Source organism: Azolla caroliniana, unplaced genomic scaffold (genome assembly GCF_043228905.1).
Source record: "Azolla caroliniana isolate FFs.n. ecotype wild unplaced genomic scaffold, voAzoCaro1.0.p SCAF_4, whole genome shotgun sequence".
NCBI classification, from domain to species: Eukaryota; Viridiplantae; Streptophyta; class Polypodiopsida; order Salviniales; family Salviniaceae; genus Azolla; species Azolla caroliniana.
The window spans coordinates 16,965,362-17,109,213 of record NW_028230439.1 but is presented as its reverse complement, the minus strand read 5'-3'; the positions used below and the strand labels follow the sequence as shown (position 1 = coordinate 17,109,213).

The following is a 143,852-nucleotide window of genomic DNA, read 5'->3' as shown; positions in this document are numbered from 1 at the left end:
TGTGTAGATCGTGAATGTTTGAAATAGTAAACAATAAGGTATGAAAGCTCTTAATATTTAGCAAAGTTGTGGTGAGTACTAATTTTATTCCTTTAATTTGTTGTAAAACTAGGAAAACACTTCAAGAACTTTTGTAATAAAACATTGCCAAATCCTTAAAAACGCATTGAAAATTTTGGACTCGAAATTGGTCTTGTAGGAAATGCCATGCAATCCATGTACTTTCTGAATTACGAGTGCCTAATAGTTCATGTACACGTGACCAAAACCCTATTATATGTAAATGGAATTATCCTAGGGAGATTGTTCTAGAACACCAATTAGTATGTTTGGAATTGTGATGTGAGAGTTATGGTCACTTCTCTAAACCTGGAACCCCAAGATTTCCCCAACAATAACACCTTTCCAACCATTTGAGAGACGCTCATTTGAGAAATATGCTAAATGATTCTTAAGCTTGAGTCCATATTTGGTTTCATGAACATTTTGCTATAAATAGCGCCTAATTTTTCCATCAATAGATAAAGACCGTAAAATATGGCCCATCCAAGGCCCACAACCATTTATTTGTTGAGGTCCGAGAAAGTAAGAGCACCTAGAGGCTAATTAAGTATAGTCCCCTCTAAAACCCAAAGACTTGAAAGTTGATAACTATTGAGGACTCATCTATGAATATACCACACATTACTTTCTAAAGGAATGAATTATCATGCTATGGGTTCATGAGAAACCATCATCATGATGTCAAACTTATGGTTGTAATAGGAAGAATGACACAACATTGTGAAAAACATCCATTGAAACACAATTGAAGTACTCAAATATGGGGTCTCTAACTAAGTAAATGGTTTTGTTAAAGTTCTAAGAATCATAGTTGTAATCAAGTTCATAAGTGGGACCTCTAAGTAAGTCAAGGGTTTTGACAAAGTTCCAAGAATGATAGTTGTAATCAAGTCTTGACATTGATTGGACTGTTCCTTAAAAAATGAGTCCCGACTCTCTCTGTAAGTGGTAGAAGATTACAACAAAACAAGGTAGAGACACAACTAACATACTTCTATTTTAACAAACACAAACTTCTCTAATTATAGTCAATACATCATGTCATACATTGGCCAAGTATTAATACATGGGTGAATTCCTTATCTTTTGTAGCACCCTATTGCAACATGACTTTGGCCTCTCCTTGGTCACCCCCCTTAATTGCTCCCTTGATTGGTAGATCATTACAACACGCTTCTCTCTTAACAAACACAAACTTCTCTCATTATCGTCAATACATCATGTCATACATTGGCCAATTTTAATACAAGGATGAAGTCCTTAAAAATATGTATCACCATATTACAACATGACTTTGGCCTCTCCTTGGCACCCCCCCCCCCCCCCCCCCCGCCCCCGCCTTAACAACTCCACTGATTGTTTTTTTTAAGATTTCAAGCTTGATCCTTTGTGAATGATGTGATGGTGAGGAGACCATTGTCATCCATTAGTTGGCATGTCTTTCCTTTAACATGAAGACCCCTAATTTAAAATGACATAGGAGACTCGAGCTTTGTAGAATGGAAGACATGGGTTGAGATATTGGATAGCCAAGAGTTGCCTAAATGAAAAGGAAGTAGAATGCATATGGCCAAGAACCCCAACTAACATGGCTTCTTAGTCTCAAAGAGTTCACAAATAAGAAGTGGGCAAAGAAGACCTCAACTCTACATCTCAGGGTGCAGAACTCTTACCTCCACTTGGGATTTTGGGAGAACCACTTCATGGGAAGCCTAAGTGTTGATGGAAATGTCACAACTTGAATAAAATATCTAGTTCCAATGTAATAGATGTAAAGGTGTATTACATCTCTTTTGAGATCATATTTGATCTCTCGTGTACATTCATTTATAATCATCATCTCTTAGTTCTAATATTTATATTGTAACATAAAATCTCATAATATTAAGAGATTCCAATTTCCATCCTTGGCACAAGCTTGGCCTTTCCGAATAGAACACATTTAGCCTCTCATGAATCGAGGGGTTCAATAGTGTAATCGTAAGAAGTGTGACATAAAGAAGTTTGAATGGGGATTGAGTTCCATGTGTGGGTGGCACAAACGAGAATTGATCATGCATGTTTTTGTCTGAACAAGTTTGGAAGTCTTAGTATCATTCTTTACTCCAAATTTCCATTGCCGATAATTTTTAAGTATGTTTCCTTCACATTTCACCCTGACCTCCATACACATCTCTCTCTTGACCCTAACATGCAATTCTCTAATTGAAATGTTGAAGTATATAAGTGTCGCTTACTAACTCCATACACTAGTTCAAAAAGCTATTTCATTGTCTCATTGTTCATATTTGACTAATGTCAACAATATTGAAATTACCCCTACACAAAATGCACATAAAACATGTAGGCACACACGCACAAGCACATGCACATACATGTCACACATTTGTGCCCTGCTTGCAAATATGTTATATGAGATAACATGTTTCTAATAACTTTATCGATTTTGAGAGCATCCATCTAGAAGCATTAAAAAAGTTAATGTGTTTTGATACTCCGTTTCCTAGAGGATTGATGTTAAAAAAGAGATAGGCTATGTTGTCGTCTATCATGTGAGTAAATGTTTTTGAATAGCACCTTATGGCATCAAGTTACAACTTGTACATGATCCCTTATGCTTGGATTTCAAATTTGTTTCTTTAGTATCCATCTATAGATTAAATTAACCCACCCCCAACATATCTACCTTTTCAAATATCCAAAACGAAAGGTTCAATTTTATTTTTTCCTCGAGTAACATCAACATAAACTAACATCGTGATGTCATTGTTTTATTTGTTAGACCATATTATAATGACCACAAAATGCAAGCCACTGCTCTGGATTTGCCATTTCATTCTCAAGTTGCGTGTACGCAACGATACTAACATGTACTCGCCTCCCAACCTTCCAACAATATATATCCAAGTTCCCATGCTCATGGCATACATGTGGGTATCCGTACAAGTAACACCATAGGCATCTCCAAGAATTTCTCATATGTTCACTTCTAAGCATCTCATACATGTCTAATCTTCATATGATGTGTTTTGATGCTTAGAACAATATTGGATGCAAATATATAACTTCATTTGTCAATTTACTAAATCCTTTTGATGTATAATGGGCTACGCTTACACCATGTAGAACTAGTTCACAAATAAGCTAGTTTCAATGTGGAAATCCAAAGTGATATGATTAAGGATATATCACGTCAAAAGGGACTTGGTGGCCTATACAACAGTGTGCCAGATTGTAGGTTGATTCAAAACATCTCAGTTTCACCATAATGTATAACAACAAATTTAATATTTAATATCATAAAATTTGGGATTTTGATCAAGTTCATATCATGATGCGGTTATCCCAGTTTGGTCATGAGTTGTGTCACTAGTAACTCAACGTCATGGTTGTGTGTTCCTAATGTGGTTGCTTTGTTTCCTTTAGCCAATATTTAGAATCAATTGGTCTTGTATTTCTAGCAAATTGTATTCCTCATCGCAACATGGATCGTGAAGTCTAATGGCGTGTTTTAAACTTAAGTCTATGTTTCATTAATATGTCAAAAAACCATTGAACCCCATTGGGACTCCTTGATACGAGTATCTCCACATATGCTACCCTATTAGTCATCCACGTTATGGAATATGTATAACAATGTCATGTATTTATTACGAGCACTAAAAGGAGGGTGGAAGAGGATTGGAATATAATATTCAGCTCATGACGTACATATTATAGGAATATGATGAATTACCATTTGTTTTATGGGTTGTTTATAAACATCTTGTCTCTTGAGTTGTTTCAATAGGGGTACTTATCTTGCATGTATGGTTTTACTGACTATTCAAATACATTATCACTAATGTAGCTATTGACTAGTTGTGTTTCTTATTTTATGGTATCATTCATCTTTGTTGAAAAGTAGTCAATGTACCAACTTGGGTTAATAAAAAATATTTATGTTATACATTTGCTTTAGTACATGCTAATGTTCAATGCATGGTAACTTATGCCAAGTAGATCATTCTATTTTGTTGTTACATAATTAAGCAAAGGAAAACTTTGAAATATCTAGAGTGTCTTTTTGTATTTTCCATTCATTGTCTCAATCACGGAAAGAGAGAAAAATGTGGATGAATTCAACACATAACCGCTTCATAGCACAAATAGTTGCTCAAGATGGGCTTGACCAAGAACATTTAAAAAAATATTGATTATTCAAGGGCATTGGATGGAAACTAGAGGACAATGTGTTTTTGGTCACATTCCTTGGGGGAACAGATCATAAAGGTTCCCTTCTTTCAGTTCTCGGTAAAATTTGGAAGATCATTACTGCTCTCTTGGAATGTAATGATACCAACAACTCAGAAACATTGGACCACCTAGGGTGTCTCAACTTTGGATTTGAAAACCTACTGGAGATGGATCTGGTCATTTAAGGGGCCAACTAAATGTATTCTCTTCAAATGGATATTACTGCATATGGCATTACTAGTTGGTCATTCATTGAAAGGGAATGTAGCACCCAATCTTCGACAATGTGGTTATTGCCATGAAGCTCAGGAGACTTCCAAGCATGTCCTCTGGTCTTGTCCCTTGGCTCAACGAGTATGGAATAAAGTCCTTTCGTTATTCTTAACAATCAATGTAGGCTGCCTATTTTCATGGGGATCAACGATGTGGGGAATGTTACATTCCAACTTGATGTTGTATGAGGCAGACGATGTTCAAGAGGCAATGATGGCACATAATAGAAGGTTGATATTAGTTAGCCCCTTTCAACAACCTCGAAAGTATGTGTGATCTGTCCAAGTTTGGAAAATAATGACTACGGTAACGTAATGGGCATTATGGAAATGTCGATGTAACCGACTTTATGATGTGGTAGATCTTCGTCTCTCAAATGTCCTACTTGAGATATGGGAAAACTTGTTGGCAATAATCTGTGGCCAGTATGACAATATGCACAGTTCCCCAGAGATTGTGAACAAGAGAAGGAAGAAGCTTCTTCACTTAAATGGAAAAAGTTTCCCCTGTTTACAGAGTCAACTCCAGGGCCTCAATGGCGCTATCGACTTCCATGGACCCTTTCTTGATTATCAGTAAATCACGGCAGTATACATCAGCAAATTCCAACACCTTCTAGAAAGTCCTGTCTTTGGTCTTAGGATTATTGTACATCATTGTACATAAAAAGTTGTAAGCTTCTCAGCAAACAAGTTCAACTTGTAGTCTTTTGGTGTTTTTTTTTAATACTATTGAAGAAAATCTTTAGAAAAGAAAAGGAAACATTAAAGGAAAATGCAACGGTGGCATTCTAGAGCTTTTGCCCATTAATCAATTTCTTCACAATACTATAAAGTCATATTCTCAAATGTTTTAAAGATTTTTATTTAGTTATGACAAAGAGGACGATGTGTGAACATGGTCAATGACCAAATGATTAAGGAGGATATGTGATGACTTGCCAAAGTTTAAATTGTTTTTATTAGTATTTGTATTAGTAAGGCAACGAAACTGCTTTAAACCCTTGGGTTGTGGGGATTGCATTCTAAAGCCAACATGATAAGATTGGTTCTCTTTTGAAAAGTTTAAAGTTTTCTATAATGTTATTGTGACGATATCAACCCATGAACATTGTTAATGATCATATTATGGACATTGGATAATACTCAAATATTATATTAGTATTGTCGTAACTCTTTCAATAATAATGTTTTCTCCCTAGGGTGCATTTCGAAAGTGAATTTCTTTTAGGAGAAAAAGGTTGGAAATGAAATTAGATTTTGGCTGAAATTACATTGCTTGAGTTGAGACTTGTCACAAGGTTTGCACCAACACCATGGTTTGTCACATTCACCCATTTCCATTCAACCTATGTTAACATATTATAAGGTTACACCTGTATGATTAGATTAATATGTTTGGCTTGAATAGATTCTGGACAAGACGATGTTCTATCATGTTTGTCCACTTTCATTCAACTGCTGCTAACACATTAGAAGCTCACACATGTAGAATGAGAGTAATATGTTTTGATTGAATAGACAAAGGACACCTCCAAGAACATCTATAAAAGACATGGGGACTTCTCAATTGGCAAATATCTAACACTATTGGCTCCAATAGATTCATCAAGGATTCAATTTACTTTTTTCCACTCTTGAGCATAGTGTGCTAAACTATATTTCCTTGATACCAAGACTTTTGTGTCGTGAGTGTCCCTCTCATTTTCTTTCTGTACTACCACAATATCTCACTATAGCACATATACCAGACACACATTGACACCATCCCTATCACCAACTATTTGCAAACAAGAAAGTCTTCTTTAAGGTGCAATATCTACGTGTGCACCATTGTTTCACACTCATCTGCCTCAAGAAACGAGGTCATAATCGAGTTGCAGTACTTCCCAACTCCTAAATAAGGAGCTTGATTGAATCTACTAATATAAGCATTGGCTTGAATTCTAAAACACCTCCCATACTAGAGGTGCCAACCAAACAAGCAAGCAAATTCCAATGGAGCACGTATCATATCAACCACCTCTCTCTCTCTCTCTCTCTCTCTCTATCCATCTATTTATCTATCCATCTCTATCTCTATCTCCCCTTCCCCCTTCACCACCACATACACACACAAAACCCAAACTAAGAAAAAGACTTGTAATTTTGTGTTGGTGTAAAAACCTATTATAAGGATTTCATAGTGTGTGTTGCTTTATTTCTTTCTATAAGCTTATACATATACTGCTAAGAAGATTGTAACCTGCCCCTTACAATAAATATAGCATACATATACAACACCTCCCCCCCCTTCCTCCTACTAACTATTAACTAACCAGTTAACTAACCACTCTTTAGAAACCTGAGGGGGAACAAAAACCTCACAAGATTCTAGGGGATCCTTTTGTTTTACTAGATGAAGAAGAAGAGGACTACAGAAGTTATGATTAGGTCATTAATGGGTTAAATGAGAATATTCTAGTTAGCATGCAGGAGGGAGGGCAGGGAGGGGTCCGAGCCCTCACAAATTAACTTTTCTTTGATGAAAGCTATTAAGCTAGCCATAGCCATAGCCATAGCTACATCTACAGACTACAGACTACATACTCAACTATCTCATATCATATCATATCATATCATATGTATGTGTGTATATATATAGATGTGTATGTAAATGTTTAGTTGGTACTTTACTGAAGAAAGTGAAGTGGAAGCACCACAAGAGAAGCTACCTCTATCTATCTATCTATCATATGTTTCATTTTCTGCCTCATGACCCCATTCCTTCCTTCTCTCTCTCTCTCACTCTCCTCTCCTTCTTCTTCTTCTTCTTCTTCTTCTTCTTCTAAGCAACCCTTCAAATTCCACCAGGAATGCATAACCATGCGTTGAATGATGGATTCTTAAAACTTCTGTAAATTATATCACTAATCCTTTCTCTTTAAGCACTGATTAATTAATTAATTAATTTGATTACCACAGACAGGGTGAGTGAGTGCACTAGTCATGCATGTCATCATGGAGAGCCTTCTATCCAGCTGCTGCATTCCTATGTCCAAATAAATGGGAGGATGAATCTTTTGTCTCTGGCTAAGACTGTGTGTCACGTTTGTGTGCATCAATTGATTGATTCATCGAATAAGGAGGAGGATGGCTCTTCATTACATACATACGTCCCTGTACTGATGATGATCCAACTTGCACATACTAATAAAAAAGAAAAAGAAAAAGAAGAAAACTGGTATATCTTGAAGGTGTAAGTTGTAAGTTGTAACTGTGGTGTAGTAGTAATACTTCTTCCGCCTGTGTGTGGCTGTGTGTGGGCTGTGCAGGGCTTTCCATTCGAGACACACGCAAGCCTGCGGGACCTCCCATTTCATGGCTTCATGTCCCTCGACTGCTCACCGATCTAACTCTCAGTCTTTGATCGCTTACTAGACTGGACCTGATAACAGAACATCCGCCGCCAGTTTTTTTTTCGATCCAATCCAATCCTGACACGGCGTCGATTGGTAGATCCATCACTATCCGATCTGATCCGATCCGGCTACCTTCTCTTTAATCTGACGGATATGGCGGCCGGCGTATAAGTGTGCTCCGATCAACACGCGTGACTCTGGACTTTCTGGTTTTTTTGGCTGCAGGGAGGGCCCTATAGGGAGGGAGGGAGGGAGGGAGCGGATGGCCGCCATGTCGGAGGATGAGAACAGCGATCCGCCCAACACCAACAATAGTCACCACCACATCAACATGAACATGAACATGAATATGAACATGACCATGGCCATGACCAACTCCGCCGCCTGTGGTACGGAGGCCAACAAAAACGAGAGTGGGCCCAACTACCACCATAATAACAACAGCCACACCAACACCAACAGCCACCAGCAGCAACAGCAACAGCAACAGCAACAGCAACAGCAACAGCAGTTGGCATTGCTGAGCTCATCAGGCGGAGGAGGAGGAGGAGGAGGAGCGGAGGGGGCGGGGCTGCTGCTGCTGGACGCGTCTTCGTCGTCGTTGGGTGGGCGGCGGCCTCGCGGGCGGCCGCCGGGGTCGAAGAACAAGCCGAAGCCGCCCATCATCATCAGCCGCGACAGCGCCAACGCCCTCCGCAGCCACGTGCTGGAGGTGGCCTCCGGCTGCGACGTCAGCGACAGCGTGGCGGCCTACGCCCGGCGGCGCCAGCGGGGCGTGTGCGTGCTGAGCGGCACCGGCACCGTGGCCAACGTCACCCTCCGCCAGCCTGCGGCGCCCGGGGGGGCCACCGTCACCCTGCACGGACGCTTCGAGATCCTCTCCCTCTCCGGCGCCTTCCTTCCGCCGACGCCGTTAGCCGCCGCAGCAGCCGGAGCAGCCGGAGCTGGAGCCGGGCTGACGATCTACCTGGCGGGAGGGCAGGGCCAAGTGGTGGGCGGATCGGTGGTGGGCCCATTGCTGGCGTCAGGCCCCGTCGTCATAATGGCCGCCTCCTTCCTCAATGCGTCGTACGAGCGACTCCCACTCCCCATGATCGCAGCAGCAGCAGCAGCAGCAGGCGGCGGAGGCGGAGATGATGGCGGGGAGGCGGAACAAGGCCTAGGAGGGATGGCGGCGGCCCCGCCCCAACTCGTGGCCCACCACCACCACCACCACATGAATCCAGGAGACAATTACAGCAATGCCGCCGCCGCTGCCTCCTCCTCCTCCGGGGGTGGGTTGCACGTGCTCTCGGCCGCGGTCCCCGGTTCAAGCCACTACAATTTGCCGCCGAATCTAGTGTCAAGCCACCAATTCCCGGACATGTACGCATGGGCGGCAGCCGCTGGGCCAGGGGCATCAACGTCACGGCCACCTCATTACTAGGCCTGGATGTCGCATTTTGCCTGCCCGCTTCTCTCTCTCTTTCTTTTTCCACTTCCTTCTTCTGGGCGATTCATTCAAAATTAATCCTTTTTATCCATTGCTTAGCTTGGTAATGGTAATGGTGGTGGTGGTGGTGGAGTGTTCTTCCTTAAGCATTTGAAGGGGCCACATGTGTAGAAGTAGTCTAGGAATAGTATAGTAGTCCGTCCACACACACCAAGAGAGAGGGAGAGTGGATTCCCCCTCCCTTCCTTCCTTTCTTCCTTCATTCATTTGTGTGTGTGTGTGTGTGTTTCAAAACGTTCATAGTGGGCGAACTATTATTAACACACTTTTTCATTCACTACGCTTACAGCAGCGGTGTCTTCTCTTCTTCACATGATTAACAATGTCGTTGGTCTTAACTTTTGTTATTTTGTAGTTGCTTCAGTCTCTACCGAATCGCCATGGGCGAGCGAGATAACAATTCGTTCGTCAAGAAAACTTAGTTCCACCATAATGGGCTGAGGCCCATGACATTTTATGTTTACATTTTTTGTAGAATATATGTATCCTTCCAATGGATTATGGTCAAAGAGGGTCTCCATCTAGGTCCTTGTCGTTGTTACTATCAAGTTCCATGGATTTTCTAAACTTCCCAAAGCCTCATGAATCCCGAGATGTTCACAAGAATTACCCACACTACATGGAAAGGTTTATGTAACATACATGTTAATGTCACCACTTCTACGCTAGTGAAATTAATTTTACATGAGATTTGCAAAAGTATCTTATGATGCATGTTGCTCGCTATTTCATAGTGAATTCATAGTGACATTGTTTGTTCTGTATATATGTCCACACACAAACAAGGTGAAGTAGTAACAACAAAATGACCAATACCATGGTTTCCCTAGTGGTGTCCACACATCTTGTAGAAATTCATTCAATTTGTCATGGACCATGGTCAAATAATTGACATTGAAATGCTGCTGCATTGCATTCTACACACCGTTAAAATTAGTTCAATGTCACAGTACATGATTCGACATTGAGATAGCTACCATTGGTCACTATGTAGTGTAACATGTTTATTTGAAGCATTAAATACGTTCCACAGCAAAAACATACTAAACTTTTACATGGATGTCTGTGACACTAAACTTCCAACACTTGGGAGCATTAACTTCATAAAATATAATGATGGATCAACAGGCCCATGCATAGCTATTTGGCACTCTTCGCACCTTATTAATCAATCCCAAAAACTGTAATCGCATACATTAGGTACTTATTAGTTAGTCTCTTATTAGGGTTCAAGCAGGCTCATCTAGATATTAGACTGATTCCACTCTTAATAAAACGCTAACAATGTAATTGTGAATATTCATAATAGGCTTAACACATAATACAAGTTACACGAATGATAGGAACTCATATCAACTTTAAAAAAAGATGCACGTAAATTTGTTAGGTTTATTTACACTACACTATAACATGTTCGGCTTACGTTCAACACACTTTCCCAGCACTGTAGCATAAGTTAGCTTTCAAATTTGAAAAAGAAAAACAAGTTAATCATAAATGAGACGTGTGAGAAGAATATATAAATGGTGTATTATCTTTTGGTTGTATTACAATTTTTGAATTGTAAGGGAGAAGAATGTACGAGCATTGGCCTCCCCTTGTAATTAGTTTTGCATGTTGCTTCTTCTTAACCGACCCTTGAGCTCCTCTTCCACTTCTTGCCAACTATGAACTCTGGTGATCAATGGATGTTCTGGACCATCTCGCGTTTTGCTCCATGGATAACTATTATTAAGATCAAACAATAAGACCTCTATGCCATTTTCGGCACAATCAACAGCATAACTGGGGTTATCATCGATCAATATCTGTGCGCCGACACCCCTATGAAGAAAACAATTAAGTAAGATCAAGCAATAAGACCTCTATGCCATTTTTGGCAAGGTCAGCTGCATAATTGGGGTTATCATCAGGCAACAGATTCTGTGCCCTGACACCCCTATGAAGAAAATTTTAAAGTTTACAAAAAAATCCGTCCACATTTCTCATCAAGGGCACAAAAAAAAGTGTCGCACAGATTTGAAGTGTCAATGACGTGCCTACATTGAGAGAGAGAGAGACTATGAAAGGCGATCATGAATGAAGATGGTAAGCTTTATTAGAAGTTGTTCTAAACATTTTGCCACGATGCATCAGTTTTAAGTCGTACCATACCAGTTTTACCAAGAGTTTTTGTAAGTAAAATCGAGAGTCTCCACAACTCCTTGCATTTTGCTTAAGAATCTTTAAGTAAAAACTACCCATTCTAGAATTGTGTAGGTTAAGAGATAACTGTGATTAAAAATGATTGTGTAATCACTTTCGAATGTGTTTATTATCAATCTTTACAAAAGTATTAGTAGTATGATATAAAAGAAAGGTATTCTAGATATAGGCTTACTACCTGCAAATCTCAGATTTTCGACGAGATTCCCCCTCAAGAGCATAATGGTTGCCAAAATGTACATCCCTAAAAATTCCAGAGTAATGCTGGTCGATCCATGCAAGCGTTTCTTCTTTTATAATATTCTGCCGAGAACTGAGTTTTTCAAGATATATGGGTGAGAACATAAATCCATCACGGTCTTCACGTGATGCATGTTTTTATCTATATTTTTTTCATAAAAGAGAAATGCAACTTACGTAACAACAAACAGCTCACTATATGATGCAATCTGTCTTAAAGACTGATGTGCTCCTGGAATTGGAAGAATTCCTTTGTCAAAATGTTCTGATTTGAAGAATGAATGAACTCGAAGATCAGCTGGTTCCAAATTTTAAAGTAAAAAATAAAAATTTAGAGCTGTTAAAATGAGCTTACATAACATGGACGCAAGAGAAGAGAAAACCCCTTCTGAAAACTTTTCTAGAGTAATAAATGAATATGGTAGTATTTCTTGTTGTAAGTTAGTTCCGGTCGTGAAGCAATTCCACAAGCAATGATGTAGAATAGTTCCATGTTTTCACAAATAGTTCAAGGTTATGCATATATAGATAGATATTACACATACCTTCTGTCCGAGAGCATTGCCACACCTATAACCACCCATAATGTAATATCAGATCACCTGATTTATATATAATGATGTAACATCTTGAGTAATCATTAAAACATGATTGGTAATGCTCTTACCTTCGTAAAATCGTAAACATGAAACTCTGAAATATGATGCTGGCAAAAATACTCCTCTGCTATGAAGGCATTTAAGGCCATAAGGAAGCTTCCAAGTACTGGAAAACATAGCACAAAAAGAAACAGATTATACACTCGAATAAGAGCACATCTAATCATTGGATGTAGAACAATAATGTTGACCATATTCCATTATTTTTTAAGTAATGTGTTTGTTAGTGATGAAAAACCTCAATGTGAGATGGAAACACAAAAAAACATGATCTGCGCAAAATGAGCAGCAGGTCACTATGTCTGTCTTAAGACTAGAAATTGTGTACATACATGCATACAATACAAAGATTAAAATTTATATATGCATACACCTATAATGCTCCTCAATACGTTTTGAGACATGTTAAGCATCTCATGTAATGTAAGTTGCCTTAAAAAATGATGCAGATGCAGATGAGTCCCCTTATTTGCCTTAAGACTAATAACATTCGAAGACAAGGACATATGCAAATGTACACACATATAGATGAAGGGTTTTTTTTTTGGGCTTATGCCTAAACCATGATGATTGGTTGAGACTCCCATCTATTTCTGCTTTCCTTCCTTTTAGAGAAATTGAAAAGGCCCTTCTCTATCTTGTTTATATGCCTACTGAGACACGAGGTGAATTTTATTTTTGAATGGATATTTATCTTGGCATTGATTGCAAGAGCCTCAACACTTATAGCGTGCATCAATACTGACTCTAAGATACCTATGTCTTTATTCCTCTGGGAAAGAAAGTCTGATCATTATAGTTCTGCCTAATTTCCCGTTTACTTCAGGCATGACAAAATCTATCATGAAAATTTCTAAAGGTTTTTCAACTAGTTTTTTACAAAATTAATGAGTTAAGCAGATGGATACATAATTATTTCCCGTTAAATTTCTACATGGGTACTCGGTTCAGTTCATTAAACGTGCATGTCCTCCCGATAAATACATTAGCATTAGCATTTACATGCATATATACATGGGCATATGCATATGCATATGTATATGTATATGTATATGTATATGTATATGTATATGTATATGTATATGTATATGTATATGTATATGTATATGTATATGTATATGTATACAAATAAAAACTCTTTTCCACATCTTTTGAGACAAAGAAAACATGTAATAAATAGAAAATTTTAAACTAACCTTCATCAATGTCGACAGCTACAGTTAGTTGAGTCCTTGTGGAGGCCGTGCATCTCCTTGATCCTGGCCGAACATCCCTCACGGAAGTATCGCTTTCCGAAGCAACCCAGCTCTCCGAAACCGAAGATGTGGAAGAAGAGTAGGAGGAAGAGGGGGGAATAAGCTGATGTGAGGAATCGTTACTCTTGGAGAGCACTGGTAGTTTAAACGTGAGGGGTTCTAAGAGCAACTGGCGATAATTCAGCTTGGAAGGGTTAACAGAAAAGCTATTAGAGTGATATTGAGATAATTGGCGGTGGGGATGTACTGCTCTGTTTCTCATGCCTGTACTTATGGTACGTTGTTGCAAGGGAAACATTATACTACGCCTACCCACGAAATGGGAGGCACAGCCCATCGTCTCGCTTTCTCTGCTCTAATCTACTCTGCTTTCTCTTTGATGCGGAACAGAGTCCTTTCGATATTTTGTGAACACACAAATTTCTTTCCCACAGTCTAATTTGGTGGGTGATATGATATGCACACACACACACATTTGATCATTTTACTCTGGGCCATTTGTAAAGGCTATATATAAAATACATGTGTATGCGTCCATTTAATATCTTCTTCAAATTCTTTCCTAAAACTTAAGGTAGAGCTTATGCCTTCCCTAATACCTGACTCTTAATTCAGTTATAGTCACTTATCTAAACTAATTACTGCATTCGACCTTAAAGCTTAAGCTTCCATCTTAAGTATTTGGGTTGGTTGTGTAACTTATTGAGTTCTCTTTAATACCATATTTGCGCATGTTCTCATGCTTTCTCGTCTCTTTCCTTAATCTTCCATATTAAGTGATTAAGCAAAGTTAAATTTCGAACTCATTTCTGACGACTTTATCCTAGCTTCATAGACTCGGGTTCTACATTAATTAGTTAATACTAGCTAAGACAACGTGTGTACAAGTTTATTAGTTCATCCCTTAGTGCTTGTTGTGAGTTTTAAGAGTGGACTCACACCATTTCTTCTTGTCTCACCAACAACAAAGTGGACTTTATTTGACATTGTATACTAAGGTTATTTGTTAACTAGGTAAGAGTAGCTATGACAATGTTAAGTAATCCGGACAAACTTCCTCACAAGCTCACACTTATATTTCCCTTTTTTATTTTCATTCCAACCATGTTGAGCTTCTAGATACATTCCTAATGGGGTTCTCAACTTTCACCTAAACATCTCATATGGTATTGTTCCTAACTTGCATATCAAGACTTAAACCACGAGCTTCTATATTGCTTGTCCACACACAAGATATCTAACAACGTGAGGTGGAGTGTTGTGAGTTATTAGCCCTATCTAGGACATTTTATCCATGTTTGTTACATTTTTTATGAAGAATTTCTCAACCTTGTGTCTTTTTCTTTTGAAGTAGTTCATTGTGTGTCCATCTAGTATGTAAATAACACTAATATGGATTTTACAAATCCACTTTTCTGTGGCGAAGGAATTCTCCTAAAGAGACTTGGCTTTTACACATGCACATTACTTTGGACTATAAGGATTTATTGACCAAAGTGTGCCATGTATTGTGTTCGGATATACAAGTTCACTACTGTCCATGACAAAGGCATCAACCGGGCTTGTTCTTTTTTATCGGCAGCCGATAATCGAGGCGAGGCTCGGAACTCCTGAAATGTGTGGCCTTAGGCCAAATGAAATTTATATTTGTTTGCACAAACTGTTGTAAGGTTTTATTACCCACACCCCCGCTAAATCTATATCTATCTGCTGCTTCTGCCTGGCGGTAAAGCTTGGGTGGATGATGATAGATATCCCAGTGTGAGTAAAAATCCTTCACAACCTTTTTGTTCAATCACAATGTATCGTTTCACATGGGTTTTTGGTGTTTTTTCATTGTCCATCCTTCAATGGATGATCCTCCACTGCTTCAATCTATGCATGCAACAAACAAACACACAATTGAAATTTCTCATTCTTCGCTCTTGATGACGCTATCTAGCGAAATATCGACATTTTGTCCAGTTCTTTTAATTGCTTTCTGTTTACAGTAAAAACAAAAAAAAACCCAGCCATTACTAAGATTTTTTGCTTTCCCCCCACTCTTTCTCTGTTTTTGGTGATTTCCTTTCCAAATCCAGAAACCAACCAAAGATGGTAGATCAGAAACACTTCCATTTGTGTCAGGTATTTAATTGTTTTTACATATCCATATGTATACTGTCTATGGTCATTTTGCAATAATGAAGTCAAAATTCAGTTAGGTTGGTTTTGAAGCTCTAAAGCGTTTTCCCCTCGAATTTATAGATTATTTTGGGTTCTTCTTCGGCTACAAGACAAGAAATCCTCAAGGAAATGGGCATCTCCTTCACAGTGATGGTATGTGAAATTGTGTTATGGTATACAAAATTGTGTAGATGACATGGTATGTAGCATTGTGTTGATTCTCAGTATCAAATTTTATGTTGGGCCATCAATAGTTTGGAACTGGCTGAATAAGTTATACGTAACTGATATACAGACCGCAGATATCGATGAGAAGGCCATTCGCAAGGAGACCGCAGAGGACCTTGTTATGACTCTTGCTGAAGCCAAAGTAGGTTTCTTTATTTGATCTCAATAGGTTTTGGAATATACATAGCATGTCTATGTTTTTTTATTTTATTTCAATAGGTTTTCTGCTTTATATGTATATGTGTATATGTTTCTTGTTTTATTTCAATAGGTTTTGTGCTATATATATGTGTGTGTGCATGTCTGCATGTTAAGAAGCAGACCAGGTCTTGTGGGAATTAGAGACATTGTGTAATTTTACCGGCAAAATATATGAAAACTCAGCATTCAATACTCTTTGCCCTAAAATTAAAACTTTTCTCTGTATGAAGCTAGATCTTGTGAAATGTATATGTGTAAAAACCAGTTCATTGATCTCAGCAAGTATGTATTTTGATTGGTTTAGAAAAAGAATTTAAGAAGTTGTGCTTTAGATCTTATCTCATAGCCCCCTTTGTGTTAGGTGATGCCATGCTGAAGGAATGAGAAACACTCTTGTATAGGACAAGTTGGACCTTTGCCATCTTTATTGTGAACAGAGAGTTAACCCTTAGATAAAACGTATGTCTAAACTACCTCTACCATGCCTGCACCATATTTTCAAAAACGGAAATGATGTTATTAGTATAAAGTGAAAGCATGCATAAGGGTACTTAATAGGTCTATGCCATTAATCCTGGCACAAATGTGCGCGTGTTGGATAACCTTATCTATATCATTGTTATTACTTGAATTGGTTTCCTCCATTTGTCCTCCTTTCTTTGTATATCTTGACCCTTCGAGGGGAAATAGCATAGGGCAACTTATAGTTCTTGCACCTCCACATATACTTAACATCATGGTCTCTCACTCAGAATATGTGGAGCTTTCTCTTGAATGCATGCATGTAATAGCTCTGTTATGAGAGGAAAGATTAAGGGTCTTTAATCGAGGAAGATTTGAGAAGTGAAACATGTGACTAGGGTGTCTGGCTTAGCTAAGGTGGAGAAGCTAAGATTTGTGGAGAGAAAGCGTGGCGTCATTTAGGATTGCGATATGCAGAGAACAAGAAAAACTGCATGGCCAATGCTTATGTTGCTGCAAATCATTGAAAGGTGAGTAACGGTATGCATGATATCTGTGCACATTCCAATAGAAAAACTGTACTCATGGGAATTTCTATTGGTGTGAACATGTCTTGGTGACTTGTTAGGCAACTTCTACAATATCCTTAACAACTGTGGTAGAGAAATTTGCCTCTGCTTGTGCTGGTGTGTTGGACATCTACCTCAGATTTACCAGCTTCTTGCATTCCATCTGAATGATGTGCAAGAGTCTTGGGGGGTATTTAGACATGATAGGGTTTATTATTGACAAGCTTTTGGACTATTTTACCTTGTGGTGTGGTCATATATTTTTATTTTCGTTACCAATAGGATATTGTTGTCTGGTGGTGCCTTTGCCTCCACCCACTTGGTTCAATAGTTTATGGTGTTTGAATTTACTGTCTCCCTTGTGAGGCTAGATGGAATGGTGGAATGGTCAAATAAAAATCTCTGTTTTTTAAAGGCTCGAGAATGAACAATGCGCCATTCAATGTTCTATTAGTTGTCTTATCCATTCGGCAAATATTGTATTATCTCGTGAGCTCTTATCGCATGAGAAGTAAATTCCTGCCACACTCTACATGTGTCTCAAAGAGAAGTTCAAGAGCATGGATACATTGCTGTGAAATCTTTCACCCATATTATTTTTATGCAGTTACCTTGGTTCAAGTGAAACTCGGAGTGTTGATGGTCAATCACATGCATTGGTCATGGCGCAAACCTCCTGAAGGCAATGCAATCGATAGAAATTCCTTGAATTTATCCTGTACAAGGAGAGGCAGTTGCACGTGGACAACTGTGAGGAAGCCATTTGCTTCTTCTTGGATTCCGAACTGGATTGCAATACATCAAAAGTGATGAAAAATATACGTTAAGCTCCAATTGTTATTAGATTTTGCCGATCCATGGTATACATGATACTTCTCATGGCCTGAAGAAGGAAAAAAATGAGAAGATGGAGACCTGATGTTGAGCTGTCCCAGGTAGTGAGTGGCACTCTTTTTCCCTTAAAGTGGGATGTTCATCTGACGAGTTATTGTGGGCGAATATCCTTGGAAAATAGTATTGGCATATGGACATGCTTATCAGCTATTTGAGTATCCCTAACAACAGTTCTTTGTCACCATTTTATTAAGTGTTTGCAGAAAGGAGGAATGCAGTACAATCTCAATTGTATAATTTTGTTTTTTATTTCCCTCGATACGTTGGGTTTGTGGCATAATTGGTGGATGCAAAATGGATTCTGCTTATATGGACAAACAAACGTGGTATTGTTGTGCTTATTAGCTGTTTGAAAGGGCTTCTTTGTTGGCAGTTTGTAACATAAGAATTTTAGATATCTGTCACCAGAGAAGGGGGTGGTGTAGAATCTTGTGATTTATCACATAAGGCACATTATTGCCTGTTGTGATGTTTGCTTGTTTCTTGTTTCCATGATGGTTCATGGAGAATCCTGCCGTGTTCATGGAACCATGCAACTATTTTGGATTGTCTATTACAATATTCAATATGAAAGGAGAGGAAGAGAGAAAGAGAAAGACCACATATCGTGGACTCTTGGCTGAGATTTTAAGGGGGAAATGTTTCAGTTCGTCCAAAATTTGGATGTTTAGCTATGTTGAGAAAAAGTAAGTGGATAAAGCACTATAGAAAAAGAAGGCAAATTTCCTCGCATCTTAGGAGCATTCATCATTTTCTTCCTCTTTGCTCTTAGTGATATTGCGTGGTAGTACACACTGTTCTGTGACAAATCTTTTTAAGAATGGTCATTTAGCTGTCATTTGGAAGATTACATTGTTTATTTTGTCTCATTTGGGTCTTCAATATCAATAAATTCAACGTAAGTATTTATTTATTTCTGCACTGTTGAAACTTGATGCATCGGTGCATGTCCTTTTGAAAAATTTCTCACATCACTTCTTTTGTCAAATGCATGATCTTTCTCTACTTTTTGGCTGATGTGCAATTAAACGTGAGACGTGCAAAGCATGTTGAAGAGGCTTTGAGAGTGTGAATCCATGATCTGTCTGAAAAAGGCAATCTGTTCTTAATTCTGATGACACTGAAATCTTGCAGGCAGAAGCAATTCTGGCAAAAATAGCAATGCTAGATACCAACAGGTCTGACAAGAGGCCAACTCTTTTGATTACGTCAGATCAGGTTTCTAAGAGTTCCTTTATCAAAACTTTATATTTAGCAAATTCATTCCATGCATCCCTAACTATCTCAAATTTGGTATTAACATGCATGAAGGTTGTGGTGCATGAAGGTGTTATAAGAGAGAAACCCATCAATGAAACAGAGGCACGGATTTTCATAGAGGGTAGGTAATTTTAGAATGTTTCTGCCATTTGTTTTGTATTGTTACCTGTATTGCCATTTTGGCTTCGTTGAACTGCAAAGCAACATTGTTCAGAGCTTTGCATACAAAGAGCCACTGAGGGAAGGACGATGGATTCTCTCAGTTTTTTCATTTTTTTGGTATCATTATATTCTTCACAATAAAAAGTTTATAAAAATCTTCGTGTGTATATCCAAGGGGAGTATTCTGATGTTCAAAGAGATGATTGTCTATTGTCTTATGTGCTGTTTAGTGGCTAATTTCTACCCAAGCATCATTCATACCTTTAGGTATTTGTAAACAACCTGATTCCATGGTTGTGTGTTGAATTCACTTGTGCTCTACCAATGATTATCTCATAGCCTTGCTTCCACCCTGTGCATTAGTATAGTCGAACAGGATACGAAGTTTGAACAAACATATTTTTTCTCTTCATTCTGTCTACTGTGAGATAGTATTTACCTGAATATTTTTCTATTCCTAAACTATACCCTCAGTTTGTGCTTGTAGATTATGTGTGTATATATATAATGTTTATGGCTATCTGAAGCGCAAAACAGATGATTGATACCGAGCCCTATCATGTTTGATAGGCTATTCAAGAGCTCCAGCAAGTACTGTTGGGGCAGTCCTTGTCACAAATCTAGACACTGGTAAAAAAGTACGAGGGATTGATAAGACTGAGGTATAGATGTACAATAAATAGTAATTCTTTTTATAATCAATTAAAATCGATTATTTTCTCTTTGGATTGGACAATTGAGGACTCTTTTAACCCACCACTGCAGATTTATTTTCATCCCATACCCGATGAAGTAATCGACAGTTTGGTAATTACTTTCCAAGTTTATATCAAAATTTATAAAATAGGTTCACTTGCCTAAAAGGAATCATCAAACTAATATGTTTCACATTTTCTCTCGTAACTTTTTCATTAACTGTTAGAATAATGAATTTAATCCAATTAACATGTATAGTTTTTACTATGTACATACACAGTATTCTAGTTTATGTACATATGCACCTACAATTGTGAGAAATAATATGGTTAATGTGAGATTCACCTTCATGCTTTAGTTTTCCAGGTAAAAGAAGGTTCGATCTTCTATGCTGCAGGTGGTCTGATGATAGAGCATCCTTTGGTTACACCTCTAGTGGCAGCCATGGTATACATACATCCATTTTTCCATCCATGCATATATGCAACCGTCCACACATACAATGATATATCCATGCATGCAATGCAATAACTTGCATGTTAAGTGTTTCTCTCTCTTTTCTTAGTTGCCACAATAGTGTCATAAAACCCACCCTTGAGTTTTAAGCATTTAAATTCATCGGCAAATGGCTGTGGATTGAATTGGGGTGATGTGTTTTGGTGTTTGTGTGTATTAGGTTGGATCCATCGATAGTGTCATGGGTCTTCCAAAAGATCTCACATTAGCCCTCCTTAAGGAAGCGTTAGAAGAAGCTCCCAAGTCATGAAGCAGAAAATGGTGAAATCAAATAGAGATTCCTACCAATAATTGCAATTGTGCTCATTCAGTTCGTGACATGGGATAGGAAATTGAAGAGAGGATTAATGTGCACAAGATTGGCCCATTGTAACACGCATGTTTTCAAAGAAACTAGAAATGGTATCATGAAAAGCACATTGAATTTTTTTGCAGCTCAATTCTAACTTCTGCATATTTGATGTGTTATTGTGATGTTCTCCTACATGCTCATTGTGACAACCATTGTTAATGTCTATTCCTATGCATTCAATAACCAAAAATTTCTGACCCAGAAATTTAAATTTTTCATTGCCCCACAATTTACTCTGGGTAAGGAAAAATTATGCTTTCATTGCATTATCATGATTTTGTATGTGAGGCTTTAGGGAAAGCTAGTTTTTAGAAACGCCATTAAACCATCGATCATCTTGTCACTTTTCGAGTGCTAATAGAAGAAAGTCATTTGAAATGTGAAGCATTGTAGTGTTTCTTTGTAGACTTCAAGAAAGCTTTTGTTAAGTGTCCCATGAGAACCGTTTGAGATGGAAAAAATCAATATACATGAAGGCGTGCTTGTAATTTCTTGATTTATGAGAAAGTGAGTGTATGGGAGGAGGTGTTTTTTTTCCCACTAGCAGCATTGGTGCTAAAAGAAGGATTTTTGCTCTCATCCACTCTTTTTGCTTTTATGCATTGATGTTTGGGAACAAGTTACCAATGTGTTTGTGAAGCAAGAAGGCATTGAAGAAATTACCATAGAGAATATATATAACATGCTTTTGTTATATGTAGATGAAGCATTGGAAAATTGTTTACATTGTAAGCTAAGTGTCAAGACTCAAGACAACCAAATACAAGGTTATGCTCCTTAATACTTATCACTCAAAATAAGGATAAACCATTGCATTAAGTACAATATGAGTCAATTGAAACCATAGAAAGCTTTAAAATATCGTGCGCTTGAGGTTCTCTCTAGTCATGGATAGAATGAATGTGCTACTCATTGCTTAGAAGTTGGAAAGTGGCTTTTGTTATGCATTGGAGAACATATGTGGTGTAGGAGAAATTAAATGTTAGGATCTCAAGAAATACCACTTTGACACATTGGTATGTTTTTATGGGGTTGACGTATGGAATATCATTTTCTCAAGTCTACTTGGAAAGAATAAAATTAGGTGATTGGGAATCCTCTCACAATTAAAGGGTGATTGGATACATGCTTAAGGTTCAAACAAAACCCTCACATCGACTTTAGAGGATCACATTGGAAGGAAGTAAAAAGGTTGAAAAGTGAAATTGTCGAGTTTAGATGGATGGAATATATGAAGAAATGTTTTGGAAAAAGGGATGCAACTCATTTGCTTCAAATGTGTCAATAGGTTCTCCATGAATGAGACTTTTTTGCAATGCTAATGTATCACAACTTGGGGAAAATATAGAGGGTCATTTTCACACATTATATTACATGCGTGAAACGTGAATGAGTTTTTCTGCAATATTAATGTAATATGTGGAGGCTCATGTTTTACACATTATGTTGCACCACACATTAAAATCGTCTTCTTCTTCTCAAAATAGGGAAACCACAATCCCTTTGTCAACCATTCACACCATCCTTCAATCGACTTACCTCACACTCTCTCTTTGATGTGAGATGAGATGTTGGGGCAATATTCTTGAACTTGGTTCCATGTTCTAGAGGACATGTATCATTCCCTCCAAAGTGTGTTCTACAACATTATAAAATACATGTTCACAAGAGCATGGACAAAGAAGAGGACATTGCATTCGATGTGAATACTGAAGCAAGGGTCCAATATGTAGAATATGTTGTAGCACTAATTGACAAACACACACTTCTAGAAACAAAGTCGACGATGAAAAACCAATCTGGAAGGCTTGGCTCGAGCAAGGCGAAGGAATAACTTCATAAAGGCGTAGTGACCAACATAAGGTTCATGTCATTAGGCAACTGTAAAATTGTGATCCACTACTAGTTTTAAGTCATATGGTGGAGAAGAAACACATGCCATAAAAAAACTCACTTTCTTTCAAGCACAAAACTTGTGATGTAATGTGTCTTACGTTTGACTAAATGCATATAAACATCATCGCACTTTTGCATATAAAACCAACATGGCTTTTTTGCCTTGTTCATGGGCAAAGTATTTTGAATAGACAGATTGAGGTGCAACACATTTGGCTGATAGGAGAATTTACTAAAAGTGGGAAACCGATGAAGATACCCAATGAAGAAAAACACATGCCATAAAAAATCTCACTTTCTTTCCAAGCACAAAACTTGTGATGGAATGTTTCTTACTTTTAACTATGTGCATATAAACGTCATCACGCTTTTGCATATTAATTAACATGACATGACTTCTTTGCCTTCTTCATGGCCAATTTATTTTGATAGACACGTTGAAATGCAACCCATGTGGTTGATGGGAGAAATTACTAAAAGTGGCAAACCAGTGAAGATGCTCAATATGGTTTAGGTAATAATCTATAAATAAATGGTGGGAGAAAATGATTAGTTCATGCACTTATGAAAGTCATTACTTCATAGTCTCTTTATTATAATTATATATAATGACAAGCATTTTGTTTCATCTCTAGGTTTCACACAACTAATGTAATTGTAGTCCATGTTATACACATGGCAACATCAAAGCCAATGTATTTCAAGTGAACATACAATAAAAACATGCCAACTTGGATTATACACAAAACCCACGCAAATGGGAACAAGAAAAGAGAAGTGTTTTACATACTTGGAGTTGTTCTTTGTATGCCCAATGCCAATAAGACTAACATTAAGTTATCTTCGAGTCCTTGTGGAAAACTTTCGAAAGGGGGTAAAAGAGGATGAATTTGCTAGAGAGAGGGGCATTTGAGCTACAATGGTGGTTGAAACAATAAAAACCCAGGGGCAATTTCAGGAAAGTAAAGAAAAACACATGGAGTTTAAATGACATGCTGGTAGACGATACACATGTACGTATTTGTAGGTATCATTCATGATCTCCTTGTGTACCCTTGGTCAAGCAACTAGGCGAAAAGAAAAAAGGAGGATGAATTGGTTATGGAAGCAACAAGGAAAAATGCAAAGGGGTAATTGGGGAAATAAAGAAAAGCCCAAAGAGCTTTGAACGGTACACAAGTAGACGACACAACACACATATATAAGAATGTATGCAGTTTCAAACATGTTAAGAGTAAGTAGGTAGGCAGGCAAGCAGAGGAAAAGTCAATGAAGTCCTAGTTATTCCCTCAAGTGCGCCTAGAGAGATCGTATGTAGCGTGCAATATATACATTGTTTCGTAAGCAGGTCCTAGATATTCCCTCAATCGAGGGGTGGGCACCTACTGGGTCTACCATTTGAGAAACCTTCTCCGCTTTTCTTTATTTCCTCCCAAAAATGCCCCCGAGTTTTTATTCTCGTGGGCCGATATTGGCCTCTATATTGACGCTAAAAATATCTGTCAGTCTATCTCCCTCTCATCCGTGGAAACAATATATGCACATTGCACAAAGGCTTTCTCACATAGGGGCATTTGGGGAATTAAAGAAAACTGAGAGAGAGAGAGAGAGGTATGTATGTACAATGGACATCATATATATGTAATGGAGGACGTGGAGGCCTTCGTTGTCACCTGCAGACTCGCTCGCTCGCTCGCTGCCTCCACCTCTTCACCTCTGCACTAGTAACTACACTACACTGTTGCCATGGCCATGGATCGATCACCTCTCCTTCCCAAGGTAAGCCAAAATCTCCTCCTTCCTCATCCCTTCCCTCGCAAGCTTAACCTAACCTTCTTTTATGTCTCTCTTTCTTTCTTTCTCTCTCTCTCTCTCTCTCTCTCTCTCTCCTTCGGGTTGCATTCTTCTCTTTCTTCTTGTGGAAGCTCATTTTTTTCAGTTGATTACCCAGCATTATGAATCCAATGCTTCCACCTGGAACATGCCACAAATTGCATTAGCAAGCGTATTCGCAAAGAATGCAATGTCTAACTTTTCTCCTTCGAGATGGAGAATCATAAGCCGTATTCCTTTTCTGTGGCAAAGCAACTTTTCTTAATAAGGAAACCCACACTTCCTTCAGAGGGGTGTCTAAGATAATCACCACATAACATTGTTGAAACTGAACAAACTCGTCTTTAATCCAGATAAATATGAGAAAGAAATATTGCATAAAAAAGGCGTTTGATTTCATGTTATAATGCGTCATCGCACTAAATAACATTTCTAATAAACTCCATTTATTTTCTGTGAAATCGAGAATCAGATTTATTTATGTTTTCCTGTGTGGTTAAGTCAATGCTTTGCGATTCTTTATAATGGTGGTTTGCATTATGAAATGAACATTTCTGGTTTGCCTACACTGGTAGGAAAGAAACATTATGAGACAACGCTGCAATAATACTTGTCTCCTTTGGTATGCGACAGAAATATAATTACCTTTACCTTCCGAAGCCAACATTTCGTACCTAATCTAGACTTCAGAGTTGTAGAATAAGGAATGATCTCCTTAGATATCCGGCAGAAGCCATCACTTTGTATAAATTTGATACCTTGCATTGTTAAGTGAACATTTATTCCTTAATCTTCGGACCAGAAAGAAAAGATAACGTGAAAGGTTACAACAATACTGGTTTACTTGGATATTGGATATAAATTAGATTGCTTTGGTATATATAAATACATATAGGCATACATGTTGTCCTAGATATACTTGTTAGACTGGAGTCCTCAAGTCACCGAAGTGTCCCAAGAAAGATCTCCCTGTTTATCAAATTTATGTCTCTTTCTTACATTTCTCATTTTGAAAAAAAGATTTGATTACGTCTTTCTCTTTAGACCAGATTTGAATACGAAGCATCTTATAGTAATGGTTCTTCCTTGAATTCAAACAACCTTTGGCACTTTCTTTGTCTCTTTTAGGTATCTTTTCTTGTGTGATAGTCGTAGATTGTCTTTGATACTTTCTTTCTCTTTTGGGTATCTTGTCTTGTGTGATGGTCATAGGTTGTTTGTATAAGGAGAATTTTGATGATGGTCTTTTTTGTTATGCTTGAAGCAATGATCTGGGAGTGATATCAGCAACCATTCCTAGTACTCCCTATACTTGAAGCAATGTTATGCTACACATGGATGTAAAACTAGTGGGAAGAAATTTGCATCTGAATGTCGGTGTGAATTTCGTAGTTGGGTAGAAAGTGAACTTATGAATCTGTCCCTGATGCTTGGTGTGAATTGCTGGTGTCCGAAAGTTCGTTTCACTATTTATTGTTTCCAATATCAAAATACCAACATTTTCAATCATATTCACATTAAGAAATCTGAAATAAATGTTTGCAAATGCTAGTCGAAGTAGACAAATTGAATTAAAAGATACTGCTCTTCAGTGTTAATAAATAAATGCTCTTCTCGATTCATATTTACAAGGCATTGTGATATTTATAATATTGATGTTCTACATTACATCCTAGTTTCTAAAGTACATGCATTTTTTTCTAGAAGGAAAGCGCTGAAAAACAGTCAACAGGAACCGATGAGAAATCTCCTACTGACTTGGAGGTTGGGGATTTGGTTGGTGTAAGTTACTCTTAATACTCTTTCCAAAATTCTCTAAAATACTCATTCTTCTCTACAATTTCTCTTATTCTATGCACCAAGTTATGGTTCAATATATTAGTCATATCCGCCCTCTTGTATGGAGCAAAGATACAAGATCAAGTCTCTGCAATTGTGGAAGTTGGAGAAACATTGAAAGGCCATTAGCTATGATTGCCCCCGTTAAGGATCAAAACGTTAATACCACATCAGATAGTTAGAGCTAAGTCCCATGGCCTCAATAGTCATGGAGGCACTTTTCAAGACATGATTGGATATGTAAAATCTGGGAATTTCCTAGGGATAGCTGTTTATAGTTGGCTCTTTCCTCATCTATACAACTAGTAGAGGAAGGTGAAACCAATTGCTCGAGTGGACAAATGAAAGATGGATGCACTGCCACGTTTTGATTATAGCCTTGATTGACCACTTTTAGCTACAACTAAATGAGAGAAATAAAGCAATGAAAACAGATGCCATGAAAGTGATGGACAAAAAATAAACTTGGATCAATCCAAAAGTGTGATTAGGCATAAAGATGGCCTTTATAGTCCATCTTCTTACATACTATTCCTAGATTTTTTAATTATTCATGCGACACACATGTCACCCCCCTTCACACAAAGTGAGTTGGGAAAATATGGACATTATCTCATCAACTGTGGATAGAGAAGGGATATGGAACTAACTTGGATTTATCCAAAAGTTGATTAGGCACCAAGATAATCAGTTATATGTCCCTCTTCTTATGTCTGTCTCTGCCTAGATGAATCTGGGAGTGTCAACCTCTACCTCATTCACTTATAAGGACAACCACTAAACATCTTTGACTTGAGTATCCTACTCCTCTATAGAGAGGTTCACGTCCTTATAATAGAGGCCAAACTTGGCCAATGAGATGAATCATGATTACAAATATGGGGAATTCATATTACCCATACTAATAAATAACAATATCAGAGTGAAAGAGATTTATTAATGTCTTTTAGTCAGACAGAATAAGAGATTACATATGAAAATTTTGTCTCATTTTTTAGAACAAACAAAATTAAGTGATTATTACTAAACATACTTTTACTAAAGAATCTAGTTATCTAAGCACTTAAGTTTCTGAAGTTTGGTAGAATAAAACTTTGGTGTTTGAAACATTGGAATTTTGTAAGTTTTTTTGGATATTCTAGTAAATTCCCCAAACGTAAAATAGTTTGTATGATAAGTATACTTAATTTATTTTGGTTGAATTTGACAGCCGGCCAATGTTGGAATTTCCCGAATTCTACGATTGGTTAGTTCGTATGCATTCTTCTGTTAATGCCTTTGAGATTTTTTTGTTACGAGTATTTTCTTTTGATATTCTGGTTTCTGGTGAAGGCTAAACCCGAGATACGGATCTTGATCATAGCTACCATTGCTTTGTTTGTTGCCTCCATTTCAAATATATTGCTGGTAGGTAATAGGCGTAATTTCAACTTTATCTTGGGTTCTTATAGTCCCATCTATTCTTGGGTTCTTATAGTCCAATCTATGTGACATGATGCCAGACAGATGAAACGAATGAAAACAAAAGCTAATTTACTTCAAGCTTGTTATTTGGATGTCCGGTCTGAATCTGAAATTTGAAACTTTCCTGACAGCCGAAGTTTGCAGGAGAGATTATTGACATTGTCAATGGCCAACTTGATACACTGGATCAGAAGAAAACAGCAGTACGAAAAGTCAACAATACAATTCTTGAGATAACCATCATTATAATTATAGGGTAATTTTTTGTTTTTCATACTAATTAATTCCTAGTCAAAGGTTCATATTTGCTTCTCTGTTCTTTAAAATAGATATCTGATGGTTTGTTTATAAACTACATCCATGAAATGTTTATCTAATTTAAAGTATGGATTCTGTAAGTCTGGAAGACGTGCTTTACATTTAATTGTTTTGTGTATCCTGGTAAATATTTCATTTACCATTTGGTTTCTGTGCTGCACTGAAAAATATCATCAATATTCCTGTCCATACAGCATGGAAAAATGTGCTTTGAATTTGAATGTAATCATCTGTACACTAGTTGCATCTGACAGAGACTATAATAGTTGGCTAATGGGTAATCTACGTGGGTATTAATATTGAAGTAGTTTTTCAACAGGCCAAAGTTTATTCTTGTATTTCGTTATTTTAAAATAAATGTTCACCCAGCAGTTAAGAGTTTAGAAAAAAGCTAAAGAGTAGTAATAGATACAAAATACAGAATCTACGAAGATGCTCCTCTATCAGTTAATGGCATAAAAGAAACTACACCCATATCGGCAGACAGGAAATTCGAATCTGCTTATCTGTGCATAATTATCTAAGAATATGAATAAAGCCTTCTGACCTAGGCATGCTCTCTGGAAAAGTAAATCACCATCCTTAATACAGAGATTATGATTCAATATTCTTTCTGAGATCCAATATTATGTGCACAGCTAAATATCCCTGTTGTAAGATAGGTCACCTGTAGTAGTAAGCTAATCCGAAGGTGAACATTGCAATTCGGTAAACTCTTCTGTCAATTACCAACTACATCCCTGGCCATTTTCAGACTTATCTCAAGGTTTTTTGCAATACCCCAATGTTTAGAAGCCTGCAATGTGTTGGTGCTAAAATTTCTGAGAAACTTGCAGTTGAACTTCTGAAACTCTTAGAATTCATTGTTGGATTTCTGTGTTCAAAACTCTTAAGGTTATATATTATGTGGTACAGAGCAATAGCTGCAGCTCTCCGGGCATATCTGTTTACAGCTGCGAGTGAGCGTGTTGTAGCACGTTTAAGGGAAAACCTTTTTGGCCATCTTATAAACCAAGTAAATTGGTCTACTATTTACTGTTTTCTGAAGTGATGATTTGTGTGCATGAATCATTACATAAGTTGTACATTTCTCTGTACAGGAGATAGCATTCTTTGATGTGACGAAAACAGGGGAATTATTGAGCAGGCTTTCGGAAGATACTCAAGTCATCAAGAATGCAGCTACAGTTAATTTGTCAGAGACATTGCGTAGCTTGACTACGTCATTAGTTGGTGTCGGTTTTATGTTTCAGACCTCTTGGCAACTGACATGTAATAAATGTTTGCCATCTTTAAAAAATCTATATTTACTACCCTTGAAGACATCAGTGAAAGCTGGATAGATATCCCTACTATTGTTGGGCATGCATGCATGTTATATGCACATGCAAAAGTTTGTTTTTGTATTCTTAATGTAACGTGTTCTAGAGATTTTATGACCACACTGCACTGTCATTACTCTGTGTAACAAATGCCCTCATGTCCTTCCTATCATACCACTAGCCATTAACCTTTTCGTAGAAAAATATTTAGTGCTTTTAGAATGTGAACTTGGTTTCTTTATTCTTTCTGGAGTTGGTCTCCGAAATTCTAAACAATGTGAGAGAGTGGTTTTAGTCTATGTTGTACTATGTAGCCCGTTGTTCCTCGTTTTTCAGTGTTATGTGACTGAATTGTTTCTTCTTTTTTGAAGTGCTCTCTTTGGCTATTGTTCCGGCCATCTTCTTTGGTATTAGAGCATTTGGTCGATATCTTCGTGAGCTCTCGCATAAGACCCAGGTTGCTTCAGCTGTTGCAGCATCTATTGCAGAGGTACTTTTGTGAGACAAAAGAAGAGGAGAACTCTGGAATGTCCAAGTTTGTCTTTATTTCCCCAAATACCTCTAAAATTTTGTTATTTTGCCAAATGCCCTTGACTCCCAAAAAGAGCAATTAAATGGTTGATTCATCCCCTTTTCTCTATTTCGAGGTTAAACAAGGGTGTTTTGAAAATAATGAATATCCATGGACATGGGAAAATAAAGAATAACTCAGTGATATTTTGGAGTTTTGCCCATTAAAAACAATCTTCTTATTATTCAAACTAAGGAGAAACACCAACTTATTTTTTTCATTTAGGAATCATTTTCAGCAGTTCGAACCGTTAGATCATTTGCTCAGGAAGACTCTGAATGTTCTCGTTATGGAGAGAAGGTCGCAGAAAGTCTGAAGCTTGGGCTTCGGCAAGCGGTAAATGTAGACATACAATAAGAGATTGAAGACCATTTTAGAACTTGTTACCATTTTAACAGTGTATTGATGTCCTTGTAGCTTGCTGTTGGTCTCTTCACTGGAGCTGTCTCAGCCGCATCAACACTTTCGATTGTGGCTGTCGTTGTTTATGGAGCTAACTTAACCATATATGGGAAGATGACAACCGGTTCTTTGACTTCTTTCATACTTTACAGCCTTACAGGTGTTGACATATAAAAAACTAAATGCATGTTTGTCATTCATTTGCGTTATGAATATTGTTGGGAACTTTTTTTTGTAATCTCACACATGCAATTCTGAACTCCTAATCCTTGCCTTGAAAGTAGATTGTATCTCATTGATCAAAAGTAAATATATTTCTCACGAGGTCATGTAGGCTTGTTTCTAGTTGCAAACATAGGTCTAGTTTGATCTCCTTTTTGATGGAAGTAGTGTGCATAAATTTTGTAAATCATCATTTTAGGCATGTAAATTCTCCATTTTTCTGGAAACTATATGAAACTTACTGATTTCTTCTTTATGGTTTTGTGTTTTTGCCCAGTTGCCTTCTCACTGTCATCACTTTCTAGCTTATATACTACAGCTATGAAGGCAGCTGGTGCTAGTCGACGTGTGTTCCAACTTTTGGATAGAGTGTCAACAATGCCCAAATCAGGAGACAAGTGTCCACTTAGGTGAGGCCAAAGAATCCTTAATAAATACCTTGTAAGAGAGACTATATCTTAAAAAGAGAATTCTTGAGTATTCTTCAATAATGATCAAGCCACATGAACACATTATATGAATGATATATGTTCCTACGAATCACAGAGGCAATCAGAAATTTCTATGAACATATTATCGTTCCTTTATTGGAAGCTGACAAGTATGTTAATGGTTGATGTATTATATTCTACTTGTACTGTCATTCATATTATGCCTTTCCTCAGTGATGGAGATGAAGGGGAAGTGGAGATGAAAGATGTTTGGTTTTCTTATCCATCACGTCCAAATGAAGATGTGTTGAAGGTATGCCATTTGAGGTATGATGCATGTCATTTTTGAATCAAATTATCCAATATGTCTTCTGAAATGTAATAAGATTTCATACTATCTTAATGCATAATGCATAGAGGCATACTGTTTTGGTTCATATGTGTGTGCACTTGTGTACGCCCACCATTTTAATATCTATTGATAGACTGTATTATTCTGATGGATTTAATGGAACATTCAGGGAATTTCCTTAGAATTGAAATCTGGTGCAAAAGTTGCTCTTGTGGGACCAAGTGGAGGAGGAAAGGTGAGATTGATAATATACCATGGGAACAGAAAATCTGTTATTCCCAAATAACTTATGCAGGGTTTTGTGTTTTACAGACCACGATTGCAAACTTGATAGAGAGGTTTTATGATCCCAAAAAGGGGAGTATTCAGCTTAATGGGGTTCTTTTACCTGAAATATCTCATGAGCATCTGCATGAAAAGGTATTGATCCCACAGTTTTGAAGAATTAAACTATGAAATAAGGAGATAGTGTCCTGACTTCTGGATGAAGAAAAATATCCTGAAGTGGCATGTAAAGACCAAAATGGAAACTCAGTTTCATTTGTAAGTACGCTAGGATACATATGGAAGACATTAATATCAAATTACTTATACCTGCATGAAAAGATATTGGTTGCATAGATTTGAAGAAATAAACTAAGAAATAAGGAGATAGTGGCTTGACTTCTGGATCATAAACTTGATTTTGTCTCCAAGTCATGTGTGTGTGTGCGCGCGTGCACGTGCACGAATACACCAGGATACATATAAGTTGGTAAAGTACACTGAATGACTAATGCATTGAACAATAATTTCAATTGTATATTTTGATTGCTTGACAAGAATGGTCACTCTTTCATCTGTTGAAGGTTAGCATTGTGAGTCAAGAACCAATTCTGTTCAACTGCTCTGTCGCAGACAACATCGCGTATGGACGGAGAGGAAAGGCATCCTCTGCTGATATTCAAAGAGTGGCCGTAAGATTTCCGTTTGTTCAAAGAAAATGTTAAGATTATAGACTAAACAAGCCAGTTACAGCAGATAATAACTCAAAATTCCTAAATGGAAATATTATAGGAAATGGCAAACGCTCATGAGTTTGTTGTGAAGCTTCCACAAGGTTATGACACACATGTTGGTGAACGTGGTGTGAGATTATCAGGAGGCCAAAAGCAACGAGTAGCAATTGCTCGAGCTCTTCTAATGGATCCTCGTGTGCTTTTATTAGACGAAGCCACAAGTGCTCTTGATGCTGAGAGTGAATACTTAGTGCAGGTAGAATTTCTTTACTCCTTGACTACAGTATCAATTCATGGTTACAAATAATAATTATCGATTTCGGGTATCCAAACGCCTTGATATCGTCAATTCTTAATTAGTTCTTTAAGCATTCATTCTCTTGATATCGTCACCTTGATCAAATTTGTCTTAAGCAGTAGTGAATTATGTCTTGGGTAATTTAGGATGCCATGGATCGTCTTATGAAAGGAAGAACCGTTCTTGTGATTGCTCACCGTCTTTCAACTGTTCAAAGTGCTGATATGGTGATCGTTGTGTCTGACGGTCAGATTGTGGAAAAGGGTAGTCATGAAGAACTACTTTCTAGGCAAGGTATCTATGCTGGTCTAGTGAGGAGGCAACTCCAAATCTCAACTAAGGATGCAATCTCATCAGACTAGGCAACATAACCATTTAATTTAAATATTATTTTGTCCCCTGAAAATATGCAATGAGAATGTGCACTCAATACTGTTCATAAAGTGGCTCTCAAGTATTGTTTGCTCCATCCAATGACACATGTTCGCTCATAATATGTTCAATGGAGAGTTATGCTGGATTCGATAACAATGCTAAATTCTTTCAAACTATGAGTTTATGCCAATGAATACTAAGCATTTTTTTTCAATGCAACATTTGCCGTTGATAGTATAGTATTGAATCTCATATGTTGTTCCATTGATATAGCCTGCTGTGTGGCTGGTGCTACCTTACCCAATATTTAATGCTAAGTGGCATAACATTGTGGTTTATCTTTTGACATCAAACTACAAAGAATGAGAGATGTCGTATATGATGATTAATAGATTATAAATCATTGTTTAACTCGGCTTTAAACATTAAGAGTGAAGAATCTTTATATCTACTAATGCTAAATATCTTTTAACTCAAGACCAGAGAGCTTAATTATGATTGCAAGAGTTTGATGTAGGTAAAAGTGACAGATGACATCTTGAAATGAATGGAAAAAATAGGCTTATCTTTTAGGAAATTCAATGAAACCAAATGTTGATTACCAACCCAGTACACTATGGCTATTGTTGATCGATTAACATATTATGTGTGTGTGGATCACAATAAATGTAGAAAAGAAGGGTGCATGTAAAAGATATTGATGATATTTCAGAGTTGCTCTCTAGGGATGGATCTCACTCAAACAAGACAACCACTCCGCGATCCGTTGATAATACATGTACAACTACACTGATCAGTCACTGTGTTTGATCGCAACAAACTATATGCCATCCCATGAGTTCTTTTACATCTCAATGTTATGTGAGCAATCTTTGTTGTTAACATTTATTGTGAAGAATAAATGTATCTATGGACATCTAGAACATTCCAAATGTGGTGGTGTTGTATCAAGTTCTATCACACCTAGAGCATCCTAAGCGAAGCATTGCATTGAGTCATCTCATTCAAGTAGAAAGCATGTGCTTAATCATCAGTAGGTTCTGTGTTGTAGTTTGGAGTTTCTGATGTTACTTGATAAGGTCCTACATACACTTGGCCACTACTCAAATTTTGTTGGTTTGCGCATGTCATCAATAGAAAGTCCCAATCATCTTTGGTCATGGTAATCCATGAAAGAGTTGATCGAAGAATCAGTAATAGAACTTCCTGCTGATTGTATGTTGTCCATGTCATCCTCTATCTCCTTTGTCTTTAGCTTTTAACTTCCTAAAATCTACAGCTGCAGACTTTGCCAAGGTTCTTGACTTAGTTGCGGCAAGAACAAAGTGTGAAACATTGACACTGTATTATCTGCCTCCACTACATCTACTATGGTCACAGTATCAAAGCATCTCTTCCCTAGAGATGCTTCACCTAATACTTTCGAGTGGCTAAGCAACGATGTCCAAACCTTGATATCTGGGTCAAATGGCATTGTTAGAAGCATCATTTTCGCTTCAACCAAGAAACCTGATCGTGCAAGGAGATCAACCATACAATTATAGTGTTCAGCTGATGCTACAATATTGTAATCGAGGGTCATAGACTTGAAATGGTGACAACCTTCATTCACACATCCTGTCTGACAACATGCAGATAGAAGACCAATGAATGTTACATCATTTGGTCTTATACCTGAACTCAACATGCTTTTGAAGTACTGAAGCGCCTGTTGATAATTTGAACATCCTGCAACCATAGCACTCCATGTCACTACATCCAAATCTAAAGAATCATTGAAAATGTTACACGCATCCTCAAAGCTTCCACACTTAATATACATATAAACAAGGGTATTGGCAACCAATACGTCTGATACAAGACTTATTTCAATGCTGTAGGCATGCACTAATTTGGCTTGATCTAGGGCACATATGACTGAGCAAGCTTTTAGAACATAAGCAATGGTTATGTTACTTGCTACAAATCCTTCCTTTTGCATGTCTCTAAAATGTAGAAGAGCCTCTTCACAAAACCCATGTTCCACATCTCCAGCAATTAAAGTACTCCATGTTACTACACTTCGTTGTGTTAATTTCTCAAACACATCATGAGCATCAGTAAGACTCCCACATTTTATATACATGTCCATAAGTGCATTTCCAACACTAGTAACCATCTTGGAATTACTGCTTTTGATATAATTATGAATCCTCTTGCCATGGTCCAAGGAAATCATGTTTGTGCATGCCTTTATGATGCTAAGGTATGTGACATCATTTGGTTCTATCCCATTGTGTCTCATTTCCTCGAACAGATCCAGAGCCTCTATACAAAGCCCTTGAAACACATATCCACCAATCAATGCACTCCACGTCACCACATCTTTGACAGATGATTTGGAAAACAAAATATATGCATCTTCAATGGCACCAGATTTGCTATACATGTCAATTAGTGCACTCGCAATATGCATATCTCCCTCTATCGAATTTTCCATTACATATAAATGAATCAACTTACCTTCCAGTGATGCTAACACTGAAGAACAAACCTTGAGTATGCTTATAAAAGTAGTTGAATTCGGTTCTATACCATATGAATGCATCTCATAGAAGAGTTTCATCACCTGATCACAATCCTCACATTGAGCATATCCATTTATCATAATGTTCCACGATACCACATTTCGGATTGTGAATGTATCAAACATATTCTGAGCCCTTTGAATTCTCTGACATTTGCAATACATATCCAAAACACTGTTTCGGACACGCTGATCTTGCGATAACATTTCATTTTCCATAATAAACATATGAAATCTCGTGCCTACATCCAGCAAAGACATGTTGGCATATACTTTCATCATGCAAATACACGTGATCCGATCCAAATCAAAACCTTCACAAATCATTTGTTGGAAAAGTTGCAAAGCTATGCTGTAATGACGGCAATTTATGGATCCTGAGATGATGGCATTCCAAGATACAACATCTCTGCTTGAAATGTTAAGGAAGACATGAAACGAGTCCTCAAAGGTGCAGCATTTTGCGTAGAAATCCACAAGAGTGTTTGAGACCATCAGGTGGGTGGGGGTATGATGACAAGTTTCAATGACGTAGGCATGGATTCTCTTACCTCGTTGCAGGGAGATGCTCTGAGAACAGGACTTCAAAGCAGAGACAAGAAGCTTGGAGATCATCAGACATCCCTCAGCATCGAGAGTATATATAATACAGAGATATGTATAATAACAAACGCATTAAGGAAATTGAACCCAATAACAGGCCCGATGCAAGAGGAGTGCAGGCGTTTATATGTGTGTGAATAGGAGAGGAGATATAAAAAATCAGTTATTCCAACTCCCCTTCTCTTATTGCTCCGAATTTTCACTTCTTTTATATTTCCAATTATATACACATAGCAATTGCTTGCTTCCTCATTGCTGTCTTCTTTTTTCTCGCACAATATGCATTTTACTACCGGTGAGAAACCTCAAAAGTGACGTGAAAACCCACAAAGGGAATTGACCACATGTCAGGTTCAGAATGCTGCAAACCCATTTACACTACTCTGCAGAGGCCAACTAGAAGCTTCAAGTAGACCTCAATCTTGATGTCGTGTTTCATACAATAATGGAGGCTCAGGGGTATGTTTCAAAATAAGTTGTTGAAGCTCATGCCCCGGTGTCTGTTATGCATATCAAGTCCATATCTTAATCTTGCATCAGGGTTACATGATAGGCCTAGTTGCTAACTTTCATGGCTACGGCTTATCTTTAATTCTTTTTGAGTATTCAACCCACTTGATCTTTTGTAGGGTGAAACTTACCATGCTAGAAAAGAAAGATATATTAACTGTCTTCTAAGACCAAATTTGGCCCATGAACAATTTAATTCGGAGCCACGATTTGTCCGACCCAATCGAGGGATTCTTCTCGTTCAACTCGTAGACCCTAAAACCTAAACTTGGATTTATTAAAGTTGGTGGTTGATCTGTGTTTATTTGACATGAGCTCGTTGAATGGGAGAATGAGGATAAGGTGGATGGAAAAGGCACATATTTCTAGCTATATTGCAAACGTGGCCATGCATCTAGATGCATCCAAGTTGGTCCTAGAAATGGAACATTAAAAGATCCTATTTACCACATCGAAGGTCAATACCAAATAATTATTGGATACAATACTTCTAAGTAAGACATCTGTAAGAGAGACTTTTGTTTATAGAAGCCAACTTTGAGAGGTTTTTGTAGAGCTTTGGAGGTTCTCTGGGTTATTAAATCCAATACCTTTCTATGATTTAGTATCCTATATGCATTTCTGTAGGGTTACAAGAAAATATTTCTTGATTACATTGTTTTTATTACTTTTTCACTGTCAAAAGAATCAATTAATCAGATAGTCTACTTTGTCTAGCATGCACAAAATCAGTTGCCATGTCCTTTGCTGCCAAAGCCATTAAATTGCTCCCCAGCAAGATCATTCAAATATACCATATGAAAATAAGCTGCATTCTCGTGGAATCACCATACAACGAAAAGGACTCATGAATTGATCGAATACTGATCATTATCATCATCGAATTAATACGTTCCAATTTGATGCCCACCCAACTGTTTACCACATTTTTTGCTTTGGAACTCCTCCTTTCCAGTTTTCTGTCGGGTGAGTTTAACGAGAAAATGCAAAATAATTGACCTTTCTTTTTGCTGTTATGCATCTCCTCAATCTCTTTGTATCTGTTCATCACTATGATAATATACATTATACATACATACATATTTTTCTCTTTGAGAAGCAAACCCTGCATATATGTATAGACAGATGACTGTATCTTTATACATATTTGTTTCTCTTGTTCACTCGAGTCTATGTAATGGTAGACTTTGTTTTAATGATTTCACTGCAAGTAGTTTCTTTTCTCTTATGTGGCATCAATATCAGAAAAACCCATCGGAAAACAATCAATATTTTATAATGCATTGAAAGAGACATTTTTGAAGGAAGAATCCCCTTTGGGGATTCTTGGCCCTTGTGTGAGAGACTCGCCTTTCAAAATGCATGATATATTTCTGGGTTTTCAACGGTCATATCGTCTCACCCCATGCTTAGTGTAATTTCTTTAATACCGCACTCAAAACCTTCATCTTCTTCTTGTTCATCAACATCTGCATAGATATTGGACATTAAGATAAACATTGCAGCAGCATTTCCATCAAGTTTCAATGCATGCTTAAAGGCTTGTCGTCCTAGCTCTCTCTCACCATATTTATGACATGCACCTAGCACTGTACTCCAGACTACATAATCGGCTTGGAAAGGCATCCTATCTATTGTCATTATTGCCTCATCCATTCGCCCTGCACGACCAAAAAGATCAACAAGACAATTATAGTGTTTAATAGTGGGCACAATGCCAAATTCTTTGCTCATAGATTCGAAGTACTTCTGTCCCATATCTAACAATCCCACATGACTACATGTTGTAAGAAGGGTTACGAAACTGGTATCATCTGGTTGTATGCCTTCTTCTATCATCCTATTTAGCATGCTGAAAGTAATTGTGCTTTCTCCCTGTCGACTAAAACCTGTAAGCAATGCATTCCATGTCATTGGATCTCGCAAAGGTGATGCACAAAATGCTTGATGTGCTTCAATCATGCTCCCACATTTTCCATACATTTCAATGAGAGAAACCCTCAGAACGAATTCATTTTCCAAGCCAACTTTTGGGATTTGTGCATGGACCTTTCTCAACGAATCTAAAGCTGCTACATTGCTGTACGCTTTCATTATGGCTAAATATATTGCAGATGAGGGTGAAAGACCTTGGTCTTGCATTTTTGTGAGTAGTATGGAAATCTCATCGCTCTTTCCTTGCTCGGCACACCCTGTCATTATAATACTCCACAAGACAACATCGGGAAGCAAGCCTCCCAACTGCATCTCTTGGAAGCAGCTGAAAGCCTCTTCAAAATGCCCCTGCTCACTATATCCAGTGATAAGTGCAGTCCAAGAAACTACATCTTGAACTTCCAGTTTGTCAAAGGTATCAAGCGCCTCTGCAAATAAATTACATCTTGCGTACAGCCCTACCAGAGAATTTCCAATGGATGGGTCAGTTTCAAAACCTTTCTTGATGATCTTGTCGTGCAGCTCTTGAGTCTTGTCAAGATTTCCTGCCTGATATGTAGCTCTCAAACTGCAAAGGAATGAAATTACATCGGGTGAGATTCTTTCTAGTTGCATACATTCAAAAAAGTGAAGCACTTCTTCCCCAAGGCCTTTGTCAGCATATCCCGTCATCAGTGCTGTCCAGGATACAACATCTCGATGTGATAGGTGGTCAAACACTGCTTTGGCTTCAGAAAGGGAGCAGCACTTTCCATATGTTTGCACTAGATCATTTCCAACACAAGAATCTTGTTCATACCCTTTCTTGGTGACCTCGGCATGCATTTCTTGAACCTTTTGTAGAACTCCCAAGTTGCCACAAGATTGTATGATATAAGCCATTGTCACAGCATCTGGAGATATACCATCTAATTGCATTTGTGTATAGCAGTCTATTACTTCATCACCAAGGCCCAGTTCACTGTATCCTCTTATCAGTGCAGTCCACGTAATGACATCCTGAACAGAGAGCTCCTCAAAAACTTCTTTTGCATCCGAAATGTAGCCTCGACTCGCATACATGTCCAACAAACTGCTTCCAATTATAATGTCATGCTCATAACCTTCCTCTATGATGTTCGCATGAAGTTTTTGGCCATAGCTGACTTCTCCTATGTTCTTACATGCTTTCAAACTGAAGATGTATGTGACAGAATCGCAAGACACTTTCATCTCTTGCAAGCAATCAAGTGTATCTTTATAGAGCCCCTGTTCAGCATATCCTCTTATAAGTGTGTTCCACATCACTAAGTCTGGTTCTGTAACTTTTTTGAAAATTTTTCGGGCTTCTACGAGTGAACCACAGTTTGCATACATACCAATCAGAGCAGTTGCAATTTGTTGATTAATCTCATCCCCCCTTCTAATAATATCGCTGTGCAGCAGTTGACCTTTTTGTAGATCCCCAGTGATCCCATAAAGCTTCAAGATACACACATACATTGATACATTTGCTTGAACACCATCTTCTTCCATGTGCTGTAGATATTTCAATGCTTCCTCACTATGACCACTATCAACATATCCTGATGTAATACTACTCCAAGATACAATGTCTCTAACCAACAATTTATCAAACACAGATTTAGCATCCAAAAGTAAACCACATTTTGCATACATATCTATCAACACGCTACTGATAAAGTGATCTTGTTCATATCCTCGTTTTACAATTTCATCATGCAAGAAATAGCCATGATCTATGGCTTGTACTGCACCACAAGCTTTCAAGCTGCAAACATATGTAGTGGCATCCAGATGTAGCATTTCCTCTTGCATTTCCTTACTGCAAGATAATGCTTTATCACCAAGCCCTTGGTCAAGATAACCCGAAACCAAAGCACTCCACGAGGGTAAGTCTCGAATGGCTAAATCATTTAGTGTTCCCTCAGCTTCTAGCAGTAATCCACACTTTGCATACATGCCCACCAGATTGCTACCAATAAACAGATCATCCTCGAATCCGTCTTTGATGATATAATTGTGTATTAACTGCCCTTTTTCTGTTGCTTTTATACTTCCACAAGCTTTCAGGATGCAGACATATGTGACAGCATTAGGATAAATTCCTTTCAATTGCATCTGAAGAAAACAATTCCATGCTTTCTCAGCAAACCCGTGCTCAGCATATCCACCTATTAATGCAGTCCATGAAATCACATCTTTCACAGGAAGCTGATCAAATATTTCCTCGGCTTCATGAAGAAAACAACATTTCAGATACATATCCATCAGACAGTTAGCAATAAAAGGATCTTTCTCAAATCCATTCTTTATGATTTGAGCATGTAATGTTTGACCTTGTTCTATGGAATCTGTAATGCTGCAAATTTTCAGAATACAAGCAAAGGTAACTGCATCAGGATGCACATCATTTTCCTGCATTCTCTGGAAACAGTTAAGGGCTGCTTCTCCGAGCCCATGTTCTGAATAGGCTGTAATTAATGAAGTCCAACTGACTACATCTTTATCTTCAAGTTCATCAAAAACATCTTGTGCTTCTTCAAGCAAACTCAATCTTATATACATATCTACCAAAGCACTACCAAGACGATTGTCTCCTTCATAGCCATCTTCAACGATACTTGCATGTATTTCTTGGCCCTTGTCTATAGCTACTATAGCCCCACAGGATTTCAAGCAGCACATAAAAGTGATAGAATCTGGAACCATACCCTCTACTTGCATCTGTCTAAGACACTCCAGTGCTTTTTCATGAAGGTTGTTTTCAGCATATCCTGCAATAAGTGAAGTCCATGAAACTACTTCTTTCATTGCAAGACAGTCAAAAGCTTCTTGTGCCTCTTCAAGAAAACCACACTTTGCATACATATCCACCAAAATACTACCGATATATGGATCACCACCAAGTTTCCTCTCGTCGATCTCTTTGTGAAATTCTCGACCTTTCTCTATAGCCTTTGATCGGGCACAAGCCTTTAGGATGCAAACAAATGAATTCGCATCTGGTGAAACACCTTCAAGCTTCATTCTTGAAAAAGAGCTAATAGCTTCTTCATAAAAGTTTTCCTCCACATATCCAGCCATCAGAAGATTCCAAGCTGATACATCTCGGTTTGGCAATTTGTCAAAAATTTCTTGTGCAATTGACAAAGAACCACATTTCACATACATATCTTGCAAAGCATTGCTGATCGATGCATCATTAAAACCTTTGCGGTCTACCTCAGCATGTAAATCTTTCCCCTTTTCGAGAGATCTTAGCAAACCACATGCTTTTAAACCATATATATATGTAACACGATCCGGATCTACACCTTCACTCTGCATTTTTTCCAAGCATTCCAATGCTTCAGCCAGAAAACCATGGTCAACATATCCTGCAATTAGAGTAGTCCACGAGACAACATCTTGATCTGGAAGCTCTTCAAATACATTGTGTGCTTCAACAAGTGAACCACATTTAGCATACATTCCCATCAAAGAACTTGCAATGAATCGATCACTTTCTAGCTCTTCTTTCACAACCTCAAAATGCATAATCCTACCTTTCTCCAAGCATTTCAGCTTTGTACAAGCTTTGAGCAATACATTGAATGTGTACCTACTAGGGAGAAGATCAACTTTCAATTCTTCATACAAATCAAGTGCATTTTGTGCATTACCAAACCGAACATACCCTTCCATGAGAGAAGTCCAGGAGAACTCATTCAAATGGATAATTTTATGGAAGACCTGTTCAGCCATGGTTGGATTACCACATTCAACAAACATAGGGACAAGGTAGTTTCCTATGTCTTTATGCGTCTCAAGGCCATGGCTGCATATGTGTGCGTGGACATGTCTGGCATGTGTAAGATTCCTTTGTTTCCTGCATCTCTGTGAGAGAGCAGTAAGGTCATCGAGAGAAGGTATAGGATTGGGACCGTGAAAGGAGAGGATGGACTCATCGAGGGTGATCATGATTACAGCCTACATACAAATAATGGGTTCTACTGAAACAACAAGATAAACCCAATTTCGATCATTTAACTGCTCGACAGTCTTGTAAAAATTCCAGAATAATGCCCACAACTTCCCATAATTCTTGAAAGTAGCCCACTCTCCCCGTCCCTCAACCCTCCTTTCTTTCTTTTGCGGTTGTGGTGAAGAAGAGTATATTATTAGTTATGCAAATAGATTGTGCCACTCATAGAACTCTGAGAATTATGGCCCCAACAATATCAGAAAACCTAATGAGCTACTATATATGTGAAATGCACATAACAGATCAAAACCAACCTACTTAGCTTCTTACTTCTTACTCAATTTATAGTTGATATAAAGGTACCCATTTGGGTTGGCTTAGCTAAAAAGGGTGTACTAAAAGGGTGGGTCGGCTTAGGTACATGCATCCTAAAAAAGGTGTGCTAAAAGGGTGGCACAAACACATGCACACCACGATATGTAGCGCCCAATGGGCCAATGCCTCTTCCACAAAATATCTATATTCGTTCATAGATCTTGTATAATTGGGTTCACTATATCTATATATATGGTGACCAACCAAGTTACACAATCGCAATTCCTCTCTTCATCCAACATACGCGACTTTTTCGAGGGTACATAAAACTTGCACTGAAGCAAGCATCTTCCAACCTTCAAATGTGCTTATACAATCCATATTGTCCACCAGATACAAAGTTGATCCTCATACAATAGTTATGCTATAACCCCCAAATCCTCAAAATAATCAAACACAAAAATGAAAATGAGGTGGTAATATTTCCTAAACCTAGTTGTGCAAAGACCATTGGAAAGGTTACCGTTTGGTTAGCATTATCTCCCTTTGCATGCACTAGGAGTTATCTTCCTCTAGGTAGCTTTACCACATTGATTATTTTAGATACACATGTTTTTTATTTACTAATTATCTATTTCACTAAGATGACTCATATATTTCTTATCAAGTATGTTGAGATATTAAGCTCAACTAGGTTTAGTCATTTTGTCAATCATATAACTTAGTAGTTACATAAATAGAATCTAGTTAGTGTGTTGGCTATAAATGATCTTGGTAGTATGGGATACATTCTAGATCCCCCACCACCAAGTTCATTTAATATAGGATGTTAATAATTAGGTAATTAACTAGGGTTAATTAGGGTCTAATTATGTGAGTATTGATAAAGCAACGGAAGATTATGTGATTTGTGTGTGTATGTGTGTAAGAGTAAGAGAGAGAGGAAGATACACTTGTGAACAATAATATAAATGGGGGGTGATTAACAAGAGTGTAACTAAAGACCTTTCTCTATATTAATAAGCATCAAGTTCAAAAATACCCACAAAGAGGTATTATACAACTCATGTGCAAGGGTGCACATGTGTGAGTAGAATATAGGTACACGGATTTAAGTCCTATATTAAATATATTTGGTAGTGGAGGATCTAGAATGTATCCCTACTTACGTAAAAGTACAAGAACCTATTTAAGGGCTTAAAAGGTCAACACACTTTCTATCTATGTAACTACTAAGTTACGTGGTTAACTAAGTTGAGCTTGATATCTCAACATAGGACTTACACCCTTGTACCTATATTCTCTTCTCACATGTGCACCCTTGCATTGTGCACATGATATATATATATATATACACCTCATTATGGGTATAACTACTCACATAATTAGATATTGATTAACCAATAGTTAATTACTGTAAAGAAAGGAGAGTGATTGTATGTTGCGGTAGGACTGTGTGTGTGTGTGAGCACTTATGAGAAACAGAGAGAGAGAGAGAGTCTTAAGATGAGAAAACTATGTATTACTTCCAACAGTAACAAAGTTACAAAAGGTTGGTTTAATACCAACTAAACTAGGGCAAGGGGCCTTTCTACTATTTACAAAACTAGCATGGTATGTCCATGAGCTAGTGTGAAACCTATTTCTATGGGAAGTTGAGTTCGATTCTCAACACGCCCCTTCAAACACAACTTTCAGATATCGAAAAATTGTTTCAGATCGGTCTTCGGTACGCTTCGAACTTCGATTGTTCGGCTTTTCGGTTGCGTACTCCTTGTTCGGCTTTGATCAATCGATCGGTTCACTGTTCTATACTTTCCCTCAAGCTCGGTTGGTCGGGAATAGATAGGCCAAGGTTCGACGCTAACTGCCACATCTTGTCGATACCTAGGGCTTTCGTGAAAATGTCGGCTACCTGTAGATTTGTGTTGATGTGGGTAAGTCTATATCTCCAGCCTGCACACGTTCGTGGATGAAGTGGTAGTGCACTTCGACATGCTTAGTCCGCGCATGGAATACGGGGTTCCGCGCCAGGTAGATACTGCTCATATTATCGTAGTATAAATGAATCAGATCCTTGATGGGTACGCCCAGATCCTTCAGTGTACACTTGAGCCATATGGCTTTACACGCGGCGATTGCCACACCCCTGTATTCGGCCTCCGTGCTCGACAGTGCGACTATCGGTTGCTTCTTGCTACTCCATGAGATTGCTCCGCTACCGAGGGAGAAGACGAATTTTGATGTTGACCGTCTATTTGCTTTATAACCTGCCCAGTCTGCGTCTAAGTACCCTTCGAGTCGAATTATCGTATATTGACTAGTATCTGATGTCGTAATCCATCGTACCACTGACGTACCGAAGTACCCTCTTAACGCAATCAAGATGAAGGTTTCGCAGATTCTGCATGAATTGGGTAAGTAGGCCGATTGAATAGCTGAGGTCGGGTCGCGTAATGGTTAGGTAGATGAGGCTGCTGATCAATTGGCGATACTAAGTTGGTTCGCACTCGGTTGTTCCAGAATTGACATCAAGCTTGAGATTACGGTCAAGCGGGATGGACACAAGTTTGCACTCCGTCATGCCGAACTTGTAGAGTAGTGTCGTTGTGAGATCATTATCCCGACTGGTGTCCGAATTACTTCGATGCCTAAGAAGTAATGGAGCTCGTGCAGGTCTTTCATTTCGAATCTGCCGGAGAGAAGTGATTTGACCTTGTTAATCTCGGCGAGCTCCTTTCCTCTAATGACCAAATCATCCACATATAGGATGATGACGATCGGGATATCTGATTCGTTTCGAATGTACAAAGAATTATCATATTTTGACATTTGAAATCCAATTTGATAAAGATACTGCGTGATCTTCGAATGCCACGCACACAATGCTTGCTTGAGGTCATAAAGTGGCTTCTTGAGTCGGCACACAACGTTCGGATGATTGCACGATTCAAAGTCGGGTGGTTGGATCATGTACACTTCCTCCTCTAGTTCCCCTTGGAGGAAGGCGTTCTTCACGTCCATCTGATGGAGGTGCCACCCTTTTGCTGTTGCGATTGCAACCATGGTTCGCACAGTTGTCATCTCAACCACTGGGGCAAAGGTCTCTTCCTAGTCAACTCCGTGCGTTTGTGTGTATCGTTTCACAATGAGCCGTGCTTTGAAGCGATTTATGGAGCCGTCGGCATTGTGTTTCACTTTGTAAACCCATCGGTAGCCAATCGCTTTCTTGTGCGGAATGTGAGGAATCAGATCCCATGTCTCGTTTTTTCATAGGGCTTACATTTCTTCATTCATCGTTCGACCCATCGCGGATCCTTTATGGCGTTAGAAAGGGTTTTTGGCTCTCGTATTGACGCTACCTTCATCTAAAGGCGTAATGATACGCCATGTAATCGTTGTAGTCGAATCGGTTTATGGGGTTCTTTTCACGGGTGGATCGGTGGAGCTTCTCATTTGCGGATACTAAGGTTTTCTTCGCTCCAGTTGTCCAGATGTCAAGGCCTTCGAACTCACTATCGAGGGAGTGAGTCGATTCGTTGCCGTTGAAGTGATCGTCTTCAAACTCCGGCATTTTCACCTTCCCTTTGTCCAGCTTCGGACTTGGCCGAGATGTGCTTTGATCACTGGGAGGTTCTTGTGGCCCACTTATTCAAGTCGTGATTGGACTTTCGTTGAAGATGCGCGTAAGTCGATCTTCGGCTTCTGCCTCTATTTCGGCGTATTCCAAGTCGAGCGGAGTCGGCGTCGAAGTTGTCTCTGGTGCATACTAGGATGTGGACTCGTCGAAAACGACATCTCGACTTGTTCGAACTTTTCGGGTAGATGGATTGTAGCATTTGTACCCCTTTTGTTCGAGCGAGTACCCCACGAGGATACATTTCTCAGACTTTGGGTCGAGCTTTTGTTGCATATCATCAGGAATATGCACATAAGCGATTGAGCTGAAAATACGAACATGTGATAAGTCTGGCTTCTTACCAAGAAACTTCTCATGGGGGGTTGCGTCGTGTACTCCCGAGTTTGTGCACCTGTTCATGAGGTATTCACCGCTTCTGCCTAGTATGATTTCGGTAGGTTCTTCTCGTTCATCATTGCATGTGCAACCTCTACTATGTGCCGGTTCTTCCGCTCGGCTACACTGTTTTGCTGAGGTGTGTGACGACATGAAAATTCTCGTCGGATTCCTTCCTTTTGGAGATACGCCGTAAACTCATTCGAGAAATATTCTTTGCCTCCATCTAATCGAAGGCAGCATACGTACCGACCCGTAGTTTTTTCGACTTCGGCTTTGAACCTCTGGAAGTGTCCGAACACTTTGCTCTTCTGTCTCATCGGGTAGATCGAGGTGTGCCTGGAGAAGTCGTCGATGAACGTGACGTAATATCGGCATCCACCAAGTGTGGTTGTCTGGGCCGTTCCCCATACATCTGAATGTACGATATCCAGGATCCCTTTGCTCACATTCTGCTCTTTCTAGAATGGATGTCGGCGTTGCTTTCCGAACTGGCTTCTCATATGCCCGTAATCTCCTTCGCGGTAAAGTTTAGGAGTCTGATTACGACTCCTTTCGATTGCATGTTCTGAAGCTTCTAGAGAATGATGTGACCAATTCTCTTGTGCCACAAGTTTAGGTCAGTTTCGACTTTGAGGCCCTTTGCAAACATGGTCGGTTTTACCTCCTTCGATTCAAGGACAAACATACGGCCTTCACGACGGCCGTGAGCTACGACTCAATCACCTCTTTCAATAAAGCACCCATCATTGTTGAATTGTACTTGCATTCCTTGTTCGACAATTTGGCTGACTAAGACCAGGTTTTTCGTGATAGTAGGAACATGCAGTACGTTCTTGAGGTAGGTTTGTTTGCCGTCGTTTCCGAATGGGACGTTCCCAATATGTTGTATTGGATGAGTCGTGTCATTGCCTGTCTCGACATATCCGGGACATTCGGGTTTTCGTAATTCCCGAAACCAATCTTCATGAGACATCATGTGGTTGGATGCTCCCGAGTCAACAAACCATACATTCTCTGAGGGCATGGTGCTTGTTTCACCTTGAGTCGCCATTGAGTGCACTTTGTGCCTCATCATGAACATTCCACTACAATCATCGTAGCCGGAATTCGATGCGTAATTCGTGAACATTCCGCTACGATTGTCGTAGTTAGAATTCAATGCGTAGTTCGTGAGTTGTCGGCTGGTTGAAGCCGACTCTCGCTTCTTCTTTCGGCACTCCTTTTCGTAGTGACCGAGTTTTCCGCAATATCCGCATTTGATTGGGTTATCACGATTGCTTGGTCCGGCGTGATAACTCCCCTTCTGCCGAACTCCCTGGGATTGTTCCTGTTCGCTTGTCATTGGTGGGAGTTATGCTCTTGGGTTTGTTGACCGTGACAACCTTGTTTGAATCGACCTCTATTCCCACAACCAAAATTTCTTCTATCATCCGATTGGGAGTAGAGCATCTAACCCTCTACTGCGTTGCTCCTTTGTTTGGCGTGATTTTCCTCGACTAGCAATATTGATTGGAGATCGAAAAAGGTGGGAGGATTCTCTGTTGCGAGGACGATGGAGCTTATTGTGTTGAATCAAGGTGTCAAGCCTCTGAGGCATATCTGCACCATTTCTTCGTCGTCAATGCCAACATTGATCAACCCGAGGGCATCGCACAACTCCTTGATCTTCAAGGCGTAGTTGTCGATTGACATGTCCCTTTGTTGAATGCCATTCAACTCCTGACGAAGCTGGAGCTTGTGGGCAACCCTATTGGCCGTGAATATCTTCTTGAGATTGCCCCACGCTTCTTTCAACGTTTTCGTCTCTCGAATATAGCCGAGCATGTGATCATGTATGCATGATGCAAGGCAATACAACACACGGCTTGCGGCTTACTCCCAAACGGGATAGTTAGCGTGTGTTGGGTTGGGCTGCGTTTCGTGAGCTCCTTCAATATAGCTCAAGTATCCTTGTCCGACAAGGTACTAATGCATCTTGTACTCCCAAGATGTGAAGTTTGTCCTATAGAGCTTCTCCGTAGGAAGAGCGCTTCCCATCTGAGTATTCATGATGATTTCTTCTCTGCTTCTTGAACCAGTTCTGTTGATCGTCGGTATGTAGAACACCACAATGGATTAGTCTTGATCAGGGCATATGAACATTGTAAAGAACTAGCGCAATTCTGAGTACATTCGTTTAATATAGTTTTTGTCTTCTCTAAGTTCTGTCTCTTATCTCTTGTCTCTGTGTGACTATATAAGCGTGAGCGTGTAAGGTGAATACGTGTAAGGTGGTTACGCTCATTAGGAGCTCAGTTGTAGCCGTCTCCAGTTTTACGCCTTTAGTAAACACACTCTAAGTCAATACGTTCCACGCGCTACACAAATTCCTACCATGCACCACGATCACCTTGATACCTACCATGAAGGACTGAGGGTAGGCCATGTTCCTAACCGGCAACAAGTAGTTAGGAAGGTTTAGGGTTTCCTTCTCTCTCTCTCTCTCTCTCTTTTGTCATTATCGTTTCTAATTGGCCGCGGTTGTAATCGTATTGTGGCTTTCGTGCCCTATAATGGAATTATATTGATGAACCTTGTCTCCATCTATTTCTCTACCGTGTTAATCTCTTCTTCTTTCTCCTACCCTTTTGAGATCGAAGGTCGTAAGGGATAAGCTCCCATTTCCCCTTTACTCCCTAGTCCAAGACCCCCGTGGTCCCGTCCAAGCCGACACATACCTGCGGATTTCCCTGACAACGCTAAAGGAAGGAAGCTGCATGGAGGGCAGAGCAAATCAACATCGGTGATGAGGAGCAACCGATGGAGGCCAGACCCCAGCAACCAGAGTCGCAGCCAAATTAGCAGATGGAAGGAGCTAGAACGGAGTAGACGGAGGGAGCTAGATTGGAGCAACAACAATGATCTCAACAGCAGGAGCAACAGCAACCAGAGCAACAACAACAACAACAAATGATTGAGGAAGAATTGCTCGAGCCCTTAGACTAGAGTATAATGGACATACTCGATGAAGAATAATGAAGCTCAACCGTGGGTTCGACGTGCAATGCACTGTCCCACGGGTGTGTTTTTGTTCTGAATTATATTGTTCCTTGTGTACTTGCCGATATGTGCTTAACTATTAATCTTACGCGTGTTATAAGTAATCGGTTGCATATTAAATAATTTGGAAGGCATCCAAGATAGTCGAATCGGAATCGAATAAGCACTGAATAACTTCTGTATCCTAACCACCCATTTGGAGAAGTGTTCCGGAACGGAGACTCTATGTTTGTGGCTAAGTCCAGCCCAGGATAAACAAATTTCAATGCCATCAGGAAGAGCGAGTCGATAGGTTGACGAACCAATGCGTTTGAGGATTGTAAAAAGGTCCACAAAACCGTGGGGCTAACTTAGTGCACTTACCTATAGACAATGCCTTAGAATTGTGAGGTACACGTAAAAATATCTTCTGTCCAAGGTTGAATATACGAGGTTGCCTATTATGGTCAGCGCAAAAATGCGCTCTACCTTGAGCTGTTTTTATATTATCTCGTGCAATATGCAACATATCTTGCATACCTCAAAGAAAGTTTTGCGTACTTGCAACTCATCATGATGTATATTAACATCAATCGTACATCAACATAAAAGGATCATATATCTCGTCAATGCATGCTTAGAGATGTTAATATAAGCAAACTCCAAATTTGGGAGATAACGTTCCCATTTTGTTGGTTCTGCGCCAACGTATGCTCGAAGCATGTCCTCAATAATTTGATTTACTCGTTTTGTCTGTCCATCGAATTGAGGATGATCCGTGGAGCTCATGCTCAATGTAGTTTCTAACTTCTTAAAGACTTGCATCCAAAAGTCACTACTAAACTTTGGATCTCGATCACTCACAATATCCATCGGTAACCCATAAAAACGAAATAACTCGTCAATGAATTGGTAAGCCAATTCAGGAGCTGTTACCGTGGTTTTTGTGGCAATGAACCTAGCCATTTTAGTTAGTCTATAAACCACAACCCAGATGACATCATGACCTTTTTGGGTGCAAGGAAGGCTAACAATAAAATCCATCGATATACTTTCCCACTTATTGTTGAGAATTTCCAAGGGATGTAAAAGTCTAATGGCTTTAAGTTACTCAAATTTGTTAACCTGACACCGGTGACATTTAGTCACATAGTTATGTATGTCAGGACGCATCTTAGGCCAGTAAAAGTGAGGGGAGATGAGAACGAGTGTGTGATGTATTCCAGGGTGCCTTGCTGAGGGTGCATCATGGCATTCAAAAAGAATTCTCTTTTCGACCTTAGGCAAATCTAGAACACAAACCCTCCCATTACGATAGAGTAGACCATTAACAATGTGGAAGGATTCCTTTGAGGATGTGGTGATGTTTGTTCCAGACTCAACTCTTGCCAAGTATTTTCCAAAATAACTGTCATTGGGATACTTTCCTCGAAGGTGATCATAAAGATCTGATTTTATTTTAGTGAAGCTAAGCATGTTAATTTCATGGATGCGACTTAGTGCATCAACAACAATGTTCATGGAACCTTTACGATATCTATGGAAAAATCAAAGTCATGGATGAGATCTCCCATTGTGCCTTACGACCTTTAAGGCCTTGTTGGTTACAAAAATATTTCAAGGACTCATGGTCCGTGGGTACCACAAAACGATTTCCATAAAGATAATCGTGCCATGACTTTAGCGCATGAATAACTGCAAATAATTCCTTTTTTACACGGTATACTGACACTGAGTAGAATCCAGTTTCTTACTCTCAAATCCTATTGGTTTACCATCTTAATATAAGATGGCACCTATAGCATAATCACTTGGGTTGGTTTCAACCTGAAAAGGTTTTGAAGGATCTGGTAAAAGAAGCAAAGGAGCCTTGCACACCAGGTCCTTGAGTTCCTTAAAGGCAAGGTTTAGTGTAACATTCCATATCGTGCAAATAATTCATTTTTTGCACAGTATACCGACACTGAGTAGAATCCAGTTTCTTACTCTCAAATGCTATTGGTTTACCATCTTAATATAAGATGCCACCTATAGCATAATCACTTGGATCTGTTTCAACTTGAAAAGGTTTTGACGGATCTGGTAAAAGAAGCGAAGGAGCCTTGCACACTAGGTCCTTGAGTTCCTTAAAGGTGAGGTGTAGTGTAACATTCCATACAATAGGTTTTGTAGACTTATGCGTTTGAATTTTTAGAATATTAGTAAATGGCATCGTCAATTGGGAACAATTGCGAAGAGATTTTCACAAAAACCCGACAAAACCAAGGAATGATCGAACTTCTCGAATATTCTGAAGAGTGGGCCAAAGTTTTAACTTTCTCGATGCGAGAAGGATCAATTTCAACTCCTTGATCGGTTATGAGATGTCCAAGATAAGTAATTGATTTCTTGAAGAACTCGCATTTTGAGATCTTCGCGTAAAACTGTTTGTCGAGCAATGTTTGTAAAACAAAATGGACATGTTTAGCATGTTCTTCTAATGTACAACTATAAACTAGAATATCATCCAAGAAAATGGTGACAAATTTTCCAGTTGTTCTCGGAAAATGTCATTCATTTCTTGTTGAAATGTGGTGGGAGCATTGGTCAAACCGAAAGGCATGACCAAAAACACATAATGGCCATAACGCGTACGAAATGTCATTTTAGGAATGTCTTCCTCACTTATACGAATTTGATGGTAGCTCGTATGAAGATCAAGTTTCGTAAAATATCGAGCTCCTTGGAGACAATCAATTAGATCGTCAGCCTAGGGCAATGGATATGAATTCTTGATTGTCACTTTATTCAAGCATCGGTAATTAATACACATACATCATGTGCCCTCTTTCTTTTTTTACCAAGAGAACAGGTGCACCCCATGGAGATTTACTATAACTTATATAACCCATTTGTAAATAGTCCTTGAGTTGCTTAGATACCTCATCCTCTTCAAATAGACTTAAGCGATATGGAGGTATACTTATTGGTGCAATGCTAGGTACAATATCTATACGATGGTCTATATTATGTTTAGGAGGGAACCGATGGGTCAAACGACACCAACTCCGCATAGGCAAAGAGAAGGTCGTCGAGGGCCTTGGGAGCAGACAAGCCGACGGGACGGGTCGAGGAGTGCAAGACTGAATGAGTTGAGGAGCACGGGACCGGAGGTAAGCTGGCAAAAGGAGCTGAGGCGAAGAACCAGTAGAGCAAAAGGAGAAACCTCAAGTTGAGCTTGAGGGGGAGTGTTGCGAGACAAGCTCAACATGACCTGAACCGGTTAAAGGCCGGATCGGCTGAAGAAGCTAACAACCAAGTCGGCTGAGCAAGATCAACTTGGAGCCGACAAGCCATTTGAGGCCTACATCCCTATTTTAGTAAATAGGAATATTATAGACATCTAGTGTCATAGCTCAGGTGTGGGCATTCAAGCACTTGTCGGTACTTGAGTCAGCCTATGCCAGAGGTTTGTATATAAAGTGCTTTATGAGCACATTGTTTTGTACTGAGTCATATTTTTTTAAATAGTAATTTTGTTGCCTGCTCTACTTAGTCACTCTCTCTCGCTCTCTCTCTGCAAACCTAATTGTGTTGTGGTGTCCGGCTAAGTCGGTTGTGTCTGTTGTTCAGGAGCTTTCGCATCTAATTCTTTACACATAAGTTCCAACTCATTTCTATTTCTCTTGTCAATTGCCTCCAAAACTAGAGTGTCATTTTGTCAAGACAAAGAATTTCTTTCGTCTTGCTTTAAATGTTCAAATAGTTTATCAAAATCCATTATTATGCTAACAAGAAATAATCCTTTACCTTATTTTATGACCCATTCATGGAATGAATGCCTAATAACTCGAGAGAAACCTTCATGACCATATTCCGATACAAGCGCTTCTTTAAATGCGTCCCAACCAAACCATACAACGATAGTATTTCACAAACTCTATCTCTTGACTTCATTTGAATTCATTTATAAATGTTTGCTATCATATTGTGGTGTCCCTTGCATTTCACAATATTTATATCATTCACACGATATTTCTCTTTCATCATAATATACATTCAAATACTTAGAAATGCTTGTGCCATCAAACACACCAGTCTTCTTTCGAACTTTTTGTAAGACATGAAATAACCGATCTGGATTCAACTTTTCAATAAACAACATTGCTAGATCCATTGTACTTGTACTTGTCATGTTGTTTGCTCTTCATTTTATATGGTCTCTTCTACTTCTTCATTTTATTTCAAGTTCTCCAAATGTATTGTGGCGTTGCTCATACATAAGACAACTTGAAAGTGAGGAAGGAATCAGCAAGATTTTAGATGGAAGAGACGGAAATAGTAGAGATAAAGTAAAGTGAGATAAAGAAATAAGCTCAAAAATGATATTTGAGAGACTATGAGAAATCTATAATATTTCCATGGAAAAGTTTACAAAGTGGTTTTGCACGTAATTGAACCTTTGCCCTTTTTCTTGCAACGTAATCGCAACAAAGCATTGATCCACTTAAGAGAAAATCACAATCTTCTGATCTATCTTTCAATAAGAATAAAATTTGAACTTTCACCCCTTTGTTGTAAAGTGAACACAACAACCATCAATCTAATTTTTTCTTTAAATCTTTAAGATGATTTATTTTTCCACTTCTTTTGTCCTTATCTCCCTTTATACGGTATATTTCGTGATATCTCTTGTGAGTACACTCCCTTCTCCTTTTATAGTCAAGGGAGGCTCTATCGTGTGTGCCATATGGTGCACATGTAGAGAGCTCTTGCACGTGTGTCATGTGGTGCACATGTAGTACGTTGCTTGGCTTATACTATACTGTGATTGTTTAGGGGACAACACAATACAATATGAGTTCACATAAAGTAACTTTAGATTAAGACCTATATTGTGAATGTTGGATCGATGGTAAGCTTTGAGGTTCAAAAGGCAGAGGTTGAACATAAAGATTTCACAATGTTTGAGGAGCTTGAGGTTGGGAATTTTATGTTGATAAATACATGTTTATGCCTCACATCGTCTTCATTGACATTATGTCAAGGTGAAATTATATCTCTTAGGTTATTCATCATTGGTCAATGCATTAGAGAAGCAAAAGGATAGGTGGGTATATAACTAAATTCCAAAGCAAAATCAAAGTTATCATGAAATTGCAACATGGTCATTTCATGCGAGTAAGGCAGCAAAATTCCATTCCTTCTAGAATACATGGCGCTTTATGTATATGCTAGTGATAAACTTGTCTAAACAACAATCACAATATATCACATCACAAGTTGTAGAACTATTTTAGAAATAGACACTTGATATTAGGTTGAGAATGTAAATATTTTAAACCTAGAGATATGTGTACTTAGAACAGAAAATTCAACGGTTTGAAAAAAAGGTTAGCCCCAAGAGATGAGGGGGATACAAATTGGGTTTAATTTCGTGTATGATGCGGGTTTAATTCTCTCGTAGTTTCAGAGTAAACGAAAATTCCCGACCACATGAACATGAGAATTTTTCACAGGGATGCAGAGACACATTACATATATACTCACTCAAACCCGAAACCCCAAAATTATGGTGTTTTGGGGAATTTGTTTTTGTGGATAATAATAGCTAGGAGGGCATGGTACCGCATGCAAGATTTGTGAAGCAAGTGAGAGAGCTCGACAGGCAGTGTTAGCTGCTCTGGCCAAAACCCAAAACCCAAAACCCAAAACCCTTGGCCCCACTCGGCCACTCCAAGTGTGTATGGGTATGGTGGCCACATGAAACGTGATGCATGCCCATGGTGCCCAATGCCCATCAACACTTAATTTTATTTTATGTATAATCAACCAAAAACACACCCCCAAACAAATGGAGAAAACAAAATACATACAAAACAAATACATACCACTAACTCTAAGAAATTGCACCTTTTTTCTTCCCCTGTTTTTATGGTTTTGCTTTCCTTTTGGAACCAAAACCCTAGCAGCCTTCCCTCTGCTTTATTTTTTTATGATCCAAAACCCTAGCAAACCTTTTGTTCTCTGTTCCACCCCCCACCCCCACCCGGAAACCCTAATCTTTCTTACCAGAGATAGTGAAGAGACCTTCTTCTTTCCCGCCTTGGCCTTCCTTTTCTTGGAAAAGCATTTTTCCAATTTTCCAATTTTCCTTACAAAGGGCTAGATGATATCGCACTGAAAACGTTCGGATCGAGGTGAACTCAGGTAGTTGTATTAAAAGAATAGCTGAACGTGTTTTGTCGGTCATTTTCTTTCTTTTGGTTGTCCTGCTTTTGAGAACTGTGTATTTTGTTTTGAGTACTGTTTTCCTCATATATTCAACTATATTTTTTATATAGTTCTAAAAATTGTATCCTTCTTAATTTGTTGCCTGTTTTCAGTGTCGTGTATTTTGATTAAGGTCCGTTTCGTTTTTTGACTCTGAATTTATGTTTTGCTGATCAAACTTATGCCAATACTGATTCTTTTTCATGATGTTATTACCAATTCTTGACTACCCATCAATAAATGCTTCATGTAATGATATTTAGTAATTGTTGTGTGAATGGTGTACAAGCATAGTTTAAGGTATTTGTATGAGTGATTATTGAGTTTGATCTAAAGTATCTGCGTAGGCACTAATTGAGGTTGGTTTAAGGTGTCTCTACGAGTGATAATTGAGGGAATTTAGGATTTTTGTATGAATGGTAAATTTGAGCCTTAAATTAGGGTATTTTGGGAGCAGCAATTTAAGGAGTAGCTAAGGGTATTTTGGAGAGTGGTATTGTGGCATGGATTTAGGGTTTCTATTTGAATGATATTTGTCCAACCTTCAAGCAGTGAATTTTGTATTTGAGACATTGTGAGTGATTATAAAGAACTATAAGTGACCTTCTGGCAGATTGCTGAACATGGGCAATCCCAAACAGAAATGGACACCTGAAGAAGAAGCTGCTCTAAGGGCGGGAGTAGATAAGCATGGGGCAGGCAAATGGAGAACAATACAGAAGGATCCCGAGTTTGCAATTGTGCTGTCGACTCGCTCAAATGTGGACCTCAAAGTAAGCACACAATAGCTGTACGAGAAAACCCTAGTTCAAAAGTAAATTTCTCTTGCCTGATTCCAAGATTGCCCTTAAATCTTGAAATTGAAGGTATAGATATGTGTGGTAGAACGAGAACAACACACCTGTGGGGAAGGTTCATAGCCTTTTGGTAATTTTGTTTCTACAAATTGTAGGTGAAGTGTCCATGGATCTTTAATAATGCATTTAAACTTGTTTCTCTGTATCTATCATGATGAGGAAATTAGGTTTACTTTACTGCTACAGTAGTGCACTACCCATATTGATTTTATTTACCTGACTGAAGGTATGTGCTTGTGAGTTGGGGCTACAGTTGTGATGGAAGCCAATGCCCATAGAAGAAGGCTCCATTCTTCATGATTGAATATGTTTTTTCACTTTTAATGTATTTCTTCTAAATCAAAGTTTAATCCTGCGCAATATATGTAATTTGTGTTATTTTGTGGTTCCTATCTAGGGTTTTCATGTTACAAAAAAGATTAATTTGTGTGTTCTTCTTCTCAACTTTCAGTTGCTGAGAAATACACAATCATGAGCTGGTATTGCTTTAGAGGAATAAATTACTAAATATCTTTGAAATGTTTCACACTCATTTTGTTGTCTCATATAAATAGTTGCTACCACTCTCCAGTAGATTCTAGTGATGGCTTGCTTAGTCTTACTTCAGGAGTTATAACACTTATTCTGCTAAAACTTTGGTGATGATGGCATATTAAGACATGTATAAAGTGAATGAGTCTAAGGGACCTGTAGAGGTGTCCTAGTGAAGAGGTGATTATGGTAAATTTATTACACCAGCGCATGATATTTTAGTTCACAGTATCGAACTTATGACTGGTTATCTTACTATTGGATAGGATAAATGGAGAAATATGAATGTTGGAATATGTGGGCATGCCTCAAGAGAGAAACTGCCAAAAGCATTTCCAAAACTTCTCCTTCTAACTGGGGGTGAATCTGTGGGTGTGCCTTCCGGAGAATTTTCGTCAGAGGAAGCTCCTGGTGCTGCAGATGCATTGGTCTCTTCAGACAGTTCTAAAGATAGAAAGGTGCTGGATCCTAGGTAAATATTTAGTAACGGTGCAAATTAATGCCATGGGATTGATATTGCTGCATGATGTCTGGCTGTTTCTCTATTTTTCTCAATTCTTTGAATCATGACTGATGAGAATTGGTAGTCCCCATCATTGCAATAGTCCTATTCACCTCCAAGTGTTTTTGTAATATAATGCTATGTACTCTGATAGTGTATGTTCATAGTTCCCCTGATGCACTGTGTAATTACCTCTCTGATCATCTGCGTGGAAGTATGTTTGTTATTTTTTTATGTCTGTAGGTTGGGATGCTTGTGAACCTAATTGAAGAATGTTCACTTGGAACTTGTAATGAGCAAAATATATACTATATTAAATTGCAAGAGTTTTGAAGCTGGAAAACTAGGTATTGAAATGATAGGGAAACTACTAGGTAATGCGCAGAAGGCTGCTCACAGCTCAAAACAGCACTCTCAATGTCGAATAACTGTGCAGTCTCAAGTGGCACCTGTGCGCAAAGTAAGAAGTTTGTATGTGTTTGTTGCCCAATTTGGTTTGATCTTTAGTCAAAATGTTTGTGACTCCTTTGTGTGAAACTATCTTCCATGAAACTTTAACATATGTTGACTCAGGATTCAATGCTCATGCGACAAAATTTTGGTGTTGTCAACTGGTGGTTCTTAGATACATTGTTTAATTGGCACTTGTTTAGGTATTGGTTTGTGGGTTTCATTGTTATTTTCCTGTTATCCATTCATGGTGTTGGGAGATGGTCCGAATGCCTTGGACTTTGGCATCATATTATCATGAATTGCCTCTTCTAGGCTGTTACAAGCATTCATGATCCTGGACACTCGAATTGTTATACACTTGGTAATTGCTATCTTGAGCTATCAAGATAAATTGGCAATTTTCAATGTTTAACAATTTTGTAGGGTCTTTTGTTTAAGCAGTAACAACATGAACTAGTTCCACCATTATGGTATATTTGCATGTATATGAAACCCACACTTGAAAATGTGACACAAAACCAAGATCTAGAAAGTGCAGCAAAAGTACCAAAAATATATCACCACACTGTAGTATTTTCGCTATTTAAGTTAGTAGATTTGGCATGTCCAAGTAGGGCTCATGATGTGACCAGCCTTGGGCTGTTTCAAGCATTTGGCACAACCTTGGAACCGTGAACATTAGTAATTGTCAACAGCTTGGTTTGGGAATCTCAATTTCAAACTGTCTAAAATTTTAATACTTACAACTGAACCGTGAAATGTGTAATCCAAAACCGTTTTAGCTGAAACTGTTTAAATCTAACCGTTTCAGGAATTTTCAAGCTCAAATCAAACAGTTAAAGGGATTAGCAAACCATGAAACTGTTAACCCACAGTTTGATTTCAGTTTAAGCCGAATTATTGGTGATTGTATGCTCAAATTTTAGCTTTTCAAGAAAGGCTTATTTTCTCAAAGCTCAAAGAAAATTAAAACTAAAAAAGAATTGTTACGGTTCAAAGTTAAAACTTCATAATGATTTTATATATTACATGATTTGTTTATTTAATAAATATTTCAAAAATATCCTCCCAAACCATTAACCATTAAACCATTAAACTGATATATGTGCAAATCAAACCAAATTAAACCCTTGAACCCCCAAGCCAAACCAAACCATTTAGGGATTCCTAAACCTGAACCAAACCAGTTAAGCCAGTATGCTCCTGTTTCAGTTTGGCTCAAACCAAACTGTACTGACATAATGAACATCATGTGTAATTTTGTTTGTGTTCTATACATTTGAGGATTGTTCGACAATGGCCATTTTATTTCTTAGTGGGATTTTGTGGTATTTGGAAGGATTAGGTTTTCAGCTGTAGGTGTTGTGTACTGAATTTAGGTTTTCGAAAAATTGGGAATTTTGCATGCAAATCTAGACTTTGTTTACTGACCCTTGGTGAGAGACAAAACTGTTGGTGTGTTCTCTATCTTTTTATGTTTTGAATGTGACTTAGGATTTGTGTTGCATGGTTTCAAGCATAATGTCTTTCTGTTTTCCAATAGAATTAAACTCTACGTTTCTTCAAAACTTGTCACCTGATTATAAGGCTTCGAAATTTGTATTAATCAATTGAATCCAAAAGACAGTGATTTGGGGATTTTCTTTTATGTAGGAGATCAAATTAGTTTGTGGCTCATTTATCTAACATCATCCACTCACATTAAAGTTTCTTCAATGAGCTGAACTTGACAGATACTAGTACTAAATTACTGTAAACCTGATATACCTACACGTTCTTGAAATATGTTTCATGGAACACAATAAATTCTAAGGTGGAAATCAAGATCGTAAAAGAGGCCAAAACAGGTCTTATGGCTGTTGACGAATGCTCTTTCTTCTTCATCACTATTTGAAGCAAATTTGGATATATATAGCTTAATGGAGCTTGAAAGATGATTCTATAATAAAATGCATTTACATGGTTTTTAAGTGGTCTGTCTTACATCCGAGGTGTCTTGAAATCTTAGTAGAGTTCTAAAAAGCTGATTTTGTGATAACACAAGTTTACATGGTCTTTCTCAAGTTAATTGTTTACCTTACAACAATTAATTAAATATGACATCCCAAGGTGTGTTGAAATCTTAGTAGAGTTTTAAAAAGCTGATTTGGTGATAACACAAGTTTGCATGGTCTTTCTCAAGTTAATTGTTTACCTTGCAACAATTAATTAAATATGACATCCCTTGAAAGTCAGTTTGTATAACTGTTTTTGTGAATGTAACCCTTGCTTTGTATCTTGTTTTTCCCCTAGATACACGGAACTAATCATCAATGCAATAAATGATATTAATGATGCTAACGGCTCAAGCACAACAATAATTGCAGCTTACATTGAGGTAGTTTTGGATCGTTATGGTTATAGAATGTATTGGCATTTTTTCGAAGTATCTAACTGACTGTTTGGATGTAGACTCACCATCCTGTACCAACGAACTTTCGAAGACTTCTAAGCTCAAAGTTACGGGATATGGTGAACCAAGGGAATCTTGTGAAGGTCTGACCCTCTTGCAAATATTTATCAAATGAAATATACAGAACAATTGATAATCAGGTTATATGAGTTTCCGATGTTGAATATACACAATTAAAGGAATCTTATGAAGGTCTCATCCTTTTGCAAAAAATCTTCTCAAATGAAATATACAGGAAATGTAATATACAGGAAATGAAATTTTAGTGTTTGGATGTTTTGCATTAAACCGATGCTATCAGATGTTGTGCTAAATTGTTAGTTTTCTTAATGTTTTAGAAGTAATATATTAAAATTTGCTGAGACTACTGGAATTTTTAAATAATAGGCCTTCAAAATTTTCTATTGTAGTTTTTTTAACCATGGTACATATTGCTATGGTTTTATTTATGGAGTATTCAATCAATAATTAATTGAGATTTCATGACTTGACTGTCGCAGGTAAAGCAAAATTATAAAGTGAACAATGGTGAACCGACTTTGAAAACCGGAGGAACAATACAGGGGGGTGATGACAGAAAGGAAATCCACAAGGGGTTGATGAAGGGCAGTGAGATGGGTATACCTCTAAGCAGGGGTTTACAGGATTCAAATATGCTAGATCCATCAAAAAGAACTATGAGGGGAGGTTTTGGTGCTGTTGATTTTGCAAAATTGAAGTCGAAGACAGTGCAAGAGGCAGCCAGAGCGGCTGCTTTGGCTGTCGCTGAAGCTGAAGCTGCAGCTGCTGCAGCTGAAAAAGCTGCAAAGGAGGCTGAGGCCGCAGAAGCTGAAGCGGAGGCAGCTGAAATTGCTGCAGAATTAGCAGCCCTAGCAGCACGGCCATCTAAGAAAGGTTTGAGGTGATTTTGATCAACAATGTCTTTGTCTTTTTGAAATAAACACCAGCCTACCCTGAACCTGTTATATAAAAAAAGCTACCAGTGTGTACCTTTGGGTTTCATCAGTAATTTGTCAGAGGAAACACCAAAATACCCCTAACTTCTGCACTATGTCTAGAATACTGCTCTCTCTTATTTTTAAATTAGGTGTATTCTGGTAAGTAGTGAAAAACAAGTTAGGTGTATTTTAGTGTTTCTGAGCAAGTTGTCATGAAGAGATTCTCTGGTTATTTCTGAAAACTTACAGATATTCTAGTAAATCTCAATTGTTGAAGGTATATGTGGTATTTCCTTGCCTTCATTTTTTAAAGATAAAAAAACAATTAACCCCTCTGAATAATGTCTTGCTCTTTGTTTTTGGATAATCAGTTTGTGGGGCATTGCTTCGCATGGAGGATAGAGGGATTACTGTTTGAATATTATAGATGCAAAATCCAACAAGTGATTTTAAGTATTATTTTACTTGGGCCTCAGTGGATAAATATATATAGACTGACAGACATACCGATGGATGGTTATATGGATCAGGAGTAGTAGATTGCATGCATGCATACAATCGGAAAAGCAACAACATTTTATTGCAATGGAAGAGCAATGTTATATTTATTGAAGCTGTTCAAAGAGTTCAGACATTCTGCCAAAGCTACTCTTGAAGTACATAACTGCTTTTTGGTCGATGTATATAAGAATCTATCAGACATTAGTCTGTGTGGTTGTTCTATCCAATTTATTGATGGATCATAAACATAAAACCCACAGACCCTTCATAGTAATTCAGCTCTTTCTGGGGGGAGAATTAATAACCAAAGGAGCATGTAATTGTTCCCTAAGTTTTCGGCTTGTTCTTTATGTAGTGTTTTCTTACATTACAAGCCTTTTTCTTGCTAGGCAGCTAAAAGAATGTTACCATGTATATATAAGATTTTACTGTTGATTTGTTACATGATTTCTGGAATATTATCCATTTTGATCCAGTCTGTCAAGGTTTTGAAATGTCATCTAGGATAGATGACAAATTCAGGTGGTATTGAAGGTGTTGAATCATGTAGACTGAATGCTAAAATTGTCGGGTGTATTGGCTCTGTTCAGTCATGGTGTCACAACCATGCAGAAATAACCAATAGAATCATATATATTTTGATAATTTTTAGTGGATATTGATAATTTCTTTGTGGCAGATACTTTTATCTCCACAAGATTACTTGGATTGTAAATTGGGAAGTATCCACTATGCTATGCTCCATTGGTAACCAGACAAGTAGGCAGTGGTGATTTTGTATATGTTTATATGATATTTGATAGTATTTACTAAGTACATGCTTCAATACTATGTATTTTAGAGATGGTCACAATCATAGTATGAACCATACGTACCATACGTGAATTCGCATTCGAGTATGGAAAATACCCTCAAAGAATGATAAGTACTATACTTTTGGATTAACTATTTATTATGAGGTAAATAAACCTAAAGAAAAAGAAAAAGAAACTTTAAAAAAGGGGGAAAACAAGTATGTTTGAATAACATTCTCATTCGTTTTCCAACGTGGGAAAACGAATGTTATGCTAGACGAACACGAATTTTATGTACTATGGTCACAATAAATCGAATATTATAATGCTCTTTCTTATATGATCTAGAAATAGGCCAAAGGAATATAAATTTGATAACTAATTCTTTTATATCTATTTGGCAATCCTTGATAAATTGGGTGGCAAAGACCTACCTTGCATTACTCTTGAAGGCTTAGATGATACTTAGGTATTCAATAATATGCAATTAATGATAGTATTAGGTGATTCTGTTTATTCTCTAATTTGACAAGAACTTGAACTCTATGTTATAATATGTGGATTGCCAAACCATACTTTGAAAATGAATCTCAGGACAATCTGTAGAGGCAGCTTCAGATGAATTTCACAGTGCCATTACAAACACAACATTCAATAATAGGGGATGTGCAATCTTATGTGTTACAAATTGGCAAATGCTTTCTTGAAGCGTTTATTTTCTGGTGCAAAACGAACTGAAACTTGACAGATTTGTACTCAATGCACAAATAAAGACTTGAGAACCAAATCCAAATCTGATCTAAAAGTGTTGATACATCATGTGACCCCAGGCTTTATTCACATGGAATGTGAAAGTAACTATTAAAACCACGAGAAATCCATAGAAAACATCAAGATAATATATTATTAGTTAGATAATAATAGCCATTGCAAAATTTAGTGATGTTAGTATCTACCCCCACATTAATACATTGCATATGAAGACGAGGAAGAGAAAATAAAGTCTTAGTTACAAATGAGTGAAGGATATAAGGATGGAACCATCCTGCATTAATACATCAGAAAGAATAAGATGAGGAAGAGAAAAAGAATCATCTATTTGGAATGAAGACTATTTGGAGAGCAAGGACAATTGTATTCCCAAACCCTGAAAGTACATTACCATCCTCATGTTTCAATTGTACTAGACTAGTCTATGTCCTATTTCTCTATCCAACTGTTCTTAAAAAGTGACATTGCTGTCTTTCCCATAATCCACTCAGCTTCTTCATCAGTAAGAGAAATCGTGCTCTTAGCCAAACTGATAATATTTCTGGCATTGGAATAGCCACATTGCTCAACCACAAATGGAAAGTCACTGCAATTCAGAAGAAATTTCTAAGCATGAACAACTGTGAAATAATCAAATCTCCATATTTTGATTAAAGTGGATATACCTGCCCCACAGCAATCTCCGAGAACCAAATGTAGTAACCAAAATATCCAAAAGAGTCCATGTATCCTTGTAAGGAAACTCCTCCCGTGATATCCTGAAAGTTGCACTTACTTTGACATATACCTACAAAAAAAGGTTATTCTCCTAAAGTTGAGTTACTCCAATTAATATATTTTCTTACAAACATTTAGAGAAAAACACTATCAATTAACCCACTAAGTTAACTTTGGCAAAGGGATGTCATGCACAATTATGGAGCTCATTCTTGTAAGCTGTCGGAACAAAACTAAATGAGCAGTAAGGCAAACAAAAAGGCATCCCTTAATGTTTACCTTTCGAATATCTCCATGGATAAAAACATAAACTTTTGGTGGAAAGGGTTTTGTTACAACAGACGAAATTTGATGTTTCCAAAGCAATCAATGAAAACCCTATTTAAGATGTACATTTATTGGCAAGTGTTTCAAATTCTAGCATAAACCAATCATCGACTAGAACGATCACTAGTGGCTTGACAATTGAGCACATCTAGCACATGAAACTATCCATATATGGAGATTCATCCAACGTAGGAATGTTGAATATCTGGTCGTGAGAGTTAGCATGATAAATAAATAGTCTAATGACACATCGTCATAAGACAAACGTTCCTTTAAAAGCAACAGACTGTTCCATATTGTTTCGTTTCTTTTTCTACCAATGAAATGTTTCTGAGAAAAAACCTGCATTTTTTATTTAGTTGATGTTCCATATTGTTCAGTTTCTTTTTCTACCAATGAAATGTGTTTCTCTAGTTGATGTTCCATATTGTTTAGTTTATTTTTCTACCAATGAAATGTATTTCTGAGTAATACCAAAAATGCATTTTATGATAATCCATTTATATAGTTGATGGAAAACTGTATGTGAGGTGAAAGCACATTCTGATCACAAACAAAACAGGAAGTGCAATTATTTGAGAATTAAAGCGAATAAAATTCACTTGAGGAAACTTGGAGAGGTTTAAAAGTGACTCCCACGCGTTCCTTTCATTATCGTCTCTGCCAAAAACACCAAAACAGCTACAATTAATTGAACCGCACATAATTCTAAAGCCCATACACCAATTAGAAATTTTTATATTCTTTAACATTGTCTTCACTCTTAATTGAACTAAAGAAATAGTACTTTTTACAAGAAAGAGGTACATTTGCAAACCGAGCTTATCCAAATGGACAGGATTTAAGTACATGCACAGTATTAACAAGAAACTCCAGCTTATGAGGTGATGAAATTAACATAAAACCACTCAGAAGTTCTATTTGACTGCTACAAACAAATGCACATAATTTGGAAACAAGTGGACAATATTCCATGTGTCTATACCAAGGGCCTCACAGAAAACTAACTTGGTGGTCCTATATTTGTCGATGCTGGCCTAATTACTACATATGTGACATGCAGCTATTTGTCTATGACCACTTGTGCTATGGCTACTATTTCATCATCAAATAGATATGAAATGCTGCAATGGTGTGCTGCCAATTTAACATGTATTATCTAGTCTCAAGACTCTCAATAGTGACTGAGACAATATTCTCATCAGTGGCATTCAATGAATTTGGAAGCACCCAAAGCAAAGGTAATATGGCATAAATATAGATGCACTGCCCAAATTCCAATATACCTTGGATATCCACACCTGAACATGACTAAAGTAGAAAAGAACAGAAGGATCCAAACTGATATCATGAAATTGATTAATGAAAAAACATGGATCATCCCACAGAAAGGCCCTCTAGGTAAAAAGTTGGCCACTAAAAGGCCTCCTTTTTATCCACACATCACATGATGGACTTACCATCAGGCCTTATATGGTACATTTCTATTTCACGCACTCCATTGCGTATCAGGACAACTTCTTCACATCAGTTAAGAGTTTGAGATAGGCAAACATGCATGCAAATATATGGAAGAACAGATCTACCATTTATGCAATTGGGGGATGAAATTGGAAGAACATTGTTTCCCATTGTGCTTTTCTTTATTAACTATGAGGGAGATAGCATTGCCTATTCAAACAAGGGTTTGGCACTCTATGCAAGGTAACGGAATAGAACGATAAACAGCGCTTGGGACCATTCTTGCTAGAATTCAAGACATTGAGAGATGTTATTGAAGGACAAAAATATAACCACAGCAAACCATCACTACTTTCTTTAGTTCTATCCCTCATGCTACAAGCCAATCGATGGCTACACAAGAAGAATCTTGAGTACAACATTTGAAAAGGGGTTCCAAAAGATGGAGCAATAACAGTTTGTGTTATGATTTCCACTTAGACGGAAGTTACAAATAAACTCGGACACAAACAGAAGTAAAACAAGTAGCACATGATTTACGTGGAAAACCCTGATTTCAAGGAATAACCACGGGAACAAAAATTTCCACTATGAGATAAGACGAAATACAATAACAGAATGATAGAACCTGATTTGGTATGGTTGTACTCTGAAACCACAATTTCAGCCGAGTGCACCAAACCCTAACTCGTAGGTATCTATCTCTTTCGAAGCCTTCACGGCTTCTTGATTTGCCTTTTCTTTTCTTTCTGTTACACGCTTCTTCCTTTGTTTCCTCTCACGCTCAACTTCTGAGATATGGCACTCGCACAACCACTACTGTGTTAGCTCTATGTCATTCTCTGTGTGACTCTTCTCTTGCAACACCTATATATATCACACACACTCACTTACTCACTTCTATTTACTTTAGCACTGCTCTCACTGTTTTTACTGTCAGTGAGTTATCCCACATACATACGCAGCCAATACGACTCTACCTATATATACATACTAACTCATCTCATACACATATATATGAATACATATATATGTATATGTTCGTCCGACTCCCATTCGACTGCATCCGTTTCAGCTTTTCGGCCGATTTCGGTCAGCCGACTCATTTTGGCTTCTCAGCCGATTTTGGTAAGCCGACTCATTTGGGGTTCTCAACCGATTTCGGTCAGCCGACTCTCGAGTTGGCTTTTCGGCCGACTCCCCCACAAGGAGGGACAATCTTACATAACAAACTCCCCCTTCACTCTTGTAGGGGGAGAGTCAACCAAACCAGTCTTTTGCCGGCACGGAACAAGTTTTTCCATAGACAAGATTTTTGTAAGCATGTTTGATCCATTTTCGTCAGTATGGATCTTCGCTAAGACAAACTCATTTTCTTCCACTCTCTCTCGCAACCAATGATACCTTCTTTGATTATCACAATGAAGTGAGAACTTTTCTTGCTTCGTTCCTGCTCGCTTAAAAAATCTCTCATCCAAATTAATTATTTTCTGGCTTCCACTGCAGCCATATATTCAGCCTCCGTGGTTGATAAAGCCACAACCTTTTGCATTCTTAATTGCTAAGATACAACTCCCCCTGAATAAGTCATCGCATACCCTGATGTGGATCGGCTGGAGTCTACATCACCCAACATATCAAAATCTGTGAAACCTTCGAGCATAGGTTTCCCGGAGCCATATCTAAGGCATACACTCGAAGTTCCTTTGAGGTATCTGAGTATCCATTTTACGACTGCCCAATGTTCCTTTCCTGGATTACTCATGTAGAGACTAACTGTCCCAACAACAAATGCAATGTCCGGCCTCGTGCAGACCATAGCATACATTAGGCTCCCAAAGGCAGAGGCATACGGTACCCTCCTCATCTCTTCCTTATCTTTCTCAGTTTTCGGACATTGTGCTAAATTTAACTTACGATTCACCGGCAATGGAGATCCAACAGATTTTGCATTGTGCATGTTAAACCTTTGCAAAACTTTCGTCACATATTTCTCTTGTGACAGCCATAGCATATTTTTAGTCCTGTCCCGGACTATATGCATTCGCAAAATCCGTTTTGCCGGTCTTAAGTCATTCATGGCAAAAGATTTGCTCAAAGCTTTCTTCAAGCTTGCAATCTTTTTAGCATTCTGTCCAACAACCAACATATCATCCACATACAACCAAAGAATCAGAAAATCACCTTCATCATACCTCTTCACAAATACACAATGATCGGCTTGTGTTTTGTGGAATCCATGTTCTAACATGAAGGACTCAAACTTCTTATACCATTGTCGAGGAGCTTGTTTCAGTCCATCCAAGCTCTTCCTCAACCTACATACAAGATTTTCTTTTCCTTTCACCTCAAAGCCCTCCGGTTGCTGCATATAGATTTCCTCTTCCAATTCACCGTGCAAGAATGGAGGTCATCTTCACTACTAGAGCAAAAATCTCATCAAAATCAACACCCTTTTTCTGTTGGAAACCTTTCACTACAATACGGGCCCTATACCTAGGTGTACTTCCATCTTCTCCAGTCTTTAGTTTGTAGACCCATTTGTTTCTAAGTGCCTTCTTTCCATCAGGCAGCTCCATCAGCTCATAGGTGAGGTTCTCATGCAAGGAATCCATTTCCTCTTGCATGGCATTATACCATTTCTCCTTATGTACATCAGTCATGACCTCTTCATAGCATTCTAGTTCCCCTTCATCAGTCAAGAGAATATATTGATTGGCTAGATACCGAGAGGTCTTCCTTTGTCTTCGTGGATATCTTCTTCCTTCAACAACCGATTCGAATTCCGTTTCTTCTACCAGCTCATCTTCCGACTCAGATTCGTGTGCATTTGTTTGCTGTTGATTGTCAGCCATCTCCGATTCGGCTTCATGAGCCGGTTGTTGTCTGCCGACTGGTTGTGTGGGAGTGCGATCGACTAGTGTGGACTCCATAACAGTAGTCGATCGGGAAGACGACTCTGATCTTTGTTGCTTCCAGTCTTCGATTGTCTTGTCTTCCACGAATATAAGATCTCGACTTCTTATCACTTTCTTATCAAGGAGATCCCACATTCTGTACCCAAACCCATCTTCCGAGTACCCCAAGAATATACAAGGCTTGGACTTGCTGTCCAGCTTTGACCTCTGATCTTTAGCAACATGTACATAGGCCAAGCATCCAAACACCCTCAAATGTTGATAAGACACATTCCTTCCTGTCCACACCCTCTGTGGGACATCCCCCTTCAAAGGTACTGAGGGAGACCTGTTTATAAGGTAGACAGCCGTCAAAATTGGCTCAGCCCAATACGACTTTGGCAATTTTGCATGCGCCGACATGCTTCTTACCCTTTCCATTGTGGTTCGATTCATTCTCTCAGCTAGACCATTTAGCTCAGGTGTCTTCGGCACCGTATACTCAAGTTTGATGCCTTGAGTCTTGCAATACATCTCAAATTGGCCTCTATGACTCACCACCATTATCTGTCCGGACAGCCTTCAATTTCTGTCCAGATTCCCTTTCCTCCCTTACATAAAACTCTTTAAAGACCGACATCACTTGGTCTTTAGACACCAACACATAAGCCCACACCTTTCTACTGAAGTCATCAATAAATGTGACGAAGTATTGTCCACCACGGTGTGATGGGGCATCCACATAACACACATTTGTGTGAACCAGTTCTAAAGCATGTTCTCTTCTCATCGGAGGCCTAGACTGAAAGGCTGTTCTATTTTGCTTTCCAGCCAAGCAGTCCACACACTTTTCAAGGTGTATTCCTTTCAGCTCTGGTAGAAAATCCTTTTCCGCAAGGATATGCATTCCCCTTTCGCTCATGTGTCTGAGCCATTTATGCCACAACTCACCATCTGAGTCAGCCACTACATTTGCTTCATCTCGGCACAACTTTGCATGCATTACATACAATGTGTTTCGTTTTTGGGCTCGAGCCACAATCAGGCTCCCTTTACAGAACTTCCATGTACCATTTCGAAAGCCACGACCGTAGCCTTCATCATCTCGCCGTCCACGCAATATCAGATTCAATCTGACATCCGGAACATGGCGTACATCCTTCAATGTTAACTTGCAGTCAATAGATGTTAGTAAACACACATTTCCTATGCCCACAATCTTGCATTCATCGTCATTTCCCATCCTTATGCAGCCATAGTCACCAATTGTGTAAGATAAGAAATATTCTCTTTTGGGAGTTAGATGGAATGATGCACCGGAGTCCACTACCCATGAGCACTTAGCATTTGCAAGATTCACACTAACTTGTTCACGGATAAATAACATCTCTTCCTCACTAGTTACAATGGTTGAGGTGTTTTTTGTGAGAAAAGCTGTTAATAGCAGCAGCAAAAGAGTTAGAAAAAAATAGACACAGCCAAGCCGTGAGAAGGCTGTTAGACAGTAGTAGAAAAATGGTTGCAAAGAGTAGAGACACAGCCAAATAATAGAGCTTGTTTTTAAGTAGCAACCAAAGTAAAAAAAGTCTTTACAAAAGAGGCTGGTATAGCCTATTTATACAAAATTGGGGAAAGTGGGTGAAATGGTTGTTTCGTAGTAAAGTGGCTCTTGTACTACCAAACAGGTACAAAAAACTAGGAATAAACGGGAATATCTTGGAAAAAGTAGAAGAGAAAAAAGGCATTTAAAGCATTACAAATTCTAGAGAGAGAAGGCATTAAAGGAGTTGCAGATTCTAGAGAGGGAAGAATCTGGGAAAAGAGAGAATGTAGTACAGAGATAATAAATATGAAAGAGAGTGCAGGTCTGGAGCTGCCACCATCCAACATTTTTATTATCAGAAAATTTTCTGGGTTCGACCTCATCAACCATGCCTTTGTCCTTTCTAAGGTGTCAACAATTCTTTTGGAAGTGATCAGGCTTCCCACAATAAAAGCATGTAGGTCTTCCTCTAGATTTCGACCTTGCATAAAACCTATCTCCATTTTCTAGACTTCTATGTTCTCTTCTTCCTCTACTAAGCTCTTGGATCACATTAGCTTATGATTGAGACAAGGCACTTTTATCCTTTCTTCTTGTCTCTTCATTTAGAATACTTTTTTTTACTACTTGTAAAGATAGGCTGTCTTCTTTACATGACGTACTGAGTGTCACTATTAGGTTTTCCCAACTATCCGGTAGAGTACATAGTAGTAGTGTGGCTTGCATAGCATCATCTAATGGGAACTTCACTGATGCTAACTGATTTACCAGTCCCATGAAAGTACTGATGTGCTCTACAATGCTCTCCCCATCTACGTACTTTAGTCTCACTATCTTCCTCATTAAGGAAGTTTTATTTAGGGCATTTTTCCTTTCATAGAGGGCAAAGAGTTTATGCCATAACTTGAAGGCATTGGTATCGCTTGCTACGTGTTGTAGGACGCTAATGTCTACACACTGTCTTATAGTTGCCATTGCCTTTTTATGTAGAGTTTTTCCACTGAGATTCTATTACCCCTACCGGTATATCCTTATTTTCTATAGGCTCATATAAATCTTTGACTATGAGAAGATCTTCCATTTTGATCTTCCAGTCTGAGTACTTTTGTGAGTTTAGGACAATCATCCCTGGAAAGCCACTCACACCCCCTTCCATCTACAACCTTTGCTCTGATACCAATTTGTTATGATTTCTACTCAGACGGAAGTTACAAATAAACTCAGACACAAACAGATGTAAAACAAGTAGCACACGATTTACGTGGAAAACCCTGATTTCAAGGAATAACCACGGGAACAAAAATTTCCACTATGAGATAAGACGAAATACAATCACAAAATGATAGAACCTGATTTGGTATGGTTGTACTCTGAAACCACAATTTCAGCCGAGTACACCAAACCCTAACTCGTAGGTATCTATCTCTTTCGAAGCCTTCACGGCTTCTTGATTTGTCTTTTCTTGTCTTTCTGTTACACTCTTCTTCCTTTGTTTCCTCTCACGCTCAACTTCTGAGCTATGGCACTCGCATAGCCACTACTGTGTTAGCTCTATGCCGTTCTCTGTGTGACTCTTCTCTTGCAACACCTTCTATATATATCACACACGTTCACTCACTTCTATTTACTTTAGCGTTGCTCTCACTATTTTTACTCTCAGTGACTTATCCCACATACATACGCAGCCAATACGACTCTACCTATATATACTAACTAATCTCCTACACATATATATGAATTATATATATATATATATATGTATGTATGTATGTATATGTTCGTTCAAAGTTCTATTCAGCCGACTCCCATTCGACCGAATCCCGTTTCGGCTTTTTCAGCTGATTTCGGTAAGCCGACTCATTTCGGCTTCTCAACCGATTTCGGCCAGCCGACTCCCCCACAAGGAGGGACAATCTTACATAACAGTTTGTTATAGATGCCATTTGGACCATGAACCCATAACCCTTGTTATTAAATTATCACCCAGCAGTGACAGTACTCCCCTCTTTTTAGAGACCCCTTCATCATTGGATTTGCCCATATTGGAGATCTTTCAAATGCCATCAACATTTTCAGCGCAGGGGACAGTTAGCACAGCTCATTACAGGTCAGAATAGGCAGGAGACAGACAAGGTGCTGCAGTCCATCACGTTTTGCTCACATAGGTTCTTTGCAAGCAAGTCCCTTAAACACTGATCTTACCATCTCATGTATATCAAGCAAGAGTTTATGGGGTTTGGGCATTTTCCTTTGGCTACAAATTGTTATGTAGATAGTCCCTCCTTTTAGGGGGAGTCGACCGAAAAGCCGACTCGAGAGTCGGCTGGCCGAAATCGGTTAGGGAGCCAAAATGTGTCGGCTGGCCGAAAGAAGCCGAAATGAGTTAGCTGACCGAAATGGTATTTCGGTCGAATGGGAGTCGGCCTAATAGAACTTCGAATAAACATATACATATATATATGTGTGTGTGTGTTCTTATATATGTATATGAGATGAGCTAGTATATATAGTAAGAGTGGAACTAGCTGCGTTTGTATGTGGGATAACTCACTGAGAGTAAAAACAGTGAGAAAAAGTGTGAAAGCATACTTATGTGAAAAAGTGAGCGCGTTGCAAGAGAAGAGCGAAATAGAGAACAACTGAGAGAAAACACAGTAGTGGCTGTGCGGGTGGCATAGATCTGAAAGCTGAATGTGAGAGGAAGAACGAAGAGTGTAACAGAAAGGAAGAGTGACAAAACAGAGAAGCTTTGGAAGCTTCAAAAGGGATAGATATCTACGAGTTAGGGTTTGGTGCGCTTGGCTGAAATCGTGGTTTCAGAGTACACTCAGACCAGATCAGGTTCTATCATTCCGTGATTGTATTTTGTCTTACTTCATAGTGGAAATTTCTGTTCCGTGGTTTTTCCCTGAAATCAGGGTTTTCCACGTAAATCGTGTGCTACTCGTTTATTTTTGTGTGTCTAAGTTTATTTGTAACTTCCGTATGAGTGAGATCATATCAATTTGATATCAGAGCATAGGTTCTAGATAGAAGGGGGTGTGAGTGGCTTTCCAGGGATGATTGTCCTAAACTCACAAAACTACTCAGACTGGAAGATCAAAATGGAAGATCTTCTCATAGTCAAAGATTTATATGAGCCTATAGAAAATAAGGATATACGGGTAGGGGTAATAGAATCTCAGTGGAAAACTATATATAGAAAGGCAGTGGCAACTATAAGACAATATGTAGATATTAGCGTCCTACAACATGTAGCAAGTGATACCAATGCCTTCAAGTTATGGCATAAACTCTCTGCACTTTACGAAAGGAAAAATGCCCTAAATAAGACTTCTCTAATGAGGAAAATAGTGAGACTAAAGTAAGTTGATGGGGAGAGCATTGTAGAGCACATCAGTACCTTCATGGGATTGGTGAATCAGTTAGCATCAGTGAAGGTCCCATTAGATGATGTTATGCAAGCCACACTATTACTGTGTACTCTACCGGATTGTTGGGATAATTTAATAATGACACTCAGCACTTCATGTAAAGAAGACAACCTATCTTTACAGGTAGTAAAAACAAGTATCTTAAATGAAGAGACAAGAAGAAAGGATAAAAGTGCCTTGTCTCAATCGGAAGCTAATGTGACCCAAGAACTTAGTAGAGGAAGAATAGAACATAGAAGTCCAGAAGATGGAGATAGGTTTTATGCAAGGTCGAAATCTAGAGGAAGACCTACATGCTTCTATTGTGGGAAGCCTGGTCACTTCCAAAAGAATTGTCGGCACCTTAAGAAGGACAAAGGCATGCTTGAGGTCGAACCCAGAAAAATCTGTGATGATAAAAACACCTTAGCCATTGCAACTAGTGAAGAAGAAATGCTATTTATTTGTGAACAAGGTAGTGTAAACCTTGCAAATGCTGAGTGCTCATGGGTAGTGGATTCCATTGCTTCATTCCACCTACTTCCCAAAAGAGAATGTTTCTCATCTTACACAGCCGGTAACTATGGCTACGTAAGGATGAAAAATGATGGTGAATGCAAGATTGTGGGCATCGGAAATGTGTGTTTGCTAACATCTACTGGTTGCAGGTTAACGTTCAGGGATGTACGCCATGTTCCGGATGTCAGATTGAATCTGATATCGGTTGGACGGCTAGACAACAAAGCCTACAGCAGTGGTTTTCGAAATGGTACATGGAAATTTTGTAAAGGGAGCCTGATTGTGGCTCGAGCCCAAAAACGGAACACATTGTATGTAATGCATGCAAAGTTGTGCCGAGATGAAGCAAATGTAGTGGCTGACTCAGATGGTGAGTTGTGGCATAAATGGCTCAGACACATGAGCGAAAGGGGAATGCATATCCTTGCGGAAAAGGATTTTCTACCAGAGCTGAAAGGAATACACCTTGAAAAGTGTGTGGACTGCTTGGCTGGAAAGCAAAATAGAACAGCCTTTCAGTCTAGGCCTCCGATGAGAAGAGAACATGCTTTAGAACTGGTTCACACAAATGTGTGTTATGTGGATGCCCCATCACACCGTGGTGGACAATACTTCGTCACATTTATTGATGACTTCAGTAGAAAGGTGTGGGCTTATGTGTTGGTGTCTAAAGACCAAGTGATGTCGGTCTTTAAAGAGTTTTATGTAAGGGAGGAAAGGGAATCTGGACAGAAATTGAAGGCTGTCCGGACAGATAATGGTGGTGAGTCATAGAGGCCAATTTGAGATGTATTGCAAGACTCAAGGCATCAAACTTGAGTATACGGTGCCGAAGACACCTGAGCTAAATGGTCTAGCTGAGAAAATGAACTTGACTATAATGGAAAGAGTAAGAAGCATGTTGGTGCATGCAAAACTGTCAAAGTCGTATTGGGTTGAGGCAATGTTGATGGCTGTTTATCTCATAAATAAGTCTCCATCAGTGCTCCTGAAGGGGAATGTACCACAGAGGGTGTGCACAGGAAGGAATGTGTCTTATCAGCACTTAAAGGTGTTTGGATGCTTGGCCTATGTACATGTTGCTAAAGATCAGAAGTCAAAGCTGGACAGCAAGTCCAAACCTTGTATATTCTTGGGATACTCAAAAGACGAGTTCGGGTATAGGATGTGGGATCTCTTTGATAAGAAGGTGATAAGAAGTCGTGATGTTATCTTCATGGAAGATAAGACAATAGAAGACTGGAAACTGCAGAGACCAGAGTCGTCTTCCCAATCGACTACTGTTACGGAGTTGACACTAGTCGATCTCACTCCCACACAACCAGTCGGCAGACAGCAGCCGGCTGATGAAGCCGAATCTGAGTCAGCCGACACTCAACAACAAATTGATGCACACGAATCTAACTCGGAAGATGAGTTGTTGGATGAAACTGAATCTGAGCCGGTCATTGAAGGAAGAAGATATCCACAAAGACAAAGGAAGACGTCCTCTCATTCTCCAGCCAGTCAATATATCCTCTTGACTGATGAAGAGGAACCAGAATACTATGAAGAGGCCATGACTGATGTACACAAGGATAAATGATATAATGCCATGCAAGAGGAAATGGAGTCCTTGCATGAGAACCTCACCTATGAGCTAGTGGAGCTGCCTGATGGTAAGAAGGCACTTAGAAACAAATGGGTCTACAAATTAAAGACTGGAGAAGACGGAAGTACACCCAGGTATAAGGCCCGCATTGTCGTGAAGGGTTTCCAACAGAAAAAGGATGTTGATTTTGATGAGATTTTTGCTCCAGTTGTCAAGATGACCTCTATCCGGACTGTTTTGAGTATGGCCACTAGTATGAATCTGGAAATTGAACAATTGGATGTTAAAACAACCTTCCTGCACGGTGAGTTAGAAGAGGAAATCTATATGCAATAGCCGGAGGGCTTTGAGGTAAAAGGAAAAGAGAACCTCGTATGTAGGTTGAGGAAAAGCTTGTATGGGCTAAAGCAAGCCCCACGACAATGGTATAAGAAATTTGAGTTCTTCATGTTGGAACATGGATTCCACAAAACACAAGTTGATCATTGTGTATTTGTGAAAAGGTATGATGAAGGTGATTTTCTTATTCTTTTGTTATATGTGGATGATATGTTGGTTGTTGGACAGGATGGTAAAAAGATTGCAAGCTTGAAGAAAGCTTTGAGCAAATCTTTTGCCATGAAAGGCTTAAGACCGGCAAAACAGATTTTGGGAATGAATATAGTCCGGGACAGGACTAAAAACATGCTATGGCTGTCACAAGAGAAATATGTGATGAAAGTGTTGCAAAGGTTGAACATGTACAATGCAAAATTGGTTGGATCTCCATTGCCGGTGGATTGTAAGCTAAATTCAAGACAATGTCCGAAAGCTGAGAAAGATAAGGCAGAGAATGAGGAGGGTGCCATATGCATCGGCTGTTGGTAGCTTAATGTATGCTATGGTCTGCACAAGGCCGGACATTGCATTTGCTGTTAGGACAGTTAGTCGATACATGAGTAATCCTGGAAAGGAGCATTGGGCAACCATAAAATGGATACTCAGATACCTCAAAGGAATTTCGAGTGTATGCCTTAGATATGGCTCCAGGAAACCTATGCTCGAAGGTTTCACAGATTCTGATATGTCGGGTGATGTAGACTCCAGCCAATCCACATCAGGGTATGCGATGAAAGGCTGTGGCTTTGTCAACCACAGAGGCTGAATATATGGCTGCAGTGGAAACCGGAAAAGAATTAATTTGGATGAGAGATGTTTTAAGTGAACTAGGAATGAAACAAGGAACATTCCTACTTCATTGTGATAATCAGAGTGCAATACACCTTGCGAAGAATGCTGCCTATCATTCTCGTACAAAGCACATTCAAAGGAGGTATCATTGGTTGCGAGAGAGAGTGGAAGAAAATGAGTTCGCCTTAGCGAAGATCCATACTAACGAAAATGGATCAGATATGCTTACTAAAGTCTTGCCTATGGAAAAACTTGTTGCGTGCCGGCAAAAGACTGGTTTGGTTGACTCTCCCCCTACAGCAGTGAAAGGGGAGTTTGTTATGTAGATAGTCCCTCCTTTTCGGGGGAGTCGGCTGGCTGAAATCGGTTGAGGAGCCGAAATGTGTCAGCTGGCCGAAATCGTTGAGGAGCCGAAATGGCCGAAATCGGTTAAGAAGCCGAAATGAGTTGGCTGACCGAAATTGGTCGAAAACCGAAATGGTATTTCGGTCGAATGGGAGTCAGCCTAATAGAACTTCGGACAAACATATACATATATATATATATGTGTGTGTGTGTTCTTATATATGTATATGAGATGAGCTAGTATATATAGTAAGAGTGGAACTAGTTGCGTTTGTATGTGGGATAACTCACTGAGAGTAAAAACAGTGAGAAAAAGTGTGAAAGCATACTTATGTGAAAAAGTGAGCGCGTTGCAAGAGAAGAGCAACATAGAGAACAACTGAGAGAAAACACAGTAGTGGCTGTGCGGGTGGCATAGATCTGAAAGCTGAATGTGAGAGGAAGAACGAAGAGTGTAACAGAAAGGAAGAGTGACAAAACAGAGAAGCTTTGGAAGCTTCAAAAGGGATAGATATCTACGAGTTAGGGTTTGGTGCGCTTGGCTGAAATCGTGGTTTCAGAGTACACTCAGACCAGATCAGGTTCTATCATTCCGTGATTGTATTTTGTCTTACTTCATAGTGGAAATTTCTGTTCCGTGGTTTTTCCCTGAAATCAGGGTTTTCCACGTAAATCATGTGCTACTCGTTTATTTTTGTGTGTCTAAGTTTATTTGTAACTTCCGTATGAGTGAGATCATATCACAAATTTTGTCTGGAAGCAGGATAATTACCATCTCGTGCATATCAAGAAGTTTAGGTAATTTTTCCACAAGATGGTAATTATCTTGTTGTAATTATCTCGTGCACAAAGTAGTGTTATAATATCCTGTTGCGGAAGAAGCAAGAAAAGCCAATCAAGATCAAAGCAGTAAGGCCTACAGATATGGATCAGGATAACTACGAGGAGTTGAACGAGCTTGTATGTTCAACCATTGAGCTATCAGTCTCTGATGCCTTGTTGTTTAACATTAAAAGTTTGGATTTTGCTTATGGATCTGGACAAACTCCAAGAATTGTCTATCTAGAAAAGTGTCGCTAGCAAAGTTTATTGGCTGAAAAAGTTTATGGATTTGGCATGAAAGTGGGTACACCCATGTCAACTCACTTGAGTGAGTTAAATTCTATTTTCAGCTAGATGGTTGCCTTTGAAATTCGATATTAATGATGAGTTTAAGGCAAAAAAAATTATTTGGACTTTGCTAGAGAGCTGGGATATCTTTAGGACTGCCATGAGCAATTTAAATGCTATGCTTTTGTATGCTGATGTAGAGAGTTCTCTACTCACGGAAGAGATCCAGTACGTCCTCTAGTGCTTTGCATACTAGTGGCGGGTCACAGTAGAGGGAAAATCTGATAGCAAAGGCTGTGGTAAATCACGTAGTAAAGATATAGAATGCCATCATTGTGGCAAGAAGGATCACTTTAAACATGACTGCTACAAATGGAAGAAAGAGAAAGGAAAGGGCAAGAAGACAGATGATAGCGAAGAAGAGATGAAAGAGAATCAACCTAAGAAGAGCAGTGTTACAATTGAAGACTTGATGTAGTCACTCATGACAGCAACAATAGGAATGGCATTCTCTTCATTTCTTCATACTATAATGCCCATGCTTTACTTGCAGATACGAATGGTGATATGCATACTTGGATTCTCAATTCAGGTGCTTCTTTTCACGTCACCCCTCATCGCAAGTTTAAGGATTTGTGCATCTGCTTTGGAAAGCAAAAGGCATATGTCGTTGACTTTACGGATGCGGACTATGCTGTATCTAGACTGCAGAAAGTCCACTTCTGGGTATGTTTGTACATTCACAGGAGGAGCAATCTCTTGGATTTCCAGGCCACAAAAGTGTGTTACATTGTCTACTACAGAGTCATGATTCATCAGAGTATGTGGCTGCCACTGAGGCATGCTAGAAAATTTTTTATGGATTTAATGTCTGGTGGGGCATAGAGGTTACCTGCTCATGTGACAGTCAAAAGTGATATGATGTAAGTACAGAATCCTGTCTCATGCAATGACAAAGCACATACAGGTGAAGTATAACTTCATCAGAGATGTACTTGACGGCAATAGCATTGAGCTTGTCAAAGTGTATACAGATGATAACCCAATAGATCTTCACACGAATAGTTTTCTTGCACAGCGGTTTGCTCACTGCCGACAAATGATGGGAGTTATATAGATATATGTATTTCAGCTCTGTACATACTTAAACTTAGTTGATCCTTTCTCCTCTCAAGGTACGTTGCCTTTAGGTGGGAGGTTGTTGGAAATAAAGGATCATCATGCCTTTTATTAGATCACGGGCGTGAACACCCATAGCACACTTTAACTATATATATATATATAAAGGGAAGACACCCAAAAAAGAACTATTGTGCATCTCTCTATATCTGGCTCTGCATCTGCTTCTGCCTCTGTCGCTGTCTCTTTCTATGTGTCTGTGTGTGTGGGTCCAGCAGTTCCCTGACCTGCTCTCAGCTCCTTTCGTTAATCTCTATTGAATTTACCCTCTCTCTGCCCCTGCTTAACACTGCTGAATCTCTGCTGGATATATTGTCTTCCAAAACATTATGGACTATTCGTAGATAGTTAATTATGCTGCAGCTCTAGAGACTCAGGAAAAGTTACAAATATGTAGAAGACTCCACGAACATACAAGAGTAGGAAAGGGAGGGGGCCAGCCCAAGCAATCCTCAAAAACGAGAACATTATACCCAAAATTCAAGCCTCATTAGATGGAGATGAGCAGAAAGATGATATATTACACCAATTGATTACTGACGAAGTCAATCACATGAGATATAATATAGAAACTGCCTTGAAAGAGGATATGCAACATAGAATACAATGAGAATTAAAAAAGTAGAAAGTAGAACTGCATGCCTTTTTCAATATGAACTACTAGAAGCACTACAAAATGACATCGTAAGCCTTGTAACCCAATTGAATTTAAAAGTCAAAGATGGCAAGCCAAAGCACCGAAAAGCTGAAATATCATCAAATAAGGTCAAGTTAGCATCAATGAATCAAGACATTAAAGTAGATCTAAAGAACAGTCAAAAGGCAATTGAAAAATGCATATTTACAAGAAAAGAAAATATAGAAATGGAAATGAAAACATGTACAAAGGTAGCTAAAAATCAAAGCTCAAGTTGACCATTCTTGGAAAGAAATAAAAGCAAATTCTCATTGGATAGAGGTAGTCAAAAAGCAAAAAGGAGCACAAGTGGGTAAGTAAAAAATGATGAAGATCATATTAGACGAAGAAATCAAAAGGAAAACTCATGCATTGCATGGATGAGTTGTTGAGCGGGATGAAAAAGGAGGCCCACAAAAAGATGCCAAAATCTCGGAATAAGGATAGAGGCATAAATATTTTAATTGCTTTAGCACGGAGGGTGGGAGAAGATGAGTTTTGACCTAAGTCTTTAATCTCTCCTATCTAAGAGAAGAGCACTCAAGGCCGACAAAATATCTTAATGAAGATCTCACAGCAACTCAAGTATCAGACTGCAAAGAAACATGCACAAGTACCTAAAGAGATTTAGGAATAACATTCACAGAGAATTGGTTCTTCCTACAAGGGCTGTCTGTGTTTGATTTCCTCGTGGATATGCAACTCTTGGTGCCCTTGAAAGACAATGTTGCAGATATGCAGTTCCACAACTAGAGGGCCGTGACAAATAACTTATTGAGTATCTTTCGTAAATCAAATAGAAATTTAAGATGGTATCTAGTTGTAGCTCTTTGATCATTGATTTCCCTCAGAAGCAATAGAGGAATGAGGTGACATACATTCTGAATTTTTGGGTAAAAATAAGAGCAAAGTATTATTCAACCCCAAGGTCTGCACCCTACTCCAAAATAGAATTGGCTTAATGACATAGATGGCATTCATGAATTGAAAAAAGTACCATACTTGGGCGGCTTGCAAAATCCAAAATGATCAATGAGGACAGTTGTTTCAGGAAATTCAGAACAGAGTTGTTCAATTTCTGCAATATGTAAGAGAAGACCCTGGGAAATGAAGATAATAGAAATTAGTGATAATACAAGTAACAGTGTGATTGTTATTTGTCACTAAAAAATTTGAGCTGTAGAAAATTGAACTTCATAAAATCCTTAATGAAGGTTAGCTAAGAACATACACCTATGATCACTTGCCCATCATAAACTTGATAAAGTGCTTGGAAGATGAAGACATGATCAATAGCTCATCAGTGCACCCCACTCAATCAATGTCTTCACACAAGATAACTGAGAGTTTGTCAAGAAAAAACTATAGAAGTTGCATAAAATCCTTAATAAAGGTTTGCTAAGAACATACACCTATGATCCCTAGCCCATCATAGACTTGATAATGTGCTTGGAAGATGATGACATATGATCAATAAATCATCAATGAACCCCACTCAATTCAGGGCTTTATACAAGATAACTGAGAGTTTGTTAAACTCCAATAACTGCAACCACGTGTTTCCTTCCTAATGTACCCTGACATTCCCAATGAACTATCCATCTACATACTGAGCTTAACATCTGATATATGAGGGTTAGGAACTCCCTTTGCTTAGATAAAATAAAATAAAAGTAGCTCATTTACCTTAAAACACATAAAACCAACTGGGATCCCAAGCTGTCCTGCCTTCGCAAAGAGTGCCTTTCCCACTTCATTTGTCATCTATATAAATTTATATAGGTGGTTCTATTTGTCAGCCAGATGGTACAATTTTGTTTTACCAAAATAAAGCCATAAATGGCAATTAACAGATACCTTCTGATCAGATGGCCATAGATATGGATTAAAGCGTACGGCCCGATAACCCTCCTGTAATAAGAGGAACAGCTTCTTTATACATGAAAAGTAGTTAAAGATTATATATAACTTGAAATGCACAGCTTAACATATTACAACAATAAGACAGATTCATACTTTGAAATGATTCAATGTGTTCAGTCATTCATGTCTGTATAACTTTGGCCAGAGGTGGATAAAGCAAACATGACACTCAAATTCTTCAAAGTGCAAGCATGTCCAGTTCCTTCTCTAGTTGGTTCAAAGATGAGACAACACTTAAGATGTAATCTCTTGTTTGGTCTTTGGCCTCTTAAAAGACATTAAAATATCTTGAGAATCTCAGATGTGCCGAAAACCAGTTTCCCTCGTCTCTTTTTATCTTATTTACTTTTATATTTACGGAGTAATATTTATTTTATTTTGATTTGTTGATTTGTTGTTCTCAAAGACGAGACAACACTTAAGATGTAATCTCTTGTTTGGTCTTATAGGCCATTTTGGCCTCTTAAAAGACGTTAATATATATCTTTCTTCTTTCTTTATTTCTTTCTAAGCAAGGATGCCCACTATCCCCCACACTCTTCGGTCTCTATATAGATGAGGTATCACAGTACATAGAGAGATTTGGTGGTTCCGGAGCACACCTAGCAGGTATAGCTATACATATATTACTATATGCTGATGATATTGTGCTGATCTCTGACTCTCCGGAGGGACTACAAAGACATCTAAATGCCTTAAAACTATTTTTGTACGGACAAAGGTTTATCAATCAACATGAATAAAACTAAAGTGATGGTGTTTAACAACACCCAAGCATTGGTAACAAGATCAGAACCATAATTCTTCTTGGGAGAGGAAAAGGTGGAATACACACGCTCCTACACATACCTAGGAGTAACATTTACAGGACCTAGGTTCTCCTTACAGGAGGCCGCTTGTGCCCGACTTTCTCGTGGATATGCAGCCCTGGGTGCTCTCGAAAGACAATGTGCACATTTGCAGTTCCAAGAGCCACGGACTAAGCTGTGGTTATTTGATACACTTGTCACACCAACTCTTCTCTATGGAGTAGAGACATGGGGACTGAGTCTTAACAAGGCAAATCATTGGAAAGATTTAGAGAGACCTTTAGTGTCAATGATTGCTCGCATGATAAGGAGCAAAGCATCGGTGCCCCACTATATAATCCGGGCAGAGATGGGAGCAGCACCTATAATAACCGAGGCATTGTTCCGATCAGTGACATTTATCCAACGTCTTTGGGAGCTCCCTAAACGAAGGTACCCAAGGTTGGCAATTATGTCATCAAGACAATTGGCTGAAAATGCAGACACTCACTGTTGGTATGCTAAAATGCAGCAATGGTTCGAGTCACATGGCATGAGTATAAATGCACTACCCCTGTTCCAATATAGCTTGGACTGTCCCCATCTCAATATGACCAAAGTGGAAAAGAATAGAGTGATCCGAACTGATATTATTAACTTAGAAAACAAGATAACATGGATCAGCCCCAAAATAGCACTTGGTACAAAGATGGCCCACTATAAGACACACTTCTTACATACATCGGAGGATGGATTTGTCATAAGGCCACCTTATATGGACATACATCTATCCTATGCGTTGCGTAGTGTGATAGGGCAGATGCGAACCTCATCACATCAGCTACAGATTGAGGTGGGCAGATATACACGACTACCTCTAGAAGAGAGAATTTGCCAATTGTGTCATCAAGGAGTGGAATCCGAAGAACACTATGTTTGTCATTGTAGTGTCTTTTATGAAATCAGAGGGAGATACCATTGCCTCTTTAAACAAGGCTTTGGCCCACTACGCAAGGTAATGGAATATGAGGACCAAAGATGCCTAGGACTTTTCTTGCTCGAGCTCAAGAGACATCGGGAAAAGTTGTTGAAGAATACAGCCACACAAGCTCATCCACAAAGAACAATCACAACTTTCTTTAGCTCCATCACTCCTAATGCTAGAAGTCAACCCCAAGATACAGAAATGGGATCCAGACCAGGATATAACAAAGGGGTTACGATTGATCGGGCAATGGCAATTTGCCGTGCACGTAGGCCCCGGCCCCATAGACCACGACCTCGACACCCTTGTCATCGACAAATAAAAGCCATTATCTCCCGCCATCGTAGGTGCTTCCCTCGCTTCGGAGACATTTCCATTCTGGATCGACCTATGATAGAGATCTTTCGGAGACAAAAGCTACAATACACCTAACTTGAGAATCTCGCATGGGCCAAAAACCAGATTCTCTCGTCTCTTTTCTTTTCATCTTATTTACTTTTATATTTACTGTGTAATATTTACTTTATTTTGATTTGTTCTCAAAGACGAGAAAACATTTAAGATGTAATCTCTTATTCGGTCTTATAGGCCATTTTGGCCTCTTAAAAGACGTTAATATATCTTTCTTTCTTTCTTTCTTTCTATGGTTGAATCCAGAATAGATCATGCCTTATGAGTTATTCTGCTTCATTGCATATGAGCAGTGGAAGACTTGCACCCGTAGCAATAGAAAAGCACCACCAGTGCCAGAAGAAAACAACTGCACTAGCTGAGGATGACTGAAAAGACTAAACAAAATCTTACTTTAGTCACCAATTGTTCCATTTCAAGAATGCCATCACCTCCTTCTGCTGGATTGGCAAGACAGCACCCAACAAATTTACCAGGATATCTCTTCAGAACACTACATTGAACCAGTATAGAAGCCAAAAAAAGACCCAGAAGGTTTTCAAAAATATCTTAGATTAACAAATTAGACATTCTCAATAGTCTTAATCAAAATAAAAATAAAAGATGGTATTCTAATTTTGAATCAAGAATACCTTGTAACATAAGAATGGTCAAACTTGTGATTGATGGGCTGCACAATTAAGGCTCCATCCACACAACTTTCTTTCATCACCTGGATATTTCATATGCATTCTATTAAAAAGTGCATTACTAATTTATGGAGATACAACTCTTTAGAATAAGCAACATTATCATATTAGATGGTCCATAGCCTTGATGGAGATTCAAATGAAAATGTTTCAGAAAGATCTAGGCCAATCACCCTTTACAAGACTATCCCTGATAAGAGGATCTTCATCATGTTATAGATATGCTAGCTCTTATTTGGCTCAAAAGTAGTTGCAGCTTACATCATTGTAACTGCTTATCATATCTCACATCATTTAAAGAGATATCTCACATCACATTATAGACATGCTAGCCCTTATTTGGCTCAAAAATAATTGCAGCTTACATCATTGTATATTCTTATCATATCTCACATTATTTTCTCTCTTGATTGATAGAGATGTGTATGCACTTCTGGATATTTATATTCTGGGCTCTCTTAGGGAATTTGAGTGGATTAATATCAGTTAATACAACATCTCTTACTTTAAATACGATTATTTTCCAACCATCCACTGATTACTACATAGGTAGCAAAATTAGTGTTCCAACGAAAAACCTATGGCCTATGTGAGACCTCCCAAGAATGTGTTCAGATAGTCATCGATCCAACTGAAAAACCAATGAAAAAAGTGATTCACCTCTTGATTGAATATCGGGCTATCAATATTTGATACATATGCAAAACATCCCATTCAACAAAGTTAACTTCATTGTCTAAGTTTAGACACGGATTTGCTTCGAAGTATAGCTTGCTTGCATTAACTATTTGTCAATTAGCCAATGTATACCATTTTATGGCCAGAAAATCTGTCCATCCAAGTCAAATAGCACCTCATTGGGTATAACTTATTCCATTGGAATGGATCATCGTGACAAATAATGACTAAGTTCACTTTTCTCTAAACAATGGAGTGAGCTCAAATATGTAAAGAGTCAGGAAGTTCTGCTCATTAAAGTCAAACGGCACCGCATAGGTTATAATTTATTCCAATAGGGTGGAATTATGTTGACCAACTATGAGTAAAATCAGTTACCAAAAAAAGTAGATATCTACTTAGGTCATTTTTTAATGTATTTCTGAGAATTATGGTGTTTATCATATGCAGTCCTTTCTTGGAATTTTCATGAAAATTTCCATATCAACATTTTCAGCTTATTAAACACAAACTTTTGGCTCAAATTTTCAGCTTATCTTTAGCACGATCCAAAAAACATGCAAATTACCTCCAGTAAAACCTCAACACTTCCGGGAACTGTTGGCTCCTGCCCAGGGAAATATGGAAAGACATTTGCCTGATATTAAACATAAAGAAAAGTATTAAATATTGCACAGGCATTGACCCTTTATATTTAAAATTATTTCCTATTAGTAGAAAACTTGCATATGGTGTAAACGTTGATCCTTCACATTTATCCTAGTATCACCAAACTTGAATACAACTCATAGTTACATGGTTGTGGAGTGAGCTTTGCAACATTTGTTGGTGCCACGGGTCATGTTGGCCATCATTGTCGTTGTCATCCATGAAATTATTTTATTCTTTATTAAACAAGGATGCCCACTATTACCCACTCTCTTTGGTCTCTATGTAGATGAAGTATCACATTACATAGAGAGATTTAGGGGTTCAGAAGCATGCCTAGCGGGTATAGCCATACAAATATTACTATATGCTGATGATATTGTGCTGGTTTCCGACTCTTAGTAGGGACTACAAAGACATCTAATGCCTTAAAAGTATTTTGTACAGACAAAAGTGATGGTGTTTAACGCCACTAAAGCATGGGTAACAAGATCAGAACCGGAATTCTTCTTGGGAGAGGAAAAGGTGGCATACACACGCCCCTACACATACCTAAAGTAACACCCACAGGGCCTAGCTTCTCCTTAGGGGAGGCTGCTCATGGCCGACTTTCTCATGGATATACAACCCTTAGTGCTCTTGGAAGACAATGTGCATATTTGCAGTTGCAGTTCCTAGAGCCATGAACTAAATTGTGGCTATTTGATACACTTGTGACACCAACTCTTCTCTATGGAGTAGAAACGTGGGGACCAAGTCTTAACAAGGAAAATAATTGGAAAGATTTGAAGAGACCTTTAGTTTCAATGATTGCCTGCATGATAAGGAGCAAAGCATCGATGCCCCATGATATAATCCGCACAAAGATGAGAGCAGCCCCTATAATCACTGATGCATTATTCCATCAGTAACTTGTATCCAACAGCTTTGGGAGCTCTCTAAATGAAGGTATTCAAGGTGGCACTTATGTCCTCAAAACAACTTGTTGAACATGGAGACATTGTTGGTATGCTGACATGTAACATTGGTTCAAGTCACGTGGCATAAGCATAAATGCACTACCCCTATTCCAATATAGCTTGGATTGTCGCCATCTAAACATGACCAAATTGGAAAAGGATAGGGAGATCCCAACTGATAATAGTAGCATGGAAAACAAGATAACATGCCTATCCCCCAAAATATCACTTGGTAGGAAGATGGCCCAATGTAAGTACACATTTTACACACATCATAGGATGAATTCATCATCAAACCATCTTATCTGGACATACATCTATTATATGTGTTGCGTAATGTGATAGGGCAGCTGCGAACTTCATCACATTAGTTAGAGATTCAGGTAGGCTGATATGTGTGAATACCTCTAGAAGAATTATTTTGCCAATTGCATCATCAGGGGGTGGAATCTGAAGAGCATTATGTTTGTTAATGTAGTTTTATTATGAAATAAGAGGGAGATACCACTTTAAGAAATCCTTTGGCCCACTATACAATGTAAAAGAATAAGAAGACCAACGATGTTTGGGACTTTTCTTGTTACAACTCAAGAGACACAAGGAAAAGTTGTTGAAGGACAAGAATACATCCACACAAGCTCAACAAATTACAATCACAACTTTCTTAGCCCCATCACTCCTACTCATGGTACAAGCATAGTTCTAGCCATACTTCCCATTCGTGCCATACTCATACGTGAATATTTGTATCATACTCATACGTTAAATGGCTCCAAGTATGATTGAAATCCATTCATCTATATTTATATTTATTATTCTAAAAAATAAAAAATAAACAACATTTTTATAGACAAAGGGCAAGACCATAAATTCATTGAAAACTAGGAAAGTAACATCCAAAGTTCCACAAGTGGAGGTCGTGCGCCTTGAGGATGAGGTTGCGAAGTTGAGGGCGAGTGCGAGGCTAGAGGACCACGGGTGGAGGTCGCGCGCCCTATTCGTTTCGTCGTTCGCACGGCCTCCTCAGTTTCAATGCCATGGTAACTCAAGTATTGCTTTATGGAGTAGAAGTATGGGGTGGCACCATCTCTCTTAATGCATGGAACGAGATTGAGAAAATTCAAAAGATGTTTTTGAGGCAATTAGGAGTTAAATGCACTACCTCTTACCAGGTTACGCTCTTGGAAACGGGTGTTCGACCCATAGAACTATTGGCACTCCAAAGAGTATATAAATACATTACAAAAGTCAAGAATATGTCGAATCATCGATTACCACATCTTGGATATAAGTTACAAAAAAATCATAAAAGTAAGATTCTCTCATCTAGTTGGGTTGTTGACATGAGGAAATGGTTTAGAAGATGGGGTGTGGATGACCTTTTAGAGCTTTCAAGCAATGCTATGCAGTATGTAATGATTGAGGAAAGGTCGGTGGAATCATTAAGGATGAAGTGGGAGGATGCTAAGAGGACAAAGCTAGAATACTACATTGCAAATGTCAACCCTGAATGTTGGTCTCAATATAAAGCAAGAATGTCTATTGATCGCATCCAACCTTATCTCATTACCAATATGAGTAGTAATGCTCGTAGAGCCCTTACACTACACGAACATATACAAACATTCATATACGTCTACTATATTGGACGTATGCGAATATCATGTCCTATACACGAACATATACAAACGTTCGTATACGTCTACTATATTGGACGTATGCGGATATTAGAAACTATGGCTAGAAGTCAATCACGGGCTACACAAATGGGCTCCCAACCAGGCCATAACAAAAGGGTTACAATAGATCGGGCAATAGCAATTTGCCATGCAAGTAGGCCCTAGCCTCATGGACCAGATCTCACCACCCTTTTCATCGATAGAAAAAGGTCATTATGTCCTACCATGGTAAGTACTTCCCACACTTCCGAGACCTCTCCATTTTTTATTGACCTATGCTAGAGATCTTTCAAAGACAAAAATTATAATATATCTTACTTGAGAATCTTACATGTACCAATAACAAGATTCTTTTCTCTTTTTATTTTATTTAAGCTTTTTACTTAGAAAATTTATTCTGGTTTGTTGTTCTCAAAGAAGAGACAACATTTATGATGTAATCTCTTGTTAAGAGGCATTAGTATATCTTTCTTTCTTTCTCAAGAGACATAGGGGGAAATTGTTAAACAGCAATCCAACCACAGACGCTCATCAACAAACAACAATCACAACTTTATTTAGCCCCATCACTCTCACTCATGGTACAAGTCAATCAATGGCTACATTAGTGGGTTCCCAACCAAGACATTGCAATGGGGTTACAATAGATTGGGGAATAGCAATTTGTTGTGTACGTAGGCCCCATTCTCATTTATTCTGGTTTGTTGTTCTAAAAGAAGAGACAACATTTAAGATGTAATCTCTTGTTTGGTCTTATAGACCATTTTGGCCTCTTAAAAGGCATTAGTATATCTTTCTTTCTTTCTCAAGAGACATAGGAGGAAATTGTTAGACAGCAATCCAACCACAGACGCTCATCAACAAACAACAATCACAACTTTCTTTTGCCCCATCACTCTCACTCATGGTACAAGTCAATCTATGGCTACATTAGTGGGTTCCCAACCAAGACATTGCAATGGGGTTACAATAGATTGGGGAATAGCAATTTGGTGTGTACATAGATCCCAGTCTCATTTATTCTGGTTTGTTGTTCTAAAAGAAGAGACAACATTTAAGATGTAATCTCTTGTTTGGTCTTATAGGCCATTTTGGCCTCTTAATAGGCATTAGTATATCTTTCTTTCTTTCTCAAGAGACATAGGGGGAAATTGTTAAACAGCAATCCAACCACAAACGCTCATCAACAAAGAACAATCACAACTTTCTTTAGCCCCATCACTCTCACTCATGGTACAAGTCAATCAATGGCTACATTAGTGGGTTCCCAACCAAGACATTGCAATGGGGTTACAATAGATTGGGGAATAGCAATTTGTTGTGTACGTAGGCCCCATTCTCATTTATTCTGGTTTGTTGTTCTAAAAGAAGAGACAACATTTAAGATGTAATCTCTTGTTTGGTCTTATAGACCATTTTGGCCTCTTAGGAGGCATTAGTATATCTTTCTTTCTTTCTCAAGAGACATAGGTTGAAATTGTTAGACAGCAATCCAACCACGGACGCTCATCAACAAACAACAATCACAACTTTCTTTAGCCCCATCACTCTCACTCATGGTACAAGTCAATCAATGGCTACATTAGTGGGTTCCCAACCAAGACATTGCAATGGGGTTACAATAGATTGGGGAATAGAAATTGGTTGTGTACGTAGGCCCCAGTCTCATTTATTCTGGTTTGTTGTTCTAAAAGAAGAGACAACATTTAAGATGTAATCTCTTGTTTGGTCTTATAGACCATTTTGGCCTTCTTAAAAGGCATTAGTATATCTTTCTTTCTTTCTCAAGAGACATAGGAGGAAATTGTTAGACAGCAATCCAACCACAGACGCTCATCAACAAACAACAATCACAACTTTCTTTAGCCCCATTACTCTCACTCATGGTACAAGTCAATCTATGGCTACATTAGTGGGTTCCCAACCAGGACATTGCAATGGGGTTACAATAGATTGGGGAATAGCAATTTGGTGTGTACATAGGTCCCAGTCTCATTTATTCTACTTTGTTGTTCTCAAAGAAGAGACAACATTTAAGATGTAATCTCTTGTTTGGTCTTATAGGCCATTTTGGCCTCTTAAAAGGCATTAGTATATCTTTCTTTCTTTCTCAAGAGACATAGGAGGAAATTGTTAGACAGCAATCCAACCACGGACGCTCATCAACAAAGAACAATCACAACTTTCTTTAGCCCCATCACTCTCACTCATGGTACAAGTCAATCAATGGCTACATTAGTGGGTTCCCAACCAAGACATTGCAATGGGATTACAATAGATTGGGGAATAGCAATTTGTTGTGTACGTAGGCCCCAATCTCATGTATCATATCTCACAACCCTTCTCATCAATAGATAAAGGCCTTCATCTCCTACCATGGTAGGTGCTTCCGTCACTTCAGATAATTTACTTGAGAAGCTTATATGTATAGATAATGGGAAAATTTAGTGACTCATATTTTTATTTACTTTTTTACTTATATTTATTTTGGTTTGTTCTCAAAGACAAGACAAAATTTTAAGATGTAAAGTCTTGTCTGGTCTTATAGGACATTTTGGACTCTTAAAAGGCGTTAATATATCTTTCTTTCTATTTTCTCCATAAGCCCCAAAAAAGTGGATTTATTTCTTCTTTGTGGATTTCCACAAAGCCTTCAACATTGTATGTACTGCGTGTTTAACTCATGCATTGGCTATAAACCCTAGGTGTCCCCATAGATATGGTGGAGAATCTATGAATCTGTGAATCTGTGTCAGGAAAACTGTGATCTTCCGATGAGTTTTCAGAGGTTGTGGCTAGCACAATTGGAAGAAAACAAGCATGCTACCTATTACTCACTCTCTTCTCTTTATATATAGATGAGGTATCACATTACATTGAGAAGTTTAGTGGTTCCGGAGCATGCTTATCAAGCATAGCCATAAAAATATAATTATATGTTGATGATATTGTGCTGATTGCTTTAAAATCATTTTGTATGGACAAAGCTTTGTCAGTAAACCTTCATAAAACTATAGTGATGATGTTTAACACCACTCACGCATGGGCAACAAGATCAGAACCAAAATTCCTCTTGGGAGATAAAAAGGTGGCATACACACAATCCTACCATACCTAATAGTTACATTCATAGGATTTCAGTTCTCCTTATGGGAAGCTGCCTGTGCTCAACTTTCTCGTGGATATGCAGTCCTTGGTGCTTTAGAAAGATAACACATTTGACATTTGAACCTTTGACCCTTGGCAGAATTGCTTGTACCACACATTCGACATTTGAACCTTTGACCCTATAGCGCCAAACCATCTTCAAGTCAAACAGTTGTTCATTTATTAGAATTTCTATTTATGAAGTAAATGTTTCTCGACACCATCATTATAGGTGCTTCCCTCACTTTAGAAATCTCTCCATTCTCAATCGATCCATGATGAAGATATTTTGAAGACATAAATTACAATCTATCTGACTTGAGAATCTTCCATGTATAGATAATGAGTTTCTTTAGCAACTTCTATTATCATTCACTTTTTATTTAGTTACACTTACTTTAGTCTATTGTTCTCAAAGACAAGACAACATTTTTAGATACATTTATTTAATTTCTTATTCGGTTTAGAGACCATTTTGGTTTCTTCAAATACCTTAATACATCTTTATTTCTTCTTTCTTTCTTTCTCACCAATCATTTGGGAAGCCTTATTTCACCTTGATTTTAAAGATGGAAACAGCGAGAATTTACCTGTTCTGGAGGTGCCCAAACATGTAGATGACTATCGATCGTTTTCCAACATGAGCCCTCTTCTGCTAACTCAACTGATGCCATTGATGCTCTATCGATGAGCAACTTCTGGAAAAGATGCCTTCTGTAGACCAGACACAAACTCCCATATGAATAATATGCCCCCCTAAATCTCTCTCTTTCATAGTCATATTGCAAATTTGATGCGTCTACCCCTAGAGTTGGTAATCAACTTTTCTCCAGCTCTAAAATTTGCACAATTGTTTTCTTTTCTATGGCCTATAAATTGACATTGGTATCATACATTGTATATCATTATAGTTGTAACTTTGGTCCCATATATCATATCATTATGGTCTTTTGGAAGACGTTAATATGACATTTAGTTTCATTCTCTCTCTCTCTCTCTCTCTCTCTCTCTCTCTCTCTCTCTCTCTCTCAGACGATAATAGAATCAATCCATCTATCTCCCCTTAAGAGATTTCGCCTCTGGAAAAACTCAACCCTGATTTCTCCCGTGCAGGAAAACCCTAAACCCTAATTCGTCACAATTGAAACCCATATCTCTCTCCTCTCTCTCTCTCTCTAACTTGAACCCATAGTACGGGTGTCTTACCTCGGGAAGGTAATGCATCTCACCTTTTGAATGTTGGGATTGGGTTGTGAGATGCTTTCAGCAGGTGTTGGGCACTGCCATTCCTGCTCCATGTGATGATGAGTGGGTTTAGATACTTGAGCTCCATTTCAAACATATCCTATGATATTGTTGTTATACATACTATACTGTATAACTCTTTATGACACACACCCATCCCATCCCATCCCATCCGGGGCCTCACACACATAATGATCATGATCGGTCCTTGCAATGCCCATCCTACTGCGAAACGTCCACAACAAAAAACGGACCTCCAATTTGATGGGGAGTTCCTTGATTTGGTTATCATTTAGATAGGTGAAGGCACACCCAAGGTTTAATTAGGTTAAAATGACATGGAATATTAACGTATGGGCATTGCGTTGTGGCAATAACGACCTTGACATGTATATTTGAATGTCTACACATATGTTTCACACAATTTTGGCATGATGAAGCTACCAACAATATTGTGATTTCGTCATTGGAAAGCCCATGGATTGAAGCTTCCTCATTATCATTCAAGCAATATTCCAATATTAGGATACAAGTTTGTATATTCACCGAACAAATTAAACATTGATTTTGTCAGTATCGAGAATAACTTATCATCGCCATAGGCACTATAAGGTTTGAAATACAATAGTTTTTTTCTTGTTTGAAAGGTATTGTGATCCAAACTTGTTAGCTCAAAGGCTTAGGATCTACTTGATCAAGTATACTGAGAGAGAGTATTGTGATTCATGATGCATTAAATTTAGTAAAGAGATTATTGTAATCGATTGAAAATAGCCTTAATTTAATTTTGGAAACCCATAAACACAAACTAAAACACATTACAACGACCACAACAAGGGACATAGCTTATTGCATATGCAACCAATACATCGGATACACCATATGACCATCTTTTACCAAATTACAATAGTCGGAGAGGAGCAATAACCATGGTAGGAGAAACTTGCCACAAAGATCCCCATTCTTAACTAGTTTATTCATTCGTGGAGGTTGAAGAAGTTCCAAAAGTCCACCATTGTTATGTTAGGGTTGAAGGGCAACAAAAGGCATCATGAGACAACCACTTTGCAAGTATTTTCAACCTTTTGATGTAACATTGGATTAACTTTATTGAGTAGATCCAAAGCGTGCTCAATCTAAGAACAAATGATGAAATGTGTACAATATGGGTGGAGGAATGGCATAATATACACAACTTTTTCTTAAGTGTAGGAAACTAGGGCTTTGGAGATGTTTGACAATGATACAAATGCATGATCAAGTAGTTGTTTGGTGTCATAATGTTGCTTTTCAAGATTGTCTTGGAAGTTGGCAAGGTCTTCCAAACGAGTGTTCTCTACATCGAGAAGCTTTTGTGAAAGTTCATCCATGGCATGTTTGATTTGACCTTGGAAGGCTTGTAGCATCTCAAATTGTTTCTTTTCTAACTCTTGGATGGAGAGTTGGAGGGCATTCACCTTGCCCTCTAACACATGCTTGATCTGGGTACATTCCTCTCGTTTTCTTGTCAAAGCCTCCTCCATTTCCTTTAGTCTTTTTTCTAGGTCAATGTAGCCAGATTGAAGCTTCTTAGGGTCGTCTTGTGCTTTGACACGACTCCTTAGGAAGTATTTTTCCCCTAGATTCATCATTATACTTCGGAATGATGCTACAAAGTAACAATCCACTGTCGACAAAATTTATAAGCTTTTAGTTTGTGTTGATGTACCTTTAGATATTTCTCTCTATCTCCCAAACCCTCATATAAGATGTTACTAAAGCACCCTTATATAGCCACTAAGGTATATTCTTAACTCTCTCTCTCTCTCTCTCTCTCTCTCTCTCTCTCTCTTTTATATTCCATATTCTTCATCATCATTCAACTTGCTTTTATAGCAAACATTCTCTCTCTTTCTCTACAAAGTATACCTTTGAGATTCTGTTTCCATTTATCCTATATTTCACTACTTTCATCCATAGTATGAACCATACATGCATTCACATTCGAGAATGTTTCAATCATTCGAGTATGGTAAACACCCTCGAAGGATGGTAAATACCATACTTTTGTATTCATCATTTATTATAATGTAATTTTTTTAAAGGTAAAATGCGTAAAAAAAAACATCAGAATGTTTTCATAACATACGCATTCGTATGAAAAAGATTGTTTACCAATGCATTCGAGTATATTACATACTATGCTTTCATCAGTAAAAGGACATCTTTATTTTTGCCTTATCATTCTTTTCTTCCCCACATAGTGAAACTACATATGACAAATCAACATGGTACATTGATGCCAAAATAAAAAAGCATTTGATTTATAGAATATTTGATTCACATGTAACGTACCGTGCAACTAGAATGATTTGTTTTAGAGTTGTACTCTATTTATAAGCTTCCATATCAAGTCATGCCTTTTTTTACCAAGCATATATATATATATATATTTTGATGTTTTATAAACTTTTCATGGCTTTTGTTCATATTACAACACATTCTAAAAATCACACTCCATTTGTTTCATAAAAACACATGACTATATTAATTTTATGTGAAAAACACTATAGTGATACCACTCGCGTGCATTTACATACACACACATATCAAGAAATGTAGTTCAAAGAAAAAATGGTTTGATAAAGAATGAAGCTTGAAAGTACCTTATAATTTTGGATATAATCAAGGATAAAGAAAATTATCAAAAGAATTTGCATGAGTACAAAAGCGTTATTCAAACAAAGAGATGAGAAGTCTCAACAATTTCTCTAAACACAAGAAAAAGTACATGCATGGCAGCATTGCTTATGTGCACGTGCCAGATGAGAAGTGGAAGAAGTTGGATGCCAAGTCGGAGAAGTGTATCTTGGTCGACTACTCTCATGAACAGAAGGGATACAAAGGCTACAACCTCCGAGTGACGCAAGTTTGAGTGAGTCATGACGTCGTCTTTGACGAATCAGCGTCCTGGTATTCTTTGCCATTTTCGACCACCAACTCCGTGCCGATTACTGAGAACGACGCCAGTGAGGTTGATAATCTGGTATTCAAAGGAGAAGAAATCAACACTTCGTATGAGAATCCGGTTTCGTTCCGGCTAAGTGGGCCAATTGAGAGACTAAGTTGGAATGACCAGTCGAATGAAGAGCCGACGAACAGTGAAGACTCGGTCGTGCATTCCCTATGCTAGAAACCGAGGAGACAATATACGCACAAAGAGAAGGGGAAGATGAAGATGCCGAAGTGCGGTACAGACAGAGGTGCATTGGATCAGGGACAATCCAACACCAACTAGAGTGAAAAGGAGCCTCAAGAGTTGAGGGCAAATTCAGCCAAGAGGGCCTTGAAATTGGCGAATGAGAAGTTACATTGATCGACTCGCCACAAGATCCCGATGATCTGATATGGATACAATGAGTACATGGCGCATCATTATGTGTACATGACAAAGGTGGTGGAAATACGCGAGCTGGAGTGCTATGCGGAGGAGGCACAAGATGCCAATTTGCAAACAACCATGGAGGAAGAAATGCAGGCACTAGTTGTCAACGAAACATGGGACCTAGCGGATCCTCCCCGACATTGCAAACCAATCGGATGCAAATGGGTGTACAAGGTAAAGTACAATGCCAACGACTTTGTCAATCGATACAAAGCCCGTCCGGTGGCCAAAGGCTACGTGCAAACCCACGACATCAACTACGATGAGACCTTTGTGCTAGTGGTACCATTGGCAAGGGAGTGGCATCTCCATCAAATGGATGTCAAGAACGTGTTTCTTCAAGGTGACCTTGAAGAACAAGTATTTATGGTCCAAACCTTGGATTTTGGTTAGAGATTAGAATTGAACAAGTCGGTAGGTAGTATGCCGGCTAAAGAAGTCGCTTTACGGCCTCAAACAAGCCCCACGAGCTTGGAACTCCAAAATCACGCAACGGTTGCGCAAGATGGGGTTTGCGTTTTCAAAGTCCAACTATTCGTTGTTCATCCGAAAAGGTTAGAAAAGCCCCATCTATATTTGTATTTTATTTTACGTGGATGACCTGGTCATTACAGGCCCCGACCTTACTGAAATCAACCAAGACAAGTCCCAATTGTCAGCTGCATTTGAGATGAAGGATTTGGGGGACCTTCACGACTTCCTCAGGATTGAAGTGATCCGCAACCCGGAGGGCATACTAATTAGTCAACGACACTATGTTTTAAGTATGCTCTTCAAGTTTGGCATGAAGAATTGTAAATCCATTGCAACTCCTCTTGACAGGAATGTCAAGTTTTGCCCTGATCCGAAACGACATGCGATCCAACACGGTTATGACAGATAATCGAAAGCTTGATATACTTAACTATCACCCGCCCAAACCTTAGCTATCTGGTCGGGCTAATCAGCCAATTCATGTCGCAATCGTTGATGGTGCAACTTCAGTGCGCGCATTGAATATTGAGATATGTGAGCGGCACGAAGGATCAGGGACTATTATGTCGGCACAACATAATAGAACAATTGGTCGGGTATACTAATGTCGATTGGGCTGAAGACGCCACCGATTGGCGGTCGACATCAGGGTTTATTTCTCTCTTGGGAGCGCAACAGTAGCGTGGGGCAACAAAAAGCAGGTTGTTTGAACCAATCAACAAGTTGCCAACATTTTCCCCAAGGTGCTCGGATTGGACAAGTTGCAACACTTTTCAGAGATAGTTGGGCTACAATATCTCGACATGCCGCACTTGAGAGGTAGGACACCTGGGGAGGAGAACAAAGGTAACGAGACAGAGAAACAGGTAGAAGAAGACAAGAGGAGAGTCAAAGAAGAAGCCGAATCGACCGAAACATTCGGCAAAGGTGGTAAAGTCAAGAAGGACAGAGCCGACCGGAACAAGAAGGCCAAGACCAGGACATGGGCAAATGTGGTCAAAGGCCAGAAGAAAGGTGAATCAGAGACAACTGATTCAAACAAGATGGAAAACGAATCGGAGACAACCATTCGATCAAGGAGTTTGATTTGGGAGAGCCGAATCATATGAAGACCAGGCGAACAAGAAGGCAGCCGAAGCCAACACTAAAACGAAGGAGTAGGCGGGTTGAGGGGCACCAAAGCCATACCAATGAGGGAGCTTAAAAGGGCTTGACGAACTGACACGCTGACCGTAGGGGTCGACGTGTGCAGAACCGGACGAGTCGAGGAGCGTCGAACCAACGGGGTTGTCGGACGCTAGACTGGATTGGATGTGGAGCACGACCTAGACGGGAGGATGCCAGAAGGAGTCGGATGCAAGGACCGGCTACACCTGACACGATGGACCAACCTCAAGTTGAGCTTGAGGGGGAATGTTGAGCGAGCAAGCTCAACATGGGCTGGACTGACTAGAAAAGCAGGTAGGCTAGACTGAAATTGATCCGGTTGGCTAGGCCCACTTAGGCTGATAAGCCTAAACTCTGAACTAGGTTCTGGACCGGATGCCAGATCAGCTGAAGAAGCCGGATACCGAATCCGAATGACGGAGCGGCTGTGGAAGTCGACTCAGAACATCACACGTGCCGATTAGACCTATTCTAGGAAACATGCCTAATATAGGCAGTTAGTGTCATAGGCTCTTTTAAGGGCATTGAAGTACATGTTTATACTTCATAACAACCCTAACAAATGAGCATGTATATATAAAGTGTTGTTAAGCATTTTGTAATGTATTGAGCATTTTGTAATGTATTAAGCATTTTGTAATGGAATTTGTTGTCTGCTCTCACTCACTCAGTCTCTCTCTCTCTCTCTCCTTCCTGTACTCTGTGTTTTGTGTTAACAATATGTTCAATTTCCGGATAATCGAATGATTGTCGGTTCATAAGCTTCCGCATCTAACTATTTACAAGTATATTCTGTGTCATGGGTTGCTATTGCAGATTCTCTTACTCATAATATATATAGCTAACAATCGATCATAATGATGTTTTTCTGATAATAATAAGTGATTGAGTATGGTAATTTAAGGTGCATGTTTATGATAACTGTGTTCAAGAATTTGGTCGAACAAAATCGACTAGGTCCAATCTCCAACCACAATCTTATTGATAGAGCGAATTTGTAAGATAGTTGTTCGACCTTTGTGTTAGTCGACAGGGACAACACAAAATTTGGCACGCCCGATTAGATCTGTTACAAACAGAAGCACAAATGGAGAATGGATGTCCTCGAATCAACAGAGCAAAGATCATACAATAGAGAATCATAGACCATGCACGAGATCGGAAACCCGACATGTGTAGCAAAACGACTTCAAAATTGATTCAAAGATTTTTGACCAGCTTCGGCAACAGGCTACGGAGGAATTGGACACAATAAAACCAATAGTTTAAATATTTTACAAGAGATCATCAAGACCAAAAGTAAGGACACTTAGGAAAAGAGACAGATGACAAAGTAGGGACTAATAACCTTGCAACGATTCCAATATAGATACACGTCATGCATTTGGATCGTGGGACAGGTTGCCATGGCCAAACAATAACTCATCATGTCAAAAAAGGCAATCTATGACATGGAGTTTCATGGAAGAATGGCTTGCTGGATTTGAGTAGGGGACAAAACCACGAAGGAATTCTTCTGATCCAAGGGACTGAGGCACAACCTCAACTGAGAGGATGGAATGACCACTATAAAGATGGCGATGAAATGAGGAATATTGCCACAACTTACTATAAGCGATTACTTACCGAAGATAGTATGGCCACAGGGGAAGACACAAGAGAAGATATTATCCTCTAGAGCATACCCCAAAAAGTCATGATAGAAATTAATACATGGCTCACACGTCCCCTATCAATCATTGAAATATGGAATGCACTCTCTGATTTGGATGCAGATAGCTACCCTGGAATTGATGGCCTCACCCCTCACTTCTTCACGAGCCTTTGGGATACTATTAAAGAAGACCTCCTCCAAGCATATGAGGAGATCATCACCTCTCGAAACATGATGGAGGAATTTGGATAGGGGATGATACATCTCATTCCTAAAAGTGGTGGGAGTGCCAACGACATTAGTAAGTGGCGGCACATAACTCTTCTCAATATTGTCTATAAGTTGCTCGTAAAAATCATGGCATGCTACTTAGCACCACATCTACCTCAACTCATTCATTCGTCCCAAAAAGGTTTCGTTAGAAATCGAAGCATGCTAGACAACCTTTTCTCATTCTAGGAAGCAATAACTCTTGCCAAACATACCAACAACAACGTATTTGTGGTGCTCCTAGATTTTGAGAAAGCATATGACATGGTATTTTACAATTTTCTAGAAAGTGTGATGGGGAAACTTAGCTTTCAAGAGTCATGGATAAAAGGCACTACCGACCTTTATAGGAATGCTAGCAGTTGCGTTTCACTAGTGTTGTAGGTTTAGGGTTAACATTTATGATAATCATGACGATTGATGATAAAGCTAGACATGGTGGGTGTGATGACGAAGATAATCATTTGATGATGACAGGATGAGCATTGAGAAGCATTGCGGGGTGGGGGGTGGTGCCTAGAATGGCTCCACCCCCCTCCCAAGGGGATTCAACGTTGAGGGGGAGAGAGAGAGAGAGAGAGAGAGAGAGAGAGAGATGACAAGAGAGAGAGAGATTGAGAGAGAAAATGATAATTCATTCATTCATTCCCCATAAGGGGTTAAATAGTACAAGAGGGGGTAGATACAAAGGGGTGTAAGCCCCCTAGAGCATTCATATTGGACACTCACTCACACCTCCTCGTATCCATCCACATGCACACACGTGTGCATGTGTTCACATACGTATCGACTCACAATTACATTTATGCCCCCTACACACACACAACAATCATCATGATAACATTTGACCCTCACTCATCACATTGACTCTCCGTACATCTCGTACGGGGTAACAACTAGCAGGAGAAAGAGGCCCCTTCTTCCTATTATCGTGATTTGTACGAAAGGGATGCCCATTGGCTCCATCCTTATTTCTATTATTCGTTGAACCACTCTCTAGTTTTCTCAACTCGCGACATCTAAATCTATGTGGTCTTCCTGTGCCACACTCTCACCAAAGCCTCATGGATATAGAATTTGCAGATGACATCGCAGTCTACATGCAAGGGGACTTGGAAAATCTAAAGACGATGGAAAGTGGAGTAGCCATGTTTTGCAAGAGATCAAACACCATGATCAATTGACACAAATCCTATGCAATATGGCTTTCTCATGAAGCACATCCTGCATGGCACCCGCATCCCACTTTCAAGTGGATAAATCAGGGAGTAAGCACCAAGTATTTGGGTTTCCAAATTGGATTCAACATTCCTCCATAGACGATGATTGCACTAGTTATTCACTCCATTCAACAAAAGTTGATACATTGGAGCTTGAAAAAACTCTCTCTAGCAGGTCGCATCATAGTGGCAAACCAAGTCTTACTCACAATAACATGGTACAACCTATCATGTTGGACAGTCTCCAAGGAAAGTATACGGCACGCAACTACATTTGGTCTTGGAAGGAAGATCATGCAGTTCCGGCCAAGGTGGCGTGGCCTATACTCATATCACCTAAGTCAAGAGGAGGATTGGGTCTTATTGATCCCCTCTCACAATCCAAATCCCTACTCGCCAAATTTGCGGTGTGAGGATTACAACTAGGGATGACAGCTGGAAAGTGCTACTGCAGTTACATTTCGCTTACTTTAAGTCATGAAAACAGGCCAATTAGACCCCCCAAATCGGATGGATTCTAAACATGGATCTTAAACCAAGATTCTCATGCCAATTGGAGGATAAATTCAATGCATCCATGTGGAAGACGTGGTGTGACATAAGACGAGGGCTCAAGTGTGAAAATTTTAAATTTTAAATAATGAAAATTTTAAAATTTTAAAATTTTGAATTTTGAATTTTGACGTAAGCTAAAAACCGAAACCGAATCACGAAACCGCGGCTTTACCGGTTTTAATGGCTTAACAGTTTGATTTTTTTAATGGTTCGGTTTAACGGTTTCATGGTTCGGTTTGGTTCAGGTTTGTGAAATTGTAAACGGTTCGGTTATGGCCCTCTCGAACCAAACCGAACGTTGCCGATTGTTAGATATGGAGTGAAGTTGTAGCCACTTTAAACAACCAATACGATGGCCTCACAGGCGGATTCGATGGAGTTGAAAGACAATGACTAGCCTTCATCCAACAATGGCCGTCCTCTCCTTTTATTGAGTCAGTGGGCATCCACATAAGATGGAACTATCGCGTCCCTATAGGGATTTGTATATAACACTCTACTTTGTAAAAAAATTATAACTAATGGAATGAGTTTTTTCTTTGGAAAAAAATTGTATAAATTTTCTTAAAAACATATACATCCTTCCAATAATAAATGCTTACACATACATACACATTAAAAACATACATCAAAACCCATAAACATACACTTGCCTACATGCATAAACACACATTTGCTCAAAACAGATTTAAAAACATAAATACTTATCGAGACAAATAAATATGAAAATACCTCTACACTTACATTTATGCCTACTCTAATACATTCACTAACACACATATAACAAACATTCACATACCCACAAATACTAACCACCACATGGGAATACACAAAGTTACGAAAGAAAATTCTATCAAGCAAAAAATGTGGGATGATTATACAATCATCAATAATTAACCACCACATGGGAAAGAGTTGCTTTATGTACTTTCATAGGATCCTAATTAACCAATGTATCATGATGGTCAAAATTGCATTAAATAAGAAGTACACTTATTGTAAATCCAACATGTTGGGATATCTACTCTTTAATTTGTATTCATACTTGGAGCAAGCCATGTCTTTAACATTTCACCACCAATGCCATGTCATGAGCTTGAAGTTGAGAATGGAACTTGTCCAAGATTAGTTATATAGATAGATATATGGACAGATTGAGAATGGAACTTGAAGAGGATAAGCTAGAGAAAAACATACACTAAACCCTAATCATGTTATCGATAATGAAGAGCATCTCACATGATGTCATAAAAAAATCATGATCATTCGACAATATTTCAACATTACAATGTTTGGAAATTAGAAATTGTTTTATTTTCCATTTATATTAATATCTAAGTTATTAAAATTGGTTAGAAATGCAAAGTTATAGTTTATGAATCACATTTTGTCAAGCACTACTAACATCTTTTCATTAACATAGACTTTGAAAGTAACTTAGATAATGGAATCGTTCCTTCAAGTTACACAAAAGATCACTGATACAATTGGCTTTAGGCCCACAAAGGGTTTTTTCAAAGCCTTGTATGGTGAGCTTCAAAAAATGATTTAGAAAAGAAAAGTCGCCTAGCTAAGATTTGAATTTGAATAAGGAATAATGGGTCTAGTATCAATCCTATTGAACAAGATACTAGATCCCTAATTTGGTTAACTTCATCCTAAGCTAATGTTAGCAAGGAAGATACAAGACGAATTGTCATAGTGAGGATGAGGATGATACCAATTTGGACATGTTCAGATACAAAATCCTTGGAATAATTTTGAGGTATGGTTTTTTCAACTGGGAAATTGCTGAGTACGGTGATGAACAAACTGTAAATGTATCTAAATAAGTTGTGGGGTGTGGATGGTTGTGGATTAAGGTCGTGTTTATGATCCATGAAGACTTGTTGATATGGGAAATAATTAGGGAGTGTAAAATCTAGTGATACATGTTGATGAGATGCAAGCACCATATTCATGGCTTTGGCATAAGTGCGAGGGTCGTGATCTTGTGCTATAGCCCTTGGGTACTTCATCATTATTTCTAATGGATGGGGAACATTTAAGAATGCCCTTTGTGCCCTAACAACTTCCATTCTCTCCACCACATCATGGACCTTGTCGTTAGACTGGCATTTGGATGGATGTCTTATCTTATGCAATTGTGCATCTCCTCCTTTTGGTAACAATTCATGCTCCCCACCATCTCCACTTGGTTGCAATATCAACATTTCTCCTAATGGTGTATATAATAACATCTGCATGGCATATCGAATTTAAAACATTGTTTTTGTGGCTCAAATTTAATCTCACACAATTTTATTAATGCAGTATTCATTTAAACGTAAATCCTCTATCAAACTTTCTCTATATGTTTTATGCTTATCAACTTGAGTATATGTTAATAGAGTATGATTTATTATGATTGTAGTCCATGTGTTGTAGTCAAATTGCTTTTATGTAAATGATCAAATAACACAAGTTCCGAACTACATAAATGATTTTAACAATTAACAATGATGAATATGGTTGTGCTCTAGGTTCCCTCCCAAGTATATAATGATGTATTATATTTAGAAGAATATAAAAGAAAAACCAATGGCAAATCAGGTATAATCCGATTCTTCGTAGAATAAAAATGCAAGGTAAAGCATAGTGACCCTACTAAATGAGATCTATGCAAGCAAAAAACGATATAAGATGCAAGTGGAGAACTTATGAAACCTAATATTGGTTGGTTCAAACATAAAAATGGTCTCCAGCATATAAAAGTTCATTTTGTATGTCAAATGTTTTAGAAAAGATTCTTTATTTCTTAGCAAAATATGTGCGATACATGAACATCCCATTTATTTAAATGTACCAAGGACCAATTAATCCACTTTTCATGTTGATGTAGAATATATAAGGGGTGGAAATTTTAATAAAGCAAAATGGAATCTTGAAGAAGAAAGACATACCATACTAATACTCCACATTGAACTTATTTCTGGCAAATGCTAATGAATATGATGAGAACACACCTCATTCCTAGATTATTTTGGCTCCTCAAAATGTGACATATGCTAATGAGGATTATATAAATGTGAAAAAAAAGAGGTTAGCTTGAAGATGTCTCATGTTATTTGAAGACACTAGAACACTATTGGCACACACATGATGTTGTTATAGTTTGGATGGTGATAGTAGGACATATTATTAGTGTGTATTGTCAACGTCGCAAAGATTGAATCCTCGGATGATTCATAGTTCATTTTCCTCGTGAAAATTAAAAAGACAAATGACAATGGCATTGATGCATGTTAAAGGTGATTAAGGTGAGTTGAGAACAGGATGGTGTCCTTCCTTGCATGTGGCAAGTTACCTGAGAATTCAAACATGGGTGATGGCGAAAGGTTCCATTGACATGCTTGAGGATGTGGGCAACATGGTTGGGGTAGTTGCAAGAGAAGGCACGGGGGACAATGTCACGAGGAAGGATGACATTGAGGATTTGTGAGGTGCACATGCATAAATCCTCGAGGAGATGTTCCCCACCACATAACACATATGGTGCACCAAAACTCACAACTCCCTCCATCATGTTTGCTTGTAGAGTGCCCCGTCTTATTGCCATCAATGCGACCAACATCCCTAGACTTCCCCCTAGTGAATGCCCCGTGAAACACAACCTCCATCCTTGTTCCATTTCATGTAAATCTCCCATCACTTCCTCATACAATCCATTTGCCGCTTCATATATCCCTCGGTGTACCCATACATCGTCGAGACCCTATATTGTTCCAATATTCATCTCAATGTCAAGATCGCCCTAGAAAGCGAAATTCGTTTACATACATATATAATGGCTTCGTAAGCTTACCTCGAATTTAGTGGGCTCGAATGCCAAGTTTGTTTGCCAGGATGCCAAGGATTCAGAACCCTAATTTACATAAAAAGGAAAGAAACCAGATGTCACATAATTCATGAAAAAGATGTGTTTGTATGTGAATATTTTGATAGCATTATCTAAGCTTAGATCCACAACTAAAAAAAGAAAAAGAAACTTTAGCTTATTCTAGACCATAACATGTATATATAGTAATGAGAAGATTGTGTTGGTCATTTACCTGTATCACCAGGTATCTAATCTTCCTTTCTTCATCATCACATATGAACCACTCACATGGACAACATGTTAATTTAATGTCTCCATCCTTTATCTCCTGATCTTTTGACTGGGAGGAAGTTTCCTGTTCTGTCGTTAATCTACTCTTAGATGCTGTTGTATTTTTCCTTAATACCTCTTGGTGGAGGCTATCCACTGCTTGCTTCCTAAAAGTCTTGGCATTGCTTGCCGAAACTTCATTTCCTCCTCCCCTTGTCTGTTTTATTCCTTTCTTGTCATTAGAGGAGCCAGACTTTGTCATTTTTCTGTTGGACATGGATGCCTGGCGTATTTCCTTCTTAACAAATGAAGAAGTTACAAAGCTTCGAGCGTGATCCTTCCACAATTGCTCAGGCTGTTGTGTTGTTGACAAGAGTCACAACACATCATGACGAACAATCCATCCTTATGTTAGTGGGAAATTTAATTTACTGTTGAGAAATATCAATATTTACAAAATAAATATTCAAACATGATGTTTAGGTTTAATGTGTTAACTAATTACCTTGATCTGAGGGATCGTGTATGCAAGATTGCTCAGTTCACACATCTTTGAGATTTCGTTGGCTTCATGGAGAGGTACTGGATGGAGGAAAGATGACATTGAGTCCTTGTCATGGGCCTGTGAAGCCAATTCGTCGTCCACTACTAGGCAGTATGAGTCACGAGCTACAGGCTCATGATGATTATCCTGACTCGAGCCAGAGGTCTCCATGTGGAGGTCATGATATGCTGCTAATGGATGATCATGAGGATTTGTGCGAGTCTCCTCATCAATCTGGTAATGAGGGAGAGTGTAGTCATGGATATGAAGCCCGGAACTATTGCCAGGGGATGATGATGATGTATTATTATTGGGGTGACCGCTAATTGTAGAGGATTGGGAAGAGATGCTGACAGCACTAGGTGGGGCTAATTTGGTGGTGGTACTGGTAGTACTGTTTGGTTTAATTAGTGTGATTGGGATGGCATTATTAATGTGATGGTGAGTGAAGAGAGTGCCACTAATGGTGGGGATGTGTGTCTCCATTGAATGAAGGAAGGTCTGTTTTGGAGGGCTATATTACAAGAGAGAAGAGTATATTACAAGACTCTAACACACACACACACAAGTTAGTCTATATGTATATATGTTTGTGATGCGTTTGCCTGCTTTGATTGTGGCCTTGTTAAGTAGAGTATAATATGGTTAGTGGGGTATGTAATTAATTAGGTATTGGGAAGGGAAGGCTTTTGTGTTCTTTTTGCAGTTTGGATGGATTGAGATTCGAGTACTACTAAAACTACAGAAGATCAAATTGAGTTGCAGGGTTTTTTTATTGGGGGGGGGAACAAATGAATTTGAGATGTTTGATTGTTTGTTCACGAAGAAGAAGAAGAAGAAGAAGAAGAAGAAGAGCAGGCGCTTGCTTTCTTCTTCAAATGAAGAAGATACGACACGTCAGCTCATGGGGGGGCTGGCTATTGGATGGGATGGGGATTCCACGTCGTCACATCCAAAACATTTTCCCATTTTCCTTTGTTCATTTTTGGGGACACAAAAAGAAGAAGAAGAAGGAGGTGTGTGGTAATTGGTTGGGCGGTTTCTCATTGTTCATTTTTTGGGGCTGACTAGATCGCCATCATCTCCAAAAAAGAAAACAAAAATAAGAAGATGAGGAGTCGGAGTGAGTCTAAGAAGATGCCCTCTCTCTCTCTCTCTCACTTGCTCTTCCATAATTATTGAGCGTCCCCCCGGGAAAAGATGTGGCTCTTATTACTCCACACTCCTCGATGGACGGACGGACGGACTCCATTTGTTTTAACTCTCTCCTTTTCACTCCTCGATATGGACTTATATATAGATTTGTACAATGAGATGAATCTTCTTCATCAACGCTACGATTTACACGTACGTTTATTGTTCCCATGCTAGCTACTTTCCTTGCATTGAAATTTCGATGTTATTGCTTGCATGCAAAGGAACACAATTTGGCTTGTTACCAAAAGACAATCGGTTCCTTAATAGCTATGTCAACACAAATACGATGTACAAGGAGCGTGTGTGTTTTATTTTAAGTTATTATTATGAATCTCATGTAATCTTCCCTTACTTGACAAACTTGACCAATATGACACACAATTCGCTTCCCAAACCCAGAGATTCCAACACATTCGTGTTTGAATTTGTGTTATCCATATTAGCTAGTCATCCAGAACCATCATAAAAGAATTTGTCCCTTAACATTTGTAGATTTATCTTTTCGATGGCTTATCTTCTTTCGTCATTTCCGACCTAAGCTTCTAAGTGTGATTTAGAAGCTTTCCACTTTTTCTTTCTCTTCCTCACATGTGGAAAAGCTACTCAATTGGAGAATGTGCCAATTATTGAATTGACTTTGTATATTCTATTACCCAACAACACGAATTCTTCAAAAGACTACATCATATACGACATCTTGAATGCAATTTTGCAAAAAATGACATCAATTAAATTGACCTTATGCTAGGAACGATTTGACGCATACGTTTGTGCATATAACTTGAAAGATTTTGCTTGATTTATCCACGCAAGCACGCTTCTTTTAATTTGATATGTCAATTCAAGTTACATGTTCAATGAGTTTCACATTTTCTAGCCCCCATCCCATCTCTTGTTTGAATTACTGACAACTATGTAGCCAATGACAACAATAACAAAACAAACGATGACGATGAAATGTGATGGCAAAAGTTCAATAGAATAACTCGAATTCATTTCTTTATTTAAAGTCTCTCTCGTATCTAGGTTCTTTAATGCATATTAACAAGTAGAAATACTATATACTGTTGTTGTTAATCTTACATGATATTAATGTCTAACATGAAATGACAGTTTGCTTGCATTTATAGCCTAAATATCACACCGTACACAGGAAAAATACAGATCCCATCTTTAAAGAGGATGCAAAACTTTTTCTTTAAGTGTTCATGAATACGTGTTAGCACCATACACGATAGCTTAAGCGCGTAGGAATAAACGAGAAGAATAAAGTGTTGACCTGCATTATTTTTTCCATTTGCCCATACGCATCAATAAAGCAATGTATTTTGCAAACAAATCAAAGATGTCTTCACTTTTGTTCTATTTTCATGACTCATGCACCCTGTCTAGGTTACATCATGTCATTAAACTAATTTTAAGTTCCTTAGTGAGAAATGGTAAGGCATTCAAGTTTGATGGACTATACCACGTATTATAAATATAAATTCATCAAGTCGTAGGAACTTGTGATCATTGAACAAGACAGACATACGAGAATTCTCTTGGCTGAACTTGGCATGCCAAGTTTAATTGATAAGAAAGTAAACAAATTTCCTTTTTGCATATCAACTACTTTTACTTGAGTTTTAATTTATAATAAGTCGAAATTGAAACAAAGATACATACGTATGATTACCCAACAAACAAGCATTTCATTTACATTCAACAAAAAGATACGCACATACATGTAACCACGAAATTATCTACACAGCAACGATTGCATATAAGATCAATCTCTACAAATAATATGCAATGCAATATTGAGGGTGTCCAAAAACCAGCATTAGCTAGGTTGTAGTCGGCGTAAAAAAGGAGCAACAAACACCTCCATATAGAGTAATTTTCCATTTTCAGAATTCCAGTGAAAACCAGAAAGTACACAACATAATAAATCAAATGAATCGCTGAGGATGTTATAGATCTCGATTTTTACCAAAAACTTGAGGTCCTCATATTGCACTCACATGCTCATCAAGGAAAAGATCATCGGTGCGACGAAGGGACGCATGAAGACACATGACAACTATGCCGAAAACAAGCCCTAAGATGAGGGTGGAACCTGCATCTGTCAGAAAAAGACCTATAATAGTCATGATTCCTAAGAATGTAACTACATAATTCTCCGAAAGAGTCCTCCCGAACAACAAGAGAGGTTCAGACCGTGCAAAGTAGAGGTATATCCAAGCGACCAATAATATCGCAAGAACGAGAAGGGATATAGGGTGCCATAGAAGGCAAAGACCAATCACGACGAAAAAGAAGATGTAGTTGACTCGGAAATAGGATGTGTTGGTTTTAAGGCGTGATAATGCATCGGGAAACGAGGTTGGTCTTTCGAATGCATTTTTGTCTACGAGTTCCGTCCATGGACGCCGTCGACACAACACTTCTTTTGTTCTCTCCGCGGCATGTGCAACTACTGCTTGAATCGTTGAGGTGGGGATACCACTGGAAGAAGAGTATTGTGATGTTGCTGCCATGGTTGAATACTTATCGCTAGGATTCCCTTGGGTAGTAGTTATAACCATTGTTGTGATTTTCTTGGTCTAATGCTTTCAGTTTTGATTTTGTTCTGTACCTTAGCCCTTCCCCTTCTTGTTGATTGGATAGAGAGAGGCGTAAGTACTCTTTTATTTGTCACTGCAAGGAAGGATTCATAATATTTAATGCTAACAACTTGAAATACAATACAAGAAGACTCTCTCTCTCCACAAAGGTTTTGTATAATACAATACAAATGATCACAAAAATATTGAGAAGTCACACAGCCACTGCAAGATTCACCATGGATCACAGCTTACCTAAGTGGTGTGCAAAGAGTTTCGTTTTTTTCTTTTTGTCCTCCTTTGTTATTCAGACAAGGTATCAGAGTGATGATACAATCTTTTCTTTGATCTCATATGTCATGTTGGCCTTTCCCAAGAAGTTAATATATCACTCCGTTTCATATAATTTCATCTCTCATGCAATGTATTAAGCAATGCACAAAAACATAAAGCAGTTGCATAGAAAGATTTTGCAAAGATCAAATGTATAACGGCAAGCAAGACTCTTGACTCTTTCTCTATCTTTTTCTTTCTTTTCATTGAATCTTTATTCAATAGCATGAGTTTATTACCCTAGTGGTTCAAGGTTTAAGGTTGTGGATTCAAATCGTTCCTTTCACATACATATTCGCTGTACTGTAAATCACAGCTCCTAAACTACATGATGCCACATAACTAATGGCGTGACGGATCTCGAAAATCCACTGATTGTGAGACGGCCAGATTGGCACTCCCTCTCATTTCTCATTCATTTGTCAGTCATTGAAGGGGGAGGGAGGAGCATACCTCTATCTCCATTCTTCGTCTTAATCTTCAAACATCCAATGTCTGATGGATGGATAAACGGAGATGGCGATGGCGATGGCGCGTGGAAGAACAGAAACAGAAAATCTCAAGAATACAACCCCTCGTAATATCTACGTAATCTACAAAATGAATTGATTGAATTACCCTCCCTTTACATACATACATACATACATACATACATACATACATACTCATACATACATACATACATACATACATACATACATACATACATACATACATACATACATAACGCTCGTGACTAACTGCTACCAAATATTAAAGAGGGCGAGTGAGGGAATCGCGGAGAGGGACGGTGCAGGTCGCACCGTTGTTGGCGCGTTCGATCTCCACCGTCCAAGATGGATAAAAAGCTGACAACGTCTGTCACAAGGAGCCCGACTCTGTGAAAAGGAGCCCGACTCTGCGAAAGGGAGCCCGACTCTGTCAAAAGGAGCCCCGTTGTCAGACAACCTCTACAAGAGGGAGCCCAACTCTGTCAGAAGGAGCCCCGCTGTTAGACCACATCAGTAAGAAGGAGCCCGACTCTGTCAAAAGGAGCCCGACTCTGCGAAAGGGAGCCCGACTCTGTCAAAAGGAGCCCCGCTGTCAAACATCCTCTACAAGAGGGAGCCCGACTCTGTCAGAAGGAGCCCCACTGTTAGACCACATCAGTAAGAAGGAGCCCGACTCTGTCAAAAGGAGCCCGACTCTATAGCAACAAACATAAAAAACTCCACAAAATTGTAAGTGTACAACAAATATTTGCCATGAAACTGATCATAAAATTTCTCAACAAAACCTAAAGATTCAAATAACATGTCTTACATAAAATATTAAAATGTCAAATGTTGACAACCCTAAAATGAAATATGAATATACACGTTACATATTAAGATTATGGCTCATGTCGGGATGATTGCAAGATGCAACCACAATTTTTACAGCATGTAACATTTGAGTCCCTTGAAGTCAAGGTCAAGCCATCACAACGCAAACACCGAACCTTCTCATGGTCAACCAATGGCAATCTCCTCCTAGCCCGACTAGCACCTCTTTGTAGTTTTCCGGAGTGGGATTTGGAAGTGTTTGGGGAGCTGCCAATAAGTTCTTGCGAGATGTCTATTGTTGCACTTCTTTTGGCACCGATTTGTTGGTTGCGACTTATTGATCTACCATCTTCTTCATTGGTTGATTTTGGTGCACCAATGCGATACACCTTCTCAGCCACATCTTCCAATGTTTGTATACCTTCGACAATAGTTGCACGGTCGAAGGTTCCTAACCCTTGCTCGAGACATTGAAGTGCTTTCACGACCATTTGTATTTTGGACTTGAATGATTCAATCTCGGATATTGTGGGGTTTGTCTCCTCTACTTGCTCTACCTCTGCCTCCACTTCTATTTCTGTATTATGGTCCATTCGCATTTGGGTCGCGTGATCTATAAAAGGTAATGAGCCACATAAATGTGGCATATGCCTCTCAATAATCATTCGGATACCTAGTAAATGCTTACATTTACTCACAATGTCTTGGCAATCACAATATGAGCATTGGAGTGAGACATTATACCATAGAGTGGGAGTCGTCATGCTCAAGATTCTAAACCAATATCGGGCCTCGTCGACAATTTCAATTGTGGAAGTATTGTCGACATACCTTTCCAATATTCTCTCCGCTTCTTTAAGTCGGGACCTTTGATCCCTACAATTCGCACGGGGTGCAAACCGACCACTCTCACATATTTCTTGTCGTTGCTTGTACCACTCTATTACCGTTCCTCCTATGCAAATGCCAGTTTCACTGTCCCCGATTAAGACAAGCAAAAGGTCGGTAATTGATCGGTTTATTCTTCCCCTCAAGGCAGTATACTTGATAAACTGGCAATGTCTTTCCACAATATTGGTAGTGTCAATGTGTCCATAGTTGAACATTCTACCAAACTTGGGCCAGAGTTTCCTCCACACACATGTCAAACCACACCATCCTCCTTCTATATATTGCCAAACACCGGGCTTGTCCGCATATTCTAACTTTAACTCCTCACACATTGCATTGAATGATGATTCAGTAATGCATTGCATCAGTTGGCACATTCGTTGATAAAGATGGATTCTCTCATTTGCACTTACTTTTGGCAACAAGTTGTCCACCCATGACTTTTTGGCGTGAAACTGACACAACAAAAGTCGACAATGTGCTTGGGACCGTTGCCCATTTACAACAATCCAAGATTGACGGTCTGTTGCAACCACATTAGTTATGGCATTATATGATATCCAACATTTATCGATCACTATCGCATTTGGCCTCACCATGGGCATCCTTGCGAATATGACTCTCAAACAAGTTTCTAATGCCACTTGCTCATGGTTTGACCCCTTATTAGAACTACAAAGCATGTACCATAATGGGATCCCAATTCCCATGGCGTTGGGGGCAACTGCTGCATATAATGGTAGCCCGAATTGGTTTGTTTTAAATGTCGAGTCGATTGCCATTGGTTTGAAGAAGATTGACATTGAGTCTTGTTATGTCTTTGAATAAGATTGACATTGAGTCTTGTTATGTCTTTCGTATTGTTTACAACAAGGACCGAAGCACTCTTTCTATATACTTACTCTTTCTATAACAACGTTCTTTGATTACAACACTCTTTCTATATACTTACTCTTTCTTGGCCTTTCTCAAAAACCATTGCCGTGACTACTTGTCAATAAGCTATTAGTTTTATTCTTTTGACACCCAAAACATACAACCAAATATACAACCAAAATGAGATTCAAAATGAGATTCATAATGAGATTCAACTATTTACCAGATATTACAAAATGATTTTCAGATAGAGTCCACATTGAGTCATATACAACCAAAATGAGATTCAAATATTGATTTGATATTACAAAAATGAGAATGTACATCAAATTGAGTCATATACAACCAAAATGAGATTCAAATAATAAGACTCACAACCAGAATGTACATCAACAAAGACATCTACAACCAAAATGGGATTCACACAATAAGACTCACAACCAGAATGTACATCAAATTGAGTCATATACAACCAAAATGAGATTCAACTATTTACCAGATATTACAAAAAAGTTGACAATCCACATGAGATAGTAAATTGAGATCATATGTTTGATGTTACAAAGTACAACATGCTAGTGATTAAAATAACCCTATGCCCAGAGTCCTTCGTGTCCATTTTGCCATGATTTTCCGAAGGAGCTGCACATCTTCGAATCCAAACCATTGCTCCTTACCCTACACCACAAGATGCCATCAACCTAAGCCCAAATTCAATTCTCATAAATTCAATTCTCATAAATACTTACAAATTGATCAGACTCAAATCATTGAATGAACTCCTCGACCAACATTCGAATGGTTTGCATCACGTAATACCCACAATCCGTCCCATTAGGTTGGGTTGGGATATGCAATACCTGGAACCGCTCGTTGTTGATGATGCAATGGTCGTGTGTGGCGCTAGAGATATGTCGTACAACCAAATCACCCAATGTCTTCATGCCGGTAGTCAGATGATGATTTAGTGGATCGCAAAAAATAATATGGCTCCTCACCTTGGCATTGAGACCTATAGGATTCTGTCGCATCTTCAACCAAAGCACCCAATGCCCTGAGTGCAATATCGGAATGAAGACATATTCCCGTTTAGGGACCTGAGTGAGTATGTCTTCATCCTTATCACTTTGGCCTTCTAGTTGTACCCATAGTGGATCCACAATATGAAACCGCTTGTTGATCTCGGGGGGCAACGAGTACTCCATCCATAAGTGGAAGAGGGTCATCATCCATGTGGATGCCATCTCCCCTACAGTGCCCAACGAACATAGTTCTACCTCCGTCAAAAAGACCGCTAGATCTAATCGTCGACAAGCCACCTGAAACCTGTTTATTAGGCCAGATTAGTAACTACAAAAAAAACATGAAGTTAACTATTGATCTCATGCCCCCACCATAACGGCATACCTAGTGAACTTTTTTCTTGTTGTGTTATCCCATGTTTTTGTGATTGTCCCAGGACCAATAAAGACAATCCCAATGTCCGCACCCTCATATGTGTCAGATGATGTAATGAACGACAACTTACTGGGGTCCACTGTTTTCTTGCGGATTTGGATTTTAGGCCTCCTTGGTTGTTGGGTTGTCGATTCTGACAGTTGGTCTTGACCACCATCGATCTCGACATGTGTCTCATCTTCTGGCATGGGAATTCCATGATTCTTACACTAAAATTCATACATAAGATTCACACATAATCATTCACACACTAGATTTAGACTCACATAAGATGCACACATAATCATAAACCTTACTTACATAAGCTTCAGACACAGCCACAATCTTCAACTTCAATTTTGCCATCCTATGCTCCTTTCCCTTGTCATACCTGGCCATCTGTTGGCTGACGAATTGGGCAATGAAATCGGCCTCCTTGGATGTTTGAAGTGCGTTCGGAGTGGCTTTGAAGATCTTAATCGCTCTTGTCCTCAACTTCCTCATGTGTGATTGGCGTGACCTGTTGTACTTTAGCTCCGGATCCAAAAAACGCTTATTGATCGTTGTCTTTCGTAGTGGCTGAAGAATGACGTGGCTGTACTCCTCATGGAGGTCGATTGCTCTTCTTCTTCTATCTTTAGCCCCCGAGGCAGTACTACACGGATGCCATGTGCCTTCTGTAAGTGAGCCTCCATGTCAACTTTTTTGCGAAACCATCGTACCTCTTTTCTACATGAATCTCCAACGATACATGTGCGACATTTGATACCTGTTGAGTCTCTTCCCGCCTTGAAGAGGGACATGGGGTCCACTACAACAATGGTGTGACATTTGCATTAGAAAAACCCAATATATACTTACTTCAATAATGATTATAAGAATGTACATGAACTCACCATTTACACTGATATCTTCAACACCTGGCCCCACGTCATGTATGGGGTTCGTATCCATGTTCGAGTCTTCAGTAATGATGTTTTCAGCATCCATATTGTTGGATTTGGGGCACCTAGCACCCTTTCTTACAAAAACCCTAAACCATCATTCAAGTTAGCACACAAACATCACTATTTATACACAATATAAAGTTGAGAAATGATTCATGCCATACCTCCCTTCATAGGGTATTGTTTCACCCCAATCCACATCAAAGTCTATGAAGGTCTTGGACCGACTAGCCATCTGTACAAAACACATGCCAAAACATTACCATATGTTTGTCTTTAAATTCAAGAATACTTGAGTCTATCCTATTGTTTCTACACAATACATTAGTGTTAAGGATTTTGAAATGGACAAAAATTGTCAATGATTTCAAAAAATAGATAAATCTTAACAAATTCTAACATATTAATGTCAATAATTTAAAATTCATGAATGCTACTTGCAGTTTTTATTTTAGTTTTTGTAATATATATACATAGAGGACACATTCTAAATTAAGGGAGATAACCATAATAATGATACGTATTTAAATCATAGTCATAGTTCATGAGTTCATGACAAATAGTTGGTCTTCATGGAGAATCCTAATTTCATTCAGCAAGAATTTATCATTTATCATTTAGAATACTATAATGGACACAACGTTTTACTTCCAACTTAAAACATACTTACGTAGACTTACATAGCACACAACTTTTTTTAGTAAGGCATTCATTACATTATTATTATTTGGGGTCAAGCCATCGCAAAGAATGTATACAAGATTTGAGATTTGACCTTTAAATGTGGGCATAAAAAAGCCCAATAATGCATGAATCACATGGGCAAATTTAAGCATTCAAATAATGACATTCAAACCTAATATGGATGATGATTGCTTGAATACACATAGACAAGTATTATTTTTATTCCATGTCTACTCAAAACCATGGTTGATTGCTTGAAGACACAATAGAAGGAATAAAATCATATTAGGTTCAAGCAATCATCCATATTAGGTTGATGGTTTTTATGACATGGAATAAAACCTAAACCTAATAGAAGGAATATGATACCTAATAAAACCCTAAACCTAATAGAAGGAATATGATACCTACCTCTAGACTGCAGGTGCTCGCGGACAACCGGTGTTGTGCCTCACGGAAGATGTCTGCAACAGGTGCTGCCAAACAGCAGGTGGTGCGGCGCGCTCAAAAACCCTAAACCCTCAACCTCACGCTTCTTGTTTGAAAACAAGAAAAAAATGACAAAAAATGGCTTTTTATACTTCCCTCAAACTAATGAGAAGGGCTCCCTTTCACAAAGTGGAGCCCTTCTTTAATGAGACGGGCTCCTTTTTCTTTGAGACAGGCTCCCTCTTTAATTGGTGCGCTTTTTCGCGCCTTTTCCACAAGGGCTCCCTTTCACAAAGTGGAGCCCTTCTTTAATGAGACGGGCTCCCTCTTTAATTGGCGCGCTTTTTCGCGCCTTTTCCACAGCCACATTGGACGGTGCAGATCGCATGCGCCCTCATCTAGCGACTTGCACCGTCCCTCTCCGCGATTCCCTCACTTGCCCTCTTTAATATTTGGTAGTAGTTAGACACCACGCATACACATAGAGACACATACATACATACATACATACATATTCGATGTCTTTCTCTTTGGGTTTCGGCCAAAATCCATTCTCTCTTCCCCAAACTCACCCGACCGACCCGTGTATCACTATGTAGTGTGTATATTCATGTACATATACATACATATATGTTATTTTGGAGGCTTCCATCCCCCATAACTCCACTCTCTTATCTTGTAGCTTCGTGGTTGTAGCCGACGCTTCCCACCACTTCACGCTTTTCCTCGTTCTCAGAAACATGTTAATTAGCGATTATCTATGTATGTCTAAGATAACCAAAACACACTCACTCACTCACACACACACACATTGTTAAACTTGGCGATTATCCATTGTGTATAGTGTCACATAACTATAAATAATAATAATAATATGAACATTGAATTTTATAATATTTATTGTATGAAGTAAGGTGGTATGATAGTATAAGGCTTTTGTTTTAACGTTATATGTTCAAATCTTGATATTGGCATTTTGTAATATTAGGTGGCCTTGCATTACCACAGTAGCCATGGTGAGCGGCTCTATAGCGCCACCACAGAGCATCGTGTGTGGCTCTACAAAGCCACCATAACAGTCATGGTTGATTGTTGTGCAATGTCGTGGTATCACACGTTGGGCAACTGTGCAATGTTGCCCAAGCATGGATGGTGATTGTGCAATGCCGGCATAAAGAATACCGGGCGGCTATGTAGCACCCTCGTGGGACTGATGTGGCTTGTCCCAAGGTAGAAAAATAGGGAAAATGAAGGCAAACACAAATGTAAATATTTATTAGGACAAAGCAAGGGATGTAGAGTTCAAATCTCTACTACCGTGAAGTAAGGATTTATTCCCTATTTTTCATTTTTTTATGCAAAGTGGGGATAATATGTATTTAATGCAAAATGAGGTGCCTCTCTCCCTATAAAAGGGAGGAGGACTCATTTAAGGGTTCTTCTTTTTGGGATTTTTGGAGCTCGACCTTGAGATTTTTGGCGTTAAGGTATATTATATTGTTATATATATATTACCTCCTCTTCTGTAACTCCTCTTCTACTTTGGAGATTAATGCGGTCTTCATCACCACACGTTAACGACTTCGAGGAAGGGTTTGACTAGCTCGCACACCCGTCGTTGGAGGGTTCTTCTTTTTGGGATTTTTGGACCTCGACCTTGAGATTTTTGCGTTAAGGTATATTGTTATATATATATTACCTCCTCTTCTGTAACTCCTCTTCTACTTTGGAGATTAATGCGGTCTTCATCACCACAAAGCTCACCACGCGTTAACGACTTCGAGGAAGGGTTCGACTAGCTCGCACACTCGTCGTTGGAGGGTTCTTCTTTTTGGGATTTTTGGAGCTCGACCTTGAGATTTTTGCGTTAAGGTATATTGCTATATATATATTACCTCCTCTTATGTAACTCCTCTTCTACTTTGGAGATTAATGCGGTCTTCATCAACACAAAACTCACCACACGTTAATGACTTTGAGGAAGGGTTAGACTAGCTCGCACACCGGTCTTTGGAGGGCGCACAAAGTGGCCTTCGAACTCTACTCTAACATCAAGGTGTCATTGTTGTTGGTAGTAATCGCGGTCTCGATAGTCCACTTGACTCACCTTCATTGGAAGCTCAAGCCTCCTGTCATTCTTTGTCTTATTTTGTTTATCGTTAATCCTTGTACAAGCAATTGCACTCATGGTGTTATTGGTGAACCTGTTTTCGTTGTGAGAAAGAGATATCTTTATCAAAACTTATATTTCATCCCATTATCGTGTCGTAGTGTTAGTCAAGTGCACTAGTGCTAATGTTGCATGATTAACCTCAATCATGTCTAATAATTACATTATGCCATTGTGTGTGTGTAAGAGTGTGAGGAGGGTTAAGTGGTTCCAAACAACCAAGCCTTGCCTCTTATCGTTTGCCTTACGAGTCTTTGCATCGCCTCCTACATTCACCTCCTTTGTTCGCCTTGTCGTCTAGTACATTCATCTCGTCTCATTTGCTCACATTGTCTCCTTTGTTCTCCTTGTCTCCTATGTTCGCATCACCTTCTACATTCCCTCGTCTCCCTAATTTGCCTCCTTTGTTTTCCTTGTCTCCTTCGATCTCCTTTTTTATTCGCCTCTTATGTTCACCTTGCCTACTTTGTTCACCTCATCTCCTAGATTCACCTCCCCAGTGAATGCTACGGTCTTTGAGCACTAATTAAATAAAGGGAGATTCACACAAGGAAGTTGAAAGGGGTCTAAAGAATCTCTCACACAACATCGAGTCCTCCCTGGTCCAATACCCTTGTGATCCCACTTGAGTAGCACACGCATGCATGTTTATATGACAATGTCATCATTGTGGTGACCAGTGGCATACCTATTGGTGCATCCACATGTTCATCCTTAACTTAGGTTTTAGTTACATGATGGTTCTAGACATGCTAGAGTGTCTAGTTTACATGTTGGGGCACGTGTATGCCTTACGACAATTCACAAGCACCCGATTGTCCATATATTGTTGTGCATTTTTACTATTGCTACATAATATATCATGTTAATATATGGCTACCACTATTCACATATTTTTCTTTTCTCTACATATACTTATATAGAGTTCTTTTTAAAAGGGTTTCTTTTTCCAATACATACATACATACATACATATATCCATAGAACATAATATTTGTGTTTGTGCAAGCATTCAAACGTTTGAAAAGGGAAAAATGTGTGCTCTTTTTGTTTTTGTTTTTTTCATTTATTATCATTACAAATTTAGTTGACCCTAGTGGTAAGGAGTCATGCTATTGTTGTTTATGTCTTCGGTTCAATTCCTAATTTTTTCATCTCTCTCTATCTCTCTCTCTCTGGTTAGTACTATGTCATAGCAAAATTTTATGTTAGTGTTATCATAATATATCTATATCGGTTTTTCTTTTTTTCTTTTTTTCTTTTTCCAAAAAAAACTCTTAAATTCCATTAGTTATAAAATTTTACAAATGAGACAATTATGTACAAATCCCTGAAGGGACGCGATAGTTCTATCTTATGTGGATGCCCACTAACTCAAGAAAGGGAGAGGACGGCCATTGTTGGATGAAGGCTATTTGTTGTCTTTCAACTCCCTTGGAGCCGCCCTTAAGGCCATCATATTGGCTCTTCAGGGTGGCTACAATTTCACTCCATATCTCTTGCAGTAACCTTGTTGGATGTGCGGCTTGGTTGGAGAAGACTCGCCTACATCGTTGTTTCCATAGAATCCAAAGAGTTATTGGGCTGACCAATTCCAACACCTCTTGAGATGTGTCATTAAGAGGAGTGGAGTGGACATTGCCGTTGGAGGAGAAAAAGACCTCTTGTGCTTTTATCACCAAAGTCATCCCCTCCTCCTGATGCTCGTATCTGCCAATTGCGGCCTACCATGATAGCCAACATATATTTCCCCACTTGATTGAGCCTTCTTATGTTAGTGTTATCATAATATATCTATATCGGTTTATCGATATATGGCATGTGCCTTTTGTTTTAATCAAATATGTGATAGATAGATATACCTTATGCTAAGGTACCCACTCTTCATGCATTAGGGGGAGTTTATTTCGGGTTATGATTGTTTTCCACATGTCTCCTCATATGCGGACACACTTTTCAAGATTTAATTACATCACACACACACATAGACAACATACCAAATTTTTCGAAAAATATTTATTTATTTATTTTCTACATAGCATTTCCTAGTTCATATGCTTGACATCAAGCTTTAAAAAATAGAATACCACATGCATAAGTCCTTGTTTCTCATTAGTGTGCCTATTGGGTTGGCCAAACATATTCCCGTCATATATATTACAATAGCTCACATCAATGACATCCTCTTCATTGGAGATGGCACATGCTACCACCTCTATTTTCATTCTTGTTGCAACATATTCACATATACTTAACTATGTCATACATTTCACATTGGTTTCGTTTTCCGCATTGAAACATTTAGTGGAGTTGTTGAGTTTCACTTGACTCATATGTGGATGACATCCACTTAGTAGGAAGACCACATGGTGAACAATCCAATGCTATAAAGCTTTATTCGAGATATAAGAAGGAAGAACCGAAAAAGCTTTTGTTGCACTTGCTCATTAGATGCAAATCTCATTTTGAGAGCCACCCTTATGTTGATAGTTCTGAAATTGCATGTTTACTAAATATCATTCAAGCTTGGACTAATATAATTTTCTTGTGTACAAAAAGGTGTTACTCCCCTCTAGAGGAACACGTTGTCGATTACTACTCATGAGTAACCGAATCAAGGTATTGTGGTAGGAAGGAGGGGTAGATTTTGGGATGTCATGCCGACCCTATACATAGTCAGATTCGGGATGTGAGGTAACTCTATGCAGATGTTATCTAGGTATCTCACACAAGAGATAGCCACAATCGTCTACTCCGAATGACACTTGTCAATACAAACTAATCACTTCGAAACCCACTAGACGCAGAGTATGGGTTTCTGCCAAATCGGCTACTAGAGATGCGCGCGCACAATTTCATAGTAACAATAATACACATAGAGAATTTCGAGATCAAGACACATGGTTCCCCCACAAACACAGAATTATATTAATGATGCAGAACTATTACAAGGACAACCGATCGACTATTGGTTACAACTCTTGACTCTTGATTGTGGAGTGTATAAGCCTCACATGGCTCTCGGCGTCTATTGTTATGAACACAACTATGGTGCCACTCTCACACTCTTCCCTCCCTCCCTCTCTCTCTAGTAACAGAGGCTAATACCTTATTCTGTTCAACTCTATGCTCTGCACACGCACTCTCGTTTGCCCTAGGTGTATTTATACTAATACACAGAAGGGGCTATTTACAACCATGGCCAAATTTATCATTATCTAATAATAATAATCTTACTAATTAGCCGACTCATCTGTCGACTGTCGGGTCGGTTTGATTAGTCGGCCTGGTCATCGACCTCGACTGTCGGCTCTTCTCGTTCCGAACAGTCAGCTCCTCCCAATGGAGGGACATGTTCACAACAAACTCCCCCTTCACTACATTGGGAGGGAGTCAGTCAGTCCTGTCTTCTGTCAACAGGCTCTAAGTCTATCCATCGGCAGGTTCTTTGTCAGCATGTCGGATCCATTGTCTTCAGTATGGATCTTCACAAGGATAAACTCTCCTTCTTCGACTTTCTCCTACAATCAGTGATACCTTCTCTATATATTTTTGGTCTGGGAGTGATACGCAACATTCTTGCCAGCTAGATGTATGGCACTTTGGCTGTCACAATGAAGCAATAACTCGCTTTGCTTCATCCCCAATTCGTTGAGAAAAATTCTCATCCAAATAAGCTCTTTGCCAGCCTCTACCGCTACCATATACTCAGCCTCTCTAGTCGACAAAGCTACCAACTTCCGTAATCTTGACTGCCACGACATTGCTCCCCCTGCATAGGTCATCATGTATCGTGACGTGGATCAGCTCGAGTATACATCCCCCGACATGTTCGAGTTGGTAAACCTCAAACTGCCCTCTGTATTTGCCACCATTGTCCTTGCCTGGAACTCCTTGAAAAATGACAATACTTGTTCTTTTGACTTTAGTACAAAAACCCACAACTTCTGATTGTAGTCATCGATGAAGGTCACAAAGTACCGTCTGGCTCGATGCGACGGAGCATCCACATAACACACATCCGTGTGTACTAGTTCCAATGACACTTCTCTTCTTCTAGGTGGTCTTGAGTGGAATGTTGCTCTGTTCTGCTTTCCAACTAAGCAGTCGACACACTTCTCTAGGTGCACTCCCTTTACTTCTGACAGAAGTTTCTGGTCGACTAATAGATGCAAACCCTTCTCACTCATGTGGCCTAGCCTCTTGTGCCATATCTCTCCGCTTTTCTGTGCTCTTTCTATGCTCTGGCCGCTATGAGGTTTCCACAAACTTCCACTTTGTCGTTTCGGAAGCTACCATCTTTCTAGTCGATATAAGATTTAATATGATATCCGAGACGTGTCGAACATCCTTCAGAGTCAGCCGACACCTTGTCGACGTCGTCAAGCAGACACTTCCGACTCCGGCTACCTTGCACTCTCCATTGTCACCCATCTTCACAAAACCATGATCCCCGACTATGTAAGTTGAGAAATACTCTCTCGACGGAGTTATATGGAAAGATGCACCCAAGTCGATCACCCAAGTGCATTCTTCGCCTGCAAGGTTTGCACTTGCTTGTTCACAAATGAACAAGAGTTCTTCATTGCTCGTAAGCAATGGCTGAAGTGCCCTTTTCATCAGCCTGAGGAATCTTCCTGGGTTCGACACCATTTCCGACACCTTTGTCCTTCCTCATGTGTCGGCAGTCCTTTTGGAAATGTCTACGCTTTCCACAATAAAAGCATGTTAGCTTACCTCTAGACTTTGACCTGGCTTGAGACTTCTCTCTCCTTGGTGAACTCCTTTGTAGATATGCAAGGCACACAATGAACCCCTAGTAGAAGATGAATGCCACTTATTGCATACTCAGCAAATAAGGAATTCACAAGAAATGCGAGGATGATTTGTTAGACATGCCTGATAATGTAAATGCCATATTCAAATGTTCATCGAGAAGGATAAGCACATACTTACATGTATTATTTTCACATACAGAGTTTTTACTATAGAGTAGCAACTCCCCTTCTTAGGAAAGAGTCACATGTAGTATGATTTGTTGATTTACTCCCATAGGTCAAAATTGGCCTCCTCATAGACGATAAAACATCTCTTCTATTCTCTCACAAACTCACTCAATCTCTTCATAAGTAGCAATAGTACAAATTAAGAATTAAATGTAATCAATGGGGTACAATAACTAGCAAACCCCATTTGGTTCGCCATCGTATCCCTCTTACTTGATTCTCCAAATGGAGCTATTCTCTCATGTTACCTAACAGCTAATACACATTGCCTAAATGATTTTGCTATAAGCTGACAAACATCAAGTTGATCTTGGGTCAGCTTCCCAAAAGTTGCCAACAAAGAGAGCTACAATACTAACACTTCTTTTAGCCAATATCATGATGTGGCATGTGCAAAAGGGCAAAAACTTAGAAAGGTGCATTTTACAAAAACCAAAAGAAAAAGGTAGAAGAAAAGCTATTAGTGGTCATATTTGCTTAGGAACAATTGCATGTTAGCATAAAAATTAGTGGGGCATGATAGGAAGAGAGGTTCATATCTTTAACTAGCACGAGATCTTTACAAAAATATACAATGAGAAAGACAGGTTATTATCAAGGTCACAAGGTTTGGAACATCTAGGCTTCAATAAGACACTAAACCACAAAATAATTTCTAAAACAAAGAATAGTAATAAGTGTTCTAGAGGGACTCTACGCATGGCAATTCCCATAATACTTGCTTGACCCTTTGCTAATGGAGAAACAATAAATCAATCATGATGAAGATACTTTCTATCTTGAATTCAACACATTTCCAATGACTTGCCTAGGTAGATGTCAATGTTTGTCCTTGAGCTAATACCAAAAATCAAATTGTGTCCCATATACCACTCCCAAAAGGCTCAATGCCAAAGAAGCCCTTGCAAAGACTATCCACGAGAAATTTCTCCTTTCATCATAGAACCTACAAAGTTGCTCTCATGAAGGCCTAATCAACCTACACTCATTAATCCACTGTCATACCAAATGGCTCATCTCTTTTGCCCACTATGGAATAGCCTACTGAAGAAATTGACTTCAAGGTAAACTTGAACCAAGGATATTTCAGAAGTCCATGACAACGTCTGTGTTGTAAACCCCACTACCACAGGGCGTAGTACCATTTTATTTGGAAGTGTGAGGAAGACACTTGGCTTTAAGTTGGGTTACACGTGTTAATAGTTCTAATTACAAGAGAGAAAGCATATAATGTTCCAATCGCATCAAATATAACTGCCATTAACTACTTCCATAAGCTCAAAAAAATATGGACTCTAAGTTCAAGCAATACAAAGTAGGCCATTCATTCAACTATTGTTATGGTCAGATTTCTAGGATCTAGAGTTTCTTATTTGAGAAACCTCAAATAAGATGCTGAAATTAGACCCATTATTCTAAGCTCATATACGAAGAGAGAAATTGTTGTATCTCTAAGCATCATTTTCATATGCCATCCTACCAGAGCCAAGGATGGTAACTTGCACCATCTACAAAAAAGAGAGAATTGAATTGCCCTAAAAGAAACCAAAAACATATTTATAATTTGGAACAGACCATTGGAACCTTACACCATAAACATATTTGTTATCGATGACCGTGTTATGATATAATCTTCATACTTGCTTTGTAACATACTGCATTCATTTTAGGAACAAATCTGATATACCCAAGTTAATCTTTATTTCTACAAATGCCCCTATGCTTTTATTATTTCTTGTCAGGAATTTCAGGGTTTTTCCGTCTATTTATTCAGGAGTGTTTAGAATCTCCTAATGAAGACAGCTCCATATTTTGATATAATTAGAAAGCCAAAAAATCTTTGGAATTCATTCCACAAGATTATTACAAGACTGAACCCTCCACGGAAAACAACGCAGATGAAGTTGTTGCCTTCACCCACCCTATCACATGAAGACAAATAACACCCACCTTGAAATCCATATGATGTTATTGGTTTTAGTGGGTTCGTTTCCAATCAAATTCTATTCTTCTTCCACAAACCTATGGACAAATCCAAGCACAGCAAAAAACTGACCTTTCCAGTCTCTATTATAGCTGTTTTGAGTTCCTGAAGAATAATATTCTCGAATCTTTACCAACCGATTCTGCAAAGCGGTATATCAAAAACCTAGCTCCTTCAGCAAGCCGATCATTCCTACAAGCTATATTTTGAAAACCTAGCTCCTTACTTAAGGAAGCCCCTCAGACCATATCAAAAATGAGAATTCCTCCTTTCCAGATGACCATGACCTCTCCATTTCTGTTAGAGCTTTAAAAGGCTCAAAAACACACGAGGAAAAGCAAGCCATTCCACATGAGTTTAGAACCTAATAAACTAGATCACCAACCATTATTTTACAAAAAGACTGATAATGTTGAACTCTCTGATTTGGCCTCTGCTTGCGAACTGCAAAGACTTGTCATGCATTGCTCTAGTCCCTGAACTCCTATCCAAGGCTACTTTTCATCCTCTAATCATTGAACTGGCATTGTTGGCCGAAAGCTATAGAGAAACTTTTAACATGAACCATTGGTGTAAAGAGGACTACAATACATCATCTGTTTCTGGAGGGGTATATTAAAGACTACTGATTTTTAGCTGTAGTTAAGCAGAGAAGAAACAAGCCATGAAGAAGTCTCAGCTGATCAATTATACTCCATACTTTGTGGATAACTTTTCTTGCAAAGACAAATCCATCCCCTTCACATACTGCTCCCAAGACCTTCCTAGCATCTGCTTAAGAATTTCTACCAATCAGTCACGCTATCTCTATTTATGCTTTTATGCTAACCTTCAAGGTCATGACAGGTAGTCACATTACCTGTTTATACCCATGCAGAACTTGGCAAATCTCATTCTGCAGATCCACACTATGTATTTCCTGTACATTACACAAGAATATGAAGATCCGGTATAGGACTATGTTGTACTCCTTTTGGTTATGATATTAAAACACTTCACTTACATGCCAGCTACCGATTGCTTCACACATGACACCAAAAGAACCAACAGCACCTGTAGGATTCAGTTTCACCTGGCACATAATTGGGTTAGACAATTGATGGTATAAAAATAATTATTTTCTTTGTTTTTTCTTACCATGGCACAGAGCCCTCGAAATGCATCCTCTTTTTCAATATCATCTCGAATCCTGTCCAAAATGTTTACAATCAGCAAATAAAAGACAGGCTTTTGTTCTACCCTAAACATCTGAACTGAAGTAGCTATTCAGTCCAATGGAATATACTCACTGACTCAAAGCTTGACACCATGGTTGTATGAAGTGCTCCAGATGTGGAGCTACCTGTTGGGGGCATACCCACCCAAGCCTACCTAGTGTGATAGCGCAGTTCTCTATCAAGGACTTGTTGCGAACCTGCATATGCAATACAGGTTGAATCATATGACCAGAATTCAAAAGAGTATGCTATACTGGATTACTTCTGAATATCCCCGAATTTTTCTTTATTTTGCCAAATACCCTTCGTCAACCTGTTGGGCTATTGTGTGCATTATTTGAGCAATTGTATGATCAATTCATCCCCCTTTTCGTTTCGAGTTGATGAGGGGCATTTGGGGAAACAAAATAATTCAGGGTTTTTTACATGCTATCATTACCAAACAGTAATACCTCTGTATTTGACAAGATTGGGACCAGGTAGGTGATGACATTCAGAACAATAGGCGATATTTCCTGCCGCACCTGAAATTAAAAGATGCCCATTTTGACTGAGAAAACAATAGTTAGTTGCCTGTTGTGTTGAAAAAATGTCGATATGTTTGCACACCTTCACCGCAACCTCTCCAATGGCCCAACATGCATTATTTGCAACAGATACATTTTCCTTCACTTCTGAGCCCTGCTGTGCTTTCAGTAAGCACCAAAGATCAATTAATAATGCCCATAGAAAACATAATACAATTCTGCGGCAATTACAGTAAGTGTTACCAGTTGTTTAACTGCCAGAGTTAGAAGATCTGCTAATCGTGGTTGCAAGTGTACAGCACAAGCCTGAAACAATGTGAAAACCAATACTTTTAGCTATTTTCCATCTTGATAGTTTATACCAGACCAAACAAATAAATAGTGACTCGAAACACCTTCGCAAGATCACCAAGAAGAGCTAGTGCACTCTGTCGAACATCAGGGGCCTCATCGTTACAACATTGGATTAACAATTCATTTAGGTTGCTCCGAGCAACCTGCAATTATTATATCATGCCTAGTTAGTATCTTCTAAGTCATGCCTAGTTAGTATCTTCTAAGCCAGTAATAGACAAACTAGGCCATCAAAATTTACCAGGCTCTCTATGCTACTTCCAAGACCTTCTGCTAACCCCGAGAGAAGGTCAAGTGAGCAAACAATAAATTCCTTGTCATATGCCACACCAGCTGTTCCAGGATCAGCCTGCAATGACCATTTCTGATTAGTTCCCTCATATCTTCATGAAACTGGTTAAAGATGTTCAATTTGTTTGGATGTACCTTGGCTATCCCTTGTGTCTGTATAAGATTGATGCACCTCACAAACACAGGTTCAGCATACTGAGTGAAGGCAGGGCCTAGAGCCTAAAATAAGCAGACGACATTGAATGTAAATTCTCGACATTGTCATAACGCTGGAATCGTTTTCCATCTACACACTTTTTTACACTGCATTATATATCAGGACATTTACATACACATCTTTAACCTTCTAGAAAACCTCGCATATACAAACCCACAGGAAAAATATTTGAGTTTCATGGCTATGACACCCTGACATCGTGACATGTTTATTAAATATTCATTTGATCCATTTGATATACAAATGAATGGATATAGAAGCCATGCCCAACCTGTGCTAAGGATGTAAAACATTCCAACAATGGGAAGAGATCTCTATCAGAATCCTTGAGCTGCTGCCACTTCGCAATTAATGGAGGCATTAGAACATTAAGGTGCTTTGCCTGCCATTTTTCCAATAAACTTCTCGTAAGCAATGGTTATATTCATGTTCAGACAAACATCAGAAGAACTATCCTATACCTCATTCAAATCTGCACCAACAGCATCAGCAAGTGTTCCAATAGCATCATAGAGAATCCTGAGATTTCTTCTCTGCAAACCAGAGACAGATTCACAGCTTCACTTGTTTAGTTACAGCACAAAACAGAAAGGAAGTCCCCACAATTACTCACAGTTTTTAGCATACATGAAATGGAACCAATGTACATAATTTTGCAAACTATTTTTTTTTAACTTACTTGTATGTAATATGCATCATTTCTGACATTACAAAAATGACCAATTGTCTATGCCCCAAAATGTCAATTTTTTGGTGTAAGATTTATTATTTTAGAAGTTAAAACATGTTTCCTGCCAACATACGTGACTCATGGTTTTTAGATACATGACTTTATGGATACTACTATGGATGTAAGGTGTATAATTTTGCATCCTATGTTTTTAAAATTGACTTATATGTAGCATGCATCATTTCTGACATTAAAAGTATGACCAGTTGTTCATGCCCCAAAATATCACTTTCTTTGGTTTAAGATTCATTATTCTTTATATCAATGCATGTTCCCTGCCCACATAGGTATGTTGTAAAAGTTAGGCAAAACCAAAACATATGCACGCAATGCTACTACCTTCCTTTAAAGAAGCTATGCAGAAAAATACAGAGCATAAAACAAATAAACAAATAATAATAAAATCCAATGGTTGATAAATTTATATTTCACAAAAGAATTTTTGAACCAGGGAGGAATCATTCTCAAAGTTATGGACCTTTGTCTAGCATGAGGGCAGAGATCATAAGTGTTGACAGTTATTTTCACAAATATTGTATGTGCAGACGACACCAAAATTGGAAAGCAGAACTAAAAATTAACACCTAGGTATGTGCATACAAAAGTGGAGCTATTTGAGATGCATCCACACTTCATTGCACTGCAAGAAAACTATCACAATTGTGATTGTTAACCCATTGATATCTTTTAAATTTTGATGTATTAATCTGTCAGCCATCAGGTAAACAGAAAATAAAATAAAATAAGGAATCAGATGGTTTTTCAAAAGTTTTTTGCATGCCGGAAGTTAGTTATAAATACCAGAAATCTCCACAAAACACTAGAGTCTGACCATAAGTGATCAATCAGAACATTGTGTCGAATCATGTAGCATGCATGTAATAGATGACAATATTATTTATGCAAATAGTGATTAACTTATAGAAATCACCTGGTATTTGCTAAATGCATACATAAGATGCTGCAAAATGATTTCAAGCCGTGGTGCCAATTCTTCTGCTGCTTCCTGAACACATATAATATTGTAGTAATCAGCACAAACATCACAAAGAAGAAAGAAGTTAATTCTCTTTGAGTTCAATAAATTTAATTTATTCTCGGTATCTATAAAGAATAGTATTTTAAATGAAATAGCCATTGTATGTTTGTTGTCATTTTCTCACACTTCATAATTGACCATGGATTTATAATCATATTATATTATATATATAATGATATGTGGAAAGAAAAAGTAGAAACTATATGGTTAACTACAGCATTATCATCTATAGGTATCATTCGGCTTCATAAATATTTGGCATTTAAAACACCCATCATTAGCATTCTTGATTACCCATAATTTCTTATACATGCAACGTGTGAATTGACACAATTTCTTCCTGTAGATATGAATTCCTGTTCTTTCCTTCCAGTTTACCTTGGTCATGCTTTCAGTATTTGCATTACCACCTTCTTTGTATGTCCATTCTCTTATACTTTTCTTAACCCGCAGCAGGTAATTAACAGTTGTGATTCAAGATCCATACGTAAAAATAGTTTGTATATCCTTCTTAGAGTTCAGGTTTTTTATGCTATGACCAAAACATCAATTGTTGGGAGCGTTGGCTTTTCAGTTTTGATCGTTTATCAATCATATCACATGTCTTTGGACCTTTTGCTGATTGATGATTCTCCATAATTACAAAACAAACATGTGAGTTTGATGATAAATCATTGAATATTAACTCGACCTTTTGCAGACCTATAATTCTCCATTATTAGCATTCAAGCATTTGAATTTGATGACAAATCATTAAATAATAACCCGATCTTTGCTGCCCAATAATTCTCCACTATTAACTACATAACATCACTGCTCACGTTAGGAAGGCATTAGTATCGCTTTAGTGTGTACCTTGCATCAATGTTAGCCAGCCACCACAGGTATACAAGAACCAGAGATGCAAGGACAGTTTCTGAGACCACACCCTACCCAATACTTTGCCAGAAATATGGGTCTGCATGTATCGCCTCCCTAGACTCTATACTATCCAAGATCAACCCCAAAATAGTAAGACCACTAGAGTCTTTTTTCCAATACTTTCTCTTCACGGTAGAGATGTTTATGACAGTTATTGATGGACTAAATATGGGGAAGGACAATTCTAATAGACTTCCTACTTTTTTCTTTACAATCAAGATGGTTATGCAGGTTATTGGGGACTAAATACATGCCAGAGATATAATTGAATGGGGCTATTTCCCAGCCTCAATCGTACTGCTCATCAAGGCTCCCCTCCCAATATCAGTACGCACAGTTAAAATACAGGAATTCAAAAGAAATCAGGATAAAAGTACCTCCTCAAGGGTAGCAAACGCTGAGCAGGCAGCCTCTTGAACCCTTTTATTGTTATCCAAGATCCGATGCAAAAGACCAGTCAGCAGATTATCAAACTGAACATGACCCTCTGGGTGCACAGCAGCCTGCAACAATATTAACAACCATTTTCCATTTTATTAATTCACAGAAGGCATTAAAGCATCAAAAACGAACAGAACTCACATGAGAGCAATTGCCAAGTTTAGATTGCATGCTACCTGCACTATCCATTTGCTATAGCGCGAGAGAGTCCAACAGGTGATACTACGTACAAGTGGAAATTTATCTTCCAAGAGAGGCAAAAGAAAAGTGACAATCTGCAGTACAAAATGCCCCATCCATTATATGAAAACAACATCTAGATCATCTTACAATATTTGGGATAAATGACAAAGCATATTCTTGAAGCATAAGGAAAGCACAGGAATTATAAATAATCATAAACATTTTTAACAGCTCAAACACACAGTGATAGTTAAGCAGTACTCAGTTCAAGCTACTTTGAATATCCTCAAAATTACAGCTTCCACCTGTGTCAAATGAGGAAGAAGGCCATTGACACAGCCCTCAGCAATTGCACCCAATGCCAAAACAGCTGCCTCCCGTTCTTTCCAATGGGAGTCTCCTTTGCTTTCCAGATTTACCTTCAGCAATACCAAATCAAGGTAATGGGACTCAGTAAGTCTTTTAAAAAGAAATGATCATTCAGTCACAAAATAGCATCCATTTTCTGGAAATCCACTTGGGACATTGCATATCATTCAGAAAGACTAGATCTCACCTGCAATTTAGGCATCAATACTGGAAGCATTTCGTCCCCAAAAAATGAAGACATAATATCAAGGCCTGCAGCACTACACTTGCGCAAGGTCCAAGAATTGACAATGTCATCATCATCATCCTGCAAAAGAAATAAAATCTCTTCTAGTACAGAGAACATTCATATCATAAACACTGAAATACGGGTTTCTTTATTTTCCCAAATGCCTCTAAGTTTTCATTATTTTCTCAAACACCCTTGTTTAATCCCATCTCAACAAATTATAAGTTCATAAGTGCTGTTTGAGCAATTACATGGTCTATTTGTCCCATTTTTCTCTCTTTTTCCGGGGATATTTGGGGAAATATCAGATTTTTAGGGGCATATAGGAAAAAACTCAATGGTATGTTGAAGATTTCTGTAACATAAAGCATGAAGTATCTTGAAAACTAGAACCTCTTCCTCATCTTCATCACCAATGGAGCCATGTAGGCGTGACTGCTTGAATCTTGGCCTAATATCCTGCAATCATGATTACAAAATGATCCATGCAATTTCGTCACACCCAAGTTGTAGCAAAATAAATTAGCACCAATGAACATGACACTTACTTGATCTCTATCTGGAACTGATTCATCATCCTGGAAAAAATCGTTGGGGAATTAATAAAAATAAAAAATGCATGAATGGTTGAAAAAGCTCTTGAGATCATTACAGCTTCACCTCAGCATCAAGAACTGCCTCGTCATCATCTGCATACACCATGTTCGACAGCAAAATCTGCAGGTTCCATTCAGAATTCTCTTAGCTTTTTAGTAGACAGAATTCAAAAGAGTCCTAATATCATATTCAGCTCATTCATCTAGAAAAAACATTATAGATTAGGCAATTACCCCAATAAGACGGGGTAGGCAGTCTCGTAGCAGTTCAGGTGATAAACGGGCTTCACAAAATGTAGACCTAATATTCACATGAAATTTCATTGAACAAACTTGCAGAATAGCCACCTGTTTATCAAGAATCAAAATTAACATTGACTATATAACTTCACCAAAACTCGCAAGCTTCTAATGCCACTTCAGCATCTACATCCTTGTTTGCTTGCAGCATATATTCAATAACGTTCCTTAGATGAGGCTGTAATAAAGTACAGAAATCCTTGAGCAACAAGATATAGGGTGTTATGAAATGCACGAACGTAATATGACAATATTCCCCCATATGCTCACTTGAAGATAGCTAGCATTAACCTCCAGAAGCTTTACAATGGCAGCACATACCTGCCACCAAGAACCATCATAGAAAGTCTCAAAATACGCAAGTTATGAATACATTAACATGTGCATGAACAATGTCTTACAAAACTATGAAAACATGTGAAGAGTTTTCAATCACAATGAAGTTTCCCGCCAGTATTTTTCAGTATTGCAAAATAAATAAGACATGTCCATGACCATACTTCTTGTGCACGGTTGTTTATGCACACAGAAAGAACTTAAATGACATATCTTACCAGCTTTCGTATTTCTGCTGTAGAATCATTAGCAAGGATAAAAAGCCCTTGTAGATAATTGTCCATATTCAGATATAGTGCCTGTCCCATGATAGAATCCATAAGATTTTATTTAGCAAAATGAACATGTTCATATTCCATGTCATTTGTACATGACAAAACTTGATTATGGGATATGAATACGTATACAATGATACAGCATTGGACATAGTCATTTCCAATTATTATGGAGAGAGTTTTTCATCATAAACTTACTGCAGGCATGATGACTATGAACTGATTCACTGAGCTCAAAGCCAATTTTCTAATAGTAGCATGTGGTGATGAAAACATCTATAACATTTTAAGTGAAGAAAAAGGTCAGTCTCTTATCAAAGGAAATTGCAAACTATCTCAAACACCAGAATGAATATAAACCTTGAGCAGCCTTGGTATAAAAACATTTATAGGCCTCTCCGGAAGCCCTGGAACATCTGCATCAAGCTCTTGTGGACTGTCTTCACATATCTAGCAAGAAAAGTTGGGAAGAGGATTATCATCTGTAGTTAGAAATTATATATTTTGAAATTTGAAAGGTTGAATATAAGAAACACTTAAGAATCAATCTGAAATCAGTTGAATGATGTTAGCTACCTTCGAAAGAGCATCTAAAGCACCCTCTGCATGGTTATAGTCATTGCTATCCAGGCAGTGAAGAAGGGCATTGAGCAACTGTGGCCACCCTTTCACTCTTCCTTGTTGTACAATAACAGAAGTAACCGTGCCAACAGTCGTTCGAATGTGTCTATCTGATGAGCCAAGACATAGTATCAGCTCAGCCTTGATGTATTCTTGATAGGCAGGTATAAGTGTTTCATAGTGAACCTTCAAGCTATTCTTTAGTAGCAACCCAGCTACTTGACGAACCTCCACAGGTTGACCCTGCAGCAAGATTTTAAATAAAAATTAATATTATCCATCAAAACATTACATAAATAATACAAAATAAAACATGTACATAAGTTCAATTCCAAAATACTAAAGAAATGAAGATAATCAGGGAAAAAATAGATCAATAAAAATGTATTGCATAATCATAAATGTACACCTTCATTCACACAAACTAATAATTTTTACTTGAAACAAAAATAAAGCAAAAAAGACTGTCCATAAAAAAGACAAGGAACTGAACAAATCAAACAAGATATTCCTGCAAAAGAAACATTTCTGTGTTGGTACAAGAATGCCTGAGAGAAGCTGCAAAACTCATCAGATACTAATTTTGATCACATCAAGTTTGTTGTGCAATCATCATTCTAATCACTTTGACATGTTCTGAAAAGAAAAATGTGCAAGGTCAAATCAAACACAACAGTATAAAATATATATACATATAAATAAATCATTTATGCATGATAAAATCCTAAAGAATTTTGAAAAACGGCTACTCAATTAACTGTTTTTTCACAGTGTGCACACGTTTTATTCATGTTTCCAGGTAGAAATCATGAGCCTTGAAAATACATAAAATCCTCAAAACCATTACTCTCCTAAATCCCAAGAAGGAATACGCAAATGTTCAGGTCATAGCTGCTTCATACAATTTCCAACCTATTATTTTGGAGAGTATGACTCTTCTGTGACTTATCCTATTGTGAGTAAAATGTTCCCATAAATAGAACAAACAATCTATGGAGGACATAAATATGAATATGGTTATGGAATGCTCCTTACAAGGGCTTCAATTCTGCATCTTCAACTTCTTTACAGTAGATGCAATACTTGCAGCATTTATATTTTATTTTTTTCGTAAAAGTAACAGCTTCCACATCTTAGTTTTCTTATATTCAAAATGCAATCCTTGTGGCATATAGGGGTTATCTTTATCTTGAAGTAGGTGCCTCAAGCTCCATATCTTAATTATCTGGAATTCAGAATGCAATTTTTGTGGCAACAGGGTTTATCATTTTCTTGTAAAATGAGAGGCTTAACCATTAAGCCTTAATTTGTTAAGACAATTTGCAATCTTTGTAGCATATCAAATGATAAGAAGTTAAGATAGTCACGTAAAACAAAATAAATAGAGAAGATGAGAGAAGATGCAATATGGATTGGCTGGAAATTCAAAACAGAAGAATATTTTATTGAGAGTGCCGGACAAATACATTGAAGAAAGAAAAATAAATTAATGTTTTTTGAGAGGTCAAAATGGGCTATCAGACCAACCAGAGATTACATTTAAAACGGTCACGCACCGTTAGGAACAACAAACCCAAATAAATATAACTAAATGGATAGATTTGCCTAAGATAACAGAGAATGTCGTTAAGTGAGCACTACATTTGAACTTAGATGGGCTGAAACTTTCTAGCTTCAAAAGATCTCCACCATAGGCCGATCAAAGATTCGGAGGTCTCCAAAGTAAGACAAACGCCTTCAATGTTGGGTGATAATGGTCGTTATATGTCAATGAGAAGGGTGATGGGGGATGATAAGATCATCATTCAGATGGACATGACCCACATGCACAACAAATTGTTATTTGCTGATCTATTGTAGCCCTTTCAAGTGTTGTGGTTCAGTCCCTACTTGTGAAGCTCTTGATTGACTTGTAGCATGGGAACGAGTTATAGAGCTAAAGAAAGTTGTTTTAATTCTTTTGGTGATGATGTTGTTGAATTGTTGCCCAACAACTTCTATATCTCTCGAGTTCTAGCAAGCATAGTCCCACGTATCATTGCCTTCATACAACATTACCTTGCATAGTGAGCCAAAGCCTTGTTTGAAGAGGTCATGCTCTCTCCCTTTTATTTCATCAGAACCAGCACAATGACAAACATAGCTCTACTCTGATTCTGTGCCCCGACTCCACAATCGCCAAATCCATTCTTCCTTAGGATTTGCATGCATATCTGCCTATGCCAATCTTTAGCTGATGTGAGGACTTGAGCTTCCTATCCAATTGTCAGTGGGTTGGAAACCCTTGACCCTTCTGTTGGCAATGACTAGCTCTTAGCATTTGAGCTATCCCTTGTAGTAGTCTTCTTCTTCTGATGGTTATATCGACCAGAATCTCAAGGTTTTGTAAAACTTGACCTTTTTGTGGTTTCCTTCCTTCACACACACCACATCACAATAATGCTAAACTACGCAGTTAACTTGTCAACAACAGACATTCCAGGGTCAATGGAGTGAAGATCATACGACAATTAGTCATGTGAAATTGTTGTATAATATCTTGCGTGTACTTTAGTTGATAGAACAGAACGATTTCTGGCAGTAATGTTGTTAGTCTGTAGAAAATACCATTCTCCGTGCCACAATTCATAACAGTGCCACCAAAAGTAATTTGTGCACCTTAGCATATAGAATATGGAACCTAGGCAAATTGTATCTTGATATCCTTAGATGAATGAAAGATTGGAATGTGTTGAACCCTGGTAACAACCTATCATGAAGCGTGACATGCTAATGACATAACAAAGAAAGAGGTAAATCTATCTGAAACTGAATGGCATATATATAGTAGCTCCGTTTCCACAATGCAACCACCATCTTATAAGAAACGTAGAGTATGATCCGTAGAAACTAGGAATGTTCCATATAATGTCATGTTCGCGACCAAGGGTCCCTGGAACGAGCTTCAGCAACCTTCATTTTCTTCAAGAACCTAAAGTTATCATGCCCTCGATTGTCATAACAGGGACATTCGATATACTTTTAAGTTGTTTTTCATTTTGAATGCCCTACAATAATCGGTGTGCCAGCAAGTGGTAGGAGCTCAGACTTTGATGCAAAAAGAATCATGAGCTTTAGTTGCATGAGACATGTAGGAGGGACAGGTCAACAAGTAGTGATTAGTGATTGACAGTATCCATCATTACTGTTCCAGAATTTTAGAAAGCATCATCATGGCCATTCATTCAATCTCAATTTTTCAACCAGGCGTCATGATGTTGTCCCATGTTTTTCACATCATCTGAGCTATACTGTAGATGGTGTTGTACTATGAGGACTGATATTACAAAGATCTCATTCCAATTTCCACACTAGAGTGTGCCTTCTTAAGCCATGAGCATGCCATTGGTTGAGCCAATTCTAGACTCCATTGACTGTGAGTATAATAGTTATTTTCACATCCCTAATAAGATAGCTTGTTTAGGATAGTTTGACAAAATCTGAAACGACTGGAGAGTTGAAGACAGCAGGAGACCCTAGACAAAGTGGATAAAGACAGGAGTGGATATTAGAAAGGGCTGACGAGAACACCAGGAAGGAAACTAAATTTGGGTTCTCTCATAACATAAAATTGAAAGAAGTTAAGATAGTACCAACAACAGAATAATTGATCAAGAGTGCAAGACAGATACAATTGGAGAGAAAACTCTTGATTACATATGGTCCATAAGAAGGAACGGCGGTCTTAAAATGAATAGTGGCTGAAGGAGAAGAGGTCTAAGTTCACTGATCCAAACTGATCTTTCCAGCTTAATGGTGGGAGAAAGATGTCACCACACCTAAGATATTTACACAACTTCCTAAAGGAGCTTTCTTGATTTGATTGAAAAAATGAATAACTATTTTTTGGACAAGATAGGGCACGACCTGCCTGGCTGATGTAGCAGAGGATTAATATGACATAGTCTGCCTGGCTGATGCTGCTGCTTCTAATAAATATAAGCTCTATTTGCTCTTGTAAACTCTACATTGCAATTTTCTTACATACTAAATGCAATCTTTGTGGCATAAAAGGTTTATCTTTTTCTCGCAAAAATAAAGATATCAACATGTACACCTTAATTTTCTTGCATTAACTCACAATTACGAGACATATAAGATTATCTCTTCTTCTTCTAAATTCTATGGTCTTAAGTTGCTTGCATTCTAAATGCAAACCCTCTGCCATGGCCTATCATTGTTTGTAAAGAAGTAAGATTTGCTTACATTTTAAACGAAATCCTCGTGACATATAAACTCCACCTCTTTCTTTGTAAAGAAGAATATTTTGATTATTACATTCCACATGCAATCTCATTGCCAGTAGAGTTCATCTTTTCTGGCAAACAGCATTCTAATACAAGCTTCTTGGCCTATAAGCTCTACCTTTCCCTCATAAATGATATTTGCTTACATTAAAAAATGCAGTTTTGTGACATAAGAATTTGTATTTTCTTGTAAAGCGATAAGATTCTATTACACTTAAACACAATCCCATGGCGTATACGATTTCATCTTTTTCTTGTAAAGAAGGAGAAATATGTATTCATCATTTAAAGAAGAATGGCATGGGGTACCTCTCCATGGCACAATATGAAGGCGAGGTAATTATTGAAGTCTGGAAGCAGAGTGAACTGCTGAAGTTTCTGAAATATACGAGCTTGATCAGAACTCGGAGTTCTGTGTTCTTGAAGAAGCGAGCAAATCTCTTTCAACCCTTGTTCCTGTGGATTCCACATCACCTCGGTCCCCATCGCCAGGGTAAAAAAGGCAGCTGATTTCTTCTTCTTCTTCTACTACAACTATTACTACTACAACTACTACTGAGATAACCGTAAGAGAAAACAGGAATGTAGGGCCTCTCTCGGAAAGGTAGAAGCTGAAACCCTAAATCTTCAACAGAGTGAAGATGAGAGAAGACAGTTACGAAGAGGCTTACGCAGCGGGGGAGGGATGGAGGTGGAAACTATGGAGATGGCGATGACGAGCACAAAACTTAAACTCTGTGAGTGCGTGCGCGCGCCCGCGCCCGCGCCTCTGTGTGTGTGTATGGAGACTTGTCAACAGTAGAAGCAAAAGAAGATATGAGAGTGTATGTTATATGTATACATACATATATTGAGTACAGAAGAAGAAGAAGAAGAAGCTGCAGCATATCAGAGGAAGAAGAAGAAGAAGAAGATAGAGTTTAATTTAATAAGCTCCCTGCCCCCCAACCAACAATCCTCAAAGCTTTCTTTATTCCCTGCACATGCCCCCCCCCCCCCCCCCCCTCGATTCTCTCTTACAAGCTATGAACTTTCTTTCCAAACAAACACCCTTCCTTCCTTTTGTCCGCCTCGTTGGCAATCATCACGAACTCCAGACCATATATGGGCTTGCTCACAACTTGGTTCTACCACCTTTGTGTAGTGTAGTAGTAAGTATGTCTTGATGGTCCCTTCCTTAGTCATAACCTTGTGCCATATTATGATCACAATGTTTATGGCAATCAACCCTAATTTAGACATCCAACATACCTACAAGATTCTAGTCGTGGATGTCCATTACATGTCCAAGACCATTGAAATGAATCTTTACCATATTTTCACAATTAACTTGCCATTCTTTGGTTCCCTTTCTATATACATGTGTATATAATGTCAAATTAGACATATTATATATTTAGTCCTTTATATAGATTCAAAGGTGAGGCAATATGAAGCATTTCAAAATCATTATTCTTCTCAAATTCATAAAATAAAGGAAGCATATATCACATTTACTCATATTGCACCGTATCCTAGACTTGAAATGTATTAGCAAACACATACAATATTGATAGAGAGAGACAAGAGAGGCTTGGAAACACCTGCTTATAGCACCATATATTGGAAGTGTGACATACCACATCACATACATATAGAGATAGGGAAGATATAGTTTAACTAGCATGCCAATTGAAGACAAATATCAATTGCCACATTCCATATGGCCATCGCCATCAAGTACATAAATTAGCATAACTTGTATTTATGCATTCTTTAAGTATATGGCTTACAAGGGAACACACCCTCAAGAAGAGATTTTTGAGCTATATTCATTATTCTCATGTACATATGCAACAATTGCTAATGCAATACATAGGTCGCAAGAAACATCAATACAAGAAACAATTGAAACCACATCTAACTACAAATAATTTTTTTTGTTATAGACATTAAAAATGAGATGAATGCTAGCAAAATGCATAATACCATGTGATCAATTGATTTCCCCAAATTCGACATGATAAAAAGGTCAATAACATTTGAAATGAATGCTAATGTAAGGATTCCACATAAGTGAGAGCTCTTTTGTTAAATTTAGTAGTTTAACACTAATAGAGGCCTAATTTTTGTGACAATACCAGATGCATCTAGAAGAGTATGCTTCTAATATGATCACACACTTAACTAAGTTGCCATGTGCTAGGGTGATTGCTTTGGAAAAGCGCACTGAAATGGTGGATTACACAATGCATATGAAGCATACATATGGCAAGCATTGTATGCATCGAAGCAAAGTCATCATATTATGAATGCCATCTCGCCATCTAAATGTGATTTAAACAAGGTGCAAACGAGCGTTCATTCGTGTGGTTCACTTTCATATAATATTTTCAAATAATAAAAAGGTAGAAAACCTAGGAATGACTCTAAACATGCATTCCACATATAATCTTTGGATGCATTTGAAACATAAATATAAATGGCCCAATCTTTAAGATATACCTTACCATTTGGTACATGACTCTAAACATGCATTCTACATAAATAAATTGTGGATGCATTTGAAACATCAATAGAAGTGATCCAATCATCACGCTATATACCTTATCGTTTGGGACATCGCTTGTTTGATGAAATCAAGCCAAGCCAAGCCACAATATATAGTAATACACATTGTCATTCATTTCACTAGTATAAAACATGGTCATTTTTCTCATAAAAGCATCAACCGATATATAAAGAGAACTTACAAATAAGGCCAAAAATTGTATTCTGAATACAATCCCAGCCATAGATAGATAGCATCCCTTGTTTGCATTATAAAACATGACACTGTTTTTCTTCACAATCATGTATAAACTTGGCCTTGTCTTCACTCACAATTGCCTCAAACTTGGCCTTGCTTTTCTCTCATAAACGCA

General features: G+C 38.5%; 13 protein-coding genes and 1 long non-coding RNA gene across 23 annotated transcripts in view; 5 read left to right on the top strand and 9 right to left on the bottom strand.

Annotated features, from left to right (window-relative positions):
- The first annotated feature begins 8,266 nt into the window (after positions 1-8,266).
- Positions 8,267-9,752, top strand: LOC147865176 (uncharacterized). The gene has a single exon (XM_087318615.1). The coding sequence runs from the start codon at positions 8,304-8,306 to the stop codon at positions 9,396-9,398; it is 1,095 nt and encodes a 364-aa protein (XP_087174741.1). The 5' UTR covers positions 8,267-8,303; the 3' UTR covers positions 9,399-9,752.
- Positions 9,753-10,969: 1,217 nt separating this feature from the next.
- On the bottom strand, positions 10,970-14,213 carry LOC147865175 (uncharacterized). 3 transcript variants are annotated; one of them, XM_087317938.1, is made up of 6 exons: positions 13,765-14,213; positions 12,577-12,674; positions 12,455-12,479; positions 12,087-12,207; positions 11,848-11,982; positions 10,970-11,288 (listed from the first exon to the last, which is right to left on the bottom strand). In XM_087317938.1, the coding sequence occupies exons 1-6, from the start codon at positions 14,159-14,161 to the stop codon at positions 11,069-11,071; spliced, it is 996 nt and encodes a 331-aa protein (XP_087174064.1). In that variant the 5' UTR covers positions 14,162-14,213; the 3' UTR covers positions 10,970-11,068. The 3 variants fall into 3 exon arrangements, with proteins under 3 accessions (XP_087174064.1, XP_087174065.1, XP_087174066.1); XM_087317939.1 differs by having other exon boundaries at positions 11,252-11,403; XM_087317940.1 differs by lacking the exon at positions 10,970-11,288 and adding an exon at positions 11,619-11,735.
- Positions 14,214-15,521: 1,308 nt separating this feature from the next.
- LOC147865174 (uncharacterized) lies at positions 15,522-21,462 on the top strand. 2 transcript variants are annotated; one of them, XM_087317937.1, is made up of 9 exons: positions 15,533-15,951; positions 16,072-16,143; positions 16,286-16,360; positions 19,479-19,562; positions 19,656-19,725; positions 20,337-20,428; positions 20,532-20,573; positions 20,829-20,909; positions 21,139-21,462. In XM_087317937.1, exons 1-9 carry the CDS (start codon positions 15,919-15,921, stop codon positions 21,226-21,228), a joined length of 639 nt encoding a protein of 212 aa, XP_087174063.1. In that variant the 5' UTR covers positions 15,533-15,918; the 3' UTR covers positions 21,229-21,462. The 2 variants fall into 2 exon arrangements, with proteins under 2 accessions (XP_087174062.1, XP_087174063.1); XM_087317936.1 differs by having other exon boundaries at positions 15,522-15,951; positions 19,479-19,725.
- A 3,432-nt stretch (positions 21,463-24,894) lies between these two features.
- Positions 24,895-33,888, top strand: LOC147865173 (ABC transporter B family member 25-like). 3 transcript variants are annotated; one of them, XM_087317933.1, is made up of 17 exons: positions 24,895-25,005; positions 26,764-26,841; positions 28,109-28,144; positions 28,231-28,305; positions 28,494-28,618; positions 29,596-29,695; positions 29,781-29,952; positions 30,374-30,492; positions 30,799-30,909; positions 30,991-31,135; positions 31,475-31,607; positions 31,863-31,941; positions 32,150-32,215; positions 32,293-32,400; positions 32,829-32,936; positions 33,037-33,234; positions 33,423-33,888. In XM_087317933.1, exons 1-17 carry the CDS (start codon positions 24,973-24,975, stop codon positions 33,636-33,638), a joined length of 1,902 nt encoding a protein of 633 aa, XP_087174059.1. In that variant the 5' UTR covers positions 24,895-24,972; the 3' UTR covers positions 33,639-33,888. The 3 variants fall into 3 exon arrangements, with proteins under 3 accessions (XP_087174059.1, XP_087174061.1, XP_087174060.1); XM_087317935.1 differs by lacking the exon at positions 33,423-33,888 and having other exon boundaries at positions 32,878-32,936; positions 33,037-33,205; XM_087317934.1 differs by lacking the exons at positions 28,109-28,144; positions 28,231-28,305.
- Positions 33,889-34,625: 737 nt separating this feature from the next.
- LOC147865172 (pentatricopeptide repeat-containing protein DOT4, chloroplastic-like) lies at positions 34,626-36,909 on the bottom strand. Its single transcript, XM_087317932.1, has one exon. It carries the CDS (start codon positions 36,830-36,832, stop codon positions 34,925-34,927), a length of 1,908 nt encoding a protein of 635 aa, XP_087174058.1. The 5' UTR covers positions 36,833-36,909; the 3' UTR covers positions 34,626-34,924.
- Positions 36,910-38,073: 1,164 nt separating this feature from the next.
- Positions 38,074-43,376, bottom strand: LOC147865171 (pentatricopeptide repeat-containing protein At2g39620-like). Its single transcript, XM_087317931.1, has one exon. The coding sequence runs from the start codon at positions 43,226-43,228 to the stop codon at positions 38,729-38,731; it is 4,500 nt and encodes a 1,499-aa protein (XP_087174057.1). The 5' UTR covers positions 43,229-43,376; the 3' UTR covers positions 38,074-38,728.
- A 13,106-nt stretch (positions 43,377-56,482) lies between these two features.
- LOC147865170 (telomere repeat-binding factor 1-like) lies at positions 56,483-63,511 on the top strand. Of its 3 annotated transcripts, none has more exons than XM_087317927.1 (7): positions 56,483-56,772; positions 57,449-57,608; positions 58,490-58,695; positions 61,471-61,555; positions 61,630-61,713; positions 62,131-62,524; positions 62,940-63,511. In XM_087317927.1, exons 2-7 carry the CDS (start codon positions 57,459-57,461, stop codon positions 62,984-62,986), a joined length of 966 nt encoding a protein of 321 aa, XP_087174053.1. In that variant the 5' UTR covers positions 56,483-56,772; positions 57,449-57,458; the 3' UTR covers positions 62,987-63,511. The 3 variants fall into 3 exon arrangements, with proteins under 3 accessions (XP_087174053.1, XP_087174054.1, XP_087174056.1); XM_087317928.1 differs by having other exon boundaries at positions 62,131-62,531; XM_087317930.1 differs by lacking the exon at positions 56,483-56,772 and adding an exon at positions 58,300-58,387 and having other exon boundaries at positions 57,470-57,608.
- Positions 63,512-64,919: 1,408 nt separating this feature from the next.
- On the bottom strand, positions 64,920-94,868 carry LOC147865168 (catalytic/ hydrolase). 2 transcript variants are annotated; one of them, XM_087317925.1, is made up of 12 exons: positions 94,719-94,846; positions 94,293-94,358; positions 94,080-94,203; positions 87,625-87,693; positions 86,322-86,401; positions 86,083-86,182; positions 83,440-83,493; positions 83,269-83,346; positions 82,585-82,682; positions 66,281-66,338; positions 65,300-65,421; positions 64,920-65,220 (listed from the first exon to the last, which is right to left on the bottom strand). In XM_087317925.1, exons 3-12 carry the CDS (start codon positions 94,161-94,163, stop codon positions 65,064-65,066), a joined length of 900 nt encoding a protein of 299 aa, XP_087174051.1. In that variant the 5' UTR covers positions 94,164-94,203; positions 94,293-94,358; positions 94,719-94,846; the 3' UTR covers positions 64,920-65,063. The 2 variants fall into 2 exon arrangements, with proteins under 2 accessions (XP_087174051.1, XP_087174050.1); XM_087317924.1 differs by lacking the exon at positions 94,293-94,358 and having other exon boundaries at positions 94,719-94,868.
- On the top strand, positions 84,313-85,912 carry LOC147865169 (uncharacterized; the record flags this gene model as incomplete). The annotated part of the gene is made up of 1 exon (XM_087317926.1): positions 84,313-85,912. A coding segment is annotated over one exon (1,398 nt), but the record flags the coding sequence as incomplete, so codon positions are not given.
- Positions 94,869-95,603: 735 nt separating the features above from the next.
- Positions 95,604-96,459, bottom strand: LOC147865167 (uncharacterized). Its single transcript, XM_087317923.1, has one exon. It carries the CDS (start codon positions 96,363-96,365, stop codon positions 95,937-95,939), a length of 429 nt encoding a protein of 142 aa, XP_087174049.1. The 5' UTR covers positions 96,366-96,459; the 3' UTR covers positions 95,604-95,936.
- An 8,476-nt stretch (positions 96,460-104,935) lies between these two features.
- Positions 104,936-108,736, bottom strand: LOC147865166 (phospholipase A1 PLIP1, chloroplastic-like). Its single transcript, XM_087317922.1, has 5 exons — positions 108,133-108,736; positions 107,590-107,982; positions 107,343-107,402; positions 106,845-107,252; positions 104,936-105,738 (listed from the first exon to the last, which is right to left on the bottom strand). The coding sequence occupies exons 1-5, from the start codon at positions 108,655-108,657 to the stop codon at positions 105,157-105,159; spliced, it is 1,968 nt and encodes a 655-aa protein (XP_087174048.1). The 5' UTR covers positions 108,658-108,736; the 3' UTR covers positions 104,936-105,156.
- Positions 108,737-115,926: 7,190 nt separating this feature from the next.
- Positions 115,927-118,890, bottom strand: LOC147865165 (uncharacterized). The gene is made up of 4 exons (XR_015529672.1): positions 118,840-118,890; positions 117,909-117,979; positions 116,221-116,263; positions 115,927-116,038 (listed from the first exon to the last, which is right to left on the bottom strand). It is a non-coding gene; the product is annotated as an uncharacterized LOC147865165 (long non-coding RNA).
- An 8,827-nt stretch (positions 118,891-127,717) lies between these two features.
- LOC147865164 (transportin-1-like) lies at positions 127,718-141,707 on the bottom strand. 2 transcript variants are annotated; one of them, XM_087317919.1, is made up of 29 exons: positions 141,259-141,707; positions 136,619-136,906; positions 136,403-136,492; positions 136,241-136,318; positions 135,986-136,066; positions 135,702-135,752; positions 135,524-135,609; positions 135,366-135,432; positions 135,196-135,252; positions 135,084-135,113; positions 134,929-134,994; positions 134,494-134,613; positions 134,243-134,356; positions 133,931-134,029; positions 133,691-133,816; positions 132,285-132,359; positions 131,085-131,156; positions 130,895-131,005; positions 130,542-130,625; positions 130,357-130,464; positions 130,157-130,258; positions 130,005-130,067; positions 129,844-129,918; positions 129,687-129,758; positions 129,307-129,431; positions 129,155-129,206; positions 129,021-129,089; positions 128,877-128,936; positions 127,718-128,788 (listed from the first exon to the last, which is right to left on the bottom strand). In XM_087317919.1, the coding sequence occupies exons 1-29, from the start codon at positions 141,433-141,435 to the stop codon at positions 128,705-128,707; spliced, it is 2,682 nt and encodes an 893-aa protein (XP_087174045.1). In that variant the 5' UTR covers positions 141,436-141,707; the 3' UTR covers positions 127,718-128,704. The 2 variants fall into 2 exon arrangements, with proteins under 2 accessions (XP_087174045.1, XP_087174046.1); XM_087317920.1 differs by having other exon boundaries at positions 129,844-129,915.
- A 1,883-nt stretch (positions 141,708-143,590) lies between these two features.
- Positions 143,591-143,852, bottom strand: part of LOC147865163 (cell number regulator 6-like) — a 1,231-nt gene continuing 969 nt past the window's right edge. Inside the window, exon 1 of the mRNA XM_087317918.1 lies at positions 143,591-143,852. This exon is cut by the window's right edge and continues 969 nt beyond it. The gene's annotated coding sequence lies outside the window, so the exon portion shown is untranslated.

Excerpts from the sequence above, each read along its gene's own strand:
- LOC147865173 (XM_087317933.1), top strand. The coding sequence starts at position 24,973 with ATGGCCATGGATCGATCACCTCTCCTTCCCAAG. Across the intron at positions 25,006-26,763 it reads GATCACCTCTCCTTCCCAAG|AAGGAAAGCGCTGAAAAACA; the intron begins GTAAGCCAAAAT and ends ATTTTTTTCTAG. Across the intron at positions 26,842-28,108 it reads AGGTTGGGGATTTGGTTGGT|CCGGCCAATGTTGGAATTTC; the intron begins GTAAGTTACTCT and ends TGAATTTGACAG.
- LOC147865167 (XM_087317923.1), bottom strand. The coding sequence starts at position 96,365 with ATGATGAATCTAGGGGAAAAATACTTCCTAAGGAGTCGTGTCAAAGCA.
- LOC147865164 (XM_087317919.1), bottom strand. The coding sequence starts at position 141,435 with ATGGGGACCGAGGTGATGTGGAATCCACAGGAACAAGGGTTGAAAGAG. Across the intron at positions 135,433-135,523 it reads TTAGAAGCTTGCGAGTTTTG|GTCTACATTTTGTGAAGCCC; the intron begins GTGAAGTTATAT and ends TGTGAATATTAG. Across the intron at positions 134,614-134,928 it reads GTGATGAAGATGAGGAAGAG|GATGATGATGATGACATTGT; the intron begins GTTCTAGTTTTC and ends TTTCTTTTGCAG.
- LOC147865175 (XM_087317938.1), bottom strand. The coding sequence starts at position 14,161 with ATGGGCTGTGCCTCCCATTTCGTGGGTAGGCGTAGTATAATGTTTCCC. Across the intron at positions 12,208-12,454 it reads GCAATGCTCTCGGACAGAAG|CTGATCTTCGAGTTCATTCA; the intron begins GTATGTGTAATA and ends ATTTGGAACCAG. Across the intron at positions 11,983-12,086 it reads AGTGAGCTGTTTGTTGTTAC|TTCTCGGCAGAATATTATAA; the intron begins GTAAGTTGCATT and ends TGAAAAACTCAG.
- LOC147865166 (XM_087317922.1), bottom strand. The coding sequence starts at position 108,657 with ATGGAGACACACATCCCCACCATTAGTGGCACTCTCTTCACTCACCAT. Across the intron at positions 107,403-107,589 it reads TTAGATACCTGGTGATACAG|GGTTCTGAATCCTTGGCATC; the intron begins GTAAATGACCAA and ends TATGTAAATTAG. Across the intron at positions 105,739-106,844 it reads ACCCATGTTTGAATTCTCAG|ATGTTATTATATACACCATT; the intron begins GTAACTTGCCAC and ends TATGCCATGCAG.
- LOC147865170 (XM_087317927.1), top strand. The coding sequence starts at position 57,459 with ATGGGCAATCCCAAACAGAAATGGACACCTGAAGAAGAAGCTGCTCTA. Across the intron at positions 58,696-61,470 it reads AGAAAGGTGCTGGATCCTAG|ATACACGGAACTAATCATCA; the intron begins GTAAATATTTAG and ends TTTTTCCCCTAG. Across the intron at positions 61,714-62,130 it reads ACCAAGGGAATCTTGTGAAG|GTAAAGCAAAATTATAAAGT; the intron begins GTCTGACCCTCT and ends TGACTGTCGCAG.
- LOC147865168 (XM_087317924.1), bottom strand. The coding sequence starts at position 94,831 with ATGTTTGAAATGGAGCTCAAGTATCTAAACCCACTCATCATCACATGG. Across the intron at positions 86,402-87,624 it reads GTGTTGAGGTTTTACTGGAG|GTGATGAAAGAAAGTTGTGT; the intron begins GTAATTTGCATG and ends TGAAATATCCAG. Across the intron at positions 65,221-65,299 it reads CGGAGATTGCTGTGGGGCAG|TGACTTTCCATTTGTGGTTG; the intron begins GTATATCCACTT and ends TCTGAATTGCAG.
- LOC147865174 (XM_087317936.1), top strand. The coding sequence starts at position 15,919 with ATGGTAGATCAGAAACACTTCCATTTGTGTCAG. Across the intron at positions 19,726-20,336 it reads GGCACGGATTTTCATAGAGG|GCTATTCAAGAGCTCCAGCA; the intron begins GTAGGTAATTTT and ends CATGTTTGATAG. Across the intron at positions 20,574-20,828 it reads ATGAAGTAATCGACAGTTTG|GTAAAAGAAGGTTCGATCTT; the intron begins GTAATTACTTTC and ends TTAGTTTTCCAG.
- LOC147865176 (XM_087318615.1), top strand. The coding sequence starts at position 8,304 with ATGAACATGAACATGAATATGAACATGACCATGGCCATGACCAACTCC.
- LOC147865171 (XM_087317931.1), bottom strand. The coding sequence starts at position 43,228 with ATGATCACCCTCGATGAGTCCATCCTCTCCTTTCACGGTCCCAATCCT.
- LOC147865172 (XM_087317932.1), bottom strand. The coding sequence starts at position 36,832 with ATGATCTCCAAGCTTCTTGTCTCTGCTTTGAAGTCCTGTTCTCAGAGC.